At 38.0% G+C, this 125,958-nt stretch overlaps 1 protein-coding gene across 2 annotated transcripts; it reads left to right on the top strand.

The window, feature by feature from the left end:
* The first annotated feature begins 23,736 nt into the window (after positions 1-23,736).
* LOC136866217 (acetylcholinesterase) lies at positions 23,737-119,149 on the top strand. Of its 2 annotated transcripts, none has more exons than XM_067142998.2 (12): positions 23,737-23,838; positions 30,679-30,852; positions 35,523-35,663; positions 50,091-50,235; positions 57,239-57,424; positions 63,597-63,781; positions 80,114-80,279; positions 82,797-82,889; positions 90,455-90,558; positions 96,487-96,610; positions 114,723-114,843; positions 118,976-119,149. In XM_067142998.2, the coding sequence occupies exons 1-12, from the start codon at positions 23,824-23,826 to the stop codon at positions 119,109-119,111; spliced, it is 1,590 nt and encodes a 529-aa protein (XP_066999099.2). In that variant the 5' UTR covers positions 23,737-23,823; the 3' UTR covers positions 119,112-119,149. The 2 variants fall into 2 exon arrangements, with proteins under 2 accessions (XP_066999099.2, XP_066999098.2); XM_067142997.2 differs by lacking the exon at positions 23,737-23,838 and adding an exon at positions 23,858-23,889.
* Positions 119,150-125,958: the final 6,809 nt, after the last annotated feature.

A 125,958-nucleotide genomic window follows, 5' to 3' on the forward strand; every position in this document is an offset into this window, starting at 1 on the left:
AAGTGAGGAGTCTGGCGCAAGTAAGTGAAAGCAATGCCAGGACTCAGCTAAGGGCTCCGTAGTCGCCAGCCAATGCTCCCAAGTTAAGAAGCCCTGGGGCCCATGTTAATCGCCTCTTACGACAGGCTGGGGATATCGTGGATATTATTCTACCGTTCCCATCAACAGAGGATGGGCAACCATCCTCTAATCAACACTGATCACAAGGGAAAATTTTAATATTGTGGCGCTGGTGCTGATTATCGTTTTAAGAGGAAGTACAACTGAGTATACCGTAACCGTCCTCTGTTAACACGTGTGTGTGTGTGTGTGTGTGTGTGTGTGTGTGTGTGTGTGTGTGTGTGTGTGTGTGTGTGTGTGTGTGTGTGTGTGTGTGTGTGTGTGTAGTTCAGTCCTCATAGATCCTCCATAGCTCCACCATTAGTTGTCATAGATGGCCTAGGCTTCACCGAAGAGGTGTACTAGTCAGAGGTCCGACATTGCAAAAAATGAGGTATCGTGAATAGAAAGGCAATGGCCACGAAGGGCATGCAATTGAAAGACTTCCCAGACCTCGCAAACATAATACAGTCGGGGTCGGAAAGAAAAACACGGGAGGTCAGAGAGGAAAGATGAAAGCGAGGAGCCTGACACAATTAAGTTGTGCAATGCCAGACTCAGTTAGGTGATCGATCGTCCCTAAACTACGCTCGTATATGAAAGCCCCTTTGGCGCCTTTTAGTTGCTGTTAACGAAAGACAGGGGATACTGTGGATGTATTCCCACACCCACAGGGGGACCGGACTTTCTGGGACTGATTACGATGGGTATAACTATAGCGATCATATACTTTATCAGAGATGTTCTACCAGCAAGAGTAAAATAAGTAACATTATGTTTTTGGCTACAGTAATTAGAAATAGTTATAGAAGTCGTCGTATGTCAAACTTTGTCCCAGTATTATGTGAATGTATTATGTATTATTCACCTGCCTCCAGGAATTTATAAAGGTCAGTCATTAGCATAATGTAAACAAACTGAGTCATGTAAATCAAAATTATTTTAGTTACATGCGAACAAATGCTAGATTAGGCTAATATGGCGTCTTGCCTGCATTCCACTAAGGACTTCCGTGGTGTCGGGGAAACCCACCTCCGTAGCGTAGCAGTTAGCACTATTAGCTGCCGTCCCCAGAGGCCCGTACTGTCAGATATTCGCAAGAGAGCAGGGGCCTGTTCCACGAACGAACTTTGCAACTTTTCAACTTTGCACTGTCCACTTTTCAATTCTTGCAAAGTGCAAAGTCTTTCTGTTCCACCATGAACTAGGCTGTACTTTTCAATTTCTTCGCAAAGTGAAAAGTCTTTGCGAATTAGTGATCCGATCGAGTTTATTCCATGAGCAAACTGTATAGGCCTAATACTCTATGATTTTAATGCTTTACTTTTCGCGGCGAACTTGGCGGTATAATTGTCGTACTGTTAAAGTTTTTATCATGAGAAAGAAAGGTTATTATAAGAAGCTGGATGTGCTGGAAGTTGTCAAGGAGAAACGTGACATCCTTTTTTTGACAACTTTAAAGATAACCTCTCAAATAATGACACACATCAATGTTAACGAGAGTACCGTCAACACATATACACACAGAAAGACATTCACCCTTCATTAGAAATCCCGTCGCTATGTTAAGTGGATTATCAGGCCAACGCACTGTTAGGAAATATTACATTTACTATAACATCTACGACTTTGGTAACAGTTCTGCAAATAATTGATTTTGATGTCCCATGCATTGCTGTTACACAGTACAGCTGGGCACCATTTACTAAAAAATGTAAACATAAGAATTTGTTCTTTGTCGGAAAGGAATTTCCTTCTTTATGTTTCAATAAATGACCGATCATTTCAAGAATATAGTCAGCCTCTGTTAGGATAATACGAAATCACTCGCGATATTACGTCGAAGTGAGGTTATGAAAGTTAATCCTGTCTTTGTACGTTCTATTATTGGATTCTTCATCACTGTCCTGCTAACAATAGCTCACGTCGTAACGTGTTTATATCACTAAACCAAATTCTACGCCGATAAACTAATGTACATACTTGTTAATTAACATATGAAAAGGGAATCATCTCTTTGCAAGATTTATGAAAACTTTTCACTTCATTTCTTTGCACTTTGCATTTCTGTACCAATGGAGGAACATAACAGGCTTGAAAAGTGAAAAGATTTCTAACTTTTCACTTTTCACTTTGCAAGCTAAATCTGAAAAGCGATGGTGGAACAAAATTTGAACTGAAAAGTGCAAAGTGCAAAGTGAAAAGTTGCAAAGTTCGTTCGTGGAATAGGCCCCTGGTATGTGGTAAAAATGAAATGTCGTATGGCTTTTAGTGCCGGGATATCCCAGGACGGGTTCGGCTCGCCAGGTGCAGGTCTTTCTATTTGACACCCATAGGTGACCTGCGCGTCGTGATGAGGATGAAATAGTTCTCGAAAGAGACTGGAGAGAGAATTACATTTTACTAGCCTCTAGAGAAACGTTTCTCAAATTTATAGCATCAGCGTGAAGAAAGCACTACTTGCAAGCCCCAATTTCGCAGGAAACGTCATTCGAATTGGAATAACAACAATGATAGTCGCTCGACCCTTCCAACTCAACAGCAGAGTTATATAACATGCCCACTGTACTTGAATAAATAAGCTTAGTGCCGTTCGTCTCATTTGACTGGTGTACTGGTCTGGCTACTGGTCGAAGTACTTGACCAGGTGCTGGATTGGCTTTTATACTAATCAGTTTGCCTGCTTCCAGTTACTTGTTCACGTAACGTAAACTAGCATTTAGACACTAATAACGTAATAACGCAGCGATGTGTTTCGCGATGGCTTATACTGGGTTAAATTACGTACTGATACTCTAAAAACATGCAAGATACTACACGTTTTTGTTTGTATTATTTGATTGGCTGTATACATACGTGCCACACATCCTAAGTGGTGTCCGGTACCTTGCTGATGGTACGTGAAGGAGGCCGGCTCTGCTCGGTTTTTTCTGGCCTTTATTTCTGTATGACCTAAGATGTTATGGTAACAATGCTTCATCGTAGATAGAGAATATTAACTTTCATAATTATCTGAACATCATCAGAAGAGCACTCTATTGACACCCGTCACCAACTCATAACTTCTCTCATGGCCGACTAGATGCTGAGATGTGATACGGCTCAACCTGTAGCGTCACAAAACTTTACTGTAATAATAATACATTAATTGCAGTCAATGGCCAATAAATACATATACAGATTAATTTTCTTCACTGTTTATCACTATAGATTTTGTTTTTTTCAAGTGATATCTCCCACATTGTTTACCACAAAGATCACAAAAGCAGTGTTCATCCGGTGAATGAAGACTTTATCCGATGATGAAATCCATGCACAGCAAACCAAGTCATTCTGTTCCTAAGAGCGTAGTTGGTTTGAGCCCATTCCTTATTTATCATTGCGTCGGTGCAGTAAAATTCCTCCCACATATTTGCCCTTTTCTCCTTCCTATCATTTAGGTGTTTTTCTGAAGCTTTGGTCTTTGGTAGATGCAATCGTAATTTAAGATCCTCGATGAAGAAAGTTCCCTTTGTGAGTTCGTAAACTAATCTTGAAGGAGTATATTTTGAAACGGCTAGTGTCCTATTCAAAAAACTTGCTTTTATACGATCTAATGTTTCGAGGCCTCTGGATGTAAGGTGTGTCCATATTAAGTGCATGTCGTATGTTACGATCGGTGTTATTTTTGCGTGAAATAAGAATAACGCTGTTTTAATGTCAGTGTCCGACTCGTTGGCTGAATGGTCAGCGTACTGGCCTTCGGTTCAGAGGAACCCGGGTTCGATTCCCGGCTGGATCGTGTATTTTAACCTTTATTGGTTAATTCCAACGGCTCGGGGGCTGGATGTTTGTGCTATTCCCAACATCCCTGCAACTCACACACCACACATAACACTATCCTCCACCACAATAACACGCAGTTACCTACACATGGCAGATGCCGCCCACCCTCATTGGAGGGTCTGCCTTACAAGGGCTGCACTAGGCTAGAAATAGCCACACGAAATTATTATTAATGTCCAGTAACTCTGGTAGCTGCTATTGCTCTTTCCTTTTTTTTTTTTTTTTTGCTAGGGGCTTTACGTCGCACCGACACAGATAGGTCTTATGGCGACGAGCTCTTTCCTTTATATGTATTCTAAATGTATTCCTAAATATTTTAAATGATTTACAATTTCTAATTTCATTTCTGAGAAGTGTATTATCTGATTTGGCTAATCTTCCACCCTTTCTAAAGACCATCTGCACAGTCTTGTTAATGTTAATAATAAAATAATTTTCCTTTGCCCATTCCTCCAGTTTGTCTATTACTATTCTTCTTTATTACTGGATCCTAAGCCCATGTCATCAGCATACATGTATAGTACTACTGGGGAGTTCCTAGGTATTATTTTAGTAACAGTATCTGAAGTGATTACACTAAAGAGTAGTGGGCTTAATGGATCTCCTTGTAAGACTCCATTTGTCTGAGTGATGCTTTTTGACCTAGTTGTCCCATCATCTATCATAATTCTGAGGTCAGAATATTATTTAGAATAGTCACCAATTTACTGCAATGATGTGCGTGAATGACGCCCGGAATCGCAAGAATTGATTCCTACGACTCCGAGGCCGCACTCAGTGTCGCATGCGAGGTATCGGTTCCGCGATGATGTCACCAAAGTGTGCTGGGCCGTTGCCTACGAGACACATAAGGCCGGGAAATACAGCACACTAGACTCGGCCTCGAGATATTTCCGACAAGCGCCGCTAGAGTTCTCTTTACTGAGCTGTCTCGCCCGCTCATTGAAAGAGGTTCCAGTACGAAAACCTATAAAAATTCATTAAAACTAGCAATTTCACAAGACACCAAACATATGTGAGATAAGAAATAGTCCAAGAGCAGTTGTATGACTTACTTTCTACAACGTATTTCTTACACTTTGTTTAAACCCAAAATAAGTATTTCACGAAATAAGCAGAGAAGTCTATTTGCGAGTTTGTCACTTCTTCCCGTTTTCTCTAATTCTGCCTCAGTGTATCCGATAAACTGATCGAGATTGCGGTCATAAATAACTTCGGGTTAAATCACCATCTTATAAATTATCAGCTATCCTACCTTTTCCTCCACACATCTGATGTTGCGACATTCGTATTGAAGCCGCTGTTTGGAGAGCGATGTTACCCCCCTTTCGCCATTAGAAAATCCTATATATTTTTTCAGCATCTTCTGATGTGGTACAGTTAAGCAGTGCAGGGATCTCAAATCTGTAGCCGGTAGGTGCTTTCCTATGCCAGAGGACGCAAATTTTTAGCGTCGTTTCTCCGTATTTCACTCTTTCCTCCCGTAAGATTAAGTTTGTTCTATCAGGAACAAAACCCCTAAATGATCATTTGTACAATTATTTTCAATTTGGTTTACATTTTGGCCAAGTTCAATTCCCTTCAATCATTTTTCGATTTCATTTCTGTAAGTTACCTACTTCTCAATACAAAGACTGTTTTCTGTAATCTGACATTTGAAATCTCATCAATATATATTTAGATTTAACAGAGATAGCCTACTCGTAGCCTTTCCTTGACATAGAAACGAGACTTGTAGGTACTTCTTTTTTGTTTGTGGGTGACGTAGATCAGTTATATGCAGAAGATATGGTATGTTCATTCTTATCTGAATCAGAAATTTTACTAAATTTTGATGGCAATACGTCATTTCTTGGAGCTAGAGCCTTCCTGCGTTCAACACTTTTCTGTTGTGAATAGGACATATACTAAAAATAGAAAGAACTTCGTTGGGGATAATTCGCTTGATTGATATGCTTACACTGAAATCTGATGTATTAAAATGCAAGCTACATACTCGTGCCTCGAAATAGCCTGCCTGCATTTCTCTCTTAAACCGCACTCCGAAGGAAAATTATAGAACGTCACATTTTCTTGCTTTTTAGCGGTATCCGAAGTACATAGAAGTACTCAACAGTGCACCATGCTTTTCATCCTCACGGACACTCTCCGACAGAAACAATACGCAGAATAAATTGCATAAAATCAACACAACATCACAATTTCTCCGTACATCACAATGTTAAAATCCGCCAAGAGCAGAACGGAAACCTGACATCTAGTGGCCAAACTGTGAACTCGGTTGGGCCGTCTTTTCAGCGGCAAATTAGTAGCTATGTCCCGGCCTTGTATATCTCGTGGGCAACGGCTGGGCGCCCTCACTATAAATGCAAGGAGAATTCAGAAATGCCAGCGTACTCTAGCGGCTTTGGTATAAACTAAAGAATTTTCCCGCCACAAGTTAAATGTTTTGCCAGTCGACTGAATTGTTGTGCTCGATGTTATTGCTTTTTACGTCCCACTAACTACTTTTTCGGTTTTCGAAGACGCCGAGGTGCCGGAATTTTGTCCCATTGGAATACTTTTTCCGTGCCGGTACGAGGCTGACGTATTTGAGCACCTTCAAATACCACCGGACTGAGCCAGAAACATTGCTTTTAAAGAACTGTATATTTTGATGTAATGTTTTAACCAATGACATAAAAGACTCCTCTATTCTGGTAAGTGGACGAAATTATTATACAGTAATGTAAATATACAAAGAGGTATAATTTGCCTTGATATGAAATTCAATAATAGAATACATCATTTGAGTTTAAGTATCATAACGTCGGCGGTTGCAAAGTAGGCTTCGGCTTACAAGTGGCCACGGCTGGTTTGCGGTCCAACAGCTCTGCATTCCGACCGACGAACCGAACAGAGGACGGGTGGCCACGGCTCTACACGTCTGCATTCGGGAGACGGAGAGGGTTGGTGCCCACCGTCGGCTGTTCTGTGAATGGTTTTCATGGTTTTCCATTCTCCTGCACTAAGGCGAATGTCGGAACAGTTCCCTCACCTTCACCACACATCTCCTTCACTACCACAGATCTCCCGGCCTGAGAGACGGCGTCACCGTCCAAGAGGCCCGCCTCCCCTCTTTAGGGAAGGAATAAAACACTTAAGGAGTTGTAGTAATTTCATATACCGAGCAGACTGCTATGATGCAACACTGCTTTCGGGAGGCGAATGGGTTCAATACCACCTATGACTGTCCTCAGAATTGTTTTCCATGGTTTCCCATTCTAACTTCCAGGCAAATGCCGGTACAGTTCCTATTAGTAGCAATGGCCAATCCGTTGTCCTTCGATCTTCACTCCACTGCAAATCGCTTCACATCTGGCTTGAGAGAGGGCGTTACCCTCTAAGAGGCCTGCCGAAAATGGGCAAGTTTCTTAAACGGTTCCATCGGACATTTCCAAAACCTCACTGGTACGACTTGAGCACGACTATATGCTGCTTGTTGTGGAAAAAAAGGAAGTATGAAATTTACTATTGCAGATTTAATTAAAAAGTAATAAGACCGGTTTAAATGAATACTGCTGGAAAGATAACATTCCGAAGAGGACACTCACCAGACATTTGGCAGGTCGAGTTTAAACTAGGCGGACTGTCAATATGACTCCCAAGTTCCACGTGATAAAGTGCTGCTATCTGACGACAAAAAAATTAAAACTCTGCAAGAACTTTTTTCCTAGCTAAGTAACCATGCTGAAGCCCCGAAAAAGCCTTGTCGGGAAACATGGAAAAAATTGCGAAAAATTCTGAAGTAATGGTTACTATAGCAGCGAAGAGGAACTACCGGTCAGTTTCTCAAGTTCAGTAAATTCTAGCGGGTAGGCGCAGAGAGAACCTTGTGTCGTCTTTAACTAGCCAATAATTATAAATCAATTGAGTTATAATATTTGCCTACAATTTAAAAATCGATTACCTCCGTCGGAATCGAATCTACGATCCAGATCATGAGTTGGGTACAGCGGCAGCTAATCTACATCATTTTTATATGTTATCAGACCAACCATATGAAATTTAAGAGCATGATAAACTAAAACGAGATTTCAGATGCTGTTGGAGTATACTTGAATGTGTTTTATTATCTAATACATTATCTACAGTTTATCAGTAATGTGTATACCGGTACACTACAGTATATTTATATCATTGGGACAAGAAGTTGATGGTACCCGAGATAACAAGAGCCTTTCCAAGTTATGACAATGATAAGGTTTTATCTCCCCTGTGGATGCGGGCATAGACCACATCGTTGCGTACGAGATACACAAGGCCGAGAAATACAGCAAAGTAGACACGTCCTCGAGATACTTCCGGCAAGTGCCGCTAGAGTTCTGATCTGTCTCGCCCGCTCATTACAACACCTTCGAATATGAAAAGCTATAAAAATTCATTAAAAGTAGTAATTTCAGAAGGCAGCGAACAGATACGAGATCAACGATAGACCAAGAGCAATTGTTTGACTTATTTTCTACAACGTATTTCTTACAATATGCTTAAACGAAATAAGTAATTCAAGCAGAGAAACCTGATAGCGAGTTTGTCACGTCTTACCGATTCCTTTAATTGTGCCTCAGATCAGCGGATCGAGATTGCGGTCATAAATAACTTTGGGTTTAATCGCCCTTTCACCAATTATCATCGATCCAATCTTTTCCTCCGCACATCTGATATTTTGACATTCGTATTGAAGTCGCTGTTTGGTGAGCGATGTTATGCCCGTTACGCAAATATTTAGCGTCGTTTCACCGTATTTTACTTTTTTCTTCCCGTAAAATTAAATATGTGTTCGCCTCTGTGGTGTAGTGGTTAGTGTGACTAGCTGTCACCCCCGAGGTCCGGGTTCGATTCCCGGCCCTGCCACGAAATTTGAAAAGTGGTACGAGGGCTGGAACGGGGTCCACTCAGCCTCGGGAGGTCAACTGAATAGAGGTGGGTTCGATTCCCACCTCAGCCATCCTCGAAGTGGTTTTCCGTGGTTTCTCACTTCCCCTGTAGGCAAATGCCAGGATAGTACCTAACTTAAGGCCACGGCCGCTTCCTTCCCTCTTGCCTGCCTGTCCTTTCCAATCTTCCCATCCCTCCACAAGGCCCCTGTTCAACATAGCAGGTGAGGCTGCCTGGGCGAGGTACTGGTCATTCTCCCCAACTGTATCCTCCGACCCAAAGTCTGGTGCTCCAGGACACTACCTTTGAGCGGTAAAGGTGGGATCCCTCATTGAGTCCGAGGAAAAAACCAACCCTGGAGGGTAAACGGATGAAGAAAGAAGAAGAAAATTAAATTTGTTCTAACCGGAATAAAGCTCCTAAATGACCAATTTTAGCATGCTTTTCAATTTGCTTTGCTTTTTGGTCAAGTTCAGATACCGTAAAACTTTTTTTCTGATTTCATTACCCGTATCCTACTTCTCAATTTACAGATTATTTTCTGTAATCTGGTATTTAATTTTCTCATCCGTATATTGTTTAGATTTAACAGAGATACTCGTAGACTTCCCTTGATATAGAAACGAGACTTGTTTGTGGCTGACGTATGAAGATATGGTATGTTCATCGTTATCTGAATCAGAACTTTTACTAAATTTTGATGGCAATTCATCATTTTTGGGAGCTGGACGCTTCCTGCGTTTGACATTTTCCTGTTTGTGAACACGATACATAATGAAAACAGAAGGAAATTTGATTGATGTGCTTACACTGAAATCTGTTTTATGAGAAGAATTGCTAGGTACCTAAAGAGATCCTACTATATCACCTTGCCTAGAAATAGTTTTCTTCCATTTCTCCCTTAAACCGCACTCGGAAGAGAAACTATGGAACGTCAATTTTCATGCTTTTTTAGTGTCATCCGAAATACAAAGAGATACACAACAGTGCACCTTCTTCTCAACCTCACAGACAGAAACAATATTCACAATAAATTGCACACAATCAACACAGCATCACAATTACTCCGCATATCACAATGTTAAAGTCCGCCAAGAACAGAACGGAAACCTGACATCTAGCGGCCAAACCGTGAACACGGACGGGCCGCTTTTTCAGTGACAAATTAGTAGCTAGGCCTATGTCCCGGCCTTGTGTATCTCGTAGGCAACGACCACATTCACAGTATTCCCTGCCTGCAGTTAAGAGACACGTAAGGGAGGGCGCTCAAGAGCTTTCAGCTTGGGAGTGTGGATTTATGTGGGGCCAGGGGCTCTTAACTTGGGAGTCCTGGCATTGTTTGAACTCATTTATGCCAGGCTCCTCACTTTCAACTATCCTACACGACCTCCCTTGGTCAACTCTTGTTCTTTTCTGACCCCGACGGTATTAGTTGTCGAGGCCTAGGGAGTCTTTCATTATTACGCTCTTCGTGGCCCTCGTCCTTCTTTGATCGATGCCTTCATTTTTCGAAGTGTTGGGTCCCTTCCATTTTATCCCTCTGATTAGTGTTAACAGATGATAGTTGCCCCATTGTACTTCCTCTTAAAACAATACTCACCACCACCACATGTGGTTTTTGTGACCATGAGGCTGAAACTCAACATTGCTTCCACTTGCTTGTGCCAGGCGCCTCCTTTTCAGATGTGACCTTCCTTGTTCAACTCTTGCTTTCGCCCGACCCCGATAGTAGGTATGACGTTTGCAAAGACTGGAGAGTCCTTCATTTCACACCCTTCAATGCTCCTTTATCTATACCTGCATGTTTCAAAGAATTCGATCCTTACGCCCTACTTTCTATATGCCAATGTGTGCATATTGAGTTCTCAATCTGAAGGTTGGTTGGTCTCCCGTCAGATCCACCATCAACTGTCATGGGTAGCCTGGGCGTCGCTGAAAAGGCGTACTAGGGCAATGAGGAGTGAAGTAGTTTCCCTTTGCCTTCCTCACCGAGCCACAGGGTGCTTGCTCTTACATATCAGTCTGCTAAGCGCATTGAAATGCTCACACCAACCGATAATATGAGCAGCACTTACACACAATTCATCACACGGACTGGGTGCGTTAGGAATATATATAACATCCTTATTCCGCCTGTCATTCGCAGCGATATTGAAAAAACGAGAATATTTCAACGGCTGAAATTTTCATCAGATATATTTTGTTGTTTCACTTTTACAAGAAAAATACAACGAAACTCTTACAACCAGGAATTTGGTACTTTTTTTGAAGAAAATTACATGTCTGAAGTTTCACTGTAGGTGGTTGCCAACGAGCACAGAATAACGTAGAGATCGCGACACATATTTGCAATGGATTCACTCGCTGAGGTCAAGATTTTTGCCTGTACCCACATTAGCAAAACCGTCTATGCCAGCCAACGAGCATCAAATAAGTTATGACCAACGAGCTAGAATTAACACAGAGAGGCGGTATACCTGACATCAGCGCTCCCTGCGGAGGCAAGTTCATAAAGGGCAGCCATGTTTCTAGTTGTCAAAACAAAGCGGGTTGGCGCGAGAACATATGATGAGGTAACATGGAAATTATGCGTGGTGATTGGACATCGTGTATTTTAAGAAGTGAAAAGTTAGATTTTCGCCTTCAAGTATGCCAGCCAGCCCTATGCTCCGGTACGGCTGCACTAATCGGAGTAAGGTGATTGCTAATGTTCCCTTCTTTCAGACTTATCATAAGTGGTGATTTCTTGGTATCGGTGCCTGTTTATCTTTGCCCTTCAAAATTCATTATTTTTGCCATCTGGATTTGGTGTATGATTCATTGAAGTTTGATATTCAGGTTCTTTCTTCTTTTTCACCATAATGGTCCTGAAGACTTGTCCTGTGCTTGGGCGTTAGTTTGTTTTAAATCTATTTCAGTCATAAGTACACCAAGCATGATAAATACAGTATTTTACCGGTGTTTGTGAAATTTATGAAGCGTTTATTCTACACCGAGCGAGTTGGGCGTACGGTTAGGGTTACGCAGCTGTGAGCTTGCATTCGGGAGAAAGTGGGTTCGAATATCACCGTCGGCAGTCCTGAAGATGGTTTTCCATGGTTTCCCACTTTCACGCGACGCAAATGCTGGGGCTGTACATTAATTAACCATAGTCTAGCCTGAGCAAGCAACGAGAGTGAACGTGCTGAGTAGCGAGTGGCGAGTAAGATGATCGGAGTAGAGCAATATCGGGTCGTGATTGGAAGATGGCAGTGGAGAATGAAGAAGAAAACAACCAAAGGAAAGGAGTGCAAAGAGTATTTAGGAAAGATGGGAGAGATAGTTTTGGTGACAGCTATGATAACTGTGCTACTAGTTATTGGGGGTCTTGAATTAAACCTCGGCCTGAATACAAGTGGCAATATGGGATGGGAAGATGTTGAAGTTATTAAGAAGGTGGTGAAGGAGGTAGTGCATGAAGCCTGCCCATTTGACCAGATTAAAGAGATGATCCAGGACCAATCCAAGAAGTTTGAAAAAATGAGGAAGTGGATTCAAGAAAAAAAAACAGAAGAAGCAAAGGCCAAGGTGGGAAGCAATGAGAAAGAAATTTTAATACTGAAAGAGAAAGTTAAAAATCTGGAAGAGGAGGTGTCGAAACTAAGAAAAGAAATAGAAACCAGTAGTCAGGAACGTATGAGGAAATTTATATTTATATATGGTGTGCAGAAAGACAGAAAAGAAAACAAAGTGGACATAATTTATAAAGTGGTGGAAGTAATCCAGAATAGAATTAACTTCAGAGAAGTAGACTTAGATGATGCATAAAGGGTAGGTAAAGTGAGAGGGCACAGACCAATCAAAGCGAAGCTTTTATCTACCTTGATGGCGGACATTGTTTTGAGAATTGCGGGAAAACTACAAGGAGAGAAAATACGGATTAAAAGAGGCATGGGAAGAAAAGGAAGTAAGAGTGAGCAAATTTTAAGGAGACATTTAATTAAAGCTAGGCACCAAGGACTAAAGACGCACATCAGAGGTCAACAGCTGGTGGTATCAAACGGCAGATGGGTGCGATCATGGGGTGTGATGAAGCTGCAACAAATGGAAGAGATGCTCAAGAAGGAAGAAGAAGAAATCATGGTGACAAGGCAAGATGGCGGGAAGGTCACATAGCGAGCGGTGAGGTGCAGCGAGTTAAAAGAAGTTATTTTGGAAGGAGCCAGGGAAGGAATAGAAAAGTGGATGCAGGAGGTGTTAATAGAGGAAAAACCTAAAGAAATGACAAGTACAGTTTGCAGTGGGCATGTACATAGCAAAGGTGAAGGTTCATGGGATGGAATAAAAGTAAGTAAGAGAAGCTATGAACAAAGAGAGAAGTCTGAGTTTAAGAGAGATGTGGGGAATGAAAACTAAAAGTGCGGAGGACACGGAAGGCAAAGAGAACCCAAAAATGTCAAAAAGAGGTCATGGAAGTAGGAGAGAGGGCCATAGTAACAAGAAGCAAAATAAGGGATGAAATGGAGATGCAAGGGAGGGTACCGGTAAATAATAAGTTAGAATTAGATTAGAAGATAGGGTTTATACATTTGGAAGGATTGTTAAGTGTGAATAAGATAAAATGAGATTGTATTAGAGGATTGTTAAGAGTTATTAAGTTATAAAGATAAGGTTTGTAAATATTGAAGGATTATTGGATGATAGGGTTTGTAAATTTGGAAGGATTGTTCAGTATGATTTAAAAGGAGATTGGAGAAGAGGATTGTCAAGAGTGATTAAGTTAGAAAGATAGGGATCATAAATATTGAAGGATTATAGTCAAGTAAGTTAGGCAGGGTAAGTTATAAATAGAAGGGAAGATAGGGTTTGTAATTTTGGAAGGATTGTTAAAGGTGATTAAGTTAAAACGAGATTGACTGGAGGATTGATAAGTGTGATTAAGTTATAATGGAAGATAGGGTTCAAGTTTAAACGAGACTGGATTGGAGGATTGTTAAGAGTGATTATTTGGAAGGATTGTCGAGTGTGATTAAGTTAAAATATTGGATTGGAGGATGGTTAAGTGTGATCAAGTGATAAAGATAGGGTTTGTAAATACTGAAGGATTATTGTTAAGTGTGATTAAGTTAGAATATTGGATTGGAGGATTTTTAAGTGAGACCAAGTGATAAAGATAGGGTTTACATAAAATTATAAGTGATGTATTCAAAGTATAAGAAATAGTTGAGTAGACTCTCAAGTGGACTGGAATTGAAATGGAAAGTAGGTCAGTGCATATATAGTATCATATACTGCAAAGACAGTAAGTGGTTGTAATTTAAAAGGTAAAGTAGGATTATGTGGACACGAGAGGAATAAGGGCACAACTCAGCAGACTGGAGAAATGTTATGAAGAGCTCTTGCATTATTGTAGTGATTAAGTAGTTAGAACCTATAGAAATTTTTTAAATTTTGTGTGTGTTCCATTTAGTGCTATTTATATATTGGTCAGGACGAATAGAAGTACATAGTGTGATGACTTCTGCTGTTTGATATGTTCCTACACTACGCGGCGCTGGTGTAGGTAAACAGGGATCAGCTGTCCCTGAACATGTGATTTTAAATGAGATCTGATGTGACTTAATTCGGAATTTATCGTTTAAATAAATTATTTTAAACCGTGTGTTTATTACTGTTATGTTTCAGGAATGTGCATTCTCTTTACTGACCATTGACTGTGTTTATGTGCGATCTGTGTTTCGTGCAAATTAAGATTATAGTGTTCCTTGTTTTGAAAGTAATATGTGAAAAATACGTAGGACATATTTTACATTTAGTAAAGATTTAATGACATTACTTCTGAAATTGGTTCGTCAGTGTCTTAACGAATATGTCAAACGGGTATGTGTGTATAGAGCTATTTCATTAATTCACCACAAAATCAAACTCAGTTGCTATTATCAGCTATAACCTTTAAAAAAATCACATGTTCGACTGTTAGTGTATATGCTGCGTAATATAAACACATTAAAACTCTGCAGGCACCCACATGATGTTACGTACCGGTATGGCATACATATGCAATTCCTACATAACTACTTAAGTTAAATTATATATTAACATGCTCAAATTAATGAATCTTATCAGCACTTCACCCCGTCAGTCAGTTAACTGGACACCTTGGACATTTTCCGGGTATGTTTTGCGGTCGTACAAGCTTGCATTTCTTTCCGTACTTCTTTTGTTCGGAAATAAAATCGGCATCGTATGTAATGAAAAATTAATTTTGGTACCAAGTCCTGAGCATGTTCAGTACAGCACCCAAGTCTATGAGAAACAGTAATTGAAGATAAACTATCCAGGCATTCTCGAAATATTTCACCCCATATACTTCTTGTACACTAATATTTCTCACAACAACTTCCTCTACATGAGAAAACATCTATAATAATTTACTCGATGGATAAATAACAGAGTTGGATGCGTTAAAATATTCTTCTAGACTTGTTAGGTCCTCCTCTGTATTATTTTGCATAGAACCAATACATGCTGTACAGCCTATCACTTCACTTGCATGTTTAACAATATACCCACAGAACTGATGAATGACATTAATTTTTGAACTGGTGAAAGGAGCTATTTGTTCATCTTTCCAACTTGATAATGGTGGAGCGAGCTAGTTGGCCGTGCGGTTAGGGGCACGCGGCTGTGAGCTTGCATCCGGGAGATAGTGGGTTCGAATCCCACTGTCGGCAGCCCTGAAGAAGGTTTTCCGTGGTTTCCCATTTTCACACCAGGCAAATTCTGGGACTGTACCTTAATTAAGGCCACGGCCGCTTCCTTCCAACTCCTAGGTCTTTTCTATCCTATCGTTGCTATAAGACCTATCTGTGTCGGTGCAACGTAAAGCAACTAGCAAAAAAAGAAAAAAAGATAATTGTGGCTGATCAAAGGTACGCGTGCTGTAATTTTTTTTTCCTGAGCTGTACTTATGGTTTTGGCATTCTTTCTGACAACAGCTTTTGCCATGGCTCTAATCTGATTGAAAAATTATGTTAAGGGCACTATCACTTTAAGGCAGATGACGTGGGATAGCCTTCGACCACTTTGAGAACAGAGTAGGATCTTTTGGACGTGAAACAAAAATGACGCTTATCATTCGAATGTTTATTGTAACCCGAATTACAACCCGGGACATTGCAAGTTGTAGGCATATTCACATGCGGTAGTAAATTGAAGCATGTGTCAAAGTATACGTCCTACTTCTCAAATGCATAATCTTTTTCACTTTTCAGTTCATGAAAAGTTAATGCCAGCTATTTTGCACTTATACAACTGGAAAATGTATAAAACTACTGAAAAAGACCACAAACTATTTGCACATTTTCACAGTAAGCCGACGTAAAGCGCGCGTGCTTGGCCCTTTTATCGACAGCAGCGCTGCAGGTGGCGGAGAACATGTACACCGTGTCTGTTAGCATGTGATTCAGAGGGAGTCGTCACACTATTCATTTCTATTCGTCCTGTATTGGTGTTTAGTGCTTGTTGGTAGAAATTGGGAGTAGTGATGTTTATTTGAATTTTATAACAAGTAATTCAGTTGGTGTTCAGTAGACTACGTTTTCTAGGTTAAGTAGGCCAGCTAGGTGTAACTTGTTTCAAATTTAGGTTTAGAAAATACTTTAGGTAATAATATTAAAACATTTTTTTAAATATCTGTAGGTTCGTTGGTATAATACTTACAAAGGCAGATTATCATAAGGAGTTGTAACTCATTGTAACTTCCGCCGCAACTTTTTCGGTATTTCGTATAGATATCCGTTCAAACTATCACGAAGGTAATAATTTATTAAATTAAATAACACGATACGTCTGTAAACTTCGATTTAAAAAGAAGTTAAAGAGAAAACACGGTAATTTCACTGAATAATTACGTTATTTAACAGTTTTAGGATTGTTGACGATTCTATTAGAATTCTATTAGAATTGCTGACGATTGTTGCTACATGCACATGGTAGTTGTGTAAATAAATACAAAGTCAGCTGATTACTTTGTTCTAATAATTTGTAGTCTTAGTTCCCTGCATATTTTGTACTTTCCACCTTCGTTTATTCATCGAGTAAAAGTTAATAATCAAATTCCTATATCCCAGTAATATTGCAGTTCAAGCCCCCAGCGTAGTTTTGACAGAACTTAGTGTGGACAACTTCTTATTTTTCAGCATTTAAGGACACTTTTATTCTCCGTCCCGCGTAGTGGGGATAATAATAGTAATCCACCAGCGGTAAAAATTCATATAACCGCATTTCAGCTGAGAATTGTAGTGTAGATACAGTATATTTAGATAGTACCGTATCTAGCCTGCTATATTCATGTGTATCTTTCGTATGTATCTACGAGGATTGGGGCAAAAGACATGGCAACTACTTTTTCTTGTAGATATGTGAACGGATCACAAACGTATATGTATCGTGTGAAAGTTCTGCAGGCATAGTGTGTATGCAGAACAACAGATGGTTCTGTGATAGTTGGTGGTAGCGCAGCGAGGGCTGTGAAGTGTGAAATCAGTCAGTTCGTAAGTGTCGTGCGAGATGGAAATAACCCGTGTTGAGCACCACGCTTACATCAAAATAGCCGTTCACCGAGAGAGAAATGCGATGGAATGTTACAGTGAATTAGTGGAAGCCCGTACAAGAGCACGGTGGGTAGGAAAGTTTCAGCAAGGACGTGTGTCAACCAGTGATGAGCAACGTTCGGAACGACTTGTCAGAATGCAGACCGACGTGGCACGTGCGTCATCGAGCAGCTCCTGGATGAAGACAGACGATGGACGCTACTGGAGTTAGAGAGGGCAAGTGGCATCGAGAAACGCACTGTCCACAGGTTATTGGGTAATGAGCTGCAACTGCGCAAAATCGCATTGCGGTGGGTACCGCACCCACTGACGGAAGTCAAAGGTGGGTGCACTATGTAATATGCTCCGACCACCTTGCACGCTGGCAACAGGACGGCGATCAATTCTTGTCACGAATAATCGCCATCGATGAATTTTGGGCCAGGGCATACGAACCAGAACTGAAACGTCAGTTCGCGGTGTGGCGACATGCTGGATCACCAAGGAGGCAGAAGGTCCGTCAGAATCCTTCCCCAGTCAAATTGATGGTGATCGTCGCGTATGACGTCAGGGGTGTCATTGTTTGCCACTTTGTTCCGCATGGCAGAACAGTGACCGCACAGTACTACAGAGACTTCCTGGTGCGACAAGTACGACGTGGCGTTCGGGAGAAACGTCCGGATCTTGTGGACAGTGCAATAATCCTGCACGACAATGCAAAACCACATAAAGCAGAGTGCGTAGGGAAGCTACTGCGACGTTGGGGATGGGAAGAATTGGAGCACCCACCGTACACTCCCGACATTTTGTGCTGTGACTTTGATCTCATTCGAAAGATTAAGGAACCACTACGTGGTAGGCGGTTTTGCAACACGAGAGGACATTGCTAATGCTGTGCGCCAACAGGTGACGCGATTAACGCATGGTGCGGCAAATGCTGACGCAGATGGTATTCAGCACCTCCTACATCGTTGGCAGCGTGTGGTGTCAGTAGCAGGGGATACTTTGAGGGTCTTTAGGCCCAGGTTTGTCATATCAACTTTATGTGTACTGTGTTGCCATTCTTTTGCACCTGGAAGGCCGTATTGCCCTGTATACTACCGTAATAAATTAGGTTGTTACGATATTTAAGTGCTATTCATTGTTCACACATGTAGTTAACAGCTTGTCCTTTTATCTCTATACTGTATGTCACATTTTCCAACCGGACTGGTATCTTCAAGAAAAAAAATAGTTGCCTGATTTTTGCCCCAACCCTCGTATTAGAACATAGTACTAATAATAACCTGTCTAAGCATTTATCTTTGTTGGTAATCTATCAGTACAGTAGTACGTGCAAATTTCAAACTTGCAATTTTCATTCCTGTTTGTGCTTAGTAGTGACATACAGTACCGGTATTGTAATTAAGATACGTCCAACGTAGTTTAAAAATATTGTAGTGTACTGTACAGTCATATACGAGTAATATCTTATTAGAATTTAGCGTGCTTATTTTATTATTGTAAAATATTTGTGTAGTACTGTTATAGTAGAGGTAGAAACTCTCTTACTAAAATTCTGTTGTTATAATTAGGATACGCTTAATTGCAGTTTAGAATTGTGTAATTCTTGTGTATTCCTTACGGTATTCAGTAATTAACAGCAGTTTTTATCCTGTTAGGGTGTTGTAAGATAAAAGTAGATTTTGACTAAGTAGTATTGTAGTGTAGCCGTACATTAATTACCTTAGTGTCGTGTGAACTTTGAGTAGGTACTATTCCAGACAATATATCCCTCCATTCATACTTTTGCACATAAATTATTTTTATTTTTCCTTCTCTTTTCATTTTTTCCATAAAGAATGGCTAAGGAGTGCAAGTATAGGAACTGTGGGTGTGGCGAGGCATTAGGCAGATAGACCTCCCTCAAACAATGTACAGGTTATAGTAGGTGTACATGAGGGAGAGGAAGGAAAGGGGGTGGGGGAGTTGTAGAAGACAGATGGTCTAATGTTCTAAGGGGAAGGAGACTGCCGCCACCAGTGTAGTGAATTGAGATTTTCCGACTCATCGGGTACTCCTAGGAAACAGATTAGTAAAAGGGCATAGTTTTTGCCCTGGGACTCTCCACTATTTGACGCCCCCTCCTCCTCCCCCTCCCCCCTTCTGCCAAAAAGACGAAGAGTGTTCACGGATCACGGCTGTCTGCGGCTTGGTCATTCCAGCTCAGGAACTTTGGACTGTTAGATCGGCAGCATAGTACTGTTTGTTAAAAGTGAGAAAATAGGTGGATTTTTTTATTTGATCGAGTATTTCATATGAAAGCATTGCTTTTAATCGTGCCATTCCTACTGACATCATTGTAATGACCTATGTTCATTTCAGTTGGGAAAACCACTAAGACAGTCTATCTGAGGATGTAAAAAGGCAGGTGAAGAGTGAGCGTCTGCCATTATAATGAAAAATGCCCAACTCGATTCTGACTGGCAGTAGACAAGTGGGCCTACCATCCTAATGAAAACTCCTCAACTTGATTGTGACTGATAGTAGGCAACAGTCTTCACATGAGAAAAGACTTATAGAGAATCCCTGTCGTGTTTCTGGGGTAACGTTAGGAGCTATGCAATTTAATGCAATCTCACTCGCAACATGTACACTAATTACGATAATTCTGTATACAGTGTAAAATTCCGTTGTGAAGCATGGGTACATCAGCTAGTGTGTCCGACTCGTTGGCTGATTGGTCAGCGTACTGGCCTTCGGTTCAGAGGGTCCCGGGTTCGATTCCCGGCCGGGTCGGGGATTTTAACCTTAATTGGTTAATTCCAATGGCCCGGGGGCTGGGTGTTTGTGCTGTCCCCAACATCCCTGCAACTCACACACCACACATAACACTATCCTCCACCACAAAGAACACGCAGTTACCTACAAATGGCAGATGCCGCCCACCCTCATCGGAGGGTCTGCCTTACAAGGGCTGCACTTGGCTAGAAATAGCCACACGAAATTATTATTATTATCAGCTAGTGTCAAAATATGAATGTAATATCGGTCCATGATTAATATTGTATATCGGAATGGTACTTGAAGGTCCCGTGTCCATGATACTCAAGTCAATCCTTTCGTCATGCGTACTGTTCTCTGGGGCACTTGAGTCGCTCTTGCACTGAGAAGACTCACTACTTGAATTTCCCTCTTTGGACTCTTTAAATAAAAAATCTACATCTGTAGAATCTAAAATTGAAGAAATCTATTGCTCAATCACTCTCTCCTTACTAAGCATATCGCAAAATCTATACATATATACATCACCATTACAGACCATTGCACCTTTCAGCATTCAGTCTGTAAGCCTCTGTGAATTGGTGTGGGTTGCTGTAGTCATGTCCTAGTTCATAGACCATGGGCAACAGCTGAGTGGCCTTGTAAGTGGTCCTGAGAGTCGGGATACCAGTTGCTATAGAATGGGAGTGGGCATCTCGGACATATTCTGAATCATGGCCCTCCTTGTGCTCAGGTGGCTAGGACAATACAATCCACCATGGTCCCTAACCCATTAGAGGAGAGATTCTCACTTGCACTATGTGTAAGTAGGGTAGCATCCTGCTTCACGAATTTACCAAGCTCAAAACATTTTAATCTATCTATATATATATATATATATAAAAACAGGCGTGTGTGTCCGTATATTTCACCTTGATGCCAAAACTACCCACTGCAGACCACAGGTGTTTCTGTGTGTAGTAGCCTCAAGTCTCCCATTGTGCACTACAGTTGTTGCATATCGGTATCTGTAGCCTTTGGTAGATGTGGTGGTTGAAAATGGCGAACTATATATAAAAAACAGACACGTGTGCCCATATATTTCAACTTAGACCCACAAATACCCAACACAGACCATTGGTGTTTGTGTGTGGTAGTAACCTCTGGTCTCCCATTGTGCACTATAGTAGTTGTGTGCATGTAGCTATGGTGGTGTGGCAGATCTGGTGGTTGAAAGTGGCCGACTATATATAAATTGACATGTGTGTTTGTATATTTCTCTTTGCAGCCACAACTACCCACCTCAGACCACTGGGAATTGTGTGTGGTAGTAGTCTCGAGTCTTCCATCGTCACTATGATGATTGCATGTCGGTAGCTGTGGTGGTGTGGGAGGTGTGGGGATTGAAAGTGGCCAACTATATATGAAAATTGACATATGTGTCCATATATTTCACCTTGGAGCCACAAATACCCACCATAGACCACTGGTGTTTGTGTGTGGTAGTAGCCTCAAGTCTCCCATTGTGCATTATAGTGGTTGTGTATCAGTAGCTGTGGTGGTATGGAAGATGTATGGGTTGAAAGTGACCGACTATATATAAAAATAGACCTGCGTGGTTGTATTTTGCATCTTGCAGCCACAACTATCCACTGCAGACCACTGTTGTTCATGTGCGGTAGAAGCCTGGAGTCTAACATCATGCACTGTAGTGATTCTGTGTCGGTAGCTGTGGTGGTGTGGGAAATATGGGGTTTGATATTGGCCAACTACATATAAAAACAGACATGTGTGTTTGTATATTTCACCTTGCAACCACAAATACACATCGCAGACCACTGATGCTTCTGTGTGATAGGACCCTCGAGTCTCCCATCATGCACTATGGTGATTGCGTGTTGGTAGCTGTGGGGGTGTGGAAGATGTTGGGTGGGGGTTGAAAGCGGCCGACTATACAAAAAAAATTGATGTCTGTGTCCGTATATTTTACGTTGCAGCCGCAACTACCCATCGCAGACCACTGGTGTTTGTGTGTGGTAGTAGACTGAAGACTCCCATCATGCACTATAGTGGTTGCGTGTCTGTAGCTGTGGTGGTGTGGGAGATGTGGGGGTTGAAATTGGCTGACTATACATATAAGTAGATGTGAGTGGGTATGTGTGTGTGTGTCCGTATATTTTACCTTGTAGCCACGACTACTCACTGCAGACCACTGGTGTTTGTGTGCGGTATTAGCCTCAATTCTCCCATATTACACTATAGTGGTTACGTGTCTGTAGCTGTGTTAGTGTGGGAGATGTGGGGCTTGAAATTGGCTGACTTCATCATTGAATGTATTAAAATGAGTGAGAATGGTTCTGGAAGGATCGGAGTGAGAATGTGCTCTAGAAGGCTGTGATGTGTACTCCTTGATTTTATACACCATATTTTATTCATCTCGCAGGAGTATGGTGATCATAGAACATTAACCGTTTGCTGCTTGAGTATATCTGTGAGTATTTTCTGAAATTCTTGAATATAAAACAGATACTTACTGAAACAACTCCTAAACAATATAATTGAGTCAGTACGGTAGTCCTAACCAGCAAAGAAAAAGGAATTCCATTGATCTAAAATGATTTGTCATTTTGTTTCAAACGATTACAATTTCCGAGATTAGCTTATAGTATGACTATCAATAAGGCTCAGGGTCAAATGTTCCACAATTGCAGAGTTAATTTGAAGGATTCCTGTTTCACACATGGTCAGCTCTACGCTGCTTTCCCCCGTGTTGCACAAACAGAAAATCTGTATGTGCATGCGCCACACAAGACATCAAATGTAGTGTATAAGAATGTATTTTTATGAAATGACTTAGAATGTAAGATATTTATGTACCCCCCAAAAAATAGAAATAAAGGAAGAAACAGAAAAAGAGTGGTCTTTTAATGAACTTCTGTATTATATAGAGAAAACTGCATGGATGTACAATAAAACCCTGCGAAGCGAGTTATCTTCAGCAAAAAATTGCGAAGAGCTATCTCAAATCTCACAACGCATGCTTGACTGAACACAATAGCTTCTCACAGTTTGCAGGGAGATAATGCAACTATATTTGAGGATTCTCCTTTCAGCCAGACAAATAAATGTAATTTACTGCCTTCTGTTGAGTTTTTTTTATTACTACATCTGCCAGTATATTAAATTCCTCTCTCTAAGAGTTCAACACTACCTGATCTACAAACATCAGATTTTCAACTTCATTTTCTTATTTTTGAAATAGGACATTATTTTGATGTCACATGTATTCAGGGACCTATCAATAACAAGCACAAAAAATACTTGGATCCATCTTCCAAACACCCTGTACAAGCGGGAAAAAAAAGGGATAACAAAAGATATATGTTCTGAAAGTGGATAATCCAAGATTAAGTATAATGTTAAGTTGCTTTTATGGACCATAAAGTTCACATAAATGTTAATGTGTTGGCTTCATTATTGGCAGTAAGCAGAATTCAAGTAGCTTTCATGAATTTGAAGTTGCTATTGGTTGACTCTTCAAAGATAACCCACTTATCTCTTATGGAGCACTTCACATATCACTATAAGTAGCATGTGAGATAAATATCAGACCAGCTTATTTTTCTCATACTCAAGAAATAATCAAAACAAGCCACTTCACCTGATTATGGGCTTAAATATGGTATGTATTCTACAAGCAGTGTTGATGTCACACTTTTCTGCAAAATTCTGTGTAAGCTGCTCATTATTTAGGATCTCCTTTGGATGTTTTATCAAGAAGTAGATGGAACACAGTCTAATCTTCACCTCTTGTTCACTTTTTTTTGCAATGTCATTTATAGAAGTCACAGGAGCAATAATTTGTGGAATATGGATGACAATTATTGTTTGGTCTTGAGCTGTGTCTGATGATGTCTCCAGCAGTTATTAATGTTATTATTATCTGTTTTAACAGTTCAGTCTCCTTTGGCCAACTGTTGTACATCATTACTTTGTCTGAAATTAAGAATTATACATCACAGATAGGAAATAGGACTGCATTCTTATCTTTCTTCCCGACAAATATAGTACAGAGCTTCTCATTTTACGAGGAAACTTTGCATCATTCTACTGCCGGCCAACTTCCCACTCCCCTGACTGCATCATGGGAAGTCAGATGTACAAAAGCAGGAAACTAGATAATAACGGAAGTGCACATACATTGTTTATAGAATTATGGACTGTGGCACCAAATATCCACAATCCTATTCCTCCTGTGACAGTTCATTAAAAAGTAGATACAAAATTCTTCTCAAATAATCATCTGAATTTGCTCAGACATTGAAAAATATAGGCCACATTATCCGGAGTGCACTTAACGCATGCCATACCCCTATTTTATTGCAATGCATTGGCACTTTCTGTACAATATGTGAGTTCTCAGTACTCCACAATCACACATTTTGAGAATTTACATGTCCAGAAAGAAGGAACCATGCTTCATCAGACATAAACATTAGCTGTGGATCCAAAGTTCCATTGAAAACACTTTCACAAAACCAATCACAGAACCTTATTCTGTGTCAAAATCTGTCTGGTGAAGTTCCTACGCAAACATTATTTTATATAGTCGAAATTTCAGCAGTCTGGTTGCTTTGTGGGCCGACCCCATGGATATGTTTGTTTCCTGCACTAGACTATTACCGGTAAGGGATTTTCTGGGGCTCACTTCTAACCATGTCCGAATATCCCCAAGTTTATCTTCAGTTAAATTATGTTTTTTCCACTTCCTCTGTACATCACAAATTGAACCTGTTGTATGCCAATTTTTTATCAACTTCAATATGCAAGATTTTGTAGTAATGCTGGAGTCATTATTTTTACAAGAAAATCTCCAAATGTTTCTTCTATAGTTATCTCTTTTAAATAACATTCCACCAAATATATTTGCTGTTCAACCAATTTTTCATTTCCAATCTATTACTGAATACATTAACTTTTGGGATGTTTTATACACCTGGCTTTCCATTGTGCAGTCAGAGGAGCGGGAAGTCAGCTGTCAGAAAACAGACAGAGAGCAGTAACTTACCATGTAAGCATGCTTGAATAGAGAATACAATAAAATAAACACATCAGCCCACAATTTTTGACTGACCTTCATCTGTGGAGGATAGAATAAGAATCAAGGTAAGGAGGACCTTGAATATGATTTGAGATACAGAGTTCTACCATAAAAAAGCAAACATACTGTGACAAAATAATTGGCAAGTTCATGTTTTTGCTATTACATCAAAATTTCAAAGAAATAATCTTTACTGGCTGATTTTATAAGTTGACTTTGCTTCCAACCTCTCTGCTACGCCATTTAAGTGTGATATCTAATTCATTTCATAAGGTATTTAAATCTTATGTCATTGGGTTAATGTTAGGAGGGTGCAATGGAGTGGGGCCTAAACTACCTTTTGGGCTATAGTAACAGACATACAGTATCCTCCTACATGGCACTGAGGTATGGACACGTAACTGATGCTTTGTGCAAGAAGCCAAAAGCATCTGAAATGTGAGCATACAATATCTTGGACAGTTAAGGTGTCTATTATGGAAGTTTTGGATCATATGTGAAATTATCAGTACCACCAAAGAAGAAAACTAGAATAATTTGGTTGTACTGTTTGACATAATTTTTGATAAAACTACTGAATAATTCTGGCAAAAAGAAGTTGAAAGACTTGTATATTCCCCTAACAGAACAGATATTAGAAAATGTATCGCAATCCAAATTCTCCTACTGTATTACCTGATCTTCCTTGGCCCACCACTGCATTCCAGTCTCCCATCACAATTAGATTCTCGTCACCTTTTACATATTGTATTAAATCTTCTATCTCTTCTTATATTCTTTTGGTTTCCTCATCATTCACTGAACTAGTGGGCATATAGATCTGCACTATTGTGATAGGCATTGGTTTGGTGTCTATCTTGACAACAATAATTATTTCACTATGCTGGTCATAGTATGTTGCGTATTCAGCCTGAAGGCTGGTTTGATCCTCTGCAGCTCCGCCAACAGCTGTCATAAATAGCCTAGGCGTCACTGAAGAGGCTTACTAGGGAAATGAGGAGTGAGGTAGTTTCTCGTTGCTTTCCTCACCGAGCCAGCCGCTGCTATTACATATCAGTCTGCCAAGCCCACTGAAATGCATGCACCAACCGACCCTATGAGCAATATTTTCACACCATTCATAACAGGGACTGGCTGCATAAGGAATGGTATTACTAGCATCACTCATACCTCAGTCACTTTCATATTGTCAAAGCAAAGGATGAGACTGAGACAGGTCAATGAAAGTAACAAATTTGATATAGCCCACACCAGAAGACATAGTGCACTGTAAACACTACATCTTTCTTATTCATTATTAAACCAACTCCTGCATTTCCTGTGTTTTGTTTTGTGTTGATAATTCTGTAGTTGCCTGACCAAAAATTCTGCTCTTCCTGCCAATGTACTTCAATTATACCAACTATATCTAACTTTAGTGTATCCATCTCCCTTTTCAGATTCTCTAGCCTACCACAACGATTCAAACTTCTAACATTCCATGCTCTGACTTGCAGAATGTTAGCATCCATCTTCCTGATGATCGCCCCCTCTCGTGTAGTCCCCACCCGGAGATCCGAATGGGGGACTATTTTACCTCCAGAATATTTTACCCGGGAGTAAGCCATCATCAGTACATCATTCATACAGAGAGAGCTGCATGACCTCGGGAGTTAGTTATGGCTGTAGTTTCCTGTTGCTTTCAGCCATGTAGCAGTATCAACACAGCTAAGCCATGTTGAGTATTATTACAAAGCCGTATCAGTCAATCATCTAGACTGTCGCCCTTGCAACTTCCGAAAGGCCGCTACTCCCCTTTCGATGAAACATTCGTTAGTCTAGTCTCTCGACAGATACCCATCTGATATTTTCCTGTACATTCAATCATGAAGATAAAATTTATAATTGTCTTTTTCTAAAAGACTGAACCTTGCCCTGGGCACTTACGGCCAAGGCAATGGCACTTGATGAATGACAGTAGTGAATCAAATCAAAATCTCTTTATTTGCAAATGAGGTGTCTACCTCAGTGGCAAATGGTATACTAAAATACATTATTGCCAAGCACTAAATTTTAAATTAACAAGAGAAGAAGAAAATTTTTCTAGAATACAATAATATACAATTTATGCTAACAATTTTTTTCTATTAAACAAACAGATCATCCTTAATAAATTTATATTGTTTACAAAATTCTACTTATAATATCTCCTATACTTACAAACACAGTCAACTCATATACAGTATGTGGAATTACTTCAAATTATACTATGCAACTGGTATAAGATTAAAATTTACATTGCATTTATTTACTTTTTCTTTACCCGTTTTGGAACCTAAGTAGCATAATGACCTGCTGCGTCTTAACCAGAGCCCCTTTTGCCACCACTTTTCAGAGTTCCTGAAGGGCCTTCACAACTACCGTAGCGGTCCCAGGGCCCTCGAAGTCCCCACTGTACTTCACCCCTACAGGCAGTCCCCTACTTTGGCTGTCCAAATTCCATGGACCAGGGGATAGAATTAATTTTTTCACACACATTTTTTATTTACAATAGCCTGCACTGGTCGAATGCCCTCTAACATTTCATTTATTTTCCTTGTTGCTGTTTATTCTCTTCTTGAATATCTGTACAGATTTTGGAAAAGGATCAAACACTACCCCTGGTAAACTGTTCCACTCCTTCACGCCCTTCCCAATGAATGAAAATTTACCCCAATTGCTTCTGCTAAAATTCCTTGTAATTTTATACTTGTGGTCAGTTCTGCCAATATAATTATTTTCCAACTGAAGCCTCTCACGGATTTTTCCTTATGCTTCTTCTCCTGTATAGGCTCTATATAATCCCATAAGTCTAGTTTTCTCCCTTCTCTTACTTAAAGTTTCCCACCCACGTTCCTCTAACATTTCTGATACACTACCGTACTGTTTCTCCTGAAATCCCCTGTTACAAATTTTGCTGCTTTCCTCTGCACACTATGTATTTCTTTTATTAGGTATTCTTGGTGATGATCCCAAACACTGTTTGCATATTCCAATAATGGATGAACCATACTTAAGTAACTTTTTTCTTTTAATTCTTTGTTGCATCCTTTAAGTAGCCTCATTATGACATGTAACGATCTGTATGCTTTCCCAACAATGTCATCAACATGACCCTTCCAGTGCAAATTACTTTCAAATTTCACACCTAAGTATTAGCACTTGCCATCTTTTGGGATAACTACCTCATCCAAAGTATATTCAAATTCAGTTTTAAAGCTCCTGTTTGTAAATATTGTAACTGTTGATTTGCCTCCATTAACCTTCATATTATTTTCTTCAACCCATTGTTGGATACTCTCAAGGTCCCTTTGTAATTCTGAACAATCCTCAGTGTTATTTATTTCCCCATAAACAATTATCTGCATACAATCTTATTTTTGATGTTATATTGTTCCCTAAATCATTTGTGTATATTAAGAAAAGTAACGGACCGATTATACTACCCTGTGCAATTCCCTTCCAAGATCACCGACACAATATTTTTGTGAGGGAAGCAGTCACTGGCAGCAGAACACAAGCCCCACACAAAACATTAATTTGTTCCATTTGTTTAAGAGTGAGCAAAAAAGTACATTGGATAAAAATTACTCAAAATAAATTTACATTTTACAAGGAGTATAGATTTTACAATAACACTAAATGTATGTTTTTATCTACTAGTAAACTCTCAGTCCATTGAAAGATTTTGAAACTGTATATATATCTTAAAACACGGTGTCACATGCAGGTGGATGGGGTAACTTCAGTTTTGGGTGACTGACAAGAGTATGGGGTAGTCCTTAATGTCTATGGTATAACATTTCAAAGAGATGTTTTCAGAATTGTTTTTGTAAAAGTTTATAATATGCATATAAAATTATCTTTGGGGTTGCATGTGTAAAGGGGTAATCCTTGTTCTTCAGTTTATTATTATTATTTATTTTATTTTTTCTGCTTAGTAAAATTGTTAAGATCTGCACGTGATTGGTCAGTTGCTTCCCTTGTATTGGAAGGGTGCCGCATGCAAACTGGAGGTGGGGGTGGGGGGGGTAATATCCTAAGATGTGATGTTTGCACCTCGATTCTCATCTTGGTCCTCCATGGAGGTGGACATGTCTTTTCTGAGCTCTCGCTTCGAGGCGAATTCCAGACTGATGGGGATAAGGTAAATTTTATTTTTGTTATCATGTCTTAAATTAACCTGCTTTTCTTGCAGGAATTGTCAGGGGCAGTCTTGCACCTTTGATGATTTAATTTAGTCAAAATAGCATTTTTTTCAGCACTGTGACACACTTTTATTTGGGAATAGGTTACTTTACCATGTAAATCACAATATCAAAGGAATGTCATTGCATTTTTCTTTGTTGCCTGTCTTAGTAGAAAGGGACTAGCTCACTGCAATAAGGGAATCTTCAATTCCGAAGTAGGTCTTTTATTTTCAGGATCATGTCCTTAGAATCTCGTTGATGTCCATTAGCTTACTTATGTTTTCTGATTTACTGCTTTTTAACCTCTGTTTCTAAAATTTTAAATTCCTTTGATATCACTTTTAAACCTGACAGCATTTATTTGGTGCACAGAATATCCCCCGGGATCTGAGGGCAGGACCATGAACCCAAGTGCCCGTGTGCACTCCCACAGTGAAAAAGTTCATTTAAGAATTTCGTATGTCATGAATTTGTGTATTAACAGTAGATCTAATTTCCAGCATCAACTGTGCATGTTAATGTCTGTGGGCTATCTCCTTTTTAATCTATTTCAAAAGTTAAGTTGATTAGGTTTAATGAACACTTTTAAGGAATATGATTGCTTGGGTCAAGAACTTAAGTGCCCAGCAGGATTGTCCAGACATCCTGTTCTCTGTCTGTTCCTATTGCCTTTAGTTGTCCTTGTCAAGTGTATGTTGTTTATCTTTCTTTAGCTTGTTCATTATTTTATTATTTTTAATGTGTGTAATGTTACCATGCAGTACTGTTTTCATTGGCTTTTGTTTTATGTTAGGCTCATATATCTTTAATGGCAACAACAATCAATTTTTCTTCAGTTTTATATTCTCATATTTAAGAAAAGAGAATGATGAATATTTCAGGTCTCCTGTACTTTAAAGGTATTGAACAAGCAATGTGGCTTATCCCTTAAAATATTATATTCAATTAACAGTTAATATGTTAAGATAAAAACTACTATTAAATACTGAATTAAATTCATTTCTTGGAGAACCAGATATCTTAAAAACCAATTAATATTTAATTACCAGCTAGTCAGAATAAACTAAGAAATTTTTCAATGTGGCAGTTCTTTTCAGATGGTAGTGTAACTATCCTAGATTTGAATTTTATTGTTTAAAATGATATTTAATTGCCTATTAATGAAACATAGAAAATTTATCAGCACTAAACACAATCTTGTTTCTTTATACAGGTGTATGTGGTGGTACCACTGTTAATTTGTGTATCCCTCACTGCTGCACAGACTCTTGTCAATATACCTGGACTGGGCAGCCTTCAGGGCACAACTAGTCAGTCCTACTTCACCAAACGAACCATTTATGAATTCAAGGGAATTCCATTTGCTGAGCGGCCAGTCCGCTTCATGGTAAGACTTACCTACTTGTATTTTTTCTAAGTTACGCGTAACAAACATTTAAATGTACTTGGGAGCAAGATCTATCTTTCGTGAGGATGCTCAAAGCACATGATATGCACAGGATCAAAAAATAAATGGTTATAAATAATATCAGTAGGGAACGAGACTTTTATCATGTTTCCAGAGTTATTTTTGAGTTTTTGGTAAACTATTTCATGTATTCTTGGCTGAGGCTATGGAAACAAATATTGGCATTGCTCCACTGCAAGAGACCAGTGTCACTAGATTTATAAGTATAGATTTATAAGTATCTTCAAGAGTTCCTTTATGGTAAAATTTTAGCATTATGGCCCTACTTAATACTAACAGCAGTTAAAGGGCTATTCAAATCATCATCATCATCATCATCATCATCATCATCTCAAGTGAGTCAGACTTATAGAAGTGAAAGGGTATTAGCATAAGTCCCATAGGAAAGAAATGACCAGAGGCGAAATGGAGGCAGATCGAAAGTAAGTAAAACCATCAAACAGTTTATTGTCTGTAATTTAACAAGCATAATTACAATAACTCAGCTAGAGAAACCTTATAAAGAGCTAACATTATTATGAAAGCATAAATTAAACTACTGAACCAAATGACAGGAATAAAACAAATGTAATTCACTGAGTTCAAAGGATAAGTATGTCTCACACACAATAAGAAAAGGCATAAAAATGTTCTAAAGGAAAACTTTCTAACTGGAGCATACTTCTCCAACCAAATACAGAATTAATGTTCTGTTGAATATACTCTTCAACATAAATCCATATTGGCAACAAGCACATAGAGTTAACAACAGCATACTAGGCTACTAGCCACACACCCAGAAATCACTTAAGCACTTACCCCATTTACATGCCCAATCAATGCCACAAACATCAAGCATTAATTCAACATAAAATCAAAAGACTTGCACTCTGATCCTCACAGCCCAGGAGCTTTGGATTTTAAAGGAACCCCTAACTAGACAAGTGAATTGTCATATCCTAAAATAAGAGTATATCACTGGATTCAGTCAGCCACCAAGACTACATTTAAATAATGTATTTAATGCACACAATGTGCAAAAAATTAAATTACATCAATCTTCATTTCAAAATTTCACAATTGATTCCAATTGTTGTTTGCAACTTGACACATGGTACCTATTACAGTGAGTGCCATAATTAGAGCAGACGCAGTTTGGACCTGGTTTGTGATAATGCTCTATGTCACATAATTTATAATTAAACCCATGAATGGAGAACCTTGTCAGTAGGAGCCGCAGATCATGTCTGAAATCTTCGCAGATGTCGGCTTTCTTGGACCGTAGGTCTTGAATCAGATGTACATATGATGTGGCTGGAAGTAATTCCTCTCTGGACAACTCGTACACAAGTCAGGAAGGGGAATATTTGAAGAGGCACAGCGAACATTTCAAGTAGTTTGCCTTCAACTTCTCATTCTTTTCCAGTTGCCTTAGACCCAAATATTTTCCAAGCCATATGTTGCTATAGGGCTAATTTTTAGATGAAATAGTTTTATGGCTGTTTCTAAGGAAAAGTTTCTCAGAAGCTTAATAACAGACAGTGCTTTCATGGCTACATTTAGATGGTCCGTGAGATAGAAGGTGAATACATTGCCTTGGGGTTGAAAAATTACACCCAAGTATGTAAAAATATTTATGGACTTAAGTTCTTGGTCTCCAAAAAGACAACTCCATGTGGTCCCCCCTCTTCTAAACATCATGGAAACAGTCCTTTGTACATTCAACTTCAGCTCACTTCTGTTTGCGCAACCTACTCTGTGGTTGAATGATTCCTGAATTTCCTTCTCTGACTTTGATATCATCAGCATACATTAATATTTCGACATTTTCCTGGTTTACTGAATCTATTATGTCTGCTGTTGCATTGATGAATAGTAGAGGACTTAATGGGTCTCCCTGTAATACCCTGATAATTTGTTCCAAAATATTCAGTTTGGTAATGCCATCATTGTTTTCTATTGAGTTGTTAAGCAGTAAGTTCCTAATCAGTGGCACAAGGTAGTTCTTACATCCAATAATGCTTTCCAATTTTTTCTATAAGTATGGTTCTGCTGATGGTGTCGAAAGCTTTGGAATAATCGATAAAGATATATGCAGTTTACCTCCCGGTTTCTTTAAGGCTTCTTCTCTGTCAGTTTAAAGACAATGGACAGCTAAAGTTGTTAATTTTCCCTTTCTAAATCCGAACTGTGACTCTGGCAGGTTATTATCCACCAATTTAATGAGGCACTTAGCCACTAGAGAAGACAACGTCTTTAGTACCATACATTCTAATGCTATTCCTCTGTATGAGTTGGGATCTGCGGTGTCCCTTTTGCCTTTGTACAGAATTTTGATATTAGGTTTTCTCCAGTTGTCCGGTATGCTACCTTGCCGCTAACACTCATTCATGAGGTGAGTGAAGGATTCCTCCATTTTTGGAAGAGCAGCTTTCAGATGTTCATTAAAAATCTGACCTGGGCCACATACCTTGTTATTTTTAGATGTTGTTATAGTTGTTTCTACTGAGTGCTGAGTCAGGATCCAGATTGGCATGTTCTATAAGTCTCTTTTCTTCCTCCTCTCTATAATGATTTTTGGCTTCTTTTAGTAGAATCTTGTATGCTCTCCTCTTACTGGTATATAGTTCAAGGAGTTCCTTTGTTATCTCTTTCTGAGCTATATCTAATACTTCCAGCACTTCTCTACAACATTTATAGCACTCTTTACTGAACCAGGGTTGTGATTTCCTGATCACAGTTACTAATGGTAGAATAGCCTTATGTAGCAGTACTTCTAGATTTAATGCAGTCTCGTTAAGATCACCCTCTCATAATAGATTAATTATCATTTGATTATCTTATTCTCAGATAAGAGACGGATTAGTTTTCTACTTATTTTTGGATGGTGTGTGTATTTGTCTAACGTTCTATTCTCAACCTGTAGGGAAGTTGCAACTGGTAGGGGTTTCCGCTGCGCCTCAAGGATGACCTCCTGTTTGATCGGTACAAACTTGTAGTTTATAAATACCAAATCTATTGTGCTAGCAACATTATGACAAATGTAGGTATTCATGGTAGAGGTATTCACTTACCCTAGGCATTCTTTTCTAAGAAACCCAAAATTTCTGTGGATTTTTGATGTTCTATATCAATGTAACAATTTAGGTCTCCAGCAACGATAATGGCATCATCTCTAGTAGTCACAATCAAAGCTTTACTAACTTGCTCAATAATCACCGTTGATGATATATCTGGCTGGAAGTACACATAGACACAAACACACTGCATGGTTTGAACTACTAGAACACTTGTGGATCTGTATTGTTCACTAAATGGTGAGAATTGTTCTTTAAAAAGACAAGCAATATCTCCTTTGGGTTTCCCTACTGGTGATTTTTCTGCCATGACAAATGCTGAATAGTGGCTACTAGTCTGCCACACATGAGTTAAAATGATTTCCACCAGGATTATTACATCAAATTCTTATCATCTCTTCTAATATGAGTGCCATGCTCTGTAGTCCTTCATTATTCATAATAGTAGCTGAATCCTTGATGTCGGCGTACATTTATCATCTTGATCAGACTTGGGGTCTGAGCGTTGTACCCATGTCATTATAGGGTTGAAAATTATACCATGTGACCAAAATCCTCACAGGCTGCAATTCTGGCGGTTTACTTTTTGTAAGTGATCAAAACTAACACCAACTCGCAATGGCTTCTTTGTACCTTTTGTGTCTAATTGATCACATGATTAGGGAATGGGAAGGAACAAGTGGAGGAATAACCAATGAGGAAACAGAAATATAACAGAACCATTAATAACACAAAAGACTTTCTCCAATGTCCATGCAGGTGCACTTCAGGTGTCTGAAGAGTGTCTTTGAGAAATTGACCACTTTTCGGATGCTGTGCCTTTAAAGATTATAATCGTCATGGGAAATATATCTGTGACAGAAGCTTCAAAGTCAAGTAAGTATTTAAAGAAACATAGCCAGTGTCATCATATAGAAGAATTTTTGTATTAATATTCAAGTGTAAGGCACTTCTTTAAAAAAACTGAATTCTAGGTATTGAGTAACAGGGCCATCAGTGTCTTTCAAATATGCTTATAAGCATATGGGGGGCAATCAAATCAAATAAAAAGTGACTCAAAAAATAACTTCATTTGATTAAATATCTCAAAACAGACATACAGCACCCCCTGTGGGTAGGGAATGTAGACGAAGAACACACCCATGTATCCCCTGCCTGGCATAAGAGGCGACTAAAACAGGCGACCAAGGGATGATAATATTAGAACCATCTGATGAGCACCATTATGTGCGGAACACCACAGGTTGACATTACTTGCAACTAGTACCATATTGCGAGGAAAAACCATGTCTAGTTATACTTCTCCATCACCAGTATCACTGAGCATAGCAAGAGCATGGAGTTGCCCAAGAAACTGAAGGGTGTGCTGAAGAAAGCTTCTATGTATGGAAAGTGGAATTAGAAAGGGACCAGTAATGTAGTAGGCCACATTTAGCATTATTCAATGCATAGCCACTCTGTCTCTTGTTGCTTCATAAAGACTTTCAGGTATATAAGATTTTTTCTAGTGACTTCATATTTTGCTCTTTGCAGCCACCTGAGAAGAAGACTCCTTGGAATGGAGTCCTCAATGCCACGTCGTTTGGACGAGCATGTCCACAGATCAGCATGGTGAATACCACTCCCGAAGGAGATTTAGAAGATTGCTTGTTCCTCAATGTGTACTCCCCAAAAGTAAGTTTAAATTTATGTGGATACATAGAATTTATTTTTAAACAATACCAGGGTGACGGAAATATCTGAGGCAATGGGGTAGATTGAAATCTAATGGCATGTGACATTGTTCAAGAAAATAAATATTAACCATTTTATGCACAACACAAGGCCTCAGAGGTCTGACATCTCAAACCATTTTCAATATTTCTGTTTTCCAATTTTCCATCATGTGAATTTATGGTTATGCGACATCTTCACATACTTTGTGAGCATAAATTCAATCCATTAACATTTTTACACTGTTTGCTGAAAAATAAGAGACTGTCTGGCCAAGGCAGTAAGGACACTTGTAAGAACGTGGGTTCGATTCCCCATCAGGAAGTCAAGAAATTTAAGAAACCAAGATTTCCACTTCTGGATATGCACATGGCCCTGAGGTTCACTCAGCCTACACCCAAAAATGAGTACCAGGTTAATTCCTGGGGGCAAAGGTGGCTGGGCATAGAGCTAACAACTCTATCCCACCAAGTAGTGAGGTTATAGATAGTGGAAGCCTTAACATTCCACCCCTCCAAGGTCCTGTATGACCTGCATTGAGATTGCTTTTGCAGAAAAATAATATACTAACCCATTATTTGAGTTGTGCATTAGATGATTAACTCTGACTACAGGGCTGAGCTCCAGCAGGAGAAGTTACCATCTTCTCTTTTGTTTACTTGAATTTTTCTATGTTTCTTTCCATTTAAACTTGTAAGGCTGGAAAGCCCCCAAATGTGGTTAAGAGGAAATAAAAGGCTGAATAATGGACAGGATATTTTTAAGTGTACATCTACTTACCTCTAAAAATATCTTTGAGAAATCACAGAAATTACTTTTATATAACGACAGGGTCTCTTATTAACCCAGACCAAATGCACGGTGTTTGTACACTGTGCTACAGCAGTTGTTTCAGACCAACTTACGTGACGCGTGACCTCCCTGCTTTAAGTGTGTATACATTCTTATATGAAATCCTACCTTATAAAAGATATTGGAAATGTCATCCTTCATAATGAAGGACTTCATAAACACCATTAGGATTTTCTGCACACCAATAGCAAGAGTTATGACTGTTCACATGACCATTAAGATGAGACCAGGCCTCATCCGAAAAGAACACCAGTTGTGGGTTGAATAAACGATCATTTAGTGATGCAAGATACCACTCACAATATCTCACTCTTGTGGCTGGAACAGCAGGTTTCAAACAATGGGCCCGTGTAAATCTGTACAGTTTGATGTGTAACAGCTTTGTAGCTCTGTGTGCAGAAGAATCTGAAACTTCTACTTGTTGTGCTAATTTTGTGTGTGATTTATTTGGTGAGATTCGCACCATTGACCTAGCTTTTCTTTTGCTAAAACTGTTTGTGTGTGTGCATGTTTTCTTTAAAGCACTGAGCCAGTAGTTTTAAATTTATTTAAAATTACATGAATCTGTGCTTATGAAGGTACCACTTCACCAGGAAATTGCTGAACAAATGCATTGTGTCCCCGTCGAGTCGACTCATATTTAAAATAACTTTTACATATGAAAATACGGTGTTGCAAAGATAACTGTTTCATCATGTTAACATCTGAAATTCAGACTGGCTGTTGATGCTGGGTCAAACACGTGCACACTGCTTGAGCACGCCTCCTGTACAGCTGCTTAGATCTCGGAGAGTAGAAACCTGCTGAACAGTCTGGATTTATAAGAAAGACTCTGTACAACAACAATAACAACAACTCACTCACTCGCTCATCATGATAACTTACTATGGAGTGATAACTGCCATTAACAGTTTTCGTTCTACATTGTCATTGCTCTAAAGATGATCTTGGTTGCAAGATTGAAACGTGTCAGCATACAATAATTACAACACGACCTAATATCCCCAAAACAGTATAATGTCATTTAGTGGTCATGAAAGTCTACGTTCCATTCAAGCTTTATTTGTCTACTAATGTCATTCCATGCCATCTCTCCACTGGCAACTTGTAACATTCTGCTTAGTCCAGCAGCTCGTTTTATTACTCCTACACCCCCACCCTAAGGTTTGCAACATCTTTGTAACACTATTCTTTTGTTGAAAATCACCCAGAACATATCCCTTGGATCTTTTTCAGTTCTTGAAAAAAGTAATCCTGGTGAGAGTCCCATACATTGGAAACACACTCTTATCGGAGTCTTAACTAGTGACATATGTCCTCCCCTTCACATACTTACTAGCAAAACAAAGTCGTCTCCGTACAGGCCATGAAGGCCCTTGGAGGGATGGCATGTAAATGGAGTGGAGTGGTTAGCTATATGCCCGACTGCCTTTGCCTCCAGAAATTAACCTCACATCCTTACTACAACCCCTAAATACCTCATAATCATATGAAGAAATTGGTAATCCTTATTTACTACCTCACTGCTGGGCTAAGTAGCTCAGGCGGTACAGTGCTGACCTTCTGAGTTCAAGTTGGCAGGTTCGATCCTGGCTCAATCTGGTGGTATTTGGAGGTGTTCTTATAAGTCAGCCTCATACCTGTAGATTTACAGGCACAATGAGGAACTCTTGTGGGACAAAATTCCAGCTCCTCAACATCTCTGAAAACCATAAACATAGTTAGTGGGACATGAAATGAATAACGTTATTTGTTTACAACCTCATTTATGTGATTACCCCAATGAGGATCTTTACTTATATTAACTCCTAGGTACTTCCAGTGATCCCCATCAGGTATTTTCACCACATCAATACAGTAAATAAAACTGAGAGGACTTTTCCTCTTGGTCGTGTGGCTATTTCTAGCCGAGTGCAGCCCTTGTAAGGCAGACCCTCCGATGAGGGTGGGCGGCATCTGCCATGTGTAGGTAACTGCGTGTTATTGTGGTGGAGGATAGTGTTATGTGCGGTGTGTGAGTTGCAGGGATGTTGGGGACAGCACAAACATCCAGCCCCCGGGCCACTGGAATTAACCAATGAAGGTTAAAATCCCTGACCCGGCCGGGAATCGAACCCAGGACCCTCTGAACCGAAGGCTAGTACGCTGACATTCAGCCAACTTGATATCAGACTTTTCACCTCGTTTACCATCATACCATTTTCTGCTGTCCATCTTAAAACACTGTTGAGGTCTATTTGCAGTCCCTCACCCTCCTGTAACATTTATTACTCTATACGGAACTTCATCCACAAAAAGGCTTTATCTGTGATTCCATTTTTTTGCTCATATCATTTATATTATGTATAAATAAGAAAACATAAAGCTCTAATATTTTTGCATTGTTGAATCCCATTCTTAACCACTATGGTATCAGAAAATTATTCACCAACTCTAATTCTCATGAGTTCTTTTTTCTAGAAACTTAGCCCCCATTCAATCACTCTTTTATCTAGTCCAAGAGTCCTTTTTTTTTTGTCAGTAGTCTTCCATGATCCACACTGTCAAAAGCCTTCAATATGTCAGCAGTGATGCATTCCATTTGACCTCTTGAATCTAAAATATCTCCTATGTCTTGTTGGAATTCTACAAGTTCAGCCTCACTAGAATAACCTTTTCACCATGCGAGTTGGCCGTGCGCGTAGAGGTGTGCGGCTGTGAGCTTACATCCGGGAGATAGTAGGTTCGAATCCCACTATCGGCAGCCCTGAAGATGGTTTTCCGTGGTTTCCCATTTTCACACCAGGCAAATGCTGGGGCTGTACCTTAATTAAGGCCACGGACGATTCCTTCCAACTCCTAGGCCTTTCCTATCCCATCGTCGCCATAAGACCTGTCTGTGTCGGAGCGACGTAAAGCCCCTAGCAAAAAAAAAAAAAAACCTTTTCTAAACCTTGACTACCTTCTATCAAACTCATTACTAATTCTGTAAAAGTGTCTAATACAATAGGAAAGAATGCTTTCCCAGAGCTGATATGCAACATATGACAATTTAGGGTGACAGCCCTAAATGCAGACAAATGATAAATGAAGCAGATTGGCCTGTAATTACCTGCTTTATCTTTATCACCCTTTCTGTTGTACAGTGGAGCTACTACATAAACTCTCTATTCATTTTTAATAGCTCCTTCTTGCAAACAGAAATCAAATTACTTCAGATATGGTACTACATATCTCAACCTTTTGTATATCCCCAAAAATCTTACCAATTCCAGCTGCTTTCCTAGCTTTTAACATTTTTATCTGTTTGTAAATATCTTTATTGTCATATTGCAAATGATAAATTGCAGTTCTTCACTTATGTAGTTACATCATCTACCCGGGCATTACCATTTCATTTTCCCCTAAAATTCACATGACCGCCAATTATGCCTGCCATCATGTTATCCAAAGCTGACATTTTTGCTAAATTCAATTTCCTAGACAGTTCCTTCAATTTCTCTTTACTCCCACAGCCATTCCTAACTCTATTTCCTTCTAATCTGCACCTCCTCCTTAACTCTTAAACTGTCCTAATATAGTTGATCTTTAGAGTTCCTCATCAACTTTAAAGTTACATACCTGTTTCCATACTCTTCAATAATTCCTTTAACCCGCGAGTGGTCGCTATATGAGATTTTGTCTCACATTATTTTTTATTGTGATATTACTTCACAGTGATGAAAGGGAGGTGGCTGTTCCCTCGTCTAGCTGAGTTTATAACTTTCGTGAGTAGAGCGATTCACATTTGAAGGGTAAGCACCCCCTCCCATAGTCAGAACAAAGGTTCCTATGTGTCCGTGCGCGCTGCGTGAGAGATTCTCTCATCGCACGACTAATGACGTTGGTGTTATTTTGAAGTGGAGCGGGAAACTTACTCCTCTTGTACACGTTAGTATTTGTAATATGAGCACTTCTTGTTTCTGAAAATGTTATTGTGTTCAGAAACCTTGCTTTGTATGTAAATATTACTAGATATAATGCATGTGTGAGATTTTGTTCTTTTACAACTTCAGGACGGAAGTTATTTTTATGTACATTCAATATGTTATTTTAAGTAGTAATTTGTGTCTTTAATAAACATTTAATCATGTCCAGCTCCATGGCTAAATGGTTAATGTGCTGGCCTTTGGTCACAGAAGTCCCGGGTTTGATTCCCGGCGGGGTCGGGAATTTTAACCTTAATTGGTTAATTTTGCTGACACAGGGCTGGGTGTATGTATCGTCTTCATCATCATTTCATCCTCATCATGACGCGCAGGTCGCCTACGGGTGTCCAATCAAAAGACCTGCATCTCGCATGTCGAACTTGTCCTCAGACACGCCCGGCACTAAAAGCCATACGCCATTTCTCTCTCTCTCTCACAGCTAATTATTTCATTTATATGTAAAATATATAAGGTAGAACCTGCATTTCATTTCAGTTGTAAATTTCAGCCTTACGCCCCATAAAACTGTGAATTAAGTCATGTTTATTTTAATCTGAGAAAAAGTCTCACGCGCGACCACTCACGTTACATTTCGGCTAGCGACCACTTGCAGGTTAAACCTATCCTGTAGGCTGTTTACATTTTTATTTACCATTTTCCAGCAATCATAATTGGTTCTTAAAAACTTACTGCCTTTTGATTGATTGATTGATTGATTGATTGATTGATTGATTGATTGATTGATTGATTGATTGATTGATTGATTGATTGATTGATTGATTGATTGATTGATTGATTGATTGATTGATTGATTTTGTTTGTTTGTTTGTTTGTTTGTTTGTTTGTTTGTTTGTTTGTTTGTTTGTTTGTTTGTTTGTTTGTTTGTTTGTTTGTTTGTTTGTTTTGCCGTGTGGTGGTTCAAGATAATAGTTGTTCATTTTCCTTCCTTTCTTATTTCATGTACAGCAAAGATAAGCATAGCCAAGAGTTTTTGCTTTTGGCACTACAATGTTCATTCAAATCTTTCTCTCTGTTTTCTGAGGCACATTTTATAATGCTTACATCAACTAGGAGAGTTTGAAAGAGATTGCATTGTCAGAATAAGGGAGGCAGGCTGGTCATTTCTGAGAACTGGTGACTAGCCTGTAATTATCTGCTTTATCTTTATCACCCTCTGGATGGGATTGGCAGAGTACCGTACAAAAAGAGAGATCCTGTCATCTTTGAGGAATCCTATGTCCAGAATGATATAAGGTCATCCATCTTGTCTTCTCAGTGTGCTTAAGTTCCTTGTTTTGTTTTTTTTCCTTAGCACCTCAGGAATGAAAGGTTAGTTTGTGCTTCTGCTGTGAGTAGATAATTAGCAGCTTGCAAAATAGTAACTAAATGTGTTTAATGACAAATCTAGGCTTTATCTTTTGTCCCACAGAACATCATATCCTCAGAATGGGTAGCATCATAGGGAGGGAATTTACAGTCCCATCTAAAACTGATCCAGAGAAACTTGATGATGCAGTAGTACAGCCAGGAAATTCTGCAATCACATGTACTTATTTTATTGGAGCAGCTCAAAAACCAATTTCAAGACAGGTTAATGCCTACCCTCACACAACACGCCTTTGTGATATCAGCTCTCAGCTGGTACACTCCCACACCTGTTGCATATTGTCATATGCATGGCATCCTACATATAACCCAACTTTTGTTAAATCTTCAATTATTATTGTTAATGTATTCTAATTTTCTTTTATTAAATGTTAAGTACAACTATACCATGAAAATATGTATCGTACATTTGTATAACCTCAAATACATATTCCCACTGTCGGCAGCCCTGAAGATGGTTTTCCATGGTTTCCCATTTTCACACCAGGCAAATGCTGGGGATGTACCTTAATTAAGGCCACGACCACTTCCTTCCAATTCCTGGGCCATTTCTTGCAATAAGACCTATCTGTGTCGGTGCGACATAAAGCAAAAAAAAAAAAAAGCAAATAACATATTGTGAATACGTCTAGTCTCAAAATCTGTCTACCGGTTGTCGAAAACTGTAGAAAGTTCTGTAATATTTGTATATTGGGTAGAATCCACTATCATTCGGATACCGTACATATGGGGGCTTCTGGAAACTTACTGTAATGATTTATTATCCAGATACATATGGAAACATTAGGAATTTCACAGATATGTCCATGTGTGTTTCTTCTTCTTCTTCTTCTTCTTCTTCTTCTTCTTCTTCTTCTTCTTCTTCTTCTTTTATGACCACATAGGATCACTTTAGTCAGTCCGTCGTTCAGGTCTCTTTGAAGGGATTGTTCGGGCTTTGCAGTCCTCCCAGTACTTCTTCAGACACTCCGATCTTCGTGCCCTTTCCTCAGTTGTAAATGTGCGTGTTGTTGGTTTGTTTTGTGTAAGGGTAAAGCGGAGGTTTGTATTCTTGAGGTCCATATGTGTTTATAAATGGCAATCAAACAGTTGAGTTTTATCTACTCCAATCGAGAGGCCGGTAGATCAATTGTCCCTTATATGTTCCATTTAAAGTGTTGCTACTTGGTTGCAAGAATATTTCCATAAGTCGATATTTCTAGACTATTTGTTGAATAGCATATATATCGAGCTGACAGGCCAACAGTCGTGTTTGACTCAGTCAGTCAGTATTGGATTTGCAGTCACAGCTGGAGTCTGAGTGAGTGTTGGGCTCCGTGGTATAGTCAGTCAGTCAGTCAGTCAGTCAGTGAGACAGTGACAGAAAGAGACAGTGCAGTAAGAGAATATAGAGTGTGGGTTAGAGTGAGTTGATATCTGTATTTGTCAGAATCAACTTAAGTGAGAGGGTAGTCAGTCTTGCCTTGTGATGGTGAAGTGAATAACGAATGTATGGACTGTTGATATCTGTAATTTTCAGAATCGACTGTGTGGTGATGAAGTGAATAACCAGTGTGAGAACTTATTGATATCTGTCTGTACTCACAGAATCGATAGTAATTGTTTCAGTGTGTTTCCCTTAATAGTGTTGTATTGTGTATAACTGTGTTGTCCGGCTCCATGGCTAAATGGTTAGCATGCTGGCCTTTGGTCACAGGGGTCCCAGATTCGATTCCTGGCAGGTTCGGGAATTTTAACCATCATTGGTTAATTCCCTGGTGCGGGGGCTGGGTGTATGTGTCGTCTTCATCATCATGTCATCCTCATCACGACATACAGGTTGCCTACGGGCGTCAAATCGAAAGACCAGCACCTGGCGAGCCGAACATGACCTTGGACACTCCCGGCACTAAAAGCCATATGCCATTTCATTTTGCTGTGTGTTGCTAACACATTGTTGTCCGGGCGCACACTACTCCATTCTTTCCTGTGGACTGGCAACAGAAGCACATCTAGCTTGAGAAGTAGAATGAAATATAAATACATGTAACTTTTAAATGACATGAAATAAATTATTGAAACCTGGTGAGAGCACTTACCAGTGATTCTAGTACTTGATTTTAGTGTGGTATTGCGTGAAGCAGCTGCCCTTGTGCAAGGGAACTTGACAAGCCGAGCAGATGTACCTTGTGTCATTGCGTTTCTTGTGTGCAGGACTTCTGAGGGTACTTTTTCCTTCCATCACATTTATATTTTCCATTTCTTGGATTTGGGGGAGGTTTTATACCTCCCAGAATTTTGTTCATAATAGAGATTTGATTGTTCCACAAGAAGCTGAAGCAAGTCATCGCCTAGGGAACCATCTACTACCTCCGGGATACTCGCAGAATTACTGGCCGTATAAGTGATGCCTATAAAATATATAAATGGTTCTAGGACTCTGTTTTCATACTTATTTGTCCATCCATCAACCTCACTGTCACTACTATCACTGGCATCTTCACTCGTATTATTGTCGCCAGCAACAAACTCATCTGAACTGAATGTCGCACTTTCACTTCCGTGCATATATTTTGATGTTGACTGACACACATCTTCAAAATCACTAATACTTACACTTTCACACTCACTGGGAACATCAGATAAACTATTAGCATGCAATTCTAGAAATATTTCATCATCGTTCAAGCTGTCTTTGCTACGGTGCGCCATGCTGACACCTGACAAAACACTCTGTCACGCGGTACTGAGTGTTATGAAACCACACTTCCTGTGCCGAAAGCATTGTCAAGGAAAGAATATATCTATGTAAATTCTGATCAACAAAGACTTTAGTTTGTAAACAACACAAAATAATTTGATTAATAAACAGCGGAGAGGATAAAATCACACAAGAATGAAGCAATGTGAGAAAACGTTAATTTACATAGCCGGTCACCAGCGCACCAATATGAAACTACGTTAATTAACGTAGCCCATCATTAATGTGTTAAGGAATAGACATAGCAACAATAAAGTAGTTTTATGCAAAGAAGTGAACATATCTTGTGTGATATTTATTTACACCAAAATAAAATTGCATTGAGAACGATAATATTAATCAGGTTTGGGTCCAGAGGGGAAGGTAACTTCTCCTAGCATTGATGACCACTGAATCTGAGTATGTAGATGTTCTACCGAACATCATACCCCCAGAATGGGTAGTATCATAGTGAGGGGTGCCATTATCTATAATGACCAATTCATTCTAGTACTGATCACAGAAACTTGATGTAGTAGTAGTAGTAGTAGTAGTAGTAGTAGTAGTAGTAGTAGTAGTAGTAGTAGTAGTAGTAGTAAGATATCAAACAAAGCAAAATGAATATAATATCTAAATCTAATTCAAAATTTTAAAAACTTATTATTTAAGGCTGATCAGAAGTTAGGCTCTATGATATTAGATTCTAAAAATTAGCAATTTCTCTTAGTGCCTTGTTGCCCTGGGGTGGTACAAAATGAAAATGTTAAATGAAACTAAGACAACTGTAATTTTAGTGCATCACACTTTTAGTTCATTTATACACTCATATTACTAAAAAACAGAACACCTTGAAAGACTAGAGATAGGAAGTTCATATTCACAGAACATGTTCATTAGTATGTTTTGCAGAGACAACTAGCATTTCAGTCACCTAGGTTCAGCATGTTTCCCATTGCCTAGTAGGCACTGGGTCCTCCACGGACAATGATAACTTGTTCCATGCTTGATGGCATCAATGCGTATAAGGCATGGATGGCATCCTGGGGTACAGCCATCCATGCTGCATTCACCTGTTTCCACAGTTCATCTTTGGTGGTTGGCACTGGGTCACAGCGCCGCACCATATCCCACATGTTTTTGATTGGCAATAAGTCCAGTAATTGGGCAGGCCAGGGCAAAAGCCTGACATCCTGTGACAGCAAAAAGGCACGTGTTCATGCAGCAACATGTGGTCGTGCATTGTCCTGCTGAAATATGGCATCTGGGGTGTCATGCAGAAAGGGTATGACTACGGGTCATAGGATGTGCCCTGGACACGCACCAACTGTGATTTGTGGTTGTACCCAATAGCACCCCACACCATAAGGCCTTGAGTTTGTGCTGCATATCTTGTGCGAATGCAGTCAATGTGATAACTCTCCCCCTGTCTGCAGCAAACCAAAATGTGGCCATCATTTTCAAACAAACAGAACCTGGATTTGTCCAAAAACACTATCTGCTGCCATTCCTGTCCCCAGTGGCGTCGTTTCATATACCATTGCAGTCTAGCATGTTTATGCACATTATCAAAGGTAGGCGGAGAAGTGGACGATGCACCAGTAACCCAGACTGTAATAAACAATGACGGACTGTCACTCCTGATAGTGTATGATGTGTTACCCTTTCCATTGTTGCACCAGAGCCAAGGAGGATGCAGATCTGTCTTGCAATGCCATTAGGATGAGGTGTCGATCTTCTCTGGAGCTGATCTGGGTGGTGCAACCAGACCCATCCCATCATGTTCTTCGGCCTTCTGTGAACCATTCTGTACACACCCGTTGCACTGCCGACACACTTCATCCCACACGAACAGCAATTTCCCAGATGGATGTATCTCGTTCTCTTATGCCAATAATGCGCCCTCTTTTAAACTCACTTATTTGACGGTACAGTTCTCGCATACATTTGCGAGGCATCCTGCATGTCTGCTTAAGTCACACTGATCCATTACCTTCGGATTATAGCGACAACGAGAGCTGCAGGCACATTTTACTGGTCGGTGGAGGTGTGCAGTGATAACAATGTGGACCTTGAACCTGAGGGCCAACAGGGTTCAAATGCTAATCATTTCTTCAGAACATACTAATGCACATGTCTAATGAATATGAACTTCCTATCCCTAGTCTTTCAAGGTGTTCTGGTTTTTATGAACATGAGTGTCCATGGGTAGTTTGTAATCATCACAAGGTGGGTTCGAACCCCACCATCAACAAACCTAAATATTATTTTCCTTTGTTTCCCATTTTCACACCAGGCAAAAGCTGGGGCTATACCTAAATTAAGGCCAGGTCTACTATCTTTGCAGTCCTAGTCCTTTCCTATCCTTGCACCGCCGATGAAACCTTCCGTGTATCAGTGCAATGTTAAAACACTAACAAAAAATGATCACAAGATTACAAAGCCTAACCCATGATGTCAAGATCATGATCAATTAGGTATCAATAAAAAGTTCTCATGAACATTAGTCTTCAAAAATATTTATTAAGGTAAATTATCATCATCATCATCATCATGATTTTCCAGCTCCATTTTCCTGGGTGTGGTGTACAAGTGCTCGCTACTTCTTCCTGTCGAAGTATAGGTTCTGTTCTTCTATGTCCTCTCACTTGGCATTCCTCTTGTTGACCTCCAGTTTCACTGTGTCTATCCATCGATTCTTGGCCTTCCAACTGGCCTCTCTCCTTTCACTTCTCTGTCAAAGTAATTCCTTGCTGTTCTTCTATCCATTGATTCCTTGGCCTCCCAACTGGCCTCTCCCCTTTCGCTTCTCTGTCAAAGAAATTCCTTGCTGTTCTTGTTCTGTCCATCCTCATAACATGTCCAAACCATTGTAGCTTGTGTCTTCCTACAAGCTCGGTAACAGGTAATTGCTTCGTTTCTAATCTTGTCCTTCCTGGTCTTTTGGTTCACTGTCCTGATGTATTTCATTTATGTTGACTGGATTTTACTATTTGCATTGTTATGCAGGATACAGGTTTCAGGTCCATTTAATTGATAAAATATGTTCTCCATAATTCATCAGCATGAAATCATATTGTTGTTGTGGCTGTATTTTTAAGGTTCGAGACTCTGTAGTCATCAGCCCATGAGTAATTATATGTTCTTCTGTATTGATGAGTTGCCTGCAAAGATTGGGGCAGAACTGAGAAGGAAGTGGCCACAGGTTTGAGAAAGAAGTTGAAACAGGAAATCTTGGAAAACCAAGTTGAGGATACCCAACTGCTCACTGCAGTTAGCAAATATCAGCATTCTAAAAACAATTTCTGTAAAATGAAGTACATTAACAAACTGAACTAAACTCATGGCCCATACAGGCCATTAAATATTTACAATGGCAGGTAATGGTGAATTGCATTTTCTTACCTTCGGTGCATGTGTGATCCACATCATTTTGTGTCACTGCAGTTCTATAGCAGTTATGCACAGAGATCAAAGCCAGTGTTGATCCTCTTGATATTTCGGTAGATCTTGTACCGGTAACAGTGCAATTCTACAGCTTCTTTAATGTTCCCTACTGTTCATAGATCTGAGGCTTCCAGGGTCTGTTAAATTACAATTAAGATCCTTTTCCCACTTGGATCATATTGTTGCTTTGTGTACCTTATGCACAGGTTGCCAACATTTTGAAGTCATTGCAGTACTCTTTATCCAGGAGAATGATGTACCTCTACTTGACCTGAGGTAATCAGTCTCCCCAGTGCGCCCTGTTTCATAAAACATCTTTCACTAATATTATTAGTAAGAAACCAATAATATTAACTAATAATATTAGTATTATGTTTCATAAAATTATTAGTTAATAATATTAGTTATTAGTTTATGAGTCAAAATTATTAGTAGATGTTCCTAATAATATTAGTAAATTGTTTCATAGACAACATGACTAATAAAAGTTACTCATATTATTAGGATTATTTCCATGAGTGTATTTTGACTCATAATTCATATTATTAGTGAAACCAAAGTGAGCGGTATTTTAATATTTTGGCATAAAATCATGAAGATCACTGAAATGGTCGACTCTGATTCAAATAGTGATAAGGAACGAGTGTAGGTATTCACCGTTTAATAAATGTTACGTCAAAAACAGCCTGTACTGACATGTAACAAACATACGAATACCGGTACGCTACAATGGGAGGTTTAGGTTACATTACATAACTTTTGAGTATTTGCTTGATCGGATTAGTAGATAATAATAGAATGTTCCACTGCAAGGAATGAAGCATAACCTTAAAATAGCAGCTTCGCATTGCACTCCACCGGTTGGTAGTGACACACAGTATCATTGTGTTTCTCTAGTGCAGTTCTGCTCGGACAGTCCAAGTATATTTTAAAATCTTGGCTTATATCACCAGTAAACCAGGATGATGCTGGTGATGGTTATTGTTTTAAGAGGAAGTAGGCTACAACTAGGCAACCATCATCTATAATAACACTAATCAGATAGAAAAATGGAAAGGATCCGACATTTTGAAAATGAAGGTATCGGCTAAAGAAAGAGAAGGACCACGAAGGGTGTGATAATGAAAGACTCTCTCGGCCTCACAACCTAATACTGTCAGAGTTGGAAAAGAACAAGAGTTGAACAAGGGAGGTCAGAAGGGTAGATGAAAATGAGCCTGGCAGAAGTAAGTTGAAGCAATGGCAGGACTCATCTCAGTGCCCCATGTTCACCAACACACGCTCCCAAGTTGTGAGCCCTGGGACCCCTTTTAGTCGCCCCTTACGACAGGCAGGGGATACCGTGGCTGTTATTCTACTGCCCCCACCAACAGGGGTAGTAAACAAAGATTTTGCTAGTCCATCTCAACAGAGATTTTTAAGAGCACATGAAATAAAAAGTAAAAGGAACAAGGAGAGTTATAGTGTGAAAAAGGCTGCGAATAGTTGACGCTTTATCTCAATCACTTTCCGCAAATAAATTTTCTTCTCTCACATTATTTTCACTTCTTTTATCCGTTTTCATATGTACTGAAGTCACAACAACGAAAATCTCAAGTGGGCCTTTGAACATGTGGATTAGTAGTCGGTTGTAGTCAAGCATTAGCCTACTGCTAGGAACAAACCCAAACCAAGAACATATGCAACAGACCGATTCTAACCTCCATTTGTATCAGCTGACTAATGAACTAATATTATTAGTGAAGATATTTTATTAGTCGTGTGTAAATCTTTATGAAACAGAATTTGGTTAACTAATAATTATTTTTATGAGTTCTAATATTATTAGCTAATATTATTAGTTAGTTTTATGAAACAGGGCTGGTAAAATTAACTACATCACGGTATATAAAGTATATAGTAGAATCAATGAAATAGCTTCAAACCGTAACAATGATGGTGATGATGATGATGATGATGATGATGATGATGATGATGATGATGATGATGATGATGATGATGATTCACTTAGTGTATGTATCTGAGCATATGGCATTACAGGTGAACAATGCTAGCAAGCTGCCAGTGCTATTTTACATCCATGGAGGAGGCTTCTCAGCAGGTTCGAGCCAAGATGTTGCACCAGGCTTCTTCTTGGAGCATGACATAGTGATTGTTGCTCCTCAGTACCGACTGGGACCTCTTGGTAAGTACTATCAAGAAAAGCTTAATATTAATAACAAGCTTGGTGTGGCTTTTGTAATACAGACCTTCTGACAAGAGGGCTGCATCTACTGTTCATGAGAAATTGAGTGTTGGCGTGGTGGAGGATGATGATGTGTGTGATATGTGACTTGCAGGACAGTTGGGGACAGCACAAAAATCTTGTCCCCGAATCAAAGGAATTAACCATTTTAGATTAAAATCCCTTGACCCAACTGGGAATTGACCCCGGGCACCAAGAACTGGAAGCCAAAATTCATGGCCACTCAGCCATAGAACCGGATAAGTTAATGATAAGAAATATATATCATCATCAATGTCCCACTCCAGTCGCCCAGGTGTGGTTAACAAGCCTCCACCACTCCTTTCTGTCCTTCCACTTTTCCTGCTCCATTACTTCCACCACATCCAGTCCAGATTCTCTAATATCCTTCCAAGTCTGATCCAACCACCTTCTTCTCAGTCTTCCAACTGGTCTCTTCCCTTAACTTCTCTTTCTAATTCCCTTCTTGCTACCTGTTCCTTTCCCATTCTTTTTACATGTCCGAACCATCTCTGTCTTGCTTTCAGTATCTTCTGTACGAATGATTCTATATTTAGCTCTTCTCTGATTTTAATATTTTGAATTCTATCTCTTGTCTTTTTAACCGATGTACTTAAAAATTGCATTTCTGCTGCTTGCATCTTACTATCTTGTCTCTTATTAGTTACCAGCATTTCTAGTCCGTATGTTACAATTGGTATGAAATACTGTTTATATAATGTTAATTTTGTTTTCTTGGGTACTTTGTCATCCCATAAAAGCTCTCTGATTTGATGATAAAATGTTGTACCTTAGTTAGTCTGTTATTAATTTCAGGATTGATGTCATTACTTCCATTAATGATGCTACCCAGATATGTGAACTGTTCTACATTCTCCATCTATGTTCACTTGGGTTCTCGTTTTCTCTTTTCCATAGTGCATGACTACAGTTTTCTTTTTACTAATTACCATTCCAAACGCTTTCAGATTTTCATTCCAAATATCCAGTCTCCTTTGTACTTCTTTTCCTCTCCTTCCCCAAATCACCACATCACCTGCAAATACCAAAGCATTCACTTCATCATTACTGATACTCTGTTTTACATGTTTTATGATTTCATCCACTAATATAATAAACAATAATGGCGATAGTGCACTTCCTTGCTTGAGATTTTTGTTTTTAATAAAATGTTTCAGAGTCACCACTCTCCACTTGTACACTGCTTTTACTCTCATAATACAACATTTTTAACTTGTTAATTAATGATTTTGGTACATTCCTTTCCAGTAGGCATTCCCCATACATGTTTTCTCTTAACTGTATCATAAGCTTTTTCCAAATCAAAAAAATACACAGATGATTTCCTTGTTCTTTTTTAGATGTTTTCCTATTATCATTCACACTGTAAATATCAAGTCTATTGTTGATCTATTCGGTCTAAAGCCATATTGTTCTTCCTCTAAGTGTGTTTCCATTATATCCCTCAGTCTTTTGTCTATGACTTTCTCCATTTTTAGCCCATATGATAATAAGAGCCGGCTCTGTGGTGTAGGAGTAGCGTGCCTGCCTCTCGCCAGGAGGCCCCAGGTTCAATTCCCGGCCAGGTCAGGGATTTTTCTCTCGACCTGTGGGCTGGTTCGAGGTCCACTTAGCATACATGATTAGAAGTAAGGAGCTATCTGATGGTGAGATGGCGGCCCCGATCTCGAAAGCCCTGAATAACGGCCGAGAGGATGCGTCGTGCTGACCACATGAACCCTCGTAATCTGCAGGCCTTCTGGCTGAGCAGCAGTCGCTGGGCAGGACAAGGCCCTTTCAAGGGCATTAAGTGCTGTGGGGTTTGGTTTTATATGATAAAATAATAGGGTTATACCTCTATAATTTTCACATTTCTTCCTATTTCCTTTTTTTTGAACAATGGTACAATGTTTCCTTTTTGCCTATCTTCAGGTATCCTTTCATTCTTCCGTATGGCATTGAGGGCTCAGTACAGCCACTGTAGTCCAATGCTTCCTGCTGCCTTAATCATATCAGCATTGAATTAGTATTTTCCACTTGCTTTACATTTGGTCATTGCTTTCACTGCCCCTTCAAGTTCCAACCATGTTATCAGGTTCTCTTTTTCTTTTCTCCATCTATTATTTCCATTTTCTTATCTCCTTCTTCCTCCGAGCAGTCATCCTCATTATAAAGGTTTCCAAAAATACCTCGCCATCACCTTCTGAAGACCCTTTTCGTCATATACTATGGATCCATCTTCTCTCTCTCTCTAATGCCTTGACTTTTTCTTGATTTATTCTTTTTGATTTTATTACTCTGTATAATAGTTTCTGATTTCCTTGACTATCTTGCTCAATTTTGTTGGTAAACTCTCCCCAACATTTCTCCTTTTCTTCATTGATACTCCTCTTTACTTGTAGTTTCAATCTTTTGTATTCCACATGTAACCTTTCTATCTTATTCTCATCTCTCTGATATGTTTTTTGCTTTTCCTTATCCATTTCTTTCTTCACCTTGTTCCTTTCTTTTATTTCCTTTTTTATTTTGTCTGTCCACCGCTGTGTCTCCTTTACCTTAACATTTTCTTTTTTTTCCCCGCATACCGCAGTTGCTGCTTCCACAAATGTCTGTCTTAAATTGTCCCACTCTTCTTCTCCACTTCGTATTTCCATGTTAGGCAACTTCTTTTTAATCCAATCTTGGAATGCTATTCTTTTATCCTCCTCCTCCTCCAATTCTCAAATCCTGATCTTTGGTTTCTTCTTCAGTACAATTTTAGGGACTTTTACTTGTTTTAATTTCACAATTAATAATCTATGATCACCTTTCATACTTTCACTGGGGATTATCGTCGTATTCATGATGTATCTTCCCCATTCTCGGTCTGTTATTACAAAATCGATGAGTGTTCCATACTGTCCATCCCAACTATATCGGCTGATTTTATGGCTATTCCTCTTCATAAACCATGTGTTTTTTATTACCAGGTTATTTCTGATACAAAAATCCAACAGTTTCTTTCCATCTTCATTTCTATCACCATACCCATGTATAAAATGTATATAGGAAAATATTTAATATTTATTTCCACCTATTCAATACAATACAAGATGTTGGCATTTCAGTTAAAACATTCTTTTAAATGTGAGACATGTTTCGCCTCTTACTGTGAGGCATCTTCAGTCACTATCAAAACCTTTTATTTTTGTCAGACAACAGGTTAAAATTATACTAAAATGTGTTTGATAATGATTGTAGGTGAGATAAAAAATTTTTACAGTTATTGTAAAAATGTTCATGAATAACTAAAAATCTAATATAATGATGAAATCCTGCATAATTCACTTGATGAATAGGACGTCTTTTGATGGTACAGTAGCAAGAAAATGGCTTGAAGCTTTAGTCAATACCATAAAACAAATTCCAACAGACAAACAGAACGATGTAAAATATGAAATTAAAAAGAAATCACCTGCCCTTGTAAAATAAATTTCTAACAAAAATAACTCTTCCTCACCAAAACAGATCCATGCATTAAGAATAAAAGTGGACACTAATAACATCATAGTAACTAAAGCCGACAAAGGCAATACTATAGTCTTAATGAAAAAACAGGATTACATCCGTAAAACAGAGGAGTTCTTCTCTAATGAAACTTACACAACAATCCCAAAAGATCCCACTACAAAAACTCAACGTAATCTAAAAACACTTTTGAAAAATTCTTCATTTTTATTTAATGAACATGAATACCAAAGTCTCATTAACATGAACCCCAAACTACCCACCGTCAGATCATTATCGAAGGTACATAAAAAGGACGTTCCCATTCGACCGATCATAAACAGCCAAAATAGCCCGACATACAAAACTTCACAATTCCACCAAAAATTTCTCAAAAAACATTTCAAATTGCATAACAAACACCCCAAAAATTCAATAGAACTATGTGAAACCCTTAAAAAATTCAACTTGAAACCTAATCACATAATGTGCTCTTTCGATGTCACTAAAACCTAATCACAAAATGTGCTCTTTCGATGTCACTAACATGTATTCAAACATTCCCGCTAAAAAAACTACAGAAATAATAAAAAACAATCTTTCCAAACACAGCAGTTTAAGCAAAATAGAAATAGAAGAACTCTTAAAAGTACTAAACTTTGTCTTACAAAACAACTATTTCACTTTCAACAGTAAAATATACAAACAGGAAGGCCTGGCTATGGGAGACCCTTTATCCAGAATCCTTGCTGAAATTTATATGGATAACCTCAAAAACAGCAAAATAATAAAAAACATCAATAGATTAAATCTCTGGCTACGCTATGTTGATGACACGCTAGTAATAATTGACAAAAATCTCAACAATAGTGAAAACATATTAACTTATTTAAATAATCTAGATAACAGTGTCAAATTCACTAAGGAGGACGAGAACCAAAACTCAATTAATTTTCTTGACATCACAATAACAAGAACTTCCAATAAGTTTGATTTTCAAATTTACAGAAAACCCTCATTCACACCTACAACTATTAAACAAAGTTTCGTACATCCACAATCACACAAACAGTCGTCATTTTACAGTATGGTGTACAGAGCTCTAAAAATTCCCCTTTCAACCACCAATTTTAAAAAAAGAAATAAATACAATAAAAGAAATAGCCACTTTTAATGGATACAACCCCTCCATCATAGGCAAACTAATGAATAAAGTTAAATTGAAACTATCCACAAACCTCTCCCCTATAAAAAATGAAAAATCAAAATATGCAACCTTTACATATACTAACCCAATCATACATCAAATAACCAATACCTTAAAAAATCAAAAGATCAAAATAGCTTTGAAAACTCAAAATTCAAACCAAAAAATGTTCTTCAACCACAATACAATAAATTCTGAAAATAATAAATACTCAGGCTCCGGTATCTATAGATTAAAATGTAATGAGTGCCTCAGCTCATACATCGGACAAACAGGTAGAAGTTTCATAACTAGGTACACCGAGCATTTCAATGCTCAGAAACACAACAAACATTCAGCAATGAGCAATCATATGAAAGAAACTGGACACAAATTTACCACAATTGAACAGGACCTTCAAATTTTAAAAAGACTAAAAAAAGGTAGACTCATGACCGAATTAGAAAATTTATACATATTCTTGGATCAAAAATTCAATACTAATAATTTAAATGACCCAATAGACAATAGAAGCCCTTTATATGATCAAATAGTAACATTGTTCAATAAAGTAAACTTTCAGGACAAACATTTTTTTAATATTTTCAAAACGGTATCAATAAACGCTCCTTCCACGCCAACAAACACATCACACCTCCCTTCTCCTCCCAACTTACGTAATTCCCCTCCACGTACCAATCTTAAGCCATTAAATGCTCCACCCCCCCCCCCCCCGCTTCCCCCACTACACACAACTCCCTCCCGTTCGCCAATCACAAGCCTACAACCCCGCCCCCTTTAACCCATGACATACATACAACACAAGGAATAAAAACGTTAGCGATCACTAGTATCCTGATAACGCTTCACATAACATGTCAAACGGGCCAACAACGCCATAGGTAAGCACCAGCATCTTCTCTCCAACAACACTTTGACAAAACATACTCAAGTTTTTTCTTTTCATTCTCATCAAATTAACTACAGTTTTTCATTTCAGAACCAACCAATCACAACAATAATTCAACAGCCCCATCAAACTTCCACAATATCTTCAATAATATAAATTTTCACTATCAATGTTTTGAAAACATATATTGTCATCAGATGAAGAAAACAACAGCCATTCAACCTTCGTGTCAAAATCATACCAATGTAAGAATAACACTGTAATTGTCATCAGATGAAGAAAACAACAGCCATTCAACCTTCGCATCAAAAATCATATCAACGTAAAGAATAACAGCTCATCATTATCTCTACAAACTTACTTTTTAAATATGTTATTCATATATATAAACTTTTTGTTGTGAGTCATTTATGTAGTTCAATTTCTTGGTTATCTAAAGGCTTCATGATCCTCTGGAGTTTTGGTTCTAACAGATTGTTTTCTGGCTTTGTCATGGTCTTTCATTATATTATTTCTTGTGTATGGAGTCAACTGGTTTGCTTTTAACCATGAATGATTTCAGTGGTGTATGTTTGTCATATAAATGAAGAAAATAATGCCTAAAGAACATAACTTTATCATCTATAATATGCATTGAAAATATTTAATACCATGGAATTTTTAGAATATCTGCTCAAAATATTTCTAGATCAAAATTTTTAAAATATGTTAGTTTAAATTGCCTTGGAGTATTTTTTTATAATGCCAGGGAATACTCAATAAATCATGACTGGAGAAACAGGGAGCTAAATGTTGGCAATGATACTTCAGTTGGAAGCAGTTACATCCAGAGTAGATTAATTTTAACATTATGAATTCAAACCCAGTAGAGGAAGTCAGCTTTTCGAAGGCGGATAGAAGTCCATTCTAGTGAAACATTTTGTGTGAATCTGAAAAAATTAATTAAAACTCAGCAAAAGGTCACACAATAGACTTAAGTTTCTATGTTAAAATTAAATAAACTGTGCTTGCTTGCACTTTCGGTCACACAATATGGGGAGAAGTTGTTCAAGGAAAAAGTAATATGTGAGGAGAAGGAATAACTTATATTAAAGTTCAAGCCAAAAGTTGCAGGTTGTCACCACCATGAAAAGCCATACCGTAATTAATGTTGTTCACTCGGGGGTGAGACTACACAAATGTACAATATGTGGTAATATGTTATCATGAAAAAACTACAGATTAACCAATATAATAATGCTCTTCAGGACTTGCTCACCTGATGAGCTAAACTGAGCACTGTCCCTGCATTGCAGGAGGCCATAGCCCTTAGGGGATTCATACGGCTAATTTACTTTACTTTACTTTACTCTAATGTCCAGGTTTCCTCAGTCTGGGCACACAGTCAGTTGGAGGTAATGCAGCTATGTACGACCAGCTGATGGCCCTACAGTGGACGTATGACAACATCGAACACTTTGGAGGTAACCCAGATATGATCACTGTAGCTGGAGTGAGTGCTGGGGCAGCCAGTGCTGCTGTACAGTATGTCAGTCCTCTAACGCAAGGTTAGTACAATAATTAACATATGGCTAACGTTCTTAAAAAGTGAAGAATTCAAATAAAGTACTTTAGTGTATTATTTTTGGTAAATATTAAAATATTATTGCAGCCAATGATCATAACATGAAATTACATAGAAAATAGAGGTAAGGTAAAGGTTATTCTGCCCGAAGGCAGGCCCGAACCTCCGCAGAGGTGTTCCTGAGCCAGAGTTTACGTGCGGTAGGGTGGCCAGTTCCTTTCAACTCCTCCATTCCCTTACCCCCCACCAACAGCGCGTGGTAACCCATCCAACTCCTGACCACACCCAATGTTGCTTAACTTTGGAGATCTCACGGGATCCGGTGTTTCAACACGGCTACAGCCGTTGGCACATAGAAAATAGGCCTGCATAAATTTTTCTTCTCGCATTGACTCGGAGATGTTGCACAATAATGTTCAGAAAGTTACTGGACCATCAGCTGGTGGTGGTAATAATTATTATTTTAAGAGGAAGTACAGAGGTGTGAAAATTATTAGACTCAAAACAAATTTTTGATTATTTCCATTGTCACATTGGTATTTATTACTGTGTGCCCATAAAAATGACCATACATCCTTTTATGCTGCAGTGAAGCTCTTTCACATGTTACTTGTTGTTTGTTTAAAGTAAATTATGGGAGACATATTGGTTTTTTTTTTCAATTACGTCAGTGATGGTATTTATAGCAAATTTTGACTCCTGTATCAACATTAAATTCCAATGTTGAGGACTTGTAATTCTTCTCTTGAGTGTAATTGGATAAAATGTAATCACCTTAAATGGTTCTGTGATATTTTACTGTACTGTGCTTTGTACTACTTACTATCCAAACTCTTGAAAACTGATATTGTAGGATTGTCAACAGACCAAACAGAAAGATACAATCTCAATGTAGAGTAATATTAAAAAAGAAAAAGAAAAGCAAGCTCTATTTCACAACTTTTAGTCAGTTGGATTAATATTTGACAGAAAGGCAGGAAGTTCCATGGTACAAATTAGGACAAGTAAGGACAAAAACTACAACTAAGACAATTTAAATTTTTTATCTTCTCTTTGAGTCCAATAACTTTCACACCTCTGTATAACTAGGCAACTATCCTCCCTTAACACTAATCAGAGAAGAAAGAAAAAGAAGTTCAACCCAGTGAAAAATTAAAGTACCAGCGAAAGAAACGGAAGGGCGATGAAGTACATGAAGTAAGTAAAATCATTGCCAGACTCAGTTATGGGAACAGTGGTTTCCAACCCATGCTCCTAAGCTGAGAACTCCTGGAAGAACTAAGAAAGTTTAACTCATTAGGATGACATGCAAAATTTCACTAATGTGGCCTGTCTCTTGGTGCAGTTCACAGCATGGTATCTCTCACAGGTCTTCTCACACAATTCACAATTTCCTCTTCTTTTCCTGCAGCTCTGTTTGTAGCTGGTTAAAGGAAGTTATAGATGGCAACACTGATTTGTAGCGGAGTTCTTCCAAAAATAAAAGTTCTCTAGTGAGCTCATAGCACAGTCTGGATGGAGTGATTCTGGAAAGCACAGAATTTAAAAAAAATTGTAGGCTGCTTTCACATTTTTGATATCTTGTAGATTTCATTTGCAAGGACAGTATGTGATTATCAGCAAGAATATGGCATGGAATAACTTCCTTGCTACATTAGTTGAGAGTTTACTTAGCATTGTGATGTTGTTCATTGCTATTACAGCCATTACCACCCTATCCTTGATATGCCTTATGGAGGTAGTTCCTGATGTTTGCAGCATGTTGTCTAGATATTTGAAGTGTAGAGGTTCTCCATTCCTGAAAAGGTTATGTCTTTCAACACTATTCTCCCTCCTTTGTGGATATCATCTGGTTCTGCTGGTTAATTGTGAATTTGTTGTCCTCTGTGCAAATTATTAGCTTATTGAAGGTAGTCTGTAGTTCACTGAGTGTTTACATGTACAATTTTTTACTTTGTCTCCTCGTCCTATGTTTTCCCACTGCTACACTGAATAATGTGGGAATAAGTGGGTCACCCGGTAATACACCATTCATCTGCATGATTGGTTTCAATAGAGACATATTGTCATTAATAGTTACGTGATTACAAGCAAGAATAGTCTTTTGATGTTCATTAACTGGTTAGTGCATCCTACTATAGCTTCCAGTTTCCCGAGCCGTTTATCTCTTGTCAAGCATGTCAAATGCTTCGCAGTAGTCCATGAAGATACTATAGAGTTTTCCATTTGGGTTTCTATCAGCATTCTCAATGTGATAAGTTATGTTTTGTATACTATTCATTGTCGATGATCCTTGTCTGAAGCTGAATTATTTGTCTCTTGTGTCAGTTTTGCTGTCAGTACTGGTTAGCCTTTTAAAAAGTTTTGAAACATTGCTTTCCAATGCAATCCCACAGTATGCATGGTGTTTCCCTTTCCTTTATGCAGAATCTTCATCATTAAATGTCTCCAGTTTGCAGGGATTTCAGGTATTTCAATGCATGTATTGGACAGCAAAGTAAGTTTAAATTTAAGATAATATATTTGTGATCAGGCCTCAAATAATAACCTCTTCTTCCAGCATTGTTGATTTTTCTGACCCTTTCTCTACACATTCCTTTACTTCCTTTAGTCATCTGTGTGTTCTTCCACCTTCATATGAAATATCTTTTCTTCAAACATTCTTTTCATACCACTGTGATCAAGACAATTTATCCTATACTGCAGGGATTCCACAGTCACTGATACTCTCACTCATTCGTTTCTCCTCCAGCATGCTGCCCGAGTTCTACTCCTTGGTAACTACATTTCACAGACCTGAATTGTACATTGTGTTCATGACATGTATCTGTGATGCAAAGGTCAATATAGATCCATACTAGGTCTTCCTGTAGCACTTCTCTACACTTCCCCAATCATACCTCCACACTTTTTACAGTTTTTCTCCTCCAAATTTTGCTCCTTTATCTGTTCTATCCTTCTTGTATGTTTTGACAATTCAATAGCCTGAAAATTCAAGAATGCTAATCCAGCTTTGAACTAAAAATGTACAAAATCCATAACTTGCCATCAACATTGAATTCTTTAATTTGGACAGCAATGCCTAGACTGTTTGGGAGAAAAAAGTTGAAGTTTGGAGTTCATGATACAGTTAAATGATGCCACAGGGTCAGTGATATGGGGCATTTGGGTGTAAGACATGAACAAGATACCACAACAAATGTTACCAAAGAGGCAAAACAGTAGAGGTCAAAAAAAGCAAATAAAGGAAATACAGCTGAAAAAAGTATGAATCTAAACCATATTGTTCACTGCTTTAATCCTTCTTCCAAAACAACACTTTTTTAAGCTACTGGAAAGCTTTCCTGCAAGGGGAAGCAGTATAGAAATACCAAACTTTTGGAGTCAATTTTTACTAGAAAACGATAAATCAAATAGCAACTCCTGGTTATAATGTCACCAAGAACAAACTTTTATGCTGAAAAGTATGAGATATATTAGCATATTTCTATACGAAATATTACATCTCCAAAAATAATCAGAGTAAACTATTTAGTTGATATATGAATTAAGGAATGTGTATCATCTCTATTCTATAAAAGTTTCAGTGCTGTATGTAAAGCAGAGTTTTAAACATGTGTTCTTAAGGTGCTATTTCTTAATGTTGGTGGCTTATGTGAGTTCCTCAGGTCTTCTCATAACATGTGCCTTTTATTGTTCCTATATATAGGAAATACATTAAAATCTGGAGAATATTTTGCCAACTGTACATCATGTTTGTACATATTCTCAGCAATGTGTAAAATGTAAGTGTTGTTCATCACCAGATTCACATGACCTAGGTTTTTCAGATTATTCAACCACAGATCACATCTCTCTGAAAAAAGGCATAAGAACAGATTGGACCAAGTTTGAAGCCTTCTTCACTAACCCTGAATGGGCAGGAATGAGACCAACAAATATCTGTTTGACTGAGATATTTGATCTAACATACGGGATAGAAGAGAGCTTTGAGCACCATGAATTATGTACAGTGGCTTATATTCACTTGAAGACAGCTCATGGCTCACCTATGCTGTACCTGATCAAGTGTACAATATAAAAATGTGGGCTCATAAGAGTGCCTCTCTAAATAAAACATTTGAAACTTTTGAGATGTTGACTCACTTGAGAATGTTGAAGAGATCCTGGTTTTCTTGACTAATAAATCAAGAAATACTTAGAAGAGCATGTCAGAACTCATCCAATGCATACGATGCCGCAAAATCTTACCTTGGCCATGTCATGGGGAATGACAAACCTTACAACAGATTTTACTAGGCAACATACTGGGGTGAAGAGGTACTGGGAGAAGGGAAACACCTTGTCTAGATAACATTAAAGAATGATCATAAAATCCCAATACTAAGTGCCATTTTTAAATCTGGTTAGAGATAATTCAGCATTTGCTAACATTAGAGAGACTTGACATGGCAGAAGTATTAGAAGAAAACAGAAAAGAATAATGGAAATAGAACACTAAAATGTATGAATATCAAAGAAGATATTTTATTAATCTCTTCTCTTTAACTTCTCCTTCTTGCCTGTTTGTCTGCCATCTCCGTACAGGCCATGAAGACCCTTGGAGAAGTGAAAGGTAAAGGCTTTCACTATTCAGAAATGTGATGGAGTGGTTAGCCCTATGCCCAGCTGCCTTTGTCCTTGGAAATTAACCTGGAACTTATTTTCGGTGTAGGCTGAGTGAACCTCAGGGTCATGTGCTGCCCCAGAAGTGGAAATCTCATTTATTATATTATTTGACTTCCTGATGAGGAATCAAACCCACGTTTTTGTGGGTAAACCGTGCAAGCCTTTACTCCCTCAGCTGGGTAGCCCATTTGTTTATCTGGCCTTCCCTTACCCAACACTCTCCCTACACCAAGATTGAAAACCTCTCAATAATGATTGTGGACTCTGCCTTTCTCTTGAAGCAGATTTGAGCACACAAGGGATTGAGAATCAGAACTAGGAAAAATTGCAGATTGAGAACTGAACCTATCCATCATGGTAGTTGTGTGTGGAGTTTGACTTTGTTTTCCCTTTACAGTTGAAATCTTCTTGTATTAACGGTATTTCCAATCAACAAGGTGACACTAAAAAGCCTGGCTTTCAAACAATTAGATCTCTATTTTTTACTGGTTCTATCTGTACAAATCTATTATAATGTTTATCCTTTGTGTATATTCCTGTCTTCTTTCCAAGCTTTGATTGATATTTTTTCTAGAATTATAGGTCTCTTTCTTGCCTTGGAAATACGAAAAAAACTAATAAGGGAACACATACATGTGTTACATTCGGATTCGGTTGAAATTTGGTAGGAATATTCGTGGGAGGCAGTAGAATGCTAAGGTGAAAACTGCATGTGCCCAGCACAAGTTTAAATGCCAAACTTGAACAAATAAATAGTCGTAAAATTAGAAGTGCCGCGGGAGTATTGGGGTGTGGTGGAGAGGTAGGGAGAAGCAAAGCAGCGGACGTGAACCAACCAGGCTGTAATGAGCTGCGCCAGCAGCCAGGCAGCGTATAGTTAGTGCATTCCCCTTAACTTCCCGATCAGACGTGCAAAATGTAAATATGAAAACAGCACATGAAACAAGTATACAAAGGACGACGTTTGAACAACGATGCCAATAAGGTTTGAAAAATTCACGCCTGAGTTCTTGTTACTCGTAATTTCTCAAACCTTATTGGCATCATTGTTCAAACATCATCCTTTGTATACTTGTTTCAGGTGCTGTTTTCATATTTACGTTTTGCACATCTGATTGGGAAGTTAAGGGGAATGCGCTAACTATATGCTGCCTGGCTGCTGGCGCAGCTCGTTACAGCCTGATTGGTTCATGTCCGCTGCTTCGCTCCTCCCTACCTCTCCGCCACACCCCAATACTCCCGCGGCACTTCTAATTTTACGACTATTTATTTTTCAATTTTGGCGTTTAAATTTGCACTGGGCACATGCAGTTTTCACCTTAGTATTCTACTGCCTCCCACGAATATTCCTACCAAATTTCAACCGAATCCGAGTGTAACACATGTATGTGTTCCCTCGTAAGTATACATTTTTATGCATTAAGCTTCAGAACATCAGACGTACTGAAAACCTCTCACGATACCTTTTTGTTCCTGTCTTTCTATAGATTTGATAAAGCAAGTACTATTGTTCAGTGGCACTGCTGTTGCCTTCTGGGCCGTGGGAACAGAACCTGTGACCGACAGCTTACTCATAGCTAAATATGCAGGCTGTGACCCAGCTGGAGATGTTCAAGCATGCCTCAAAAGTTTGGACCCACTCACCATAGTGAAAGCATATGATCAATATCAAGTGAGTATTGCACCGGCAGATAAGCTTCACTGTTATAATGACCTACTATAAAACTGTACAATCTTTAAATGTTTTTCTATAAATATAGTTACCGGTAACAAATTTAGTGAAAAAAGAAATTGAAAATTTTAATTTTGGTGAAATTAGTTTGAGTTTGTTCTTTTTTTTTTTAGATTTTCCATTATTATTCAATTGTTTACACTCCAAACCAAGTTATGTTTTGCTAAGGCCATTCATTAGAGTTGTATAAACAGATTTACTCTCTATATATATGAATGGTTTCAAGCCTAAAAACTACCGAGCTCGATAGCTGCAGTCGCTTAAATGCGGCCAGTATCCAGTAATCGGGAGATAGTGGGTTCGAGCCCCACTGTCGGCAGCCCTGAAGATGGTTTTCCGTGGTTTCCCATTTTCACACCAGGCAAATGCCGGGGCTGTACCTTAATTAAGGCCACGGCCGTTTCCTTCCATTTCCTAGGCCTTTCCTATCCCATCGTCGCCAAAAGACCTATCTGTGTCGGTGCGACGTAAAGCAAATAGCAAAAAAAAAAAAAAAAAGCCTAAAAACTCATGATACCTTGTTTCTTCAGTGTTTGACACATTTGTTATCGGACCATGTGGATCATATTTCAGATATACTTAGGAGATGCTTTTTCCTGCCCTTTTTCCCAGTTATCTGGGACCAGCACTAATGTAAATTAATTGCTATTTAACACGTTCCCTGCGGCAGTGAATTTCGATGACTTAATGTTACGTCGTATCGGCCCACCAGTGACCCGATGCTGCCTTTAGTTATTATCGGTTCGGGTCACCGGTGACCTGACGAAATTGACTTTGTTTACTCCCTAGTATGAAATCCTGAGCAATGCATGTGCACTTGTTGTGTGCGTCATTGTTGAGGAGACATTCCAGCGTATTTACCTGTGCGACAGTGTTCCGATTCAACAGTTGCGTGAAACAGAAATGATCCCGGAATTAATTGTTAGATTCTCGTTCATTGATCAGTTTTTATTGGAATATGAGAGGCCTATGTTAATTATTTTCATACTGTTGTCACTTTGTTCCAAATAATGAACAATTCGTCCGGGATTCAGTGCTATCCTAACCCTCTTTCTTTTCCGTGCCACCGGTGTGTCAGAATGTGAAGGACGTGAAATTGCTTGTAAATATTATCTGCGGAAGATAACAAATAAAGGACGTGAAATTGCTTGTAAATATTATCTACGGAAGATAACAAATATGTCAATAACTACTCCAGTAACCTCTATTCGCTTACCTAAGAGCAATGCAGAAAGCAGATATCAGAAGGGTGGTACTCCTTAACCAACAATCTACCATCTAGGGGCAGCAACACTCTAGGCTTCATTCACCGTAATCGCGCCAAGCGATTCCCGCGTAAAAATATGGGTCAGACAACAATCGGGACTCAGGGTAACCCTAAGCGATATGAATGGAAGGTGAAAAAAACTTCCTTCGGGTCACTGGTGGGCCGATCAAAACTAGCAGTATGCCTCAATCCTTTACTTCAATTGGAACACTATGTTGCCATTAGTTAACGGAAATTCTTAACTAGGACGTAGTTACTTACTTCGCAGTTTTGGGAAGTTCGCGCCGACGGATCAGAGTAACATGTTTCGGGGCACATGGTGACCCGAACCGCACGGAACGTGTTAACAGATGCCGTATGCCCTTCCTTATGCCAACCCTCTGTGATGGGATGTATTCACTATTGCATGCTTCTGTAGTGGTTAGTAGAGTGATATCTTGTATGGAGGTGAAGACGTGTACTGAAACAAACCCCACACCGTACACAAGTACACTGACCACACATCCTGGGAGCCAGACTTTCAAATATACTCAAGAGCCTGAAATAAACATTCTTAAGAGTTTCTATGCTTTATAGCAAAGAATTCAAATACCTGATCTGCTTTTTAACATATTCAATTTTTAGTCTCAAATTTTTCAGCGTCCTATAAGACTTCATCTGCAGTAGTTGTTGCCCATTCATGCTTATAAAAAAATTATTTACTTTTAAACAGCTCATGGTGATCACAAAAATGTTCATAATTTTGAATTTTCCTTAGAATAATTGAGTTTGTAAAACTGTTACTTGAGTTGGTTGAGGCCAATCTCTGACTCAGAAGCATGAAAAAAAAAAAAAGGCTTGCAAAGGGAACATCTAGCATGAGGAAAACCCAACAGATGTAGTACAGATTCAGTGCCCCAAAAATTGGAAAAAATATCCAACAGATGTGGAGCATCTATTTCCCAGCATACACATTTTAGTTATTTTGTTATCTCACCTAAAAGATCATCTTTTCAGTAAATAAATGGAGAAACGGAGTGAAGTTAGGTAGTGAGTTAGTTAGTTAGTCTAAAAATCCCATTCAGACATCACAAATCTCACAATACTATAGTTCTGACTGACAGTTAACTTGTTAATAATTATAGTTTGACCATGATCTTGCGAGTTACTTGTTCTAACATTGCAACACACATGCAAGATTAATAGAAATATGTTTTAAACTATACAAATTGCTATAATAAAATTATTATAATGTATATTTATTTTTGTGAAGTGATATACGGTAGTTTATTGGAGTGTGGGTAAGTAGATGTTAGGAAATAGTTAACTTTGCTGCATAATAATATTTATACATTTATTTGTGTACACAATTGATGAAACATTAACCTTTTCTTACCAAAGATTCTTCTGTATGAACAGAAAGTATAATCTTTCCTGTTTATAAAAGTAGATACTGTTGCATTCAATTATACTTAAATCTCAAAATTGGTACCGTACCAACAAACTATTGCTTACAACATTATGTCAAAAGACAACATTTGGTACTTACGAAAAGAAAGAGAAAAACTGTCCTCATCTATACATTTGAAAATGTAATTTGTGAGATTCAGACTTTAAGAATGAAGTGAAAATGATAACATATATGAGTCAAAATATGTGAAGTGCCCCCTATTTCATCACAATTATGCAAATGCAAAAATTATATACTTTTATAGTACCAGTATTTGCAGGTAACTTTGCAAATTCAACATTTGATATTCATTGTTGTACTGCCAATTTGCTTCATAGATTTTGTGCTCTGATAAATATGTTAATTAATTAGTAATTTTTTGTTAAACATTCCAAATGTTTGCATACAACATCCCAATTTATAGCAATCTTTTACATCCCAGTAATATATTTTTCTAAAATAGGTCAATAGGTATAGTACACAAACCTTTTCTTGATCCCAAGTTCCCATTCAGCACTACTCAGTTTTTTTAGTGTAGTCACCTAACCTAACCTTATTTTGCATATGCTAACCACTAACAGTTCTGTGAATTAACAGTGAACTGCAGTGAAGTGGTAGAACTTGCTTACCTTTGTTGTGAAATTCCTGGACATTATGAAAGATTTCAAAATATGATTTAGTTTAACAGACACATCCTTTTGTGATGGTATTTACATCTTGTGGCATGTATTATCTCCAATGTGGTTATGTTGTTATTCTGTTTACCTTAAGACCGTGGATCTGCCACAAGTGCTTGTCGTTCTGAAAGTGTCACATACCCCTAGTGCTTGTTGATGACTCCTTCTCTAGGTATACTAAAATTTATAAGAGGAAATGCTGTTCAAACCCTATCTAGGTGCTTGGAAGTGGCAACCCCAGCACTAGACTTGCTCTCTATTGGCTAACCCCCAACTGAGAGGACTTATATCGCTTTTAAGTCTCAAAAAAGATATAGTCAGACAGATTAAAAACAGAAAGACTTATGCATGTCTCAGGTAAAGAATAGGAAATGGAAAAAACAGAATACAGTACAATATGGAACATGGAATGTCCAAATATGACCAGCTAGATGACATCCTTGCCAAGAATAGCAGCAATAACAGAAACCAAAAGAAAGCTAAAAGGATCCAAGGAAACAATGAATTATCTACAATTCTGCAGTGGAGTAGACAGTAATATATGAACCAAATCTGGAGTGATTTTAATGGTACATACAAGATTGCATAAAGACATTGACCACTATGTGTTCTGGAACGAGGGGATAATAGAACTCAGAATCAAATGCCCTCATAGACATTTAACAGTGCTTAGTGTCTCTGCCCATGTTGAAGACCAAGATGAGGAAAGTGAAAAATTCTATAAAGATCTTCAGAAAATAATCGATAAGATCAACAAAACTGAATTGTTAATTTTAATGGGTGATGTCAATGTGAGAATTGGTAATACACCAGTTGATAACTGCGTTGGAAAATTAGGAGAAAGCATTAAGATGAGAAATGGAACTAACAAATTAAGAATTACGAATACAAAATTTCAACATAAAGACAGTCACAAATACACTTGGTCTGCAAGAGGACTGAGATCCATAATCAATTACAGTATATCATATGTAATGAGAAAGCTTTAAAGCTGATGTTAGATGTTAGAGTTTTTGAGGTCCAGAACAGGAAACAGATCACTTTCTAGTAATAAGCAAGATATGATATAACCCTACATGGTCGAAGACAAAAAGACTCTCTAAGAAAGAAGACACTAGCTTCAAAAACGTTTCTTTTGAGATCCAAGAATTAAATGGCTGTAACAAGAAATTTTTGCATCGATCACAGAAGATGAAGATATATAAACTGAGTGGAAGAATCTACAAGCCATATTAAAGCAAGCTGCCTTTGAAAGCCTGGGAATGCGAAAGAAATGAGAAATCAAGAAAAAGTTACTACAATCTATCTACTAAAAGATTAGAAGAAAAAATTGAATACCATTGTAGAAGGGCCAGTAACAAGCATGAAGTCATAAAAATACAAAAAACCTCATGGAATGAATTTGTAGTTTGCCTAGAAGCAGACCTCTATAGGTCACAACCACAAACATACAAAATCCTAAAGCACTTGGAAAATGACACCACAGAAAATGTTAGAATAAATCCTGTTTCACAGAACATATGGCTCCAGTTTTCCCACGACCTATGGACGTCTCACAAAACATCAGAGTATAAAACTACAGACGACATTATATCAGACAAATCACACACAATACTCAGGCAACTGAAACAAAATAAACCCCCAGGAGAAGACGTTCTGAATCTAGAATTATAAAAATATGCTGAGAATAGTTTTAATTGTAGGCTCCTCTGGTTTTTAAACAGAATTTGGCAAGGTGGAAATACTCCTACGAACTGGCACAGAGTACTTGTAATACCCATTCATAAGAAAGGTGACCTGAAAAGTTATGAAAATTATAAAGGAATAAGCCTCCTTAACTCAGGCTATAAGATATTTGAAAATGTCATAAAAAGTAAGCTATATACACACTACTCAACCCTGATTTGTGCAGAACAGAATGGTTTTCAGAAAGTAAGATGGTTACTTTTCTCTCAACATTCATGGACTACAAAAAAAGCCTTTGACATAGTAAACAGAGCACAATTAATATCCTACATAATGATGAAGTACCACAATAACTGATTGAAGCATTATCAAACTTATATGAAAATAACTTGATAGCAGTCAGGGTTAATGGTACAATTTCACCATGGAAACCAATCAATAGAGGAGTACAGCAAGGTTGCGGCCTCTCCCCACTGCTTTTTATCATGTGCATGAATGCCCTTATGAAAGCTTGGAGACATCTTCCCCACAGTAGTATCACAATCAACAGACACCCGAAATTAAACACGCTTCTGTATGCTGATGACCAAGTACTATTTGCCAGCACAGAGGATGACTTACAATGCTCAATACATCATCTCAGTAGAACAGCCACTTAATATGACATGGAAATATCTACAGAAAAAACTAAAATACTTGCTTTCAAGGGTAAAGTACCAATTCTGAGTAAGATCTCAACAACAAACTGTTAGAAAGAGTCAAAACCTTCAATTACCTCAGCTACTCCTTGTCATTCGACAATGATGTGGACACTTCTAATAAGATAGTGAAGTTCAACAAATACATAGGTACAGTGTACTCAATAATGAAGCCATTGTTAGTACAGAGAGACACAAGACTACGAGTCTAGAAATCACTAGCGAAACCAATTCTCGCTTGTACTCAATAATGAAGCCATCATTAGTACAGAGAGACACAAGACTATGAGTCTACAAATCACTAGCTAAACCAATTCTCGCTTGTACTCAATAATGAAGCCATCATTAGTACAGAGAGACACAAAACTTTGAGTCTACAAATTACTAGCTAAACCAATTCTTGCATATGGAAGCGAAGCATGGGAAATCGGGAGACAAGAAGAAACCAGGATCACAGCTGCTGAGAAGAAATTTATGAGGTGCACGGCAGGATATACACAATGGGATCATAAAAGGAATATAGATGTGATAAAAGAACTAAAATTAGAACTTCTATTAAAATACATGGGAACATACAGGAAAAACTGACGAGACTACATCAACAGAATGCCTAGAGAACAAGTTCCAAAAGAGATAGTACAAAACCAACCTAGTGGGACATGATTTATTGGATGCCCAGCTAAAAGATGGATTGAGACCGTAACAGGCCACCTGGCCTAATACTTGATTGGCAGTTGATGATAATGTTAGAAAATAAAACACACACACATGCACGCACATCATTATAGACCGTTATGCCTTTTATCGTTCAGTCTGGCAAGCCTCTGTGAATTTACTAAATGTCGCCACAATACTCTGTTTGCAACTAGTGTTGTGGCTTCATTTAGTTCTATACCTCTTATCTTTAAATCATTAGAAACTAAGCCTAACATTCATCATTTTGGTCTCCCTCTACTTCTCTTACCCTCCACAACAGAGTCCATTATTCTCCTAGGTAATCTATCCTCCTCCATTCATCTCATATGAGCCCACCACTGAAGCCGGTTTGTGCGTACAGCTTCATCCATCGAGTTCATTCTTAACTTAGCCTTTATTTCCTCATTCTGAAAACCCTCCTGTCACTGTTCCCACCTGTTTGTACCAGCAATCATTCTTGCTACTTTCATGTCTGTTACTGATAAAAAGTGTTAACAAATTAATTTTTATGCAATGTTTAAAAAATTCATGAACATATAAGTGCATGTTATACGGTACTGTAAATGAATGCAAATCACATATAATATATAAACAAGAACAAACTATTAAATATGACACACAGATGGCATTATTTCAAATTTAAATAATCACTTTTAATAAACACAGAAATATTATCATCTTATCCAGCAACTATAACATTTATTTCAAAAATGTGTCAAACTTGTAAATATCTTTTATAATAATTATAGTGAAAAAAGTTGCTTTTCTCCATTTTTAAACAAATGACAGAACTCTTTGCCTCATACTGCATGCTCACAGTATAGCCATGTGCTGCCCAATGTGCCTTAACCTTAATTGATATGTGATCTGAATTTGAATTTCAAAATCCTTGGATAAAGGTCAACAGCGATACAGTCCATTTGACATCTGGAATCTAAAATATCTACTATGTCTGGCTGGAATCCTACAAGCTGAGCTTCAGTGGAATTACTTTTCCTAAACCCTAATTGCCTTCTATCAAATCAGTTTGTAATTTTGCAAACATGTGTAATATAATCAGAAAGAATACTTTCCCAAAGCTTACATGCAACACGTCAAGCTGACTGGCCTATAATTATCAGCTTTATATTTATCACCCTTTCCTCTTTACACAGGGGCTACCATATCAACTCTCTATTCACTGGTATAGCTCCTCATGCAAAAATTAAGCAAGTAAGTACTTCAGATATGGTACTATATCCCAACCCATTGCCTTTAATATATCACCAGAAATATTAGCAATCCCAGCTGTTTTTCTGGTTTTCAACTTTTGTATCTTTGTTATCATAAGTAAATTTCAATATGGTTCTTCATTAGTGGAGTCATCTCCTCTACCTAGACTTTATTCCTTCTAACCAACAACCTTTGCATACTGCTGACTAAATACTTCAGTCTTCTGTAAATTCTAACATATACACTCTCCTTTTTCATTAATGATTCCTGGAATTACCTTCTTGAAATGCATATAGATACACTTCCATTTTTCACTAAAATGAATACGACTGCCAATTATGCTTGCTATTATGTTATCCTTAGCTACCTTCTTCTATAGACTCTATTTCCTAGTGAGTTCTTTCAATTTCTCCTCTCTTTTACAATCATTCCTAACTATTTCTTTCCAACTTGCACTTCCTTCTTAGTCTCTTTATTTCTCCGCAATAATATAGCAAGTATTTACAATTCCTTTCCACCATTAAAAGTACATACCTGTTTTCACATTCCTCAACAACTGCATTAAACCTACCCCATAGAATGTTTACATTTTTATTTACCATTTTTCACCAATCATAATTTCTTTTCAAAACTCCCTTATGCCTGTCTTGTCAACCATATGGTACTGCTTAATAATCCTAATTTTATAACCTTCCTTTCTATTGCATTTAATTATAACAAAAACATGAGATCACTTCTGTTTCTCTATAGAGCTCATCTGTTTTACTAGCACCACGTCCAGAATATACTTCTTACTCGTTGGTTCCATCACTTTCTGATTCTGCCGTCCTTCCCAGATTAAAATGTTTACCACTTGTTGGTCATGTTTCCTGTCATTCGCATTACCTTCCCTGTTAAAATTTGGTAATTTAAGGTCACTCGCAACAATCACATTCCTTTCTGTGTCATTTTCCACATAGCCAATTATCTTATTAAATAATTCTGCACCAGTGTCACCGCCACCCTTTCCAGGACTGTACGTCCCAAAAACATCAAGTTACCAATTATCTTTAGCCTTAAACCTAAAATTTTATGTTTTTCATCCTTAATTTTCTCGTAGCTTATAAATTCTTCTTTCATGACTAGGAATACTCTTCTTCCTACCGTTCCTATCCTGTCTCTACAATACACACTCCAGTTCCATAAAAGAATTTTCTACATCCATATATCACTTCTCAGCCATGATTCAACCCCTAATACAATATCCAATAAATATATATCTATTAAATTACTTAATTCTCTTCCTTTATCTACAACACTTCTATGCTTTAATGCTAACATTTTTATGACATCCTACTTGATTTACAGCTCTCTGTACTCTTATCACTGCTCTCCAGTACGTGCTTGGTTAATATTCATTACCACATGCAGTATATCTTTTAAGAAAATGAAAACCTACAACCTGTTTTCCAGTCATTGACCGGGTCAGGGATGTAATGAATGAAACATATATAGGCTATTATTACAATGGGGTCGCCACTCCCAAGATGATTTATTAATGAGTGATAAATGCTATGAAATGATAATGGAGAGTGTTGCTGGAATGAAAGATGACAGGGAAAACCGAAGTACCGGAGAAAAACCTGTCCCGCCTCCGCTTTGTCCAGCACAAATCTCACATGGAGTCACCGGGATTTGAACCACGGTATCCAGCAGTGAGAGACCGATGCACTACCGTCTGAGCCACAGAGGCTCATATCTTTTATATAGACTAAAATTAATTTTGTTGACTTTTTAATAAATGCAGGATTATTTCTTAACTATTCAGGAGATACTGAAGTCCTTGTACAGTACCACTAAACCTGGCTAGCATACTGTGGGGCAGTAGCTCTGGCTATGGAAGCAGGCTGAAGAAAATAATCCCTTGTATCAGTAACAAAACTTGATTTTAGAGATTTCTAAGCATTCTGTTTTTGATGTTAAATCTAAGCAAGTTCAATAAGCTGTATCTTATCCTTATACCCATTTTGAATGAATAAGTGTACACAGTGATTTATTCAGTAATATGATGGCCATATGTCAATGGCGGCAATCATCTATGAGCACGGTGAACATTTTACACCCAAAATAGAGTACTGTAATACTAATGACTTTTTAAGAAATCAAGAATTGATCTTACATTATTCACATAAATTAGAATTTTTGGTACAGGCTGTACCTCCTGACTCCTTGTAGTTTAGGAGTTTTAGTTTTGTGAAAGATACTTTATTCCTTACTGTTACAAATATTATTATTATCAGGGCATTTTCTCAGCTGGAATGGTCTGGAACATGTTCCAGTTTCCAGTAAACTTTTAGGACTTCAGCAGTCCATAAACACATATTTTATAAATACAGTATTTCAGAACAAGTACTGCCTCCATTTTAAATTCCCAGTTATGATTGTTGATGGCATAAATCAAGGGTCAAACAAAAGGGAAATCTCCTAGTTTGACCCATTTTGTAAAGTTATTTTCATTTCAGCTCCTATATGATCTGTTATATTGATACCAGCATTTGTGTAATATTCCACCTAAGTCACTGTCATTCAGTTCTTGAAAATGGGTTATGTTTTACTGCAATGAGGAAACTTTGATAAAATGACAAACAGTGATATTAGTGATGACAACAATTTGCAGATAATAATGAGATTGCTGAAAACTATGTCAGTGAAGAGCAGTAGTGGGGGTCCAAAATTTGTTGTGCAGAAAACTATGTAGGGGAAGGAAGTTCCAAAAATGGCAAATAGTCATGGACATTGAACAAGCAGTCACAAAGAATCTTGTGGAAGGATGTGAGAATTAGCAGGAAAATTGTTTGCAAGATTGTGCAGGGGGTGTCTAAAACTTTAGATAGGGAAAGAATAGATTCAGAAAAGTGACAGTTCCACAGGTAACATAGTAGATAGGGATAGGGTGACCAACCATCCTACTTTAGATGGAACATTCATACTTTGCAAGGCACCTTTTCTACTGTCCTACTTCTCTGCTAATAAGTCCTAATTTAGGTTCCATTCAACTTTCAAAAATATTCATTCATTCACATCGACTAAAATCCATTACTTATTACCAAAAAAAAAAGAAAAGGTAGTTACCACTGATATACCTAGTAGAAATGAAATGGTTTCACAATTGTGGATTTATCATAGAGTTTTGATTTATTAGCTATCATTGTGGTTTAATGATCATCATCAACTTAGAGTGGAGTGACGATAAAATATGCTTTCTGTTAAAATTCTTTTCCCTATATTGCAAGTTCTTGTCAATTATGGAGAAAAATCCAGCAAATTTATGTTCCACACAATATTGAAAGATAATAATCTGAAAATGCTTGTTAAAGGGTTGTCCAAATACAATTATCAGAACTGTGAGTAAATGTAGAACTTGCCTACTTTACGTATCATTGTATTTTTATTCAATTTTGTAGTCTAAATGAAGTCATGTCCTACTTTGCCTAAATTGTATTTGTTCCAAAATGCATTCATATCAAATCTGCCTCCTAGGAAATGTGCTGTCATGCTCAATAATGCAAGTTACCATTCTAGACTAACAGTTTAGGTTCCTACTATGTCAACCAGAGAAGATGATATGCTTTGTTTTATAAAAAATAAACATAATTTAAAGGTTCGAGTTTAGGTGGTGCTTGTGCAAATTATTAAGAAAGCAAATACAGTACAGTTATAGCTTAACTGTGGTAAATGTAAAATCACCTATAGGGTGACAGAAGAATGTGAAAAAATAGTAGGCTACAAGAGAAAACAATTTTATGAAAGACACTGTACCTGAAATACAACACATTCAACATTCCATTATTCATATGATTGACTATGTTCAATTTATTCTTCACAGAGTACACGTTCCTTTCTTTGTGACATCTCAGCAGCTGCACTGAACTCAAGACTTAACTAAGATTGTCTGACAAAAGCTAAAAGCCAACATTGTTACTTGTTTTGTAAGTGCAGGTGCTGGCAAACAAGTTTAAGTTGTTGAAGGGAATGGGGGAAGGTCGTCTTAATTTTCGTGTCTGGTTATTTATGTAATAGGCAGTCATGCAGTTTCTAAAAAGAACCATCCAGTCAACCCTTGAAATTCTGTTCAGTGAGAAATTGGTAACCTTCATACATTGTAACACAGAATCCTTCTATGTAGTTCGTTACTACAATTTTAAAAACTTAATTTTTTTTGGAGACGTACTTTGTACCATGTTCAATCTGAATTAGGCAGCAAATCAAATCATGTTTAATTGGGCTTTCACATAATTCAAAATTAATTAGTTATCGATAGCTTTAAATTTCCTCCTCTGCGAACCATGTGACCTTGCCGCGGTGGGGAGGCTGTCCCAATGATGCAGATAGCCGAGCCGCAGGTGCAACCATATCGGATGGGTATCTGTTGAGAGACCAGACTAACGAATGGTTCATCGAAAGGGGGGTAGCAGCCTTTCGGTAGTTGCAAGGGCGGCAGTCTAGATGATTGACTGATACAGTCTTGTAATAATACTCAACATGGTTTAGCTGTGTTGATACTGCTACACGGCTGAAAGCAACGGGAAACTACAGCCGTAACTAACTCCCGAGGACATGCAGCTCTCTCTGTATGAATGATGTACTGATGATGGCTTCCTCCCGGGTAAAATATTCCGGAGGTAAACTAGTCCCCCATTCGGATCTCCGGGTGGGGACTACACGAGAGGGGGCGATCATCAGGAAGATGGATACTGACATTCTGCAAGTCAGAGCATGGAATGTTAGAAGTTTGAATCGTTGTGGTAGTTTAAAGATAAAAATTTCATTGTTCTGTATTGAAAGTATTAACGTTAAAATTGAATAATTGAAAAATTGAAAAACCTCTTTTTCAATTATTCAATTTTTATCATTGTGGTAGGTTAGAGAATCTGAAAAGGGAGATGGATAGTCTAAAGTTAGATATAGTTGGTATAAGTGAAGTACGTTGGCAGGAAGAACAAGATTTTTGGTCAGGCGACTACCGAATTATCAACACAAAATCAAACAGGGGAAATGCAGGAGTTGGTTTAATAATGAATAAGAAAATAGGGCAGCGGGTAAGCTACTACGACCAGCATAGTGAAAGAATTATTGTCGTCAAGATAGACACCAAACCAATGCCCACCACAATAGTGCAGGTCTATATGCCTACTAGTTCAGTGGATGATGAAAAAATCGAGAGAATATATGAGGAGATAGAAGATTTAATACAATATGTAAAAGGTGACGAGAATCTAATTGTGATGGGAGACTGGAATGCAGTGGTAGGCCAAGGAAGAGAAGGTAGTACAGTAGGAGAATTTGGATTGGGACAAAGGAACGAAAGAGGAAGTCAGCTGATTGAATTCTGCACTGATCATAATTTAGTCCTTGCCAATACTTGGTTCAAACACCACAAACGGTGGCTGTATACGTGGATGAGACCTGGAGAAACTGGAAGGTATCAAATAGACTTCATTATGATTAGGCAGAGATTCAGAAACCAGGTGTTGGATTGCAAAACTTTCCCAGGAGCAGACGTGGACTCTGACCACAACTTGTTGGTCATGAAATGCCATCTGAAGTTGAAGAAATTGAAGAAAGGAAAGAATGCAAAAAGATGGGATCTAGACAATTTGAAAGAAAAGAGTGTGAGGGATTGTTTCAAGGAACATGTTGCACAAGGACTAAATGAAAAGGCTGAAGGAAACACTATAGAGGAAGAGTGGAGAGTCATGAAAAATGAAGTCAGTAGGGCTGCTGAAGAAATGTTAGTAAGGAAGAAAAGATCAACTAAGAATCAGTGGATAACCCAGGAGATACTAGACCTGATTGATGAACGACGAAAATACAAGATTGATAGAAATGAAGAGGGCAGAAAAGAATACAGGCAATTAAAGAATCAAGTGGATAGAAAGTGCAAGGTAGCTAAGGAAGAATGGCTGAAGGAGAAGTGCAAGGATGTCTAAGGCTGTATGGTCCTGGGAAAGGTAGATGCTGCATACAGGAAAATCAAGGAAACCTTTGGAGAAAGGAAATCTAGGTGTATCAATATTAAGAGCTCAGATGGAAAGCCACTTCTAGGGAAAGAAGACAAAGCAGAAAGGTGGCAGGAGCATATCCAACAGTTGTATCAAGGTAAAGATGTAGATAATTTGGTTCTGGAACATGAAGAGGCTGTTGATGCTGATGAAATGGGAGACCCAATTTTGAGGTCAGAGTTTGACAGAGCTGTGAGTGACCTAAATAGGAACAAGGCACCTGGAATTGATGACATTCCCTCTGAATTACTGACTGCCTTAGGAGAAACCAGCATGGCAAGGTTATTCCATTTAGTGTGCAAGATGTATGAGACAGGAGAAGTCCCATCCGATTTTCGGCAGAATGTTGTTATACCTATTCCCAAGAAAGCCGGTGCTGACAGGTGTGAAAACTACCGCACCATTAGTTTAGTATCTCATGCCTGCAAAATTTTAACACGTATTATTTGCAGACGAATGGAAAAACAAGTTGAAGCTGAGTGGGAGAAGATCAATTTGGCTTCAGAAGAAACGTAGGAACATGTGAAGCAATCCTGACTTTACGTCTGATCTTAGAGGATCGAATCAAGAAGGACAAGCCCACGTACATGGCATTTGTAGATCTAGAAAAGGCATTCGTAATGTTGATTGGACCAAGCTATTTATGATTCTGAAGAGGATAGGGATCAGACACCGAGAACGAAGAATTATCTACAATCTGTATGAAAATCAGTCTGCAGTGATAAGAATCGAGGGCTTTGAAAAAGAAGCAGCAATGCAGAAAGGAGTGAGGCAAGGCTGCAGTTTGTCCCCTCTCCTTTTGAATGTTTACATAGAACAGACAGTAAAGGAAATCAAAGAGAAATTTGGAAAGGGAATCACAGTCCAAGGAGAGGAAATCAAAACCTTGAGATTTGCTGATGATATTGTTATTTTATCTGAGACTGCAGAAGATCTCGAGAAGTTGCTGAATGGTATGGATGAAGTCTTGGGTAAGGAGTACAAGATGAAAATAAATAAGTCCAAAACAAAAGTAATGGAGTGCAGTCAAACGAAGGCAGGTGGTGTAGAAAATATTAGATTAGGAAATGAAGTCTTAAAGGAAGTAGATGAATATTGTTACTTGGGTAGTAAAATAACTAACGATGGCAGAAGTAAGGAAGACATAAAATGCAGACTAGCACAAGCAAGGAAGAGCTTTCTTAAGAAAAGAAATTTTCTCACTTCAAACATTGATATCGGAATTAGAAAGATGTTTTTGAAGACTTTTGTATGGAGCGTAGCATTGTATGGAAGTGAAACATGGACGATAGCTAACTCAGAAAGAAAGAGAATAGAAGCTTTTGAAATGTGGTGTTACAGAAGAATGCTGAAGGTGAGATGGATAGATCGAATCACGAATGAAGAGATACTGAATCGAATTGGTGAGAGGAGATCGATTTTGCTAAATTTGACGAGAAGAAGAGATAGAATGATAGGACACATCTTAAGACACCCAGGACTTGTTCAGTTGGTTTTTGAAGGAAGTGTAGGTGGTAAGAATGGTAGGGGTAGACCAAGGTATGAATATGACAAGCAGATTAGAGCAGATGTAGGATGCAATAGTTACGTAGAAATGAAAAAGTTAGCACAGGATAGGGTGGCATGGAGGGCTGCATCAAACCAGTCTATGGACTGATGACTCAAACAACAACCCAGCTTTAAATTTATGCAGGAAAGGTTTGCAAAAAATGGTTCAGTTAGAAGGACAATATAAAGATCAGGATCTTGCAGATGACAACAGCCACTTCAAATTACAGTTAGGAGAAAGTGACACCAAGGACAAAGACCAAGAGCGACATGGGAACCACAGCTGTTAGACTTGCATGAAGGCATGGGTTAAAATATAGGAATAGTAAGATGCATATTACTGTGTATGCTCCAGTAATCAAAGTAAATCTGACAACAGTGCTTAGCAGCATGGCTGGTTGGCACTGTTCTCAAACAGGCCTTTGTTACCTTGCATGGTAACATTTTGACAAATGCAGGTGGTGCAGGCATGAGGTCCTGGCAGCAGATAGTGGTCATATTGAGCCAGGCTACCCTAGTTTGATGAATCCAATTTGGAACCTATTGTGAAAATTAAGGCACTTTGATTTTTTTCACTTTTGCACTAATGTTTTTTTTTTTTTTTTTTTTTTTCTAAATTCCCATTTCATGTGTACAGTATAATATATATTTGTCTAAAGTAAAAGAATAAGAGCTTTGAAGGTCTGGCATATTTCAATTTTCTTGTATTATGAAATGAGATGGTAGACTTCAGCTAAACTTATATTTATAAAGAAAAAATACCTGATTGTTGTTGTTGTTGTTGTTGCATATTACTTATTTAAACCAGGATTTTGTACAGAGTTAATTTGTATCAGATATTTATTTGTGATATCAACTGCACCTATCAGGCAGAGAGCTACTTAATTAAATGTCACAAGTTGACATTTCTTGACCAACCATACACAGCATTGAGCTCTAACCCCTTTAACAAACAGATTACTTCTACTATTGTTTTTAAACAAACGTAGATAACAGTAAAAGTGTTCACATTTCACAGTCTGCTGAAAGGACTCAGGCACGTAGTGGAATGGGTGGAAGCAACCCGATGGTCGATGGACTCTTCCTCACCGAAATGCCTTTGGAAACAATGAGCAAACCAGACTTCAAAGGTCGCCCAATGATAATGAGTGTTGTCAAACATGAAGGCCAGTTCTTGGAAGATGGTAAGTAAATTAGTTTTTGCTTTAAAATTACATACAAAAGACTCCCCATTAAATCTCAATAATGTATTAGGATACATTTTGTGAATTGTTACATCTGATCTATTCTGCTGTATGATGTTGAGAGATGGATGCTAAAAATGAAAAAAGTCAAGGCCTTTGAAATGCAGACATTGAAGGATATGTTAAAAATACTGTGACAAGCAAGAGTAACTAATGAAATCCTGAAACATGTGAACAGAGATTGAGAACTGATAGCTACACTTAGAGGGAGAAAGACTGCATACCTAGAACACATTTTGCAGAATTTTAAACATTACCTTCTATGATTGATTATAGAAGGGAAAGTTGAAGGCAAAAGAGGAAGAGGAAAGAGAAGAAAATCATGGCTACACAGCATAAAGCAATGGACAGGGCTACTGACTGTTGACAGTCTGTTACATACAGCAACCAACTGGACAGAAATGCATCATATAATCACCAGGATCTATTAATGAATATATATCATCCAAATTTCAATTGAATTTGAAGCCTTTTAAAGTTACTGTGGTGGCTGAACTTAAACTGAGTGGTCTTGTATGTAGGATTAGATTTTGTGAATTAATTTTTGAATCAAATGCATGACAAAGTCATTGATGCTTATCTCATGCTATTTTCAGATGAGGCTTGGTTCATCTTATGTTGATATCTTCATTCACAAAACTGTTGACTCTGGAGAGCCACAATCTTCATTTGCTCAATAAGGAACCCCTTCACCAAATAGCCACTTGGTGCACTGTGAAAAGTCACAGAATAGGCCTATTTCCTTTTTAAGAAATGACTGATAGTGGAGGATAATACATACAAAATATTCTGCAAGCCTTTTTTCTGCTGAATTAACTGAGATGGAATGTAGTTTCATATATTTTTTCAGCAGGACTCTGTAAAGGCTCATACAACCAATGATTCCTAGCAGGCAATATAAAATGTCTTTAATGATGGAATTAGTTCCCTGATCTAACCCCTTGTGATTATTATCTCTGAAGAGCATTATAGGATAAAGTTTACACTTTAGACAAACTGAAAGATAACATATGCCAACAGATACATTTAAATTATCAAAGAGAATTAAAATGTGTAATGAATAATTTCATAGTCAGATGCCAGAAATGTGCAAAAAATATTGTTCAGTTCCACCATCACCTTACGTCATGAGAATGAGTGCATTAGAATTTCTTAGACTGTCGTTCTAGTGTCGCTACCACTAACTCCTGTGTAGTGTGGATGGGCTGCCTGGTCATCAGATAATTGGATGAGCTTGTAGAACGGTACTGAAGCTCATTCTTGTAGCAACTGATTTCTCTACATGTAGTTGTGAGACAACATGAGCTTCACTCTTTTCTTAAGTCACTCTGAGGTTGCTGGAGCTCATAGTTCCATTGTTCTTTACCAAAGTGTATCTCTTCTGTTAATGAATGATAAACTATTCTGCAAAATAGTACATTGCACTGTAAGAGGTAGTAAAGCTTGAAGCCAGAGAATAGATAAAACAGAAAAAAATGTTCTTAAATGATAATTATCAGATGAGAGAATTATCTAGGAGAAAGAGAAATCTATAACAAATTAAGCTCTTCATCTTTTTTTCTCTTATAAGTAGCTCATAGCTTGTACAGCACTAGCACATTTATTGAATTATTTCTTGGTACCTCCTTGCCTCTTTTCCCACTGACATAGGAATGATACCATATGATGAAAATAGTGCATCAAGTCTATAAGGTCTGACAGTCAGTTCAAGTCTCATTGGTGGAAAAAAAAAAAAAAAATCACCATCAGAATGTTGGCCAATGGGGTAGGAGAGGTGGTGGTACACAATTTCTAATTGGCCAAAAGCCTGAAATTAATTCCAAAACCTCTTTGCATTGTTCATATGGAGTGAGGGCATATGTTGCAGTTGATGATGATTCGTCCATCGGATGGGTATGTAAAGCCTTGAGCAGACTCCTTGGTGTTATTTGAAAGGAACAGACTATGTGGCAACACTGGGTTTCACTCTCTCCCTATATCATCATCATCATCAACCTGTGTTGATGGACATAAACTTCAAGACTTGTACCAGGCAAGCCAAATATGTCCCTGGAAATAAATAAATAAATAAATTAATTAATTAATTAATTAATTAATTAATTAATTAATTAAATAAGATGAAACTTATCAATGACAGTTAATACTGTTCTGTTATTTGGTGCCTCATTAAATAGCTCCTCATACCGTTCTTTAACGTGAAGCAAACTTGGCTCATACTGACTTTGCTCTCCATATGACCAGAAATAATGTTCCACGTGAGAACCGTTATTACAGAAATCAACACAACACTGAATTCACAATATGTCAAACTACTGTATACAATAAATAGATGCTTCATTGCAAGGAAAATGTGGACAGCAGATGAGCCATAGCTGCTTTTTTTTTTCTTTTCTTTTCACATACCATAAGAGGGATAAGTTATGCTCTGCATGTTCACATACTTGTTTATTCTTCCAGTTCTTTACCAGTACTACCTAAAGGGCAACAACTTGACTGACAGCTTTACAGAACTGAAGTACAATATTCCAGATGTTCTCCTGTCTTATACTGGTAAGTGTCAGGTGACTAATACCTTAATCATATCACAACTAATATCTCATGCCCAGCTGTGAGCTCGCATCCGGGAGATAGTGGCTTCAAACCCCACTGTCGGCAGCCTTGAAGATGATTTTCCATGGTTTCCCATTTTCACACAAGGCAAATGCTGGGGCTGTACCTTAATTAAGGCCACGGCTGTTTCCTTTCCATTCCTAGGCCTTTCCTGTCCCATCGTCGCCATAAGACCTGTCTGTGTTGGTGTGACGTAAAAGCAAATAGCAAAAAAAATCTCGTGCCAGTAATATAATGTTGTATACTATAAATTAGCATTTTAAGACTTACACATTACCTCACATATCTGTAGAACAAGCAGGTTTCATGGAATGCAAAGGAACTCAGGGAAAAGAATTTCAACATCTATCAAATAATAAAAATATCGAAAGAGTTTTGTGTTCCTGTTCTCATTTTCTTCCTTGACTATACAAAGGCTTTCAACAGTGTTCCCTGGGAGATTATGTGGCAGACATGGGCACCCATATGACAGCTTCTAGAGGGGCCCCAGACCTGGGGGTACATAGCAATTTTAATATTTTGGAAGATAAAAGGCGATTTCTATTCTGCAGTAGAATAATCCACGGTATCCCCTGCCTGTTGGTGGGGGACGGTACTACCACTTTTTAATACTGACTTGTAAGTCACTTTCTTGAAAGGAAAACACGTGACTAAAATGGATTTTTGCCTTTCCCCGAGAGCTAGAGAGGAGACGCGACCCCACCTTGCCCCCGGGTATGGTAGCCCTTGGTGGCAGGTACTTGCAGAACATGGTGTTGCAAAATTATTATAAGATTTGCTGATAACATTGTTCTCCTTGCCAGCTTGATGGTTACAGTGAAAAATGTGAGCACAGTGTATGAACTGAACATTAACCTTAATAAGTCCAAAGTAATGATAACTGACCAAGGATCGCATATCCAGCTCACGGGTAAATTAAAAGACTGGATTTTGTACCCAATTTTGTCTATCTTGGATCAACTTTCTGCAACATGGGAAGTTGTAAGGCATAAATAAGAAGATGGATCAACTTAGGGAGAGTTGCATTGAAGAAACTCACCAGGATCTGGAAGAACAGAGCAATAACAAACAACACAAAGATCTGAAGCTCTAGTTTCCTCAATATTTCTATATAGTTGTGAAACATACACTCTAAAGGCCAGAGGCAAACAACACATGTGGTACTGGTGCAGACTGATGCAAGTACATTGGACTGAAAAAAGAATGATTATGTCCATCATTGAGCAACTCAGCATTGGTCACATCATGAGAAGGAGAAAATCTTGAGAAATGCATAGTTCAAGGAAAGGTGGAAGGTACAAGACCATGGGGAAGGACTCCATCATTGTCCGGTCCCAAGTCTGGAATGGGAAAGGAGGAGGGTTAGTTGGTTTGGCAACCAGCTGGAAAAACTTCTAACACCGAGTGTCGAGCAGCGGTAAATAACTCGACACCCCATAGGGGCCAACATCTTCGGGCGGAGGAGCCCCTTTGGGTGGGGTGATGGTCCCCTCAGTGTAGGAAATGACACTGGAGCCCATCATCTGTGTTTTTGGCCTAACGGCAAAATGGATGGAGGAACCTCCTTTTTGTGGTTCTCAACGGCCGTGGAGGCAGATGAGGTCATGCCAGACGGACTGGCTGTGAAGGTGCAACTTAATGGTATTTTGAGTCTGCAGCAGTCTGTTGCAGTCGAGGTACTAGAACCTGCACGTCGCATACCATTTGTGCCGCAGGGTATAGTTCCGAGATCATAGTGTATAGGTCACTTCCTTGCAAACTGCGATCCACTTTAAACAAAATCCCGCTTGTGGCATTTTTTCCTGCTGTCACGCCCTTCAACTGAAGTCCAACAGCAATGGGATAAGGATGGTGGAGGCAGGTTTTCGGGTGAAATTGGAAGCCTCTAATTCGGACCTACACGTTGGCAGCAGATGTGCGATGGTCATCTCTCTGAGATCCCATAACTACTCAGGAATTTTGTCCTGCATCTGCGTTTGGGCAGGCCTATTTAGGATCACCACTGCCCACCCTGAATGGGGGAGGCCCTAGAAAATGTGGGCTAAACATTGGTAGTCACACTCTCAGCTGGTTGGGAGGCCGCACCCAGCGGGTCACCCCTTATGCAGTTGAAAAATAAAGATTACCAAAACTTTGATTATAGGAACCTGGAATGTTCGAACCCTACTTAATTTGAAAGACAATAACAGACTTGAGAGATGAACAGCGCTTGTTACCCATTAGCTTGGATGAATGAACATTGATACTGCTGCCTTAAGTGAAACCAGACTGTCCAGCGAAGGTAAACTTACAGAGTTCAGCTCAGCTTACACAATCTTCTGGAAGGGAAAGAAAGAGCAAGAACACTGGATTCATGGTGTTGGATTTGCTGTGAAGACCACATTGGTGAATGATTATCAGCTAACTCCAACCGCTGTCAGCGAAAGAATTATGACTCTCCGAATCCCACTCTCTGGAGCTAAATCTATGACACTCATCTACCCATAAGTTCCAACCTTAGATGCTGTTGTAAAAGCTAAACACCAATTCTACAACCTGCTGAGCACTACCATCACCAAAGTACCACCAAAGACAAGCTCTTACTACTTGGTGATTACAATGCCAGAGTTGGTAAAGATCACCAATTATGGGGCAATGTGATGGGAAATCATGGACTTAGGAACTGTAATGCCAATGGTCTGGTGCTCCTTGGTTTATGTGCTGAACATGACCTCTTTATTACTAATACTCAGTTGTGCCTGCCTAATTGCTACAAGACCACTGGGATGCATCCTTGCTCAAAGCACTGGCACATCCTTGACTATATCATCATCAGGCAATGTGATAAAAAAGACGTCCTTGTTACAAAGACTGCAAGAAACATTGATGACTGCTAGACAGATCATAATCTCCTTTTTTACCGGTTGAGAATCCCAATCTGTCACAAACCAAAAAGATCCATCCACAACCTGCCCAGAAAGAAATTTAATACTTCTAAACTTCAAATTGAATCCATTGCTACAGATTACAGAACTGCAATCTCAACAGTCAACAGTGATAGTACAAATAAGGAGTGGGCCACACTTCAGAAGGTCATCACTGACTTAGCTGAGGAAATTATTGGTTTTGTGCAGAAAAAAGACAAGACTCTTTTGATGAAAATAATGAAGAAATTAAGTGCCTGATCAATGCCAAACGGGAAGCCCATCTATCCTCCCTTCAAGATCCGTCTTTCAATGTGAAGACATCACATTTCTTGGAACTTAAAGGAAAATGTCAGGCACAAATTAGGGAAATCAAGAATAACTGGTGGCAACAGAAAGCTGAAGGACTGCAAAGACTATCTGATGCCCATGACCTCCAAACCTTCTATGCTGGCATAAAGGAGATATATGGTCCAATTTGATCTCCATCGGGGTCATTGAAGACTGCTGACAACTCCATCAGTTTAGCGGAAAATGGAAAAATTTTAGTGTTGGAAGGAACATTTCTCCGCGCTTCTAAATCGTGTCTCCAGTGTCGCTGAGGACTTTCTTCGTAATGTCCCTCAGCAGCTCCAGTAACCATGGATGGCATTTCATCCTACATACAGAGATTTTGCCAAAGCACTCAATCAACTAAAACCAAGAAAGGCTCTGACCTTCTGTGCTAGACAACTCCAAGAGCAATGCAGAGAGCAACAGCAGCCTCTGTATTTAGTTTTCTATGATCTGGAAAAAGCCTTTGATTCAGTACCAAGATCTGCTATGTGGAAAGTATTGAGATATTTTGGATGTCCTGAACATTATGTGGAACTGGTTCAAGCCCTTCATGATGGCATGTCTGGACAGGTTCTTCATGGTAACTCAGTATCCGATTCATTCCCAATTACTCGTGGATTGAAACAAGGCTGTGTGCTTGCTCCTCACACTTCTTGCATTGTACATGGCTGCCATGCTGCTTGAATCATCTGCAGACAACTTAAGCATGGAGATTAAATTTCATTTTGATGGAGGCCTTTTCAATCTGGCAAGACTTCGCTCACAAAGACGTACTCTGGTTACCCGGGTGACAGAACTCCAATATGCTGACGACACCGCATCTCCTGCTCTAACACCTGCGGATCTACAACAGCCAGTCAACTGCTTTAAAACTGCATGCGATCGCTATGGTTTTGCCATTAATACAAAAAAAATTAAGGTACTTGCACAACCTGCCCCAGGAATAACTCTTCCTGAGTTCAGTAACTCCATCTTAGAGTTAACACTGGAGCAGGTTGATCACTTTTCATATCTTGGAAGCATCTTGTCTAAATGGTGTACCTGCGAACAAGATGTTGATAAAAGAATTGGGGCTGCTCATGCAGCATTCGGACGGTTAATGCACGAGTCTTCATGAATAACAACATAAAACTGCATACTTGACTCTTGGTGTACAGAGCTGTTGTCATCTCCATGCTACTGTATGGCTATAAAACTTGGACACTCTATAGCCATGATTTATCAAAAACCTTGAGCGGTTCCACCAATAAAAAATGAGATGCATCTTGAATATTAAGTGGGAGGATTATGTGACCAACACTGCAGTTATCGACAAAGAGCAGCTAAATAGCATTGAGGCAACAATCATCGCTCATTAACTGAGATCGTTAAGCCATGTTCACTGCATGAGTGATACCAGATTTCCCTGCCAAATTCTTTACATTGAACTTTGCTCCGGCAGTAGACCTCGTGTAGCCCCTCTTAAGCATTTTAAGGACCAGCTAAAACACATCATGAAGACAATTGGTATAAATATACAGACATGGGAATAATGTGCTGTGGACCGTTCACTGTGGCAGAACACTACATCCACTGCTGTCAACTTGTTCGAAAGAGAACGCCACAGAAATCAAGAGGCCAAGCAACAAGCAAGAAAGCTCCGTCAATTACAACCCCACCCTCCTGCATCCATTCATTGTGATTTGTGTAGACATTTGTTTTATGCCAAGATTGGTCTGTTTAGTCATCGCAGACACATCCATAAACTGAGTTGAACTGCTCGCTTTATGCAGGAAGAAGTTATCTATACTTACATCGAGTGACAGCCAGCAATGACGACGATTGACTTATCTCAGTCCCATCTTTAGCTTTGATGATATGATAGTAACAGAGTTATAAGCGATGACTGTTGTGAAGATGTCACTAGTAGGGTCAATCTGCATGTACATTTCAGTGGGCTTGGGAAGTAAAATCCTTGTGTTCCTTAAAAGGGCTGTTTGCTATTGTCCTGTTGCTTCAGTAACATGTTGTGGTAGAATTAAAAGGGTCATTATACTTATTTTATTGCTTTTTGCCCAGCCTTAGGGGTCCAAACCCCATAATTCATTTATCAAGTTATATTTAAGAGGAAAGTCTTTCGGCTTAGGGTCAGGGATATCACCGTTCTAACTATATTAGTAATAACTGTGTTTTCATGGCCTAGAATTATGTCATGTAAAAAAGAGAAAACTACAAATAGGTAGTTCCAGCAGTCCCAGAAATACCTGAGATAAGCTGAAGAAAATTGTTATGTTTTCTTTCAAATTTTGTATTAAATCAATGATGAATTTTCTTTGAAATACTGGATCATATAATAGCTTGTAAGTCTCATATTACATCATTTCCTAATAATGAGATTTGTAATACTTGTGTTGTAATAACCTTTTGACATTTTGGTGCTTTTGACTCAAATAATTATAACCATCAGGTTCTTTTTCCTCAACAATGTGCTTTACGTTGCACCATCGCAAGGCAATGATGAGATAGGTAAGGCCTAGGAATGGGAAGGAAGTGGCCATGGCCTTAATTAAGGTACAGCCCCAGCATTTGCCTGGTGTGAAAATCGGAAACCACGGAAAACCATCTTCAAGGCCGCCGACAGTGGGATTCGAACCCACTATCTCCCGGATGCAAGTTCCCAGTGTTTCTTTTTGGGCTTATTTTCTTAATATGCCCTTAAATTTTGTAAGACTTTCACAGAGGCTGTTTATTTGTTGTTTCATGACAGCTCTTATTACAGATCTAATCTTGTCATGTGCTCTGAATTACTGTCCTTATGAATTTCTTTCTGCAGCTTGTGGTCTGGTGTTATCTCTGTTGATAATGGGATATATTTCATGCCTTTAGGTTGTAATCAGCACAAAGAACATTTCATAAAGAAGAAGCTTAAGTCTTAAAAGAATTAGATTATAATGGAGAAGATTTCTGACTTGATGGTAGAATCGGGCTTTCGTGCTGCAGATTTCAGCACATGAAAGGTTATCTTGTGTTTCAATACTACCAAGATATTAGAAGCAGAGGTATGCAGCTGTGAGAAAGTAAAAGTTTCTAATAAAAATTTAATTTCTTCAAATCATAAATTCAGTCAAATCCTCAAAATTGCAGCACAAAAATAATAAAGTAAAGTAAACTCGTGTCCTCATCCTGAGATGGTGAAGCTCTTTTCAGGCACACCACCAATGGAGGTGAGCTGCATGTACCACTTCAACCACATACTAGTCCTCCTGCCATTCTTAAATTTCTGGTAGTACCGGGAATCGACCCCGGACCCCTGAGGACGGCGGCTAATAACACTAACCGCTACTCTACGGAGGTGGACACAAAAAATAATTACATCTACATAAACAAAATACTGAGCTTTCCCATTAACTATGAATGCAGTATTTATCTTCTTGTGTTGCAAGAGTAAACATATCACCTGTTATGAGAACAGATTTGGAAGAAAACTGCTTATGTTGACTTTCCTGTAACTCTTCACTGTGCATTATTCAGGACTTCTAATAGTCAGTGTGCTCTGAGAATCTGAAGAGATTGAGAATAATTTTCATATTGCTGCTGATTAATTGAGCATGATAGTAACAAAACCTAATGAACAATGGGAGAGCTCTTATCATGTGTGTAGGCTGCTCTGTTGCTTAATATTGATACATTTCTTCACCCACTGAACCCAGAAGGCACTGTACCTGTATCATGATGTCATTCAGTACCAGCTAGCTACAATGTCCAGAACTCTTTTGAGGCTGTTAACCTCTTCCTTGCTCCTCAGTCCACATTAGCAGCCAGAAAAGGAACATGAGCACTTGTAACAAACCCAGCTGCATTTTGCTGGGAGAGTGCTTAGTCACTGCAGTGCAGTCACTGAGTAACAATTGTACTCATTACACAGAGCAATAAAAGAAGGAATTTTTGCCATTTTGGGAAGAATTGCTTAGTAATGTAATGAAAAGGAAAGAGCTGCCCCTGTAATGTTGGAGTTGATGAAGTTCAGTGCACATCACTGATTGGAAATGATCTATTCTTCCAAGTTTTCTCCCTCCAACATGGCATTTATACATGCCCTTTGTCTCCTGACTGGCATAACCATTTTGTTCATTTTGTTCTTATATTTCACTCTGCATGTGTTTAATTCTCCTTTTCCCTTCCAGGAACATCACTCTGCTTTCTTGTAGTTTTTTTATCCATCTTGATTTTTCTTGTATTTTGCATTTATAATGAGCAAATGTTTGAATTATGATATTTCTATTTCAGATATGAAAGATTTAGCCTATACTATTGGAACTGCCATTAAAGATGAATACTTCAAGCCACAGGAATTTGGAAATTACACAGCAATGAAAGCTGGTATTACAGATGTGAGTAGTTGACATTATCACTATATCAAATTTATGATTCCCCTCTCAAAGTAAGAAAATTATTCTGAAAGCAATCAAATACCTACCTCAGAAATAAATATTTGACATATTTTTGTTTTAATATGACCTTTTAAGAAGGTCTAGAAACTTGTTGGCTGTCATTGCAATAGTCTGCTTACATGATATTCATATGGAATTTTAAAAGTAAGACCTCACTTGATAAGGCGATTTTTCATTTAGACAAAGAAAGAGTGGCTCACTTCAAAGACATACACATTGTATATTGTAAATATAGCTTGATTTATTGGTTCTATTCTGTGCACGTTCAACAATCATTTATTTAAACAATGCTAATTGTTCATTTCTACTTTTAGCGGCCGATGACCTAGGGTTAGGCCACTTTAAACAACAAGCATCATCATCATCATCATTTCTATTTCTAATCCACCTCAGCTTATTAAAACAAGCAAGGTTGTAGTTTATATGTCTGTTCATACATGATCATTGCCATAAGACCTTCAATGTTTTGAGGAATCCGAATCACAGGAACATGACTTTTAATTTCAGAACTCCACATGCAACTTAGAATAACTTACCAGTGTGCAGTGATATCAAAAAGGTACTCATTCAGGCAATCCAGAATTAACGACTTGAGAATCAGCTGACTGATAGCTTGTTGATAATAAAAGTTTTCCTGACTTGAAGGCTGTGGTCTAGGATGGAGAGTTCACGCTCCTGGCATCTGGTATGTTCTCTGATGTTAGTGTGACACAGGGAAAAGATGGGAGCTTCTAACTCCACTCACCATAACCTACAAGACCAGGCAATTTCTCTTATAAACTCTTCATACACATTTTAGTGTTCTAATGTCTGGTTCTCAGAAAATGTATTAGAGAAACACTGCATTCTCTAGTATTTCATTGGAGATATGGTACTTGGGTGCAACAAGATGAGAAAGTTCTGAAACAGATTGAAACTGAAGATAAAAAGTTGTTCCTATTGTATTACTGTACCTATACGTTTCCTTTGTTGGTAATGGTGGTGCAGTCTGTTAGTAGTTGTCCTTCACTTTCCAAGATGGTGGGATTGATTCTGGCTAAAGTTTGTATCAAACTAGGAGATAACATAGGAAGTACCCTAGGGTCAGTCTACTATCAGAACACACTCCGGGCCGATGACCTTCGAAGTTAGGCCCCTTAAAACAACAAGCAAGCAGAACACACTCCTAACTGTAGTTGTCATGGAAAGGAAGTTATGTTCTGTGTCTGGTTACATTTCAAAAACCTAGGGATGATCAATTCAAATTTGTGGTGAAGTCAAATATCCACAGAAGAGACCAAAAAGGTTTTGTATTTCATGAAGATATTACAAGGCTTCATATGTTTTTGATCACCTCCAGAGTGTTGCATGAGGCTGCTTGGAATGCCTTACCCAGCCACAATATTAACCACAAAATTTCAAACAGGGCTGTGTCAGTGTCATGGCCAGAAGTTTTGATGTAGAATATATACTGTGTGTTGAAAATGAAAATCCTCAGCCTGTTTCCAGTCATTCAGTTGGGTCAGGAACGGAATGAATGAAGCCCCCATCCAGCAGCAAGGATAGGAATTAGGTGGGTTGCTGAAGTCTGCCTCTCTCCTCTGGGGCAATGATTAATGACTGAGAGATGAAAAGAAATGATATTGGAGAGTATTGATGGAATGAAAGATGACAGGGAAAACCAGAGTACGGAGAAAAACCTGTCCCACCTCTGCTTTGTCCAGCACAAATCTTGCATGGAGTGACTGGGATTTGAATCACAGAACCAAGCAGTGAGAGGCCAGTATGCTGCTGCCTGAGCCATGGAGGCTCTATACTGTGTGATGATACTATCAAAATACTTTAATTAATATAGGTTTAAAATTATGTATTGCTGACATTTTATTTCTTAATTCTAAACAATTTTTTATTTTTCAAGACCATCAGTTCTGATACATTATCCACCACTGGGATAGTACAATAGATGTGCTTGGGCATAGAACTCACTACATGATGCTTCGCCACCTTAACTTCGAGATGTTCTCGATAAAACTTTTGACCCTCGACTCTGACAATCCACTCTACTCTCTCAGATGCATTTTCAATAAATTTAAAGCCATGTATTGTCCTTACATCACAACAGTTTACAAACGAAAGACATTGTTCACATATTTTTTGTACCACAATTTTCTCAGATATTCACTGTTTTTATTGTTTTTGCTGTATATGTGTAGAACTCGCCGATACAAATCAAATGACACCTTACATGATGTGCTAGGAGCATACTGAACACTGACATGCACATGTTGTCTCAAAGAATCTATGTTTTGAAAACTTTCATGTTTTTGAAACGTTCACCGGCCCAAGTAAGTTTCTACATCAATATTGCCGCACTTGATTTCCAGTTCTTTTGAACACTGGAGAATCCTTTGAAAAAAAATTTTTTGGAATATATTTTTCAACCTACTCTCACACACTCGACACTGTTGACAGGGACATACTTATATCCAAATTAAGTAGTTTAAATTTCTCCACAAGTGCACTCCAATGGATCAGATCCTACCTCACCAGTCGCCGGCAGTGTGTACTTAATAACAACAATGAATATTCAAATTGGCGTACGGTCGACGTAGGAATACAACAAGGATGTGTACTGGGCCCCCTATTTTTCTCTTTGTATATAAATGGCATATCTTCCAGATTAAAACACTGTAAATACCACTTATACGCTGATGACCTACAGATATATATACACAGTAAACCCGAAAACCTACACTCAGAAACACGTCACCTGAATGAAGACTTGATGACCATAGATATATGGGCCAGAAATCACGGATTAAAATTAAACCCATCAAAATCCCAGGCAATAATTATTGGTTAACCCAAATTACTTTGCAAACTCAATCAAACAGCGTTACCACAGTTGTCCATAAGTGGTACTCCCATACAGTATAGCCAAAATGTAAGAAATCTTGGTATAATATTTGACGAACATCTGTCCTGGTCTGCCCAAACTATATCTGTGTGTAGGAAAATGTATGGAACGCTACGCTGTCTCAGTAAATTCAAATTCACTTTCCCTTTTAAACTAAAGAAAATTCTTGTTGAATCACTCGCATTACCTCATTTTGATTATTGCTTGTTGTTTTAAGGGGCCTAACGTCGAAGGTCATGTTTTGATTTTTGCGACATAGTTTACAACAATCTAGGAGTAGACTGGGGAAGGAAATTACAGAGTGCTCAGAATGCCTGTGTAAGATTTATCTGTGGACTTTGTTACGCTGACCATGTCACACCATCTTACACGTGGCTCGGGTGGCTTTGCCTGTAAGAACGACGCACACTTCATACTCTTTGCTTTTTGCATACTATTCTTTAAAATTCTCAACTAGCCTATCTCTGTGATCAAATGAAGCTCCTCTCCACAGACCATAACAAAAATACCCGATCCTGCAGCACCATGTGTTTAACCCTTCCTGTACACAGAACAGCAATCTACACAAAATCATTCACCGTCACCGCAGCCCGACAATGGAATCTCTTACCAGTGGACGACAGAAGCATGTCCAGCAGCTTAGCTATTAAACATGCCTGTGTCGAAATACTAGGTAAACATGCATGAATCATCAAATTATGACCTGAAAACACCTACTCCTACCGCCTCTTCTTCATCATTTCCCTCTTCCTTTCACAGATATTCTTCTTCCTCTTCTTCTCCTTCTTACTAATCCTTCTCTTCACCTCTCAATTGAAGGCGATATTTCGGTGTATTGTAGAAATGTATATATTCTAAACTTTTTCTTAAGTAGTTGTTATAGTACTCATTATTCATAATTATATTAGTATTCATTATTCATAATTATATTCTTAGTACTCATTATTCATAATTATATTCTGCACTCTACGTATGATTTATATCGTAGATGATATGATCTTTTTTAAGTGTGGTTACTTTTGTTAATGCTATTACTGTTATTATTGTCCATATTATCTTACTATTGTCATCAGTAGTTATTATTAAGTGTTCTAGGTTAAGACTGGTTAAGGGGGGACGTATGCGATGTTGGGTCAAAAATGCAATTTTTTGAAAACAGTGTTATTATTTAGTTAGATAGGTTGACAATATATTTCCAAAGTTTCGTGATGATATTCAGCCTACAAGTGTGTCAAAAGTAATATTTTGTTTCGACGTGCATAAGGCCACGCCCCCTTCGTGGTAGTCATCATGACATAAACTGAAATATTTTGTTCATTTGGATGGGCAAAAGTTGAGACAATTCTTACTGCGCGATCAAGAAGGCTGTGACAACTTCCGCTGTATTGCCGTGTGTGCATAGCCCACTTCCGCTGTAAACAGAGTTGCAAATTGTTGTTGTTGCCAGATTATAAACCAATTTCTGAAGTGAGCGGAGTAAGTGAGTGAGTTGAAGATGGGAAACCACTCGGAGGCTTACACAGGCTCACAGATAAAGACATACACAATCTGCAGGTTTACTATGGAAAGGCCATAAGAGACGATGTTGGAGATGTCAAAGCCATGCAAAAAGCAGTGTGGGCAATATTTTTTCACAAGCTCTCTATTGATGAACATGCAATACATACTCTTTGCAGCATAACCTGGTGCAAATATAAACAAGCACAGGCAGAAGGAAGATCATATAAACATAAACACAATCTTCCTGAAGCTGTAATGAATGCCATCAAGCCCATATTCCGGATTCTAGCACACCCAGATCTGTTAAAAAAATGCACCCATGGCAAAACTCAAAACGCGAATGAAAGTTACAACCAGTTAATATGGAAAAGGTGTCCAAAAACAACATTTGCTGCTTCTGATGTTGTTAAAATTGCTGCATATGATGCATGTTTGGTGTTCAATGATGGAAATAACGGAAGAATCAAGGTCCTTGAAAGGCTTGGTTTTGATGCTGGTGCTTACACGCGGACAATTCTGGGAAAGATAGACGACCAACGCATTGCTGCTTCAGAACTATCAGGGTAAATGCTCATCAAAGAGTCCAGGCAAATGAAACAGGTGAAAAGGAGAGGTTTAGAAGAGTCACAAGAAGAAGAGGAATATGGTTATGGCCAGCATTAGTTGCTTAATTTTGGTAAATAACATTTCAAATTTTCTTTCTTCATTTCCCGTAAATTACATATTGCAACATATGCAGAACATTTTCTCCTAAACTAATAGAGCTATTCTACTGAAATTTGGTACAGTTATTTCAAATAACTAGATCTACAATACCCTCGGACAGTTTTTTCCTAAATAAATTTGGAAAGAAATTATACATTTATATATACCTATAAAAGAGGTCAATATTTTTTTCTCGAATTGAAAATATAATTTATAAAAAACAAAAACATTCTGACTAATTTTGTTCAAGAGAATTTTTCAACTGCTTTCTTACAGTCTATATACAAAAGTTCAAGTTCATAGCAAAGACATTTTTTTGAGTAAATGTTCCTTATATCATGACAAAATTTTCAAATTTTGAATTTTCAGAATTTGAAAAATATTAAATATTATCTTTTCATATTGGTGGAAAACATTCCTCTGACACCTGTTTATGTGTATACAAAGTTTGGTAAAGCTAACTCTAAAATGCCCCGAGTTATAATAAAAATGCTGTTATACTGTAATATCGCATACGTCCCCCCTAGTGTAAGAAAGGGAGTACATCCCTAACTTTGCCAGGATAAATAAAACATATTACTTACTTACTTACTTACACACTTCAAGACATACTGATATTAATCAGATGGAATTCTGAAATCACCAGGAAGATTGACTTAAAGAGATTGGATAAATGTAAACTACTTTGAAGCACAACTGTAGATGAGATGTTCATTTAACTCCTTTGAATCTATATCTTTTAACTGCTTTTGTATTGTGTGTTCTAGTTCCTTGGTTCAGCCTACTTCAAGGGACCTGCAAGGAAAATGGCAGAACTCAACAATATGAGAGGAGGAACAACTTATCTGTCAACATTCAACTACAACTCTCCAGGGTTTGGCATGGATGGAGGTATGAATTAACTACTAACACAGTCATTTACTGTTCTCTTCCCTGTTGAATCATTTTCTTCTTTCATTGTAATTATTGTAATTGCCAGTATTAGTATTAATTGGGTTCTTTGGCATGAATTGGTGAGAGAGAGAGAGAGAGATATCTCAAATGGAAATTCTAAGTTCCCATGGAGGGAATTAGATTCTTTTCCACCAATAGAGCATATCAAAAATCAGATCAAAAATTAGATGGATGGCTTTTCCGGCGTTTGCTCTATTAACCAGCGTTTCGTCTTAGGTCTGACACTAGACTCTTCAGAGTGGGATGTGCTGGTTAATAGAGCAAACGCCGGAAAAGCCATCCATCTAATTTTTGATCTGATTTTTGATATGCTCTATTGGTGGAAAAGAATCTAATTCCCTCCATGGGAACTTAGAATTTCCATTTGGAATTGCTAGGCGGGCATTAATTCCATTGTGGAGTTTTATCTCCCGTATGCAGTTATCAGACTGTGCTTTATAAATAAGCTTCTGATAAGTTCACCTGCATACACCCCAGCGTCAGTGGGTAGGGTCTGACACATCCCACTCTGAAGAGTCTAGTGTCAGACCTAAGACGAAACGCTGGTTAATAGAGCAAACGCCGGAAAAGCCATCCATCTAATTTTTGATCTGATTTTTGATCTGATGAGAGAGATATCTCCACAGAAAATCAAAACTCCCATTGAATTATCACTATGCCTATAAATTTTCATCTTGGTCTTTTCCCAGTTACCTTGGTTCGGCATGTTATATGGATTTGGCCCACTTTTATGGCCAGATGCCTTTCCTGACACCAACTACATGTGGAGGGATGTATTCAGTATTGCAGTTTCTGTGGTGATTTGCAATATGATATGTACAGTAAATGAAGATGTATATTAAGATGAACACAAACACACAGCTCCTGTGAAATACTATACACAGTTAAAATTCCCGACCCATCTGGAAATTGAACTCAGGGTCCTCTGAACTGAAGGCCACTATGCTGACCATTCAGCCCTGGAGTTGGACAATATTTTACAGTTTGTTTCATTTTAAAATGGCTCTCCTGTATAATAGAACTGAAAAAGCTATCTTCACCATCACTTTATGTTCTTCCTGTTTCTGCTTCCATGTATATATATTAGTGTAATATAAAGATTACAATTAATTTTCAAGAAGTAAACTGTGAGTAAAATTTTTAAAAAAGTAACAATTACAAGTAAAAATTACTAAAGTATTTGTCACAAGTAAACTGATTACTTTTACTCAGTTGATTCCCAGCTCTGGCTATAACAATGAAAAATTTCATTTTGATAGGATAAAAACTTGCAGGAGCCTGGATGGCTCCAGTGACCCAAGAAATAACTGGGATAAGCTGAAGAAAGCTTTTTGTTTAAATTTTCAGTGTACTTGACAGAAGCTTTGCCTTTAGGCATAAATGCTACTGGGAACCTTAGTTTGAAGAGTTTTCAGCACTAGTGCAATGCCAATAATGACTCTCAACTGATACAAATAATTATTTTTGACATTTTTAAAATTTTTTTATTTTTTATTTTTATTTTCTGCTAGTTGCTTTACGTTGCACTGACACAGATAGGTCTTATGGCGACGATGGGACAGGAACGGCCTAGGAATGGGAAGGAATCGGCTGTGGCCTTAATTACGGCACAGCCCCAACATTTGCCTGGTGTAAAAATGGGAAACCATGGAAAACCACTTTCCGGGCTGCCGACAGTGGGGTTCAAACCCGCTATCTCCTGGATGCGAGCTCACAACTGTGCGCTCCTAACCGCCTGGCTAACTCGCCCTGTTTTTGTTTTATTAAAGGTTGCCTGGTGGCCGTGATCGATAAGGCACTGAAGTCTAAACGGTGTGACACCGTGGTTAGCCGGTTCGAGTCCCGTTGGTCTGCAAAATTTTTACCATCAGAATGTTGGCTGGCAGGGTAGGGGAGGCAGTGGTATACAATTTCTAATCACTAGATTGCGTGCCAAAAGTCTGGATTAAATTCCAAACCTCTCCGCAAGGCTCATATGGAGTGAGGGCATATGACGTTGTTGATGGTGATTCATCTGTCGGATGGGGACGTTAAGACTTGAGCAGACCCCTTGGTGCTATTGGACAGGAGTAGTCTATGTGCCAGCACTGGGTTTCACCCTATCCCTACTATCATACATCACGTCATTCATTTCATCTCATTAACTCCTCTGATGAGGTTGACGTCAGAAAGGGCATCCGGTCATAAAAACACACCATGACAGATTCATCTCACCTCATACCCGACCCCGTAGAGAAAACGGGACAAGGGTTGGACAAACAAACACACAACATATTATTTCTTGTACAGTATATTATTACTCATACCTTTTCACCACTGGCCAGCCCTGTGGTGTAGGGGTAGCATACCTGCCTCTTATTCAGAGGCCCCGGGTTCAATTCCCAGCCAGGTCAGAGCTTTTTACCTGGATCCAAGGGCTGGTTCAATGTCCACTCAGCCTACAATACAATTGAGAAGCAATCTGATAGTGAGATAGTGGCCCCGGTCTAGAGAGTCAAGAATAACGGCCAAAAGGATTCATCATCCCGGGGCTAAGCAGCGGTCATTTGGTAGACTAAGGCACTAATTCCAATATATTTAGTCTGTTATTCAGGGCTGTTGGGCCCTGGGTTTGGTTTGGTTTCTACCATTGAGAATATGACTAAATTTTATAATAATCTATATAAATAAAATTACAATTTTTTTTGCAGATTTAAAATTTTGGCCTCATACTTTGTATTTACCTCATGTCAGGCATACAAATGTCAAAAACAAGTTCAGCTCAATGTCTGTCTGTCTGTCTGGCTGGCTGGCTGGCTGGCTGGCTGGCTGGCTGGCTGGATATTTGTGTGAACATCATGGTAAAACAGCATGACAGAATTTCTCGCACTTGGTATTCAGGTCCAGCTATGTCCATAGAGTGCACTACGCTATATATTGTTTGATTAGTTTACAGTAGTGTAGTATATTAAAGGGCCAAAACAAGAAATGCTCAATTTATCTGTTAATATTGAAAGACTGTACATTATTAAGGTTGTGTAAAATATAATTTCTGGTCTTTTATGCACTATGCACTTTTAATAATACTCACTCACTCACTCGCTCACTCAGTAGGCTACTGAGGGATGTGAAGTTCCCATGCCGATCTCACAATCCTCTTCCATCCTTTTCGAACTTGAGCCCGCTCTTCTCAGTTACCAGTTTGAAGGGTCCAGCATACCTTGTTGATCTCCTTCTTCCAGGTGCTTCAGGGTCTTTTCCCATTAAAGGATCCCTTGTATAGATCTACTGGTGCTCTATTTTCCTGCATCCTCAGTCCAACCTAGAGCAGTCTGTTGGATATTTCTAATAATAATAATAATAATAATAATAATAATAATAATAATAATAATAATAATAATAATAATAATAATAATAATAATAATAATAATAATAATAATTTTTTATGAGCTAAGTGTGGGAAATCTTTCATGAGACACTTCTCAAGGTCCGCACTCCACAAGCATGTGAGATTCCTACTCACTAAAACCCACACACCCTTTTCCCACAACGTATATCTCCGCCCCAGAACTGCTCTCGCATTACTTCAGGGCGGTGTCATGCTAATTTCTCAGGTTTCTTCTTCCTTTATTTCTCCTTACTGCCATTCATGGGCATTCATATGTCTCTTTTTCGGATGCAGGATGCCTTCCATATATACTGCTAACTGATCCCAAGATTCTTGGTTTCGTAGTAAGTTTCTGGTGTCAACTCTCCTTGCTCAGTATGTAAACATCTTCTCTGAGTTGAAATGACAGCATACGAAAAATGTGTGAAATACATTGTCTACATCATTGCAATAAATACACACCGAGTCGCTTGCTCTACCTACTCTATATAGAAATTTCCGGAAGTATCCGCGACTCGTCAATAGTTGCGTAATGTAAAAGTTAACTTCGCCATGAGCTCAGGCAACCCAATCAGCTAGGTGTGGAATCAGCCGCTTAGTCCATTTTCCTAGTGGATCTTCCTCCCATCTTTGCTGCCACCGCTCCATTCGTTGCCTATAAGCTAGCTCCTTAGCACGCTTCTTTCCGAGCTCTCCTTGAGTTTACCAGACTTCCTGTCTCTCTAGGGCCAGTAAATCAATCGGTGCTACCGCTGCTACCGTAAGGACCGCAGGTTTGGATACTGTGCAATATGCACTTGTAATACGCAAAGCTGATCTCCGCTGTACCGCAGCTATCCTTCGCCGGTATTTTTCAAACTTCAGCCCAGACTTTGGCACTATATAGGTCGAGTGAACTATCGACATCAGAAGTCGTCGTTTGCTAGACTTCGGCCTTTTAACGTTGCTCATTAACCTGCTCAGCGCAATTGTTGTTTTCACCGCCTCATCTGTCACCCGTTTGATATGATCCCCAAAAGTAAGTTTGGTATCAAGTGTCACTCCGAGGTACTTTATACTTCTAGATGTTTCGATTTCTGTTTGTCCAATATACATTGGAATGATGGTCGTGATCCTTTTTCTTGTCAAGAGAACAATCTCTGTTTTATGATCTGCCAGCTGTAATCTGTGATTCGCCATCCAATCTTTCACCCGTCGCATTACTTGATTTAGCTTAAACTGAGCCAACTCCAAATTTCGAGCAACTATCAAAACAGCTACATCATCAGCATAGCCCACTAGCATTGTGTTTTCTGGCATCTCTAACCTCAACAATCCGTCATACACTATGTTCCACAGATTTGGGCCAAGGATGGACCCTTGTGCTGCACCAGCTGTGAGCCATTTCACTCTCTGCCCATCTTCTGTGTGATATACTAGAGTACGATCTTTCAAATAATTTCTCGTTATGCGCATGAGATATTCCAGTAGTTTGAAAGTATTTTGAAGCGCTTCCAATATGTCATTCCAACTAATCGAGTTGAAAGAGTTCTTAACATCAAGGGTCACAAGGAGTGTCACTTTTCGAGATTGATGATTACCCATTTGTGCCCTCTTAGCTGTATTCAACACTTCCCATACTGCATCGATTGTCGAATGCCCTCCTCGAAAACCATGTTGACGATCAGAGGGGTCCCCAGCTACTTGAACTGCTGAAAGTATTATTGGCTGCAAAAGTTTCTCTAATCCTTTACCAGCAGTATCCAGCATACATAAAGGCCTATAGCCCCCAAATTTCCCTTTGCTTATTAAAACTAGCCGAGCTGTTTTCAGCGAACACTGAACACCCCCGAGAGCAGGCAGTTATTGTACATTTTCAGCAGTAGTTGTGGACAGAAATCTGCTATCAGCTTCAATATCTTTGCTGGAATACTATCTGGTCCTGGGGCCTTTTTATTTCTAAGGGACCTAATCGCTCTAGTCAATTCTTCTCTTGTGAAAAGTGGCATATCATCTATGAAGTTGTCATCATCATCATCATCAGCAGCAGCAGGAGACCTCTCAGAATGATCTGGGAATAATGCATCTACAATATCCTTCATTGCATTTGAGTCCATGATCGGGTTCGAGAAACTTTCAAGTTTCTTCATAATGATCTTGTATCCTAAACCCCATGGATCGTCATCCACTTCTTTAGCCATTTTCCATCATTTGTCGACTTTTCTCTTTTTGATAGCATTTATCAATTCTTTCTTCGCCGAATTATACTCAGCTGTGAGTGAGGTGTCTTCTTGGCTGACTCGTGCTCTCTATGCCTTCCGTCTAAGTTGCAGACAACGTCTTCTCTGGTCAGCAATATCTTTGGTCCACCAGTACGCTGAACGCTTCTTGTTTCGTAATGTATTACAAGTCATGGACAGGTCACATGCTCTCCAAATAAACCGCATGGTGACCTCAACACGTTTCTCAGCTGCTTCTTTCCCTTTATAACAACATATTTGTTCTGTTATACTATCCATTTCATTTCTTAAGATTGCAAGAAATTTTTCTCTGTCCATACTTTCTATATTCCACCGTGTTGGTTTATACGATGTAATATTAATCTGTGAAGTTTCAGGAAGAATCAAAAAGTAATGTACTGGTGATCACTTCCTGTGTATTCTTCAATCACCCGCCAGTCATTGATATTCGACACGATGTCCTCAGATACAAAAGTCACGTCCGGTATGGTTCCTCGACAGCCCGGTCGTCAAAAGGTTGGCACATTTCCAATATTAGTGACCATCAAATCCAACCTAGCGGCCATCTCCATAGTTCAGCGCCCTCTAGAGTCATACTGTGACATACCCCATTCTAGTGCTTGGGCATTGAAATCACCAACCACGATTAAACCGTTGTCAAAACCTTGTAATACGTCCTCTAGGCCATCCAGCTTAGTCTGAAATTCAAATATTGACTCATTTGGTGTAAAGTAACAGCTCACTAACGTATAACTACCAGTGTGGACCCAAACAAAACCGTCTCCGCATCCTTGGTTTGATACTGGGCATCTACCCAAATCTGTTTTTTTTTTTTTGTTTTTTTTTTTTTGCTATGGGCTTTACGTCGCACCCACACAGATAGGTCTTATGGCGATGATGGGATAGGAAAGGCCTAGAAGTTGGAAGGAAGCGGTCGTGGCCTTAATTAAGGTACAGCCCCAGCATTTGCCTGGTGTGAAAATGGGAAACCACGGAAAACCATTTTCAGGGCTGCCGATAGTGGGATTCGAACCTACTATCTCCCGGATGCAAGCTCACAGCCGCGCGCCTCTACACGCACGGCCAACTCGCCCGGTCCCAAATCTGGTATCCAAACTGCAGCTGTCCCACAATTATTCACAAACCATCCTGGGTGGTATCTGTCTTTATAAGGTTCACTAAGAAGAAATACGTCTATTCCTATCTCAAAGGTCATCTGCGTCAAAAGATCATTGGCAGTGCATATTTGCTTGAATAAACTTCATCATTTACTGCTAGTTTTAGCCTTTTCAAGAGCTTCACGAAATGCTGTGCAGGCTCTTGAGCCAAGTACATGACTTCGATTAGCTTTGTCGACGTTAATGTCTGTGCAAATTATGCATCTCGGATTTGCTTTGCAACCTACCGCCCTATGCCCGGCTTCTCCTCACTTAAAACATAGTTTGCTTCTATCTGCACCTTTGCAGTTTTGTGCATGGTGCCCATACAAAAAACATCAAAAGCAGCGAGATACCACGATCCTTTTTCGGATTCTACAATCCAGCCATCCTATTTTAATTTTACCCATATCTAAAAGTTTCTGGGCCTCCTTATCTTCTATTTCAATGATAGCAAGTTTTTGCCGTCTGCTGTTCGGATTATTAATTAAGACTTTCAATTCTCCTTCGAAATTCTGAAGATCCTGTCTTACAGCTCCCTCTACATATAAAGCAGTGGTGATACTGTCCATGTCCCGAATTTCCAAGGTAGTGCAGGGAGTTAATCACCATCTGTTCCAAGGACATCTCTTAAAGATTTATTAAAATTGTTCCTGTTCTCGTTTTGTGTCTCTTTATTAAAAGCGAGAAGAATCGCCCCAGTCTGAGTTTTACAAATAGATCGAAAGCTCATACCGCTGTCTTCCGGTTTTATTTTACGCCAAATGCCCTTCAAAACATCTGCAAAAGTCTTGCCGTTTGTTGGTTTGATAAGGAGAGCATCAGAACGATCCCTTGATTTTAAATGGGTCCGTTTATCTTGTTTTTTCCCACTATCAATGGCCTCCATTCTGCCAGAATCTACCTCATCTGTTAAAGGTTGGATATCTTTATCCTCCTTCATTTCCTTTTTTTTTTTTTTTTTTTTTCCTTATAGGAAATCTCAACTCATTTCTCCTTATCTTTCTCCTTCCCGTTCGTCACTAACGGTGTCGTAGGCAATTCATTTATCTGTACGGTTGTTTGTTCCTGTTTTAGATTTTCCCTAGCTCTCTTCCAGGATGTCCTGCGTGCTGTTCTGGCATCGAGAGCTTCCTTCAATTTTCGGAAACCATTCTGGATTTTCAACTTAAGGTTCTTAAGCGGAATAGCTAGAATGCTTTTCACCAATGCCCTAGCGATCTCAAGATGTTCCTCCTCTTTACGCTGTTTGTCCAATATTATTTCCTCACTCCTCCCATTAGGTACTTGCGTAATATCCTGTGTCCCAAAACTGGCACATTCAAGTACGCTTGCACTCCTATTCTGACATGAAAGAGAGAGCTCTACCAAATCTCCCTGAACTTCTGCCTCCGTCATCATGCAACAATGGATGCTAACTGGCCGTGACAGAGCCACGGCGGCAAAGAATCCTCTCTGTGATGGCGTATATGCCTTGAAAACAACTTATAACCTATAATCCTGGATGATCAAACACTTATCTACAATTAATTTGTCTACAAGTCGACAAAATGATTTGATGAAGTTGTAAAACAATACTGTAGGTATTAGAAGAATATTCTAGCTCAACTTCTAATGATGCATATCATTAATTACTTATGAATACATCGTAAGAAGCATACACAGATATTCACCCATCTTTCCATCACGCAATAATAATAATAATAATAATAATAATAATAATAATAATAATAATAATAATAATAATAATAATAATAATATGAGGATGGGGCCCTACCTAGGATGAATTTGAATGTTGAAGATGGCCATGAAACTGGACTGTCAAGAGTATCATTACACTGGCTGATTATTGCTGTTAGGTGAGTTGTGTTAGATGGCACTACTGCTGTAATTATACAGAAACTACCCCATCAAAGACAGGTACAACAGCTAGTAATAAATCATTTGTAAAAATATATATATGGTATTATTACTTTGGCATTGTGTAACTTAAAATTAATTGGCCTATGGTTCAGACAAGTTTATCACATAGTTGACTGTCAGTGTTGACTATGAGAGGTTAAGGAAATTTAGTATAAGTTATCTGTTCTGTCTTGTAGCAGGGAAATGCCTAAAGAAAGGAGAAAATACAATCCTATTATTCTCAAGCAATGGAGTCTTTCATTCCATTTATCAACTTGTGCAACGTAACCCCGAGGAGAACCGGAATGACGATGCCCTTAAAAAATGCCATAGGGGTTACAAGAACAGAGAAGAAGGAATAGAGAACAAGCAAAAAATACAACACACAAACACATAAATAAATCAACTTACCCAGATGCAAGCGAAATAAATGGAATTTAAGCTGATAGCCCACCCCATATGAAAAAAGAATTAGATCCCAGAGATAATGTCAAGCAAAACCACAGAATAATAACACCCTTATACCTTAAATCAACTTATAATTGATTTTAGAAACAGATTACACCAAATAAAAAATTAATCAAATAATTTTTAAAATATAAGAATCATCATTATCATCATCAATGTCCCACTCCAGTTGCCCAGGTGTAGTTAACAAGTCTCTTCCACTCCTTTCTGTCCTTCCACTTTTTCTGCTCCATTACTTCCACCACATCCAAACGAGCTTCTCTAATGTCCATCCAAATCCGATCAATTCACCTTCTTCTCAGTCTTCCAACAGGTCTCTTTCCCTTAACTTCTCTTTCCGATTCCCTTCTTGCTACCCATTATTTTCCCCATTCTTTTTACATGTCCAAACCATCTCAGTCTTGCTTTCTGTATATTCTGTACTAATGGTTCTATATTTAGCTCTTCTCTGATTTTAATATTTTGAATTTTATCTCTTCTGGTCTTTTTAACCGATGTTCTTAAAAATTTCATTTCTACTGCTTGGATCTTACTATAATTTATTAAAATTCGTATCCACCTTATTCAATACATTAAAATGTTGTTAAGATGAAATTACAACATATATTTGATCAGGACTAGTTTCAACGCCTTATTTTGCGTCATCATCAGCTGAAATACATTGTTGGAAATATTGGCAAACATATAAGTTTATCTACGTCACATAAAACCAATTTTTAAAAAACATATTGATGATCTAAAACCATGTTATAATTAAACTGTTTCAAAGTCCATATAATCTAAGACTTGCAAGTATTAAGCTTTGAATTGACAAAGTCCAATGTAAGTTAGTTTAAATTATCGTTGGTTTAACGAAAACAACCACTGAAAACATGATCTTCTTAAAAACATTGGATCTGTTTGACACATTTTTAAAATTACATGTAGAACTGTATTAAAACAATTTAATAAAAACTTCAAGCTGTTCTAATGTAGCAATCGTAATGAGGTGGAAATGAGCAGCCGGTGCTTTAAGATGTTAACAATTGTCTCATTCCCAGTTCAATGCAGACCTGAAATAATAGGAATCTAGTAAACTATCTCTTAACTGAAAAAGTGAAATTTTACGTCTTATAACATAAACATTTATGTGACTCACCTCAAAAGATCGCTGTCCTTGCGAAGCACTGAGTAGCTGAGCGAGCCTTGTTGTGTTAGCAATCAAGTGTCCAAGGTTAGTTTGGGTCAAAGAGGGAGGGGCAACTGAGGGGCGGCAACCTGTTGGAGCTCCAGAGAGCGTGACCGTGAAAGGCAGCAGGTAAAGCTATTGTGCATAATATGAAATACTGTCCTGTTGTCCGGTATATGTATATTTTTAAAAATCTCAATAAGAAAATCAAAAAGAATATTTGGTTTTTTGGAAATTCCATTTAAATTAAAATTTGGATTAAAATACTGATCCAATTGTATATAACAGCCCTCTGTAACATCCAGCAAACTTCCTTTCCCTATGCTCTCCAAAATCTCGATGTCTTGTTATATAGATGTAAATTTATGTTTTAGATCATGTACATGTTGGCCTACCACTGAAAATCTGTTATATTTTATTGCATTGATATGTTATGCGTATCTAATTTTAAAACTTCGTCCTTTTTTGGCCTAGATATGTGCATTTAAATCTATATACTCCCGATATGGTATACGGGTTCGATCTATTAACTGAAGTTGCATTGTGCATTACAACTGTATTATTAACTTTCACATTATGTTTCTTGAAAATATTAGTAAACTTATAATTATCTTTGTTATAAGTAAAAGTTGCAAATGCCTTATGATCGGGTTTGTCTTTGACTAAAGTAGTTTGTAAGTGGAATCTAAACTTGTTAATAATATGCTCAATAAAGCATTCACTAAAACCATTATCCTTAGCTATTGAAAGTATTATATTGAGTTCTTTTTTCAAATTAGCTTATGTCATGGGGATCTCAAAAGCCTGTTCTACTAAACTATTATATGTAGATCTTTTTTGACTCTGTGGGTGTTCTGAGTCCTGTCTAATAGTGACTGCCGTTTGTGTAGGCTTTCTAAAAATGCTATATTCAAAAGCAGAACCCGATCTGTTGATTTTTAGGCCAAGGAAATTAATTGATTTTTTACTTTCTGACTCCAACGTAAACTTAATCTGTGGGTCAATATTATTAAGTACCTCTAGAGTAGTCTTTCCATCTCTAACACTTTTGTCCAAAATTACTAATGTATCGTCCACAAATCTAGCCCAAAACAGAATATTATCAAAAACTTTGTCGTTCTCCATCATGTATGTTTCCAAAGAATCCAGATAAATCTCTGCCAAGATTCCCGAGGCCGGAGATCCCATCGCCGAACCATCCTGTTTATAAATGACCTTGTCAAAGATGAAGTAATTATTGTTTACAAGTAACTTAACCAATTTTATGCAATCGTGTATTTCAAGTTCACTTAGCTGACTGTAAGATCTTAGATTCTTAAAAACGATAGGAAGCAACTTATTAGTACTAATACTCGGAAACATATTAACAATATCAAATGAATGCAAGGTATGGTGATCTTGTAATTTGAAATTGCTTAATTTATTAACCAGCTCTATGGAGTTCTTAATGGATTTGTTTGCCGTAAATTTATAGTGTTTTTTAAGGAATTTCTGAATGAACTTAGCTAATTTATATAGAGGACTAGGTCTATAGTTTATTATGGGACGAATGGGAACACCGGCCTTGTGAATCTTGGGGAGTGCTCTTGCTGTAGGAAGGCCCGGGTTCATATTTACTAATTTCTGTTTCTCCTGTTCGGTGAAGAGGAAGGATGTGTTCTTTAATGTTTGCTTTAATTGACATTGCAAAACTTGCGTTGGGTCTTTCTTGATCAATAAAAAGTTTTCATTATCGAAAAATTGTTTAGTCTCATGAATGTAATCGTCTTTGTGCATAATAATCATCACATTCCCCTTATCTGCTTTGGTGATAATGAGCTCCTCATCTTTAACCTTCTTTTTAAGTTCTATAATACACTTTTTATCAATACTGGTGTCCTTGGAAATGGCATCAATTTTATTACCAGTAGCTAGACTATTATGCAACTTTCTTTGTAAATGTATTCTAACCTCCTCCTGTACTTCATGCGGTAGTTTACCAATTGCACCACAAGTTTTGTGGTCTTTTTAGTTAGGTTGAAATTAGGCCAGTTATGTTTTGGGCCTTTAGAAAGAATTTGGATTTCTCTCTCATTCAAAATGGTCTTGGAAAGGTTAATAACCGGTGTATGAAAACTCCTGAGTAAATCTTTATTATGATACTGTATAGTTTCTACGACTGGTTTATTTGAAAGCGATTCTTTCTTTAGCATTTCTAGTTTTTTATCCAATACTTTCTGTTTAGCAGGAAGAAGGTAATATAATTTATTCTGAACTGAATCTTGAAAAATGTTCCATTGCACTTTAGTAAGACCATTTTGAATGAGGGAGAAATCCAAATTCTTTCTAAAGGCCCAAAACATAACTGGCCTAATTTCAACCTAGCTAAAAAGACCACAAAACTTGTAGTGGAAGCGGAGGTTGCAATTGGTAAACTACCGCATGAAGTACAGGAGGAGGTTAGAATAGATTTAAAAAGAAAGTTGCATAATAGTCTAGCTACTGGTAATAAAATTGATGCCATTTCCAAGGACACCAGTATTGATAAAACGTGTATTATAGAACTTAAAAAGAAGGTTAAAGATGAGGAGCTTATTATCACCAAAGCAGATAAGGGGAATGTGACGATTATTATGCACAAAGACGATTACATTCATAAGACTAAACAATTTTTCGATAATGAAAACTTTTTATTGATCAAGAAAGACCCAACGCAAGTTTTGCAACGTCAATTAAAGCAAACATTAAAGAACACATCCTTCCTCTTCACCGAACAGGAGAAACAGAAATTAGTAAATATGAACCCGGGCCTTCCTACAGCAAGAGCACTCCCCAAGATTCACAAGGCCGGTGTTCCCATTCGTCCCATAATAAACTATAGACCTAGTCCTCTATATAAATTAGCTAAGTTCATTCAGAAATTCCTTAAAAAACACCATAAATTTACGGCAAACAAATCCATTAAGAACTCCATAGAACTGGTTAATAAATTAAGCAATTTCAAATTACAAGATCACCAAACCTTGCATTCATTTGATACTGTTAATATGTTTCTGAGTATTAGTACTAATAAGTTGCTTCCTATCGTTTTTAAGAATCTAAGATCCTACAGTCAGCTAAGTGAACTTGAAATACACGATTTCATAAAATTGGTTAAGTTACTTGTAAACAATAATTACTTCATCTTTGACAAGGTCATTTATAAACAGGATGGTTCGGCGATGGGATCTCCGGCCTCGGGAATCTTGACAGAGATTTATCTGGATTCTTTGGAAACATACATGATGGAGAACGACAAAGTTTTTGATAATATTCTGTTTTGGGCTAGATTTGTGGACGATACATTAGTAATTTTGGACGAAAGTGTTAGAGATGGAAAGACTACTCTAGAGGTACTTAATAATATTGACCCACAGATTAAGTTTATGTTGGAGTCAGAAAGTAAAAAATCAATTAATATCCTTGGCCTAAAAATTAACAGATCGGGTTCTGCTTTTGAATATAGCATTTTTAGAAAGCCTACACAAACGGCAGTCACTATTAGACAGGACTCAGAACACCCACAGAGTCAAAAAAGATCTACATATAATAGTTTAGTAGAACAGGCTTTTAAGATCCCCATGACATAAGCTAATTTGAAAAAAGAACTCAATATAATACTTTCAATAGCTAAGGATAATGGTTTTAGTGAATGCTTTATTGAGCATATTATTAACAAGTTTAGATTCCGCTTACAAACTACTTTAGTCAAAGACAAACCCGATCATAAGGCATTCGCAACTTTTACTTATAACAAAGATATTTATAAGTTAACTAATATTTTCAAGAAACATAATGTGAAAGTTAATAATACAGTTGTAATGCACAATGCAACTTCAGTTAATAGATCAAACCCGTATACCAAATCGGGAGTATATAGATTTAAATGCAGCGATTGTAATTGCATATATCTAGGCCAAACAGGACGAAGTTTTAAAATTAGATATGCAGAACATATCAATGCAATAAAATATAACAGATTTTCAGCGGTACGCCAACATGTACATGATCTAAAACATAAATTTACATCTATAGAACAAGACATCGAGATTTTGGAGAGCATAGGGAAAGGAAGTTTGCTGGATGTTACGGAGAGCTGTTATATACACTTGGATCAGTATTTTAATCCAAATTTTAATTTAAATGGAATTTCCAAAAAACCAAATATTCTTTTTGATTTTCTTATTGAGATTTTTAAAAATATACATATACCGGACAACAGGACAGTATTTCATATTATGCACAATAGCTTTACCTGCTGCCTTTCACGGTCACGCTCTCCGGAGCTCCAACAGGTTGCCGCCCCTCAGTTGCCCCTCCCTCTTTGACCCAAACTAACCTTGGACACTTGATTGCTAACACAACAAGGCTCGCTCAGCTACTCAGTGCTTCGCAAGGACAGCGATCTTTTGAGGTGAGTCACATAAATTTTTATGTTATAAGACGTAAAATTTCACTTTTTCAGTTAAGAAATAGTTTACTAGATTCCTATTTTTTCAGGTCTGCATTGAACTGGGAATGAGACAATTGTTAACATCTTAAAGCACCGGCTGCTCATTTCCACCTCATTATGATTGCTACATTAGAACAGCTTGAAGTTTTTATTAAATTGTTTTAATACGGTTCTACATGTAATTTAAAAAAAGTGTCAAACAGATCCAATGTTTTTAAGAAGATCATGTTTTCAGTGGTTGTTTTCGTTAAACCAACGATAATTTAAACTAACTTACATTGGACTTTGTCAATTCAAAGCTTAATACTTGCAAGTCTTAGATTACATGGACTTTGAAACAGTTTAATTATAACATGGTTTTAGATCATCAATTTTTTTTTTTAATTGGTTTTATGTGACGTAGATAAATTTATATGTTTGCCAATATTTCCAACAATATATTTCAGCTGATGATGACGCAAAATAAGGCGTTGAAGCTAGTCCTGATAAAATATATGTTGTAATTTCATCTTAACAACATTTTAATGTGTTGAATAAGGTGGATACGAACTTTAATAAATTGTAATCTTGGTTCAATACGTACGAATTATGAAATTTATCTACTTAACTTGATCTTACTATCTTGTCTCTTATTAGTAACCAGCGTTTCTAGTCCTATGTGACAATTGGTATGAAATGCTGTTTATATAATGTTAATTTTGTTCTCTTGGGTACTTTGTCATCCCATAAAAGATCTCTGACTTGATGATAAAATGTTGTACCTTTACTTAGTTTGTTATTACCTTCTCGGATTTAATAAATTATGTGTGGGACAAAAATCTAGGGTGAAAAAACATGAAGGCTTTGTATCAATTTCAAGTGGAGGGATAACACACATGAAACGAAACATAACTAAAACATAGATCCAATAAGTAGTCCAAGGTAATGCGAATGTAAGAACCACACTAAAGAAAAATATTAAACACAAGAACAGAGCCCCAAATATTTTAAAAAAAAATCAATCACAGATCAAACAAACTAAAATCCAGAATGAAAGCATATGGATTAGTAAACAAACTAAATCAAATTACATGGGTGACAAAAACAATTATTAATAATCCAGACTCAGTAACCCATATGTCCATACACTGAGTATCAACAAGGATCCATCTAAAGATCAAAACAAAAAACAAACAGCGTCCCCACACGAGAACAAAAGAAAGAAGATCAAGGTCAGGAAACAATGACATAATTACATCATAGGACAAAAATGGAGGGAAGATAATTGAACAATGTAATGGTAAAAGAAAGGAATTTAAATGCTTAAAACACTACACTAGAGCACATAAATCCCCACAAAATTATATATATTTAAGTTAACCATGCCAACGGCCGTAGCTGTGTTGAAACACCGGATCACGTGAGATCTCCGAAGTTAAGCAACATTGGGTGTGGTCAAGATTTGGGTGACCGAGCTCGATAGCTGCAGTCGCTTAAGTGCGGCCAGTATCCAGTATTCGGGAGATAGTAGGTTCGAACACCACTGTCGGCAGCCCTGAAAATGGTTTTCCATGGTTTCCCATTTTCACACTAGGCAAATGCTGGGGCTGTACCTTAATTAAGGCCATGGCCGCTTCCTTCCCACTCCTAGCCCTTTCCTGTCCCATCGTCGCCATGAGACCTATCTGTGTCGGTGCGACGTAAAACAACTAGCAAAAAAAAAAAAAATTTGGGTGGGTGGCCACGCGCTGTTGGTGGGGGGTAAGGGAATGTAGGAGAGGAAAGGAACTGGCCACCCTACCGTACATAAACTCCAGCTCAGGCACACCTCTGTGGAGGTTCGGACCTGCCTTCGGGCAGAATACACCCTTTCCTTACCTTAAGATCACTATCACCCCTTTGAAAGTTACTGTACAGTTCAAATATGGGTTTCAAAATAGTTACAATATTTAAGGCATCCCAAAATTTATAATTATACATTTCCTTTCTAATGACCTAAATATTAGGATGTAAATAATAATAATTAAACAATACATTTTTTAAATAACTTAGAGATAAAATATCCATGAGAAATTAACATTTACGAAACCAAAATAATAATAATAAATTTTAAACCTAAGAAGAAAGAAGTAAAAAATAGTTGTGATTTACACAGTGCATGAGGCAATTACAGAATCAAAACTAACCCAATTAATTAATAAACCAAAACGGAAGGACAAAAATGAAAACCCGCAAAAATGAGGGCAAGGGATACCATTTCCACAAAACACAAGAAAATTAATAGAAATAACATGCACCAAATGAAATAATATGAGAAATCACAATAAACAACCTCAAATAATAATAATGAAGGAAAATAAAAAATGGTTAAGCAAAATTAATTTCAAAGTACCAGTCAAACAATGTGGAAGTAATTTAAAATATCACCAAAATGACGCTCAAATGGTGTAACAGAAAGAGATGACAAAACCAAAAATCTCACCACAATTCCGAGAGTAATAATATAAATGACACATAATAAAACAATTACATGAGCCAACAAAATATATTAAAAGGAAGTACTTACAAGAGTAGTGAGGTATGCAATAACAACTTACCCATGCTGACGCATACACTGGTAAATCACCCACAAAACCAACAAAGTAACTATTAAATTTACATAATAGTTAAAATGGAGATAAATAATTAAATAATCCCTAAATGGGATATTACACAAGTTTTATCCGACCTCTGCCAGATTGGGCTTCATCTTAGTAAATGCGACCGGAGACATCACTAGATATGCTGCGCTCAGCTCAGTCTAATGGCAGACAGCCTCTTTCAGGAGGCGACCGCCCAAGCGTTAGTATCGGGCGAATTAAGTGCGCCCTGGCAGTAGATTCCGTACACGAGGCTAGTAAGTTTATTCACTGACGGATAGCGTCAAAGTCCACAACAGCCACACACAGCATATACGGGCCACGACGACAGAATCTTTCACACCAAGCACATGTTGAAGATATCCCACAATAGACTCTTTTAAAATGAGCGGAAGAAAATGTAGACAAATGTTTAATCCATTTCTGAATTTAAATTAGATGTGCCATGCAGACACATAATTTACAATACACAGTTTATAGTGGAGATAGTAATTTCTGATAATTATCTTTGTCACTTAATAACGTCACACTTGGCCTTAGTTTTCATTGCCAGCTAATGTTCAATACCTATTTCTTATTTCACAATTCACTTATATATGATTCTACAGTAATCTCATACCTAGTTGTCAGGTTCAAAGGTACATTAACAAGGGTTCTATTTTTGTCTTTTGCTTTACAGTTATTGCTCATGGCAGGGATCAAGCAATGATTTTCCCCTTTGAGTGGTTTTCATACACTGAAGAGGACCTCCTTGTCATCCGAAACATGACTGCAATGTATGCCCAGTTCATTTCTACAGGGTAAGTGTGACAATTATATTAACTGCATAAGTGTCTTTACATATCAACCTGGCAAATGTACAGTAATTCAGGAGCATAGAAATTAATGCTAACATGACAGACTCCCTCTATACATTATGGCAAAGTATTGTAACCCAAGGGCTTCAATACTGTATTCTTCAGTCAGCTCTAGTTCTTATAGTCTCTGTCTTCCAGGCAGGAGTTCTCAAAGATGACTGATGTACTGAATCACATCATCAACCCATCATACTATGGCAAGCTTTCTTAAATTTTTTGCTGCAAATATTTCCTCAGATACTTCATTTTCCATGCTTGTTACTTCAAAATGTCATCAAAAAGTGTAAAATTTTCTAGTCTACTCACTCCTTGAATGATATAATTGTTTGTTATATTTGTTTGATATAGTTATTTGGCAAGATGATTTATTGTATGATTAATCAAGATATGGCAGTACAATCCCAACAAGAGTTCTGAATAAATGTTTAATGAGTTCTACTCCATTTATGTAATAAATAATAATAATAATAATAATAATTAAAAAATAGAACATATTCAATAAGATCTATGTCAAGGATTTCATAACATTATTCAGTGAAAGATTTTATCATAGGCAAGAGGTTTAAATATACTAAAAGGGGCAATATGCTGCAATGGAAGTTTTGGAACTCTGTTAGTCTTTCATCTGAGTCACCCATTTACAAAGTGGGTCTAATGGCCAAACTTAAACAAAAAGAGTTTCTCATTAGCTGTATTGGCTATCAATGTTAGGCAGCAAAAATTGCTAAAGGCCATTCAATTTTTTTTTTTTTTGAAAACTCGTGCGGCTGTAATGTGGGCTAAGTTATTGCTGACTCAGGGTGCAAAATGGGTCAACAGCACAGCAGTTCCCATGAAGAAAATGACCAAACAATTAGCTCAATACTTTGAGTCCTTACTCAGTTGCCCTCCTCCAGCATCGAAAATAACCATTTCTGGTCCATCCTTCATTTCGCTTGAATTTCTTCCTCCTGATCAAGAAAAACTGAATCATTGCATCCCTTCCCAACAACAAGATATCAGGCAAGGATTCCATAGCTACCAAACTTATGAAAATGGCTGATCCCAATTTTGTTGCCAATATGGGAAAAGATGAGTATCAGTACCAGTGTATAACAAAAACTCCATTTGAAGATACAATCTGTCTCAAACCACCGTTAATTATTACCATACATCCATCTTCATTATAGATTGTTGTGCTTTTCAATGTTCAGTCTCTCTTTTTAATGAGTCTCACTAATACTAAAAATGTCTAATTTAAATATGCTCATTACCTTGTCCCCTGTTGCGAGTTCCTTTTTCTGCACGAGACTACGGACATTCCTGGTTCCAGTTTTTCTCCTAGTGCATAAGGATGGTGTGATGTTCGCTCATATAGTGGCTTCTCTCAGTCTGATTTCTGAAGGAGATATGACTGAGGAACTTGCAACTCTGGAACATTTGAATTTAAGTAGAGCCATTTCATGGGGTTGTGGTGGGACGTGGTAACATTTTCAGAGTAGTGGTTTCCTATTGCTTTCTACTGACCTCTTAACACATACACAATGATGATGATGATGATGACGATGATGATGATTGTTGCTTTGAAGGGCCTTAGTCATCAGGCCAGCCAACATAAATTTGCTAAGTGACCCAGTTTTCTCCTCAATACTTCTTGGTTAGTCACCTGGTCAACCCATGATATTCTAAGTAGTCATCGATAAATATACACTTCAAAGGTTTTGACCTTCTTTTCAGATGCTTTGGTCAGTATCCAAGACTTACCTCCACAGAGAACACATGGGTAGTATTAAACTAATCTACTCTTCATATGAAGCAATAGGCCTCTACAACAGAGCAAATACCCCATTACGTGGATCTTGCTTTTTCTATTTAATTCTAATTTCTGCTTTTTTGTCCCTTCTTCACTTAAGTTACTCCCCAAGTAAATAATTTTATTGACTCTCTTAATTCCTTGTGTTCTTGCCAGTAGCCTGTCCTGAATTGAAATCTGACTAATGACAAAGTACTTTGTTTTCTTGATGTTATGATCCACTTGAAGCTCTCACTCAGTCTAAGAAGATCTGCACCACCTCCTTTTGTGATATGCCCTGAAAAATTTGTGTAAAACAATAGAATATGACAGGAGGGTTTATTGCAAACAGCACAGAATTATCAGCATAGCAGATGTTGTTCAAGTACTTCCCATCGATCCTCATGTCAATATCCACATCTGATAATCCCTTTGAGAAAAATTACCCAAGTAGATGTTATACAGTAGTGGAGACAACACACATTACTCAGCCTCGTGAGACCAACTGAAGAGCAGTCCGATAAGAGAGACAGAGGGGGTGGTCAAGAAAGCCATGCAATAGGGCTGATTATGTCATCACCCTGACCACATGATTCCACTACCTGCAAATATATATTTGAGTTCAAAGTAGTGTTCATTTCATCAAAAAAATAATGAAATGTAGTTACATTATGAGCTCACTGATGATTAATACTGAGCCAAACATTAATTCTGAATGACTTCACAGATAACAATGCCACCCTTTCAAAATATTATTTCCTTTTATTTTTTACTAGATAGAAACATATCAACTATTACCTTTTTGGGAGGAAAATACATGTGACTAGCCATACAGAGAACATCTAGGACAAATTATATAATTTTCTAGGTTAATGACTTGTTTTATGCTGAAGAAATAAGATTGATTAGCCAAAACATATCCCAGTCCCTCAAGGTTGTGGTCAGTAGTGATGGGCAGTCTGAGATGGGGTCTCGAGTTTTCTCGAGACTAGCGCAATCAGGTTTCTCAAGAGAAATTTCAAGAGATCTCGAAAGCGTTGTCTGCTGATTGTGTGGTGAGCAGTGTGTCATAAGCCTACAGGTAGTGATGGGCAACTCTCTCGCTTGAGACTCTCGACACTGGCATCACAGATCTCGAGACCAATTCTCTGGTGCAGAGATCTGTGCGACGTTCCAGTAACCATTAGTGTAAACTTGATAGTACATCAGCAGTTATTGCGTGAAATAGTGGAAACGTGGAAACTCATATGGAAACGTGTGTGCTGATAAATTTTGTCCAAGGCCTGGAAAGTACTGCATATTCAATTATGAACTATTGAATACAATTAACAAAAGTGAAAACACAATGTCAGTATCTGAAACTGTTCATGACTTTTTTGTGGTGGACATTTTAGCTGAATAACTCTGCATAATTTGTGAATAACTGTAGAGAGGAGGTACACCTATCTGGATACTAGAGGTGTGCATTATTGGAACATGAGACGTGGCAAGATGCACCTTGCTGCATATGCAACCACCATTACACATGGGTCGAACTTGCAATCTAAAATGCCTAAGTTTGCTCCAATTCTTTCGACAGGATAGTGATGGGCAATGCTCTCGAAACTGATTCTCCAGTGCTGCAATCTGTGCGACGTCCCACTAACTACGAGTGTAAGCTTCATAGTATACCATCAGCCTTCTCATATAGAAATGTGTGTGCGGACAAATTTTGTCAAAAGCCTAGAAAAGTACTGCATGTTCAACTATGAGCCCCTTAACAACATTAACACCGGGCAAGTTGGCTGTTTGGTTAGGGGTGCACAGCTGTGAGCTTGCATTCAGGAGATAGTGGGTTCAAAACCCCATTCTCAGCAGCCCTGAAAAATGTTTTCCATGGTTTCCCATTTTCACACTAGGCAAATGCTGTGGCTGTACCTTAATTAAGGCCACGGCTGCTTCCTTCCCACTCCTAGCATTTTCCTGTCCCCTCATCGCAATAAGTCCTATCTGTGTCGGTGCGTTGAAAAGCCAATTGTAAAAGTGAAAACACAATGTCAGTATCTTAAACAGTTGACGAATTATTTGAGGTGGACTCTTAGTTGAATGATTATGTTTGTCGAACCCTTGTCCCGTTTCTCTACGGGGTCAGGTATGAGGTGAGATGAATCTGTCGTGGCGGGTTTTTATGACCGGATGCCCTTCCTGACGTCAACTTCATCAGAGGAGTTAATGAGATTAAATTAATGATGTGATATATGATAGTAGGAAGAGGGCAATTAACAAATGTTTACTACATTAATATTCTCCTTGTCTTGTTTGCAGGACACCCAGTGGAGTTTCCTGGAAGCCATACTCATTAGAAAGTGATGAGTACCTTATCATTGACACTACAATGACGATGAACTCACCTTTTGAGCAGCAGTACACCATTGCAGAACAGGAGGGCTTGTACAAATAACATGAAGGATAATAAAAGAGAAACAGATATTTAAATAACCCTGTGTGCTTCTTCCTTGCCAATGGCAACTCTGGACCAAAAGTAATAGAGGGAACTCATCTTAACCAATGTGTTCATACAGAATGCAGTGGTAAATAGATCCGCAATGGTAAGATGTGCCAAAACACTGGCACATCAAAATGTCCATGTGATTTTTCAACTCGTTTTCTCGAAGCTCGAAACTAATTAAATGTGTAGCACAATTAAAGATGGCCGTAAATTTTGTTGCTTAGTCCTACACGTCTGTGGGTGTAACTGTTACACTTTATTCAGCCTTCTTGATGACAAGGAACAATAGTTGGAAATTGGTATGGTAGAACTGATTCTAGAAAACCACTACACTTTCATTGTTATAAATTTCACTGTGATCTGTATTGACAGTTATCAGATACAAAATAAAATGTAAATAAGGTCAACCTAATCAGTATTTCTATTATTTGTGATGAGTTACAACTGGTTCGTACATGTTTCGGCTTGTTTCAAGCCATCATCAGCTGAAAAACAATGGTAAAGGATAATCATTCTCTTATAAACTAAAAGACACACATAAAATATACATTAAAACATATGCATCTTCATGAGGATGACTTAAATTTAATGTCCCTTGAAAACAGTTGAATGTCATTTAAATTAATGTACGTACATAAAATACTTGTCCCTTCTTAGGAGTTCTTAAAATTAATGTTTCTTAAAAAAAGAATGTCCTTTTAAAACATTGCACATGAATTCGGTGATGACCACGTGAATCCTCTGTTGTACTTTTGACTGTAGTTGGGACAGCAAGAAAACATCAAAATCTTTTCATTTTATTTTGAGAATGTCATGTAGAGTGTTATCTAATTTTGAACTGGTAAACATTTTAAAAATTATCTGTATAAAACATATGTTGTAGGAAATCATGAACATTAATGGACAATTTATATTTATATCTTTTTCTGGAACTGTATAAAATTATGTTTGAAGAAATTGCGGTGAAGATATGTTGTGAAAAATTCATGTATTTGTTTTAAATTGTGTTGGAAGAAAAAGACTTTCAGACTCGTGAACATTTTGAGGATTATTAGTATAAAGAAAATTATTTTGGGAGTTATAAAGAAACGACTGATCAAACCTGAAAAAGAACGACGATTTTGGTATTATGTAACCTCGTGAAATTTTAATGTCAGTACTTTTGATTGGTATTATGTAACCTTGTGAAATTTTCAAGGCATGCTCTTTCGAGGCAAGGGGTACCGGCACATGCCGATTTTAGCGGGATGGTTCTAGTTTTTTCCGATTTCATCAGGTAGAATGATCTCGAAAAGTCTTCTCATTGGATATAATAACAGGGATTTTAACTGGTGAATGTGAGTGTCAGGGTAAATTCAATAGCCTGATTGGCTATCCGTGAATTTCAACATTTCCAGCTTCGGGCTCCTCGTGAGAGCAAAGCAAGATTTCCGTGTCTCTGATTGCTGACCAGCTTAGGGAGCAGACGCATTCGACATCTATCCCATCGTGGGAACACCAGCCTCTGAGGTAAGCGCTATTTCTATTTTTCGACTTTAACTTTAAATGTAAAATTTACTTAGTGCTTGGTAGTTTACCCTCGGTACCTATATTTGCCAACTTGTTCATCGAAATGGCTTCGTTTTCCAACTAGTCATTTACATTCTAATTTTGGAGGCAATTCCCTTTTCGTTTGTTCAAGAATATTGTAATTTTAAACGTAAATTTAGCAATCCCTTCTCTTGGTTTCAGTTTTGTAATTAATATATAAACTTAAATTTCTTCCGGGATTACCTCCAATAGGTCTGTATCCCTTGATGTATGATAATTTATCCCCTGCTCCATACTAGAAGTGTTATTGGTATGGGGGTAAGTTAACTTAACCCCTGCGTCAAGTTTTAATTTTTTCTTCATTCAATAATGAACTATGCAAACTTGTAAACCATATAATGTTCTCTCTATTTTATTTATCTCTTTGTAATTTTAAATTGCCATCGTCTGTAACTGTAAAAGTCATAGGTATGAACCTCGTGTTTCCTATCACATTAATTTATTTAATTTTCATTTACTGTTTAACTTGTTTGTTTTGTTGTTGATTTATTTTGTAACCTTTTCTTCAGTTTGTTAATCCAGTTAATCCAGTAAATTTAAAGTTTGAGGTGATTATCGTGTACCTATCTTTAACCACAACACCATACATTCACATGGACCTTGTAGGGCTCCCACGCCATTTTCACATCCTTTCCGTAGGTGTCATGTTGGTTAACCTGATTAATAATTTAATGCAGTTTCTTGTCTATGAACCTTGTGTGCATTTTCATTTCTTTGAAGGTGTTTAATATTCACTAAATCTTAAGGTTCATTATTATTATTCTTGTTTATCATATGTTGTGTGACCGGCAAGGTTACAGTATTATAAGCACTCGGTAGATCAATTTAACATTTTGATGTGGTTTGAAGTTAAGGAATATAATTATGTTGTTCATAGAATGGAGCTAAAAACATATTAAAACACTGCACATCTTAGGAAATTATTAAAAATTAGTGCTTCTTGATGAAGAGAACATCCTGTTTGAAACACTGTGTTTTGTTGGATGTCAAGGGCATATTGAATTTTACTTAAAAGAACATAGACCTTGGTTTGATTGAATTTTTTAAATAGAATTTCTAAACTGAGAGTGAGTTTACAATCTACATTTTAAAGTAAATTTCTCTAGCATCTATATTTATTCTCATTCTTAGATCTTTTGCATTTTTCAGACGTTTATCTGCTTTCCAAACTCATCCATTTGAACAATTTGGGCCATATTGACAGAACATCAGAAGATAAGAAAGTATCCAGTTTGTTCCAAAAACATATGTAATCTATATCAAGAATGTGTTTTGTCAAGTCAACAATGTATTGACCACATCATGGTTAATACCTACATTTCTCAACATCTCAGTTTAAAAAAAATATTCACTTCTACTTGAAGAATTCAATCAAACCAAGGTCTATGTTCTGTTTCAAAAAATTGAATATGCCCTTCACAACCAACAAAACACAGCATTTCAAAGAGGATGTTCTCTTAATCAAGAAGCACTAATTTTTAAGAATGTCCTAAGATGTGCTGTGTTTTAATATGTGTTTAGCTCCATTCAACCAACAACAAAAATATTCTTTAACTTCAAACTACATCAAAATGTTAATTGATCTAACGAGTGCTTATAATACAACAGACGATTCATGCAGTCAACAAACATCTTCAACAAACTGCATGAAAATGTTAATTGATCTAACGAGTGCTTGTAATACAACAGAGTATTCACGCACTCATCACCAAATTTATGTGCAGTGTTTTAACATGACATTAGTTTTAGGAATTTCCAAGAAGGATTGATTATTTTAGGTACACTGACTTTAACATTACTAATTTTAAGTCATACTCATGAAGGTCTATATGTTTTATGTATATTTTATGTATGTCCTTTAGTTTATAACAGAATGATTATTCCTTACCATTGTTTGTCAGCTGATGAAGGCTTGACATAAGCTGAAACATGTACTGACCGATTGTAACTCATCATGATTACGTTCTATTTTTCGACTTTAACTTTAAATGATAACGTTGACACTTTATTTTGTAACACTACACTTTGACATCAACAAGTATGACTGGACAATTACTAAACAATGAAAGCTTGATTCATTAGGAATGAAGATCCCAACAAAAATGCTCCTAAAACCGAATTAACTACAAACCTGACTCCAAGCGAGTTGGCTGCATGGTATGAGCCATGTAGAAGTAGGCTTGAATTCAGGAGATGGTGGCTTTGAACCCCACTATCGACAGCACTGAAGATTATTTTCTATATTAAGTAAGGCCACGACCACTTTCTTGCCACTTTCATGTCCCATTGTTCCTGTAAACCTACCTGATTTAGTGTGACGTTAAACTGTTAACAAAAACATAATCCAACTCCTCCCTTACTTTCCACAGGATCATAACAAGAAGTTTAAATAGAAACAACAAGACTATAAATGCACAGTGAAGTTAAAGATGTAATATACTGTTACCACTAGAGATTACAATCATCATTCACTATAGTTCATCCCATGTTAAGAAAACAGTATTGCTCTTATGACAACAGCGTTGCTATATCGAAAGGCTCTGCTCAATACCATCACGGGAAAATGAAGGCACAAGAATTTGTGAAATTTAGTATTGCAAGTTCTAGATAAAAAGGGGGAATACACTTAGCTGCAAATTATTTTTATGAACTGAAGGGGACCGATGGGGGGGGGGGGGTTACTGGGACTATTTTTGGTTTGTACGGAATCAGAGGTACACTGCGGCACATAAAAGACCTTGGCATTGAAGTGATAAGGCAAATTGGGGGGGAACGAGAGAGAAATATTTTTTATGGGATTGATGGGTGAGGGGTGCATTTAATAAATTCCCCAGGCAATGCGGGGTACTATTGTGCTGTCGTATCGCTCACAAAAAGCAGGAAAAATTAAATTGGGTCATAAAAAGAAGGTGGTAAAATTAATATGTGCTTAAGAAAGAACAACTAAATAACAAAACCAAGCACAAATAAAACACACGGCATTTTTTTATCAGTCCAAGTTATGCCATGACGTAGCGCTGCACACCACAACACCAAAATCTTCAGAAACAACTTCTGTAGAGTACGAAAATAGTAGAACACACACAAATACTATACACTCAACACAAGACAAGTACTCACTGATTTAAAGCCTAAAATACACACGCAACAAAAAAATACTGTAGATGACTTCACTATAGAACTGAGCTGCCGGTGGTTCACAGACTGAGGGACTACACGATGCTTGTACCAGAGCAACTTAGAAAGAAAATGAAGAAAGGCAACGAAATGATGGCTGTTCCTGCCATTGTGCTTCCTCCCTACAATGTATTTATGAAAAAGGAAATGTTACGTAGTTATTTTAATAACTCACAGGCAAAATTGCCTTATCCTTTTTTATCTGTCTTTCATAATACATTACAAAGTACAGTATAATACCCTTTAATCACGAGGAATTGTGGGTGTCTCAGAGGGTGTGTGTTCACTCCTTGTACGTCCGTAAGAGCAATACTGTTTTCTTAATGTGGAATGAGCCATAGTTTCAATCTCTTTTGTAAAAGCTGTAAATATTTCAGAACAAATCGTTAATCAGCATCTGTTTTCACTTGAAACAGAATAATGCCACTTCCCTGTTTTCCTGTTTCCTGTAGTTGTAAACTTTACATTCAAGCTGAGTTTAAAATTTTCATGTAATTTGCTCGAGGTCAAGTTGTCTAAGTTTAATGTCTCATTATCTGAAGTGGAGTTCGACTCCATGGCTAAATGGTTACCATGCTGGCCTATGGTCAGAAGGTCCTGGGTTCGATTCCCAGCAAGGTCAGGAATTTTAACCACAATTGGTTAATTTCACTGGCACAGGGGTTGGGTGTATGTCTCGCCTTCATCACCATTTTCAACTATCACGATGCACAGGTTGCCTACGGGCGTCACATCAAAAGACCTGCACCTGGTGAGCCGAACATGTCCTTGACTTCTTCTGGCACTAAAAGCCATCCATCATTTCATTCATCTGAAATGGGATGGTGAAAATGTTCCTTCCTTCATATTTGTGATCTATTAGAGAATTGTGCTGTATCAAATTATCTAAACAGAAGAAAGAAAAGAGTTTTTCTGTTAGAGAATGTCTATGAAATATGTTATAAAAATATTGTATATGTGTGTTACTTACTTTCTTGTTGTCTTTAGTTTTTCAGTTGTGTATTTGTTGGTAGAATGTTTTGACAATCCTCAATAGTATCATCTATTAGCTTCATGTCCCGTATTGATAATTTCAATGATCACAAGTATAAAGAATGGATTTTCCACCTAATCAATACTGTTATTTATTATAAGGTATTTAAAACATTTTACAGTACAGCATCAGTTTTGGCCCTATGTGTGGGCCATCTTCAGATGTTGAAGAACCTTGATCTTGTTTAAAATAACATATAATGTTAAAACACCACTTATTCTAATTCTAAGTTACATTGGTATACTGTAGTGTTATAATATACTAGGATGAGAAATGTAAAAGTCTAAAATTGTTCAACAGTTCATTATGAAATGTCACTGATCTTGATGTTCAATATATATATATATGTGTGTGTGTGTGTATATATATTTCTGTATTACAATGTTAAATGCTCTATTTTAAGTTTTAAAAATGCCTTATTTCTAATTTAAATGGTACTGTGTTTTTATAAAACTTGTGTCAGTAGGAAGCCTATGTTTTATAAAAGTTTAATAATAAAGTATCACGTCTTGATGTTTTTAACATACTTTTGACTTCTACAATAAAACAGGTGCAAGATGTGTGTTTTGAAGGGGTGAATAAAATGAGTTTAAAATCTTCATGTAATTTGCTCGAGGTCGAGTTGTCTAAGTATAATGCCTCATTAAGTGGGATGGTGAAAATGTTCCTTCCTTAATATTTGTGATCTATTGGAGAATTGTGCTGTATTGGATTATCTAAATAGAAGGAAGAAAAGAGTTTTTCTGTTAGAGAATGTCTGTCTATGAAGCATGTGTGTGTTACTTTCTTTTTGTTGTGTATTTGTCGGTAGCATGCTGTGTACTGCCTTGTGTACAATGAGGGCTAGCTATTGTGGCAGTGGAGCGGAAAGGGGATGTAGCAATTTTAGACTTTTACATTTCTCATCCAAGTACATTTTAACATTACAATGTATCAATGTAACTTATAATTAGTCATTTAAATTTAAAATAAGTGGTGTTTTAACATTATATGTCATTT

The sequence above is a fragment of the Anabrus simplex genome, chromosome 3, assembly GCF_040414725.1.
Source record: "Anabrus simplex isolate iqAnaSimp1 chromosome 3, ASM4041472v1, whole genome shotgun sequence".
Taxonomy (NCBI): domain Eukaryota; kingdom Metazoa; phylum Arthropoda; class Insecta; order Orthoptera; family Tettigoniidae; genus Anabrus; species Anabrus simplex.

Excerpts from the sequence above, each read along its gene's own strand:
- LOC136866217 (XM_067142997.2), top strand. The coding sequence starts at position 23,863 with ATGTCACACTTTTCTGCAAAATTCTGT. Across the intron at positions 82,890-90,454 it reads TGTTCTCCTGTCTTATACTG|ATATGAAAGATTTAGCCTAT; the intron begins GTAAGTGTCAGG and ends TTTCTATTTCAG. Across the intron at positions 90,559-96,486 it reads TGAAAGCTGGTATTACAGAT|TTCCTTGGTTCAGCCTACTT; the intron begins GTGAGTAGTTGA and ends TGTGTGTTCTAG.